This window comes from Camelina sativa, chromosome 9 (assembly GCF_030686135.1).
Source record: "Camelina sativa cultivar CO46 ecotype springtype chromosome 9, ASM3068613v1".
Lineage (NCBI taxonomy): Eukaryota > Viridiplantae > Streptophyta > Magnoliopsida > Brassicales > Brassicaceae > Camelina > Camelina sativa.
The window spans coordinates 1,447,579-1,583,194 of record NC_141888.1 but is presented as its reverse complement, the minus strand read 5'-3'; the positions used below and the strand labels follow the sequence as shown (position 1 = coordinate 1,583,194).

Below are 135,616 nucleotides of genomic sequence, written 5' to 3'. Positions count from 1 at the left end.
TTATAGCACTGGAATTCCACAACAAATTTTGGGCTATAGCATTGTAGCTATTTCTTCTCGTGGCTATTCGTGGAAAACTAGCCACGGATTTATCACAACATAGTTTGGAAAATTTGTACCTATAATTTTGTAGCTATTTTATGTTCTGGTTCTTTTGTGGTTATTTTTGTCTTGGATATATGCCAATTGTTTTGTGGCAAATTTAAATAATTTATTAAAAAAAAGTTCATTCAATATTGAGAGAGCTTCATTTTTGGAGAGGAAGAGAGTATATAAATATTATAAAGCGATTGTTGAAAATAATTAAGTGTTGTGTAAGAAAAAGAAGGGAAGAAGTGGGTGGCACTATATATATATATATATATATATATATATATATATATATATATATATATATATATGTGTGTGTGTGTGTGTCTAAGAAACATATATATTTTTCTAAAGCAAATTATCTTAATCTAAAAATAGTTGTATTATAGAAAGCATTCAAAAATTTATTTTGTCTTTTTTTATCACATATGCCATATATTCCTAAAATGTATTTATGTATTTTAATAAACATAATTCACATAAAATTATTATTACATATTATTTTATGTTATTATTCTAATTAAATTATATTCTTTTGTTACCTTGTGCTTTGAAATAGTGTTCCCTTTACATAATTATTTAACCATATTAATTTTTTTGTCTTTTTTTTTTTAATTTCTTTTCATTTAAATACAAAATTAACATCAAATTAATATGGTGTACATATAAAAATTTAGATAATAAATTCTGAGCTAGGGCTTGCTTGCAATCTCTGACTCGAGGCCATGTAATGGTACAAATCTTTCATAATATATATCCTAACTGTATCACTTTGATCTCCATTAAGATAATCATTTACTTATCTGTCCTTTTGCAGCCAACTAGTCCGGAAAAAATTTTCGACCAATGTGGAGAATTTAAGAGAGACATCCAACATCTGTTCAGAGTATGGTTCCAAGAGACTCGGATATAAGTGGAGATAGATAAATTTTTGATTGATTTCTCGGCTTGGAATCTATTTTGAAGCACAAACTTATGTCGGCTTGGTGAAGTCTGAGCCAGTTTACTTGGCATGGAAGTGGTTAGCCTAATTGTGTTTCTAATTTTGATTAATGCAGATGTGTTACACTTATCTATGCATTAGCTATGTAATATGTGAATGACCAAAAATGAAATATATATTATGCAGAACGAGTTCAGGACTATTGGAATATGATGTGTCATTGAATTAGTTTTTGAAGAATTGCAAAAGATGTTGTAAAATGTGATATCACCAAACATTCTATATGTTTATCGTGGAAGGTAGCTCGATCCTTAGTTTGTACTTTGTAATAATTTAAACACGACAAGTTTGTCTAAGAAAGCATCTATATAAGCTTTAATTTTGAATATAACATTGATTAAAATTAAAGGAAAAGTTTATTTTAATGTTTAAATGAGTTTTTAATTAATTTATAATAATTTTATATTAGTTTTTAGTTATTTTCAAGAACAAATACATCCGAAAGTAGAAGATAAATGACACAAATTTAACATAGAGTGTATATAATTCAAGATAGCAATTATTAAAGAGAGAAGTCTGAAATACAATTGGTTCTTGATAATATTATGATGGTCTTTAACAGGCTTTGGTGCAAAAACAACTAGGAGGGAATCCATCGCATTGACCGTCTTCAAATTTTTCGACTACTTGGCAGATGATGGCACAATTGTAAGTACTTATGCACACACCTGAGAAACTTTCGCTCTGTGTCTTGCATATTCTACCCGCCAAACCCATCTCTACAAATATAAAAACACATTTGCATATGTGTGTTAGTACTTAGTAATTAATGTCTATAATAAAAATTTGTTTTTGCACAAACTGTCGCTCACTATGTTATAACAACTAAATTCACATATTTGTATGTATGATAATTTAGATACTATAACATGACATGAGTATTAAACCTGTAGTGGCAGCAAAAACGATAAAAGAGACCAGGAGAAGGGCTGAAAAAACACGGTTAGAGAGCTTCATTTTGAGAGAGAGAGAGAGAGAGAGAGAGAGAGAGAGAGAGAGAGAGAGAGATCGTTGGAAATAATTAAGTGATGTTGGTGGCACTATATATAGGCAACAAGGACTCAATATCTTACATAATATTTTATATTTGTTGATAACCATCTCTAAAAAAAATTATGATATATATACCTTTTTTTATATGTGTTTTTAAAAGAACTCGTAATACATCAATATCTATTTGATTTGATTGAAGTATGTTACTATATCAAAATCATGGTCATCATCGTGATTGATATTGACAATCTGAACCTGAGGAGGAGCTACAATATACATTCCATTTAAAAGAACATAGCAGACCTTTGCGATTTCATTGTGAAGAACACGCTGCAATATATCGTTTAGTGCCAATCACTGACAGAAAAGTTCCTAGTCTCTGGAGAATAAAAAAGGAAGGTACAATACTTTCAGCTTTAGCAAAACCCATCAAATGGGAGGAAACAACAGCAAACGAAGGAACAGAAACTTACGTTGTAGTATTCACAATAGTCATTCTATATTTTTGGTAAGTCAACTATAAGTTCTTCTTTTAAAACCCTGCAACAACACGTTTAGAAGAAGCAGCTTCCATTACTTGAAAGCAAACCAGCAGTTTCATCTATTTATGCATACCTCTGGGGATTCCCGGGATCAAATTCTTCAAGCATGTCCATCAAAATATCAACTGATCCAGGCTAAAAGAAACTGAAAATATCAAGAAAAAATAAGACGCGACCAAAACAAAACTCACCCATTAGACAAAGAGCATGGATAGGCTAGAAGAGAGTACCTGAGGCTAGAAACACCATTCACTCGTCTGTGGATTAGTCAACCTGCAAGATTTAATCATGGAGAGTTTCATTCACAAAGCAGAAGATGAAATGCGAAAAGTGATTTATAGACCAAGCACATGGAAAAATAATGTTAGTGGTCTTGTTTCACCTTCGAGCTTTAACATCACAATCCCAACAGTGAACTCCACCGCGTCCACTGATGACCCAGAGAATATATTTGAAACCAAAGTCCTCTGCAATTAACAAGACCAAAATGAGTGACTACAAGTTCGTTCGATGATAAGACCGAACATTCTTGCACATTGGCAAAATCAAGATCAAACAGTGAACTCCAAAATGATCTTCATTTTACAAGGGTTATAAATATTACAAAAACTCATAGGGATGGAAAAGCTCAGGAACACTACAAACTCTAGTTGTATCAACTGTCTAAAAGTTAAGAAAACATCAACTGATCCCTCTAAGCTCTTTGAATCTCTTCCAGGCTAAAAGAAACTGAAAATATCAAGAAACAATAAGACTCCCACCAAAACAAAATCCATCCATTAGACAAAAGCATGGATGGACTAGAAGAGAGTACCTGAGGATAGAAACACCATCCACTCGTCTGTGGATTAGTCAACCTGCAGGATTTAATCATACAGATTTTCATTCACAAATCATAAGATGAAATGCGGAAAGTGATTCATAGACCAAGCAAAGGGGGATATGGTGTTAGTGGTCTTGTTTCACCTTCGAGCTTTAACATCACAAACCCAACAGCGTCCACTGATGACCCAGAGAATATATTTGAAACCAAAGTCCTCTGCAACAAACAAGACCAAAATGAGTGACTACAAGTTCGTTCTATGATAAGACCAAACATTCTTGCACATTGGAAAAATCTAGATCAAGCAGTGAACTCCACAATAATCTTCATTTTACAGGGGCTATAGTTATTACAAAAACTCATAGGGATGGAAAATCTCAGGAGCACTACAAATTCTCATTGTATCAACTATTTGAAAGTTAAGAAAACATTTTTGATACCTCTCAGAGAAGTATCAATGACTTTGATAGCAACTGTCATCAAATGCCAACACTTCAAGCAAACATCGGAGCAAAAGTATCTAACATCGCCATTATCAGTTATATCCTGAAGAAACAACATATTCAAGTCAAGCAACCAAAACAAAATACATGAGACGAATAGAAAGACCCATCTCATCATGTTAACATACCTGACTTCATGGTATCAACCACAAAAACCTTCTTGCCATGTGTCTAACAAACTTAGAATCTTTTCCCTCACATTCAGAGATGCAAATCAAAACTCTGCAACAACACATATTCATAAGAAGCAGCTTCCATTACTTGAAAGAAAACCAGCAGCTTCATCTATTAATGCATATACCTCGATGATTCCTTAGATCAAGGTGCTCCAAGCATGCCCATCAAAACATCAACTGATCCCTCTAAGCGCTTTGAATCTCTTCCAGGCTAAAAGAAACTGAAAATATCAAGACACTATAAGACTCCACCAAAACAAAACCCATCCATTAGACAAAGAGCATGGGTGGACTAGAGTCTAGAAGAGAGTACCTGAGGCTAGAAGCACCATCTCCTTGGCTGAATAGGCAGCATCTTTATCTGAGGTGGAAACGCTCAATACCAGCAGAGTAAAAGACATGAAAATATAAAACCATTTGCCAAAACAAATTAAAAGATAAATTGTATAATGATGAGTAGAAATATCAAAGACCCATCTCATCATGATAACATACCCTGACTTATGGTATCCACTACCAAAAGCTTCTTGCCCTATTTAAGTCTAACAAACTTAGGATCTTTTCCCTCACATTCAGAGATAAGAATAAATATACCCTTAGTCAGTTTATCACACTAACATTCTAAGACGCAAGATGCAAAAGTCAGGATGGTAACATCGAAAGAAAAATGACAAAAAGAAATATGGCACTACCAACCAAAGAACTGTGTTCATGACAGGACAGATTTTATACTCTTAACACAAAGCCAAAAAAATAGAGAAAAGATTGTCCATTTCAAACAAACAACATAGATAATATGTATTTTAAGCACACTACGTAATGTTCCAATAGCCTAGGAAAAATCTACCTTTTCTCAATGTCTGATACAAAACTGAAAATTCTAGGATGTCATTCACATGTTTAAAACAACCACGAAAGGTTTAGAGCATAACAAAAAAATACTACTTTCAAGATTCGAGGAAACTACAATCATATATGTAGAAGTCGCACCTATGTCAAAATAGATATCTACAAGAGACTCTTAAGATGCATACATTATATAGAATAAGAGACTCCACATATATTATATAGAATAAAATAAATATCTAAGATACATAGATTATATAGAATATGAGACCTTATGATACAAGCATTGAAACAGAGAGGATAAAAATATTAAAACACACAATGTGTCATCTAAAAACACAAACAATTTTAATGATCTTGAAACTGAAAATACCTAGTCTCTTGAATTGGAGTCTGTCTCCCAACATCTTTAAGGGTTGATACATCATAACTACCACTTTGGAGTTCAGGTTAATGGCACTGAGTCAATCATCATTGCGTTCAGTAGGGATTTAGCTTTATGGAACAATTTATGTAACTACCACAAAAACTAGAGAACAATATACATACCTGGAAGTTAAAGAGTTCCTCAAATGATCGGAGTTCAACCTTTATGGACTCTTTTCGTAGGGAAGATTCAGCTACCCATTGTACAACCTCGTATAGAAAAAGTACAGAATATAAAGATGGTTAAAGAAAATAACCTTTGGCTTTGACTTTAAGTACAGAGCTGCTATTATGCAAATAAAAGAAAATGTCTAAACCACAAAGATGCTTCAGATTCATAAGGGATTTTCTAAAACTTATAGTAAAATAGTGGGTCACAAATGCAGTTGCAGAAGTTATACTAATTCATGCTGCAAGTAGCCAAAAGACCTAGAAATGAATGCGTCATATTCTCAAAAGAATCAACATTGCAGTAGTCATAATCATAGCAAGGAACAGAGCCGACCTTTGCGATATCATCGTGAAGCTGAAGAACACGCTGCAAAATATCATTTAATGTCAATCATTGACACAGAAGTCTCTCGAGAATTAAAAAAAAAGTAAAGTACTTTCACCTTTAGCAAAACCCACATCAAATGTGCGGAAACAGCATCAGATAAAGGAACAGAAACCTACGTTGTAGTGTTCAAAAGAGTCATTATATGTTTTTTATAAGTACAACATTGCTCAACTGAGTTAAGTATAAGTTCTTCTTTTTAAAAAATCTGCGACAACACATCTCCATAACAAGCAGTTTCCATTACTTGATAGAAAACCAGCAGTTTCATCTATTAATGCAAACCTCTGGGGATTCCCGGGATCAAGTGCTCCAAGCATGTCCATCAATTGATCCATCTCTGGGTTTTAAATCTCTTTCAGGCTAAAAGAAATTGAAAAAATAAAAATAAAATATAATACTCCACCGAAAAAACCCTATCCATTAGACAAAGAGAGAATGGATCGACTAGAAGCGCCATCTCCTTGGCTGAATAGGCAGTATCTTCATCTGGGGTGGAAACGCTCAATTCCAACAGAGTAAAACCATTTGTTAAAACGTATCAAAAGATAAATTGTTTAAAGATGAATAGAAAGACCCATCTCATACCCTGACTTCATGGTATCGACAACCAAAAGCTTCTTGCCCTGTCTGTGTCTAACAAACTTAGTATCTTAAACCTCATATTAAGATATGAGAATCAAACGGAATCGCTAAATCTTCAACTGAACCACCAAAACTTTAATTAAACCCAATTTAAATAAAAATCAAAAGAAAAATTTAAATGCTTCTCTTATCTTTCTCATCGATGTCTTCTTACCTGCACAGTAACAGCGGCTACTGGAAGATCAAACCGATCATATCTACGTCCTCTCTCTTCTTCCCAGAGATTTACACAATCATCGCAAAATGTCTTTGCAATCTCAACCTCCGGTTAAAAAATCTGGGATGCATAGATTATATAGAGAATAAGAGACCTTACGTATGATACACAAGTATTGAAACAGAGAGAATACAAAAATTTAAAAAGCACAATGTGTTCATCTAGAAGCGCAATCAATTTTTATGATCTTGAAACAGAAAATACCTAGTTAATTGTAGTTTAAGGGTTGATACAACATAAGGACCATAAACTACCACTTTGGAGTTTGGGTTAATTGTAGCGAACCAATCATCATTGAGTTCAATAGAGTATTACCGTATTAGATACAATTTAGCTTTAGGGAACAATCTTTGTAACTACAACAAAAGCTAGAGAACAATATATACACCTCGAAGTTAAAGAGTTTCTCAAATTATCGGAGTTCAACCCTTATGGGCTCTTTTTCTAGGGAAGATTCAGCTACCTAATGTAGAAGAACCCCGATAAAAAGAAACAGTAAGAAAGAGCCACAATATTATAGAAAATATAAAGATTGTCAAAGAAAATAACCTTCGGCTTACGAACTGTTTCATTGTCATCAGCAAAGGAAACGTTGGTGCACGTAAATGGGAAAGCATATCTGCAAAAAGCAAGAAGCACATATAGTCACAAATGAATCATATTAAAAGAAAAAGTAATAATGATGAATAATGTCCCTTTCTATACCTTAGCAAGACAGATTTACCAGGAGCGAACCCATAATAATCTTTTGAATCCTTCATTCGAAAATCAGATTAGTCAATGTATATAACCCTAGAGAAGGGAACCTAAAACTAGTATGTGTAACACAGTTTACCTTGTAGAATGCCGAGGGATCATCATGCTTTTTTTTGCTAAACTCCTCTCTAATATGATGCTCAAGAACTCACATGTATCATGCTACCATCACTTCAACATAGAACAATAGAGAGCAAATTTAACGAAGATCATAGACATATGCCAAACAGTATGTGTAAATATATAGCAAATCTTCTGATATGTGTACTAAATAATAAAAAGTTTGTAGATGTTTACAAAATTATCATGCGCTGAAGATGGTACATCTAAAATGTGAGTAGTAGAGAATGACAGTTGGAAACTTGTAGCAAATGAAGTAAAAGTTTAAGTGAAGTTGATCAAGGATGCCAAAAAGAACAAACCTGGGAAGCCTTAAGTATGAATGTATGATCACATGCAAACAAACAAGAACGCCAGCGCCGCCACACCTGCCATGAGGATAATCACATTACCAAGGGGTCTCTATCAAAGAAACTCTTCCTCCTTTATAATGAAGCTAATCTGGAACACCTTAAAAATAGTGCATCGAGCTGAAAAGGAACACCACTTATCCATTATATTCTGTTGATATCAAATATTTGAGCCATTAATGCTACATAACTTACATTGTTAGAAGACACAAACAGACAGAGACAATAAGAGTAGTTGGACATGAACATCTTGTAAAAATTATTCAATACTGATGCAATCAAGCAAGAAAATGTAACTCAGAACAGATAAAGCTAAAGTTAACATTGAAATCGTTTGTTTGTATATTAAACCCACAAAAGAAGGTCACTCTTACTTACTTTATTTGGAAGGCCATGAAAAACCATAAACGTAGCTGTTCACACAGGCACATAATGAAAAGAAAAGTCATAAGCGGATGAATAATAAACTGGGCGTACATATATGAGCATGCGACTCTTTGTGGCGGAGATCCCATTTGTAACTTGACATCTCAGTTCCTTGGAAGCACACATTACACAATAGATGGGTGAAGACCAAAAGACAAGAAAATGAGCAAGTTAGTATTTTACCCAGTAGTATGAAGCATGTCGGGTTTCAAATTCAAGAGTACAGAGCTACTACAGTATTATGCAAATAAAAGAAAATGTCAAAAACAAACAAAAATAGTTTTAAGAACTATAGATGCTTTAGATTCATAAGGGATTTTCTAATACTTAAAAGTAAAATAGTGGGTCACAAAATGCAGTTGCTGAAGTTATACTAATTCATGCTGCTAGTAGCCAATAGACCTAGAAAGGGACATACCGAATGCGTTTTCTCAAGAGAATCAATACTGCAGTAGTCATAATCATAGCTCGGATAGATACACCATTTGTCACCAGCCTTAGGATGAGGCGTGAACTGCAAAATTTACAAACAAGTCAGACAACAAGAGACAGGAGAGAGCCTATTTCTTAAATGTTACCAGAGATGATTTTAGTTTAACTTGCCTTGTAGGCAGTAAGGTCATACATATCAAAATTTCCACTATGCATATCTTGCTTAATTCTTAGTGTTGCCTTTCCCTTCCTCAATTATTCCTCGTCCCATTTCTTCAAAAAGTTTTAAAGATTCTTCAATATGGCTTTCCGTCCAGGGGCTGTTCATTTTCTTCTCTCTGTGCTCCTTTTATCTACTCGGCAATCTGAATGTATAAAAATTATTCGGTTGGATTAGTTTCATGTGTGAAGTAAGTTGCACTACTAGAGCTAAAGAATGGCAATTAATTGAAAAAATAAACAAGAATCCATATATCAAAAGGTTTAAATTGATGTAACCTGATGATCAACATTAGCATGACTCCACTGCCAAATCATACAGCTCTTAGAAATAATCACAGGTGTATGTAATCTAGAAAGAAAACAATGGTAAATGTCTGATGAATTCAAAACACACATGTAATAAAATCAATTCACCACAAAAAAAAAGTCAGAAAACATGTACCTTGTCACAAATTCTGCTACACTTAGACATCTCCTTTGCATCAATGAGATCATCAACATCTTTCGAAGGACTTAACTGAAGCAAATCAAAATTAGTCAATACTATGGCAGGTCTATATTGCTCGAGAACAGGCTCCACATATGCACTTATAAATTTAGACTCCGATGAATAAAAATCCATCCATTAGAAATAATATCTTCTCCATCAAGTTACATATATTGCTCACTCAATGAATTTGACCCTAAACAGAAAGCAAACTGAAAACAGCCTAACATACCTCATCAATATAAGGCCAGATCTTTGTCAAGTGTTGGCTCAGCCAAGTCAACTGAATAAATAAAAGCCAAAGTAAGAAGAATCAGTCCCAAGGATGAAAAAAATCTACAACTTTCGTTTCTACCAAATAAACAAAAAGAGAAAGACATGTAAGTAGATACAAACAGATCAATGTAAACACAAGAAATTGATGGTGGTAACTTAACTTCTCACGCTCGGAGAAGACAACCCAGGAAGGATGAAACTCAGGAGACAAAAGCTTCCTAGAATCCTCCACAATCAATCTCGCAAAAGCAGCCACCGTATTCGCCTGATAAGAAGAAACAAAATCTCGATAAAAAAGAGCTGACTAATCAATGAGACTATCAACATCTTAGGAAACACTTACTTGAGCATCTATGTGTCTCTCACTTGTGATTTTCATAATTATATCAACTAATTCAAACAAGTTTTCTTTGTTACAGAAGTCAATTGCTGAAATAAAGAAACAAGAAATCTTATGAGACACAGAAAATTAAAAAACACAAACAAAACGGGAAAGACAGAGAAATACCGTATATCATTCCAAAGTGCTAAGAGAGTGAATTCAAAAAGTTAATACTGTATATCGTTCCAAAGTGCTAAGAGATCATAGCCTTCTAAATAGGAATTATCATTATTACCTGTGAGAAAGTCGAAATCGTTATCTGATTTGTCATGGTCATCGTGATTGATATTGACAATCTGAACCTGAGGAGGAGCTATAATATACATTCCATTTAAAAGAACAGAGCCGAACTTTGCAATTTCATCGTGAAGAACACGCTGCAATATATCGTTTAGTGCCAATCACTGACAGAAAAGTTCCTAGTCTCTGGAGAATAAAAAAAGGAAGGTACAATACTTTCAGCTTTAGCAAAACCCATCAAATGGGAGGAAACAACAGCAAATGAAGGAACAGAAACTTACGTTGTAGTGTTCACAATAGTCATTCTATATTTTTGGTAAGTCAACTATAAGTTCTTCTTTAAAACCCTGCAAGAACACGTTTAGAAGAAGCAGCTTCCATTACTTGAAAGAAAACCAGCAGTTTCATCTATTTATGCATACCTCTGGGGAGGAGACTCTTAAGATGCATACATTATATAGAATAAGAGACTCCGCATACATTATATAGAATAAAATAAATATCTAAGATGCATAGATTATATAGAATATGAGACCTTATGATACAAGCATTGAAACAGGGAGGATAAAAATATCAAAACACACAATATGTCATCTAGAAACACAAACAATTTTAATGATCTTGAAACTGAAAATACCTAGTCTCTTGAATTGGAGTCTGTCCCCCAACATCTTTAAGGGTTGATACATCATAACTACCACTTTGGAGTTCAGCTTAATGGAAATGAGTCAATCATCATTGAGTTCAGTAGCGATTTAGCTTTACGGAACAATCTACGTAACTACAAGTCTACAACAAAAACTAGAGAACAATATACATACCTAGAAGTTAAAGAGTTCCTCAAATGATCGGAGTTCAACCTTTATGGACTCTTTTCCTAGGGAAGATTCAGCTACCCAGTGTAGAACCTCATATAGAAAAAGTAACAGTAAGAAAGAGCCACAAAATTATACAGAATATAAAGATGGTTAAAGAAAATAACCTTTGGCTTTGACTTTAAGTACAGAGCTGCTATTATGCAAATAAAAGAAAATATCAAAATCACAAAGATGCTTTAGATTCAGAAGGGATTTTCTAATACTTATACTAAAATAGTGGGTCACAAATGCAGCTGCTGAAGTTATACTAATTCATGCTGCAAGTAGCCAAAAGACCTAGAAAGGGACATACCTATATTCTCAAGAGAATCAACATTGCAGTAGTCATAATCATAGCAAAGAACAGAGCCGACCTTTGCGATATCATCGTGAAGCTGAAGAACACGCTGCAAAATATCATTTAATGTCTATCATTAACACAGAAGTTCCTAGTCTCTGGAGAATTAAAAAAAAAAAGTAAAGTACTTTAACCTTTAGCAAAACCCACATTAAATGTGCGGAAACAGCATCGGATGAAGGAACAGAAACCTACGTTGTAGACTTGTAGTGTTCACAAGAGTCATTATATGTTTTTGATAAGTACAACATTTCTCAATTGAGTTAAGTATAAGTTCTTCTTTTAAAAAACTCTGCTACAACACATCTCCATAAGAAGCAGCTTCCATTACTTGAAAGAAAACCAGCAGTTTCATCTATTAATGCATACCTCTGGGGATTCCCGGGATCAAGTGCTCCAAGCATGTCCATCATCAGATCCCTCTCAGCGCTTCAAATCCTTTCACGTTAAAAGACACTGAAAATACAAAAAAAACTACACCAAAACAAAACCCATCAATTAGACAAAGAGAGAATAGATCGACTTGAAGAGAGTACCTGAGACTAGAAGCACCATATCCTCGGCTGAATAGGCAGTATCTTCATCTGAGGTGGAAACGCTCAATTCCAGCAGAGTAAAACCATTTGTCAAAACGTATCAGAAGATAAATTGTTTAAAGATGAATAGAAAGACCCATCTCATCATGTTAACATACCCTGACTTCATGCTATCGACAACCAAAAGCTTCTTGTCCTGTCTGTGTCTAACAAACTTAGTATCTTAACTCTCATATTAAGATATGAGAATCAAACGGAATCGCTTAATTTTCAACTGAACCACCAAAACTTTAATTAAACCCAATTTAAATAAAAATCAAAAGAAAAATTTAAACGCTTCTCTTATCTTTCTCATCGATGGCTTCTTACCTGCACAGCAATGGCGGCTACTGGAAGATCAAACCGATCATATCTACGCCCTCTCTCTTCTTCCCAGAGATTTACACAATCATCGCAGAGTCTCTTTGCAATCTTAACCTCCAATTAAAATATCTAGGATGCATAGATTACATAGAATAAGAGACCTTATGTATGATACACAAGTATTGAAACAGAGAGAATACAAAAAATTAAAAAGCACAATGTGCTCATCTAGAAGTGCAAGCAATTTTTATGATCTTGAAACAGAAAATACAAAGTCTCTCGAATTGGAGTCTGTCTCCCAGCATCTTTAAGGGTTGATACAGCATAAGCACCATAAACTGCCACTTTGGAGTTCGGGTTAATGGTAGTGAGCCAATCATCATTGAGTTCAATAGAGTATTACCGTATTAGACATCATTGAGTTCAATAGAGTGTCCCTTTCTATACCTTAGTAAGACAGATTTACCATGGGCGATCCCATAATAATCTTTTGAATCCTCCATTCGGAAGCCAGATTAGTCAATATATATAACTCTAGAGAACGGAACCTAGATCCACAACCCAAGAAAACTAGTATGTGTAACACAGTTTACCTTGTAGAATGCCGAGGGATCATCATGCTTTTTTGTTCAACTCATCTCTAATATGATGCTCAAGAACTCACATGTATCATGCTACCATCACTTCAACATAGAACAATAGAGAGCAAATTTAAAGAAGATCATAGACATATGCCAAACAGTATCTGCAAATATATAGCAAACCTTCGGATACGTGTACTAAATAATAAAAAGTTTGAAGACGTTTACAAAATTATCATGCGCTAAAGATGGTACATCTAAAATGTGAGTAGTAGAGAATGACAGTTGGAAACTTGTAGCAGATGAAGTAAAAGTTTAAGTGAAGTTGATCAAGGATGCCAAATAGAACAAACCTGGGAAGGCTTAAGTATGAATGTATGATCATATGCAAACAAACAAGAACGCCGGCGGCGCCACATTTGCCATGAGGATAATCACATTACCAAGGGGCACCACTTATATTCATACTTTATAATGAAGCTAATCTGTAACCCCTTAAACATAGTGCATCGAGCTGAAAAGGAACACCACTTATCCATTATATTCTGTTGATATCAAATATTTGAGCCATTAATGCTACATAACTTGCATTGTTAGAAGACACAAACAGACAGAGACAATAAGAGTAGTTGGACATGAACATCTTGTAAAAATTATTCAATACTGCTGCAATCAAGCAAGCAAATGTATCTCAGAACAGATAAAGCTAAAATTAACACTGAAATCGTTTGTTTGTATATTAGACCCACAAAAGAAGGTCACTCTTACTTACTTTATTGGGATGGCCATGAAAAACCATTAACGTAGCTGTTCACAAAGGCACACAATGAAAAGAAAAGTCATAAGCGGGGCATACATATATGAGCATGCGACTCTTTGTGGCGGAGATCCCGTTTGTAACTTGACATCTCAATTCCTTGGAAGCACACATTACACGGATGTGGCTGTACCTAAAAAAACAAGGAAGATGATAAAGAGACTATTTAAACCATACCAAATAGATGGGTGAAGACCAAAAGACAAGAAAAATGTGCAAGTTAGTATTTTACCCATATAAAGCATGTCGGGTTTCAAATTCAAGAGTACAGAGCTACTACAGTATTATGCAAATAAAAGAAAATGTCAAAACCAAAAAAAGAAGTAGTTTTAAGAACTATTGATGCTTTAGATTCATAAGGGATTTTCTAATACTTAAAGTAAAATAGTGGGTCACAAAATGCAGTTGCTGAAGTTATACTAATTCATGCTGCTAGTAGCCAATAGACCTAGAAAGGGACATACCGAATGCGTTATCGCAAAAAAAATCAATGCTGCAGTAGTCATAATCATAGCTCGGATAGATACACCACTTGTCACCAGCCTTAGGATGAGGTGTGAACTGCAAAACTTACAAACAAGTCAGACAACAAGAGACGGGAGAGAGCCTATTTCTTAAATGTAACCAGAGATGATTTTAGTTTAACTTTCCTTTATTAGATATGCAGTAAGGTCATACATATCAAAATTTCCACTATGCATATCTTGCTTAATTCTTAGTGTTGCCTTTCCCTTCCTCAATTATTCCTCGTCCCATTTCTTCAAAAAGTTTTAGAGATTCTTCAATATGGCTATCCGTCCAGGGGCTTTTCATTTTCTTCTCTCTGTGCTCCTTTTATCTACTCGGCAGTCTGAATGTAACAATTATTCGGTTGGATAAGTTTCATGTGTGAAGTAAGTTGCACTACTACAGCTAAAGAATGGCAATTAATTGAAAAAATAAACAAGAATCCATATATCAAAAAGTTTAAATTGGTGTAACCTGATGATCAACATTAGCATGACTTCTCCGAATAAACTCCACTGCCAAATCATATAGCTCTTAGAAATAATCACTGGTGTATGTAATCTAGAAAGAAAACAATGGTAAATGTCAGATGAATTCAAAACACACATGTAAAAAAATCAATTTATCACAAAAAAATGTTAGAAAACATGAACCTCGTCATAAATTCTGATACACTTAGAAATCTCCTTGGCATCAATGAGAATATCAACATCTTTCGAAGGACTTACCTGAAGCAAATCAAAATTAGTCAACACTATGGCAGGTCTATATTGCTCGAGAACAGACTCCACAGATGCTCTTATAAGTTTAGGCTCTGATGAATAAAAACCCAGCCATTAGAAACAATATCTTCTCCATAATACAAATTACATATATTGCTCACTCAATGAATTTGACCCTAAAAATAAAGAAAATTGAAAACAGCCTAACATACCTCATCAACATAAGGCCATATCTTTGTCAAGTGTTGGCTCAGCCAAGTCAACTGAGTAAATAAAAGCCAAAGTAGCAAGAATCTGTCCCAAAAATGAAAAAATCCTAAAACTTCATTTCTACCAAATACACTAAACGCAAGAAATTGAAGCTGGTAACTTAACTTTTGATGCTCGGAGAAGACAACCCAGGAACGATGAAACTCAGGAGACAAAAGCTTCCTAGAAACCTCCACAGTCAACCTCACAAAAGCAGCCACCGCATTCGCCTGATAAGAAAAAACAAAATCCCAATAAAAAAGAGCTGACAAATCGATGAGACTATCAACATCTTAGGAAGTACTTACCTGAGCATCTATATGTGTCTCTCACTTGTGATTTTCATAATTATATCAACTAATTCAAACAAGTTTTTTTTTGTTATAAAAGTCAATTGCTTAAATAAAGAAACAAGAAATATCATCAGATAGAGAAACAAAACGGGAAAGACATAGAAATACCTCGTCAAAGAAGAACTGAGATCTCTTTTAAACCTTTAGAGATTGAAATCACAAAGTTAATATATCGTACCAAGATGCTAAGAGATCATAGCCTTCCAAATAGGAATTATCATTATTACCTGTGATAATTTTCCAGGATCATTTTCATGATTGATATTGACAGTCTGAACTGGAGGAGGAGCTATAGTATACATTCCATTTAAAAGAACAGTTTCTGATTTCATCGTGAAGCTGAAAAACACGCTGCAGTACACGGTTTAATGCCAATCACTGACAGAAAAGTTCATAGTCTCTGGAGAATAGAAAAGGAAGGTACCATACTTTCACCTTTACCAAAACCCATCAAATGGGAGGAAACAGCAGCAGATTAAGGAACAGAAACTTACGTTGTAGTGTTCACAATAGTCGTTATATATTTTTGATAAGTCAACTATAAGTTCTTCTTTTAAGACCCTACATCAACATATTTAGAAGAAGCAGCTTCCATTACTTGAAAGAAAACCAGCAGTTTCATCTATTAATGCATACCTCTGGGGATTCTCGGGATCAAATTCTCCAAGCATGTCCATCAAAACGTCACCAGATCCAGGCTAAAAGAAACTGACAATATCAAGAAACAATAAGACGCGACCAAAACAAAAAACCATCCATTAGACAAAGAGCATGGATGGACTAGAAGAGAGTACCAGAGGATAGAAACACCATCCACTCGTATGTGGATTAGTCAACCTGCAGGATTTAATCTTACAGATTTTCATTCACAAATCAGAAGATGAAATGCGGAAATTGATTCATAGACCAAGCAAAGGGAGAAATGGTGTTAGTGGTCTTTGTGAGAACTGAGATCAATTCTCTCCTTCCGAAGTGATTTAAATGTGGAGGAGCTTATCACCGTTAAAGGTTCCGAACTAAATTGAGAGTGTTTGAATGTTTGAATTGTATTGTATTGCTTTTGAGAAAAATTGTTCGATCCCTTACAAAAGACTCCCCCCTTACATATTTATACCGACCAATTTATTACCTAATTAATGCATAATTAATAGGGCACGATTTGCGTATCCTAATTAATCCTCTTGAATACGAGAATCTTTGACCAAGCCCGAGCTGCGAGCTGACCAACACGAAGCATCTCCGCGCTCTCTTCCTTTCTCCGGGCTTGATGGGCCGACCAGTAGTACATTCTTGGCCCATTAGACGTGCCCGACCTAGGTCCTTTGCCTATTGCCCGAGATGACAGATCGTGGGTACACCAGTCTTGTTTCACCTTCGAGCTTTAACATCACAAACCCAACAGCATCCATTGATGACCCAGAGAATATATTTGAAACCAAAGTCCTCTGCAACAAACAAGACAAAAATGAGTGACTACAAGTTCGTTCTATGATAAGACCAAACATTCTTGCACATTGGAAAAATCTAGATCAAGCAGTGAACTCCACAATGATCTTCATTTTACAGGGGCTATAGCTATTACAAAAACTCATAGGGATGGAAAATCTCAGGAACACTACAAATTCTCATTGTATCAACTATTTGAAAGTTAAGAAAACATTTTTGATACCTCTCAGAGAAGTATCAATGACTTTGATAGCAATTGTCATCAAAGGCCAACACTTCAAGCAAACATCGGAGCAAAAGTATCTAACATTGCCATTATCAATTATATCCTGAAGAAACAACAGATTCAAGCCAAACAACCAAAACAAAATAAATGAGATGAATAGAAAGACTCATCTCATCATGTTAACATATCCTGACTTCATGGTATCGACCACCAAAACCATCTTGCCATGTGTCTAACAAACTTAGGATCTTTTCCCTCACATTCATAGATGCAAATCAAACTCTGCAACAACACATTTCCATAAGAAGCAGCTTCCATAACTTGAAAGAAAACCAGCAGTTTCATCTATTAATGCATATACCTCGATGATTCCTTAGATCAAGTGTTCCAAGCATGCCCATCAAAACATCAACTGATCCCTCTAAGCTCTTTGAATCTCTTCCAGGCTAAAAGAAACTGAAAAAATCAAGACACTATAAGACTCCACCAAAACAAAACCCATCCATTAGACAAAAGAGCATGGGTGGACTAGAAGAGAGTACCTGAAGCACCATCTCCTTGGCTGAATAGGCAGCATCTTCATCTGAGGTGGAAACGCTCAATTCCAGAAGAGTAAAAGTCATGAAAATGTAAAACCATTTGACTCAAAACGTATTAAAAGATAAATTGTATAATGATGAGTAGAAATATAAAAGGCCCTAACTTATGGTATCCACCACCAAAAACTTCTTGTCTTGTTTAAGTCTAACAAATGTAGTATATGTTTCCTCACATTCAGAGATGCAAATCAAACGGAATCGCTAAATCTTCTTCTTCTTTAACTGAACCACCAAAACTTTAATTAATCCAAAATTTGATTAAAAAGGTAATAATTAAAACGCTCTTATCCCTCTCATCGATCTCTTCTTACCTGCACTGTGTTGGCGGCTACTGAAAGATGAAATCGATCAGTTCTACGCCCTATCTCTTCTTCCCAGAGATTACACAATCATCGCGAAGTCTACTTGAAATCTTAACCTCCAGTTAAGATTTTCTCCAAGAAACATCCCAAAATCCTCCGTCGCAGTTTCTAATCCTCCGATTGTAGTAGTTTCGTGCCTGAGTCGGAAACATCCTGAAACCCTCCGTCGCAGTTCGTGCCTGAATCAAACGGAAAAAAAAAACCTTAGAGATCAATACAACATATATAAGAACGATTACACAAAACTTCTATAAATCCGCAAGACAAAGAAATTGAATATTAAAGAACTAATTTTAAGACTTAATTTCCTCACCAGTCGATCGAAGAACTCTTCGTTCAAAACTTCAAAAAACCAATGAGAGAAAAATTTGGGAAAAAAATAAAATAAATTAATGTGATTATTTTGATTTTGCAATAAATATATGATATATTGATAAAAAAGTGTTTCTTAATGGCTAGCGGATAACGGCTATTATTAGACCTTGGTTGGCCATTGATTCTTCAGATGATGCTTAAATCAAACGGTCCTGCATTTTCTACGATTAAAAAGTATTTTTTCTAAAAACAAACGCAAATGCATAGGGAATTAACGTCTTTGTCTTCAACGGTATTGGGTCTGTTTGTTTCGTTGACGTTGGCGGCTGCGGCAGCGGCAAACGCAACTTTTTTAATCACCGCATCTAATTGACGTTCCATATCAAAAGTTGCATTTGTCGCAGCGTCATGCCGCAGGTACATGCGGCAACCAAACGAACAACGATAGCTGCGGCTGACGCAGCCGCAGGTACTTGCAGTGACGAAACGAACAGAATCATTATCTCGAGAGATTAGTAGGTGGGTTTCAATTTCATAGTGTAGTAATAGGATTTCCCTAGGACTAGAACTCTGATGAAGGCTGATAACCGAGTGATAGGCGATGGGAATGGAAGATGATGATGAACAAATGATCTTGGGTGATGATGTGCGAAAATCGAATGAAGAAACAATGGTTCGATGGTGTTAGGTGTTTGGGTGGTTAAATGGATTGTAAGATGGTGAAGGGATTCTGAATCACAAAGTGTATAGAAACCCAGAAATCAAGAACGCATTCAAGAATTCAAATTGAGAGAAGAAAGATCAACAATACTTGTTACAACATAATTCTTCGCTAAAGAACAAAGAGGCGTAGCTTTTGGGTTTATAATCACCCTAGGGCTCGACACTCTAAACCACAAGAAGTTCAAAACCAAAACAACAAGACATTTAAAGGAAATAAGAAAAAACAGCAAAACGTCTAGGTGACCTGTCGTAGTATAGGAGTCACTTGAACTAGTACAGAAGTACGTTATTCCCCTTTGGTAATGATTTCTATACAACTCGACGTAGTGATCCATTTGCCTCATTAAAAACCATGCTGAGAAAACCCAGTGGGACAAAACTCAGCTATGGGAAAAAGAGTACAAACTTCACACCTAAGTTACCTAGTCCTCATTACCGGGTGAAGTCTTCAAGGTGGATATGTTGAAGACTTGGATCCTTGGTAGGTTGAATGACCCGTCAACTATGAGTGAATGAGCTTCTTTGGCCATCTCCTTAGCTCTTGAACGAGTGACCCTTCCCACCACCTCCGGTTGCTCTGCAGCCTCTGGCTCCTTGCTTGCCACGATCATATCATCCTCCCCCTCTTCAAAAGGATTTGTCCTCAAATCGGAATCTGCATAGTAAGGGAGCAAGTCAGAAACATTGAATGTATATGATATGGTATACTTACCTTGAAGATCAATCTGATATGCATTGTCATTGATCCTCCTGATGACTTCAAATGGACCATCAGCTCGTGGTAGAAGCTTGCTCTTCCTCTCTTCTGGGAACCTATCCTTGCGTAAATGAATCCACACTAAGTCTCCTTCTTTGAAAATGAGCTCCTTTCTTCCCTTGTTCGCATGCTTCTCATGTTTGGTCCTTTTCTCTATGTTCTCCTTAGCTTTAGCATGTAACCTCCTCACCTGTTCAGCCTTTTCTTTGCCATCAAAGCTACACTTCACACTTAAAGGTAAAGGGATCAAGTCTAGAGGTGATTGTGGATTAAAACCATAAACAATTTCAAAAGGAGAAAATAGGGTAGCAGAATGCTTAGCGTGATTGTATGCGAACTCAACATGTGGGAGACATTCTTCCCATGATTTGAGATTGCTTCTCACTAAGGTCCTGAGAAGTGTAGATAGCGTTCTGTTCACCACTTCGGTTTGTCCATCTGTTTGCGGGTGACATGTGGTTGAGAATGAAAGCTTGGTTCCTAGTTTAGCCCATAACGTCCTCCAAAAGTGTCCTAGAAACTTGGTATCTCGGTCTGAGACAATTACTTGAGGCATTCCATGTAGGCGTACTACTTCCCTGAAAAACAAGTTAGCTACAATAACAGCATCATCCGTCTTGTGACTTGCAATAAAGTGAGCCATCTTGCTAAACCTGTCAACCACAACAAAAATAGAATCTCTACCATTTCTGGTTCGAGGTAAGCCAAGAACAAAATCCATAGAAATATGAGTCCAAGGTTGAGAAGGAATCGGTAGAGGAGTGTACAAGCCGTGAGGCTGTACCTTACCCTTCGCCATTTTGCAGATATGGCACCTAGAACAAACCTTCTCAACGTCTTTCTTCATTTGAGGCCAATAGAAGTGTTCTTGCAGTCCAAGTAGAGTCTTTGACACTCCGAAATGTCCAGCTAGTCCACCTCCGTGAGCTTCTCTGATCAGCAGCTCTCTCATGGATCCTCTTGGTATACACAATCTATCCTTAAAGAATAGATATCCATCCTGCCTATAATAGTTTTCTAAAGCAAACTTATGGCATTTGCCATAGCTCTCAGCAAAATCAATGTCAGTCTCATAAAGTCCTACTATTTCAGCAAAACCTTCTAACTTAGAAGACAAAGTAGAAATGAGAGTGTACCTCCTGGATAATGCATCTGCGACTACATTATCCTTACCTTTCTTGTACTTAACCGTGTAGGGAAAAGTCTCAATGAACTCCATCCATCTAGCATGTCTCTTGTTGAGTTTATGTTGTCCTTTGAGATGCTTCAGGGACTCGTGATCAGTGTGAATAACGAACTCCTTGGGCCACAGGTAATGCTGCCACGTTTGAAGAGCCCGAACTAAGGCGTACAGCTCCTTGTCATATGTAGGATAGTTCAATGTCGATCCTCCTAGCTTCTCACTGAAGTAAGCTACTGGCTTCCTATCCTGCATCAAAACAGCACCTATACCCACTCCGGAAGCATCACATTCAATCTCAAAAGTTTTCATAAAATCAGGAAGTAAGAGAATAGGGGCAGAGATAAGCTTCTCTTTTAAGATTGAAAACGCCTTCTCTTGTGCTTCCTCCCATCTGAATCCTACATTCTTGACAACTTCTGTAAGTGGCGCTGCAATAGTACTGAAGTCTTGCACAAATCGCCTGTAGAAACCTGCTAGTCCATGAAAGCTCCTGACTTCTGCCACGTTTTTGGGTGTTGGCCACTCCTTGATAGCCTTGACCTTCTCATCGTCCACTCTAACTCCTTCTGCACTGACAACAAAGCCTAGAAAAACAACCTCAGTAGTACAGAATGAACATTTAGAGAAATTAGCAAAGAGGGATTGAGAACGAAGAACATTTAGAACTTGGCGGATGTGTTCTAAGTGTTCTTCTAGACCTTTACTGTAGATGAGTATGTCGTCGAAATACACAACCACAAAGATGCCTATGAACGGTCTGAGAGCATGATTCATTAATCGCATGAAGGTGCTAAGAGCATTGGTGAGACCAAACGGCATGACTAGCCATTCGTAGAGCCCTTGCTTGGTCTTGAAAGCTGTTTTCCATTCATCTCCTTCCTTCATTCTAATCTGATGATACCCACTCTTCAAATCTATCTTTGAGAAGACTGTTGATCCACATAACTCATCCAACATGTCATCTAATCTCGGAATTGGGTGTCTGTACTTCACTGTGATATTGTTAATAGCTCTGCAGTCAACACACATCCTCCATGAACCATCTTTCTTTGGTACAAGCAATACTGGTACTGCACATGGACTGAGACTCTCTCGGATATGTCCCTTACTCATCAGCTCTTCTACTTGCTTCTGAAGCTCTCTAGTTTCTACTGGATTAGTTCTGTAAGCTGGTCTGTTCGGTAGAGCTGAACCTGGTAGCAAATCAATCTGATGCTCTATCCCACGTATTGGAGGCAAGCCTGGAGGTATCTCTTCTGGAAACACATCCTTGTACTCCTCTATAATCTCTATCATCTCGCGTGGAAGCTCTCCTGCTGACTTAGTACTGGTGAGTGTCTCTTTGTACATAAACATGAATGTGGTCATCTCTGGATCAAATAGCTTGTTGAACTCGCTGTGATTGATGTACAGGCTGTGTGACACTTTTTCTGTATCCTTGCGATTCATGTGAAGTTGGTCCTTGTAGATTTCGCTGGGTGTAAGCGGTAGAAGAGTAACCTTGCATCCCTTGAACTCAAACGTTTGCTTGTTGGTGTAACCATCATGAAACACTCTTCTGTCGAACTGCCATGGTCTTCCCAAAAGGATGTGACTTGATTTCATTGGAATAACATCACAAAGCAGCTCATCCTCATACTTCCCAATCGCTAGTTTCACCATCACTTGCTGCGAAACTGTCAAAGCTCCCTTGTTGTTCAACCACTGTAGCTGATAAGGTCTTGGATGTGAAGTAGTCTTGAGATTAAGTTTATGTACCATCTCTTCACTAGCTGCATTAGTACAGCTTCCACCATCAACGATCAAGGTGCAGACCTTGTCTTGAACCATACACCGTGTGTGAAATAGGTTCTCACGCTGTCCTCTATCATCTGGGTGAACCTGAACACTTAAAGCTTTGCGTGCTACCAACATCTCTCCCATGACTACTGGTTCACCTTCTTCACAGATTTCAGACTCTGATTCACTCTCTGAACTGTCTACTGGCACAATCTCTCCTCCTTCTTGAAGAAGAAACATCTTCTTGTTTGGACAGTCTCTGGAATAATGCCCCATTCCTTGGCATTTGAAACACCTAATATGACTTGTAGAGGTACTACTCTTGGGCTTGAAGTCGATTTTAACCTCCTCTTTGACTGTGGCTGTCACGGGTTTGCTGTTCTTGGTGAAGGCGGATTTGCTGAACTCCCTCGGCTTGGACATGTTAGGCGTAAATGTAGACCTCACTCCCTTTCTCTTGATCTGCGATTCAATCAACTCTGCCTTATGTACCATTTCTTGCACATCCTCATAGTCCTGCAACTCTACCTTGTCTTGAATCTCTCTGTTTAAACCCCCAAGAAACCTCGACATAACCATGTCTTCACTTTCCCTTAGATCAGCCCTGATCATAAGCGTTTCCAGCTCTTGATAGTAGTCTCTAACAGACTTAGTGCCTTGAATGAGACGCCTAAGCTTGTTAAGAATCTCCCTCTGATAGTGTGTAGGCACAAACTTCTTTCTCATCTGCGTGACTAATTGTTCCCATGTAGTGATAGCAGGCTCTCTCTGTCGATGTCTAGTAAGCCCCAACTGCTCCCACCACAACAAAGCATAGCCATTGAATTCGGATATGGCTATCCTTGTTCAACTCAAAAGTATCTTGAACCTGAAAGTTGGACTCCATCTTCCTTTCCCAGTCTAGATAAGTTTCTGGATCATTGGTTCCATGGAAAGAAGGATACTGAATTTTAAGGTGCTTCAGCTGCTGCCTCAAAGGATCATAATCCCTACCATGATCTCTATTTCGGTTTCTCCTCATTGTCTCTTGACTATGATCCGAAACTTCATCTTCTTCGGAATACTCTCTATCTGATTCAATGTATATCCGATGCCCAGCTACTTGTTCAGCTCGTCGTGGACGTATATGATCCCTGCCGGTTCTGCGTTGCTCTCTTTCTGTACCCTGAGTGCTTCTCCTCTGATTGAAACAAGTCTCTCTTCCCCCAGTAGGTGACTTAGCTGTTCTAATCCGTGTATGCTTGGAAGAGGTTCCTACGTGAGCCTTTCCTTTAGCTAAACGAAGGGCCTCATTAGGACTAGGCGGTTCTGTAGAACTCTGTTCTGAAGCACTAGATGCTTGAGCTATGTCTTCGAACTGTTTCTCAAACTTGTTACTGAGCTGCTCCATCTGTTGCTGAAACTGAGTAGACATTAACTTGTTTGCTTCTGCTATTTGCTTGGACATGGCTTGGTTCAAAGCTTCCATAGCCTCTGGAGAAAGCTCCATTGTACCTGCAAATTAAAGAAGAAACTCGCAGTAAATTGTTCTTTGAATGAGAAAAAACGAAAATAACTCTAAGACTCGAAATTTTCTAACACAAAATTACAAGAAAACGAGCGACACCTAATCCTATAGCTAACAAACTCGAAATAATCAAACCCTAATTGCAGTATAATTTCGAACAACACCAAACTAAATCCTAAACGATCTAGACACAAACGAACCAACAAAAACAAACCCTAAAACTAAACAAACAAATTTTAAGCAACAAAAACGAGATTAGGGTTTTAGAATCGCTTAGTCTTGGCACAAACCTGGCTCTGATACCACATAATAGGATTTCCCTAGGACTAGAACTCTGATGAAGGCTGATAACCGAGTGATAGGCGATGTGAATGGAAGATGATGATGAACGAATGATCTTGGGTGATGATGTGCGAAAATCGAATGAAGAAACAATGGTTCGATGGTGTTAGGTGTTTGGGTGGTTAAATGGATTGTAAGATAGTGAAGGGATTCTGAATCACAAAGTGTATAGAAACCCAGAAATCAAGAACGCATTCAAGAATTCAAATTGAGAGAAGAAAGATCAACAATACTTGTTACAACATAATTCTTCGCTAAAGAACAAAGAGGCGTAGCTTTTGGGTTTATAATCACCCTAGGGCTCGACACTCTAAACCACAAGAAGTTCAAAACCAAAACAACAAGACGTTTAAAGGAAATAAGAAAAAACAGCAAAACGTCTAGGTGACCTGTAGTAGTACAGGAGTCACTTGAACTAGTACAGAAGTACGTTATTCCCCTTTGGTAATGATTTCTAGACAACTCGACGTAGTGATCCATTTGCCTCATTAAAAACCATGCTGAGAAAACCCATTGGGACAAAACTCAGCTATGGGAAAAAGAGTACAAACTTCACACCTAAGTTACCTAGTCCTCATTACCGGGTGAAGTCTTCAAGGTGGATATGTTGAAAACTTGGATTCTTGGTAGGTTGAATGACCCGTCAACTATGAGTGAATGAGCTTCCTTGGCCATCTCCTTAGCTCTTGAACGAGTGATCATTCCCACCACCTCCGGTTGCTCTGCAGCCTCTGGCTCCTTGCTTGCCACAATCATATCATGTAGGCCCAATAAAGTCCATTAATTCAAAATTAAAGAAATTGCAAAACCCTGTATGAAGATTTGTGATATAGATCCGGTTAATACAATTTGCGGAACCGAATTCATAATTTATTTAACCGAAATAAGTGAACTGTGAATTGCTCTTGATTCACATAATCCAAACCAACGCTTGTGTTTGGTTCAATAATTATCAACTTCTTCAGCAAAAAAATTCAAAGCTAAATCATATTATGAAAACTGTTTTAAGTAATTCATAATCTTTATTTTTTAGACAACATTCGCACGCACCCTGATATATAAATTATGAGAAAATAAAACCAATGACTTTACTTAAACCGAGATATGTGAGCCAAGCGTGAGTTATTTTAGCTAAGACATAAGATAAGACTTAAGAGGAGGATGAAGTTTCATATATATAATTATTAAAAAAAGATTTAATACAGAATAAAATTTTAATCATTGATCCACCACACATACATTCTCACAGCAATTTTCTAAAAGAGAGACAAATTATAACCAAAAAAAAAAGCAGATCATGGTTACGAGCTGTTACTGTGACTGTGACTACTATTTTCATTTCCACGAAGTTCTCTCAACGAAGCAACCACTTGTAACATATTAGGCCTCTTTGATGGGAAGTCGTCGACGCACCGCAACGCTATCTCCAAGTACCTTAACATCTCTTTCACAATCATCCCTCCAAAACCTTCTTTTTCATTCAGAGACTCTGAGGAACCTTCTTTGATACTCAAAAGGTCTTCATCAATCACTTCCATATGTTTCCCTTCTCTTGCTTTCATCTTCGACCAACCTACTAAGTTCGTATCACCAAACTCTTCTTTGTCCGTTGGTCTCTTCCCGCTTAAAATCTCGAGCATCACTACTCCGACGGAGTACACGTCGCCTTTTGCAGTACATCTGAAACTTTGGTAATACTCCGGTGGTACGTAACCTGGCGTGCCTGCCAAGGTACTCACACTCAAATGCGTGTCTAACGCGCTGATCAGCCTCGCCATTCCGAAATCTGAAACTCTAGCTTCCATGTCTTGATCGAGAAGCACGTTGCTTGACTTCATGTCACGGTGGATGATGTGAGGGATACAATTGTGATGCAAGAAACAAAGCCCTTTCGCTGCTCCTTTCGCAATCTTCTTCCTCTCTTCCCAACTCAAAACCCTCCGTTTTTCGCCTGTTCTCGGTCCGTGAAGCACTTCCTCGAGGCTACCATATTGCATAAACTCGTAAACTAGCAATCTCTCTTCCCCGATTTTACAGTATCCCAAGAGCGGTACAAGGTTTCGGTGTTTGATCTTCCCTAGCGTTTCCATTTCCGCCATAAACTCTCTATCTCCTTGACAACTAAGCCTAATCAGTTTCTTGATCGCCACGGAAGACCCATCTTTGAGCGTCGCCTTGAAAACCTCGCCGAATCCACCGTGTCCAATCATACTCGCAGCCGAGAATCCATTCGTAGCTTCGATGAGCTGCGAGAACTTAAGCTTCCTCAACTGTCGCTGAAATGTCGCTACGTTAATACTTAACGGCTCTTTCTCCTTCTCAATCTTCCACGTCGTGGCGGAATTAACAGCCTGCAAACTATGAAGCATCTTCGCATCTTCAGCGTCTCTCTTCCTTGCACGAACCGCAATCGCCCAAACGATCAAAATACAAACCGACGCAGCAGAAATCAAAACTCCCAAAACAATGCTATTCGCCCAAGAAGCTGCCCTGCTTCCGTGTTTAGCACGTTTCACTTCCTCTGTTCCTGCTGGAAGCTGATTGTTTCCGTTCTTACATTCCGGTAAAGGTACTCCACAAAGTCCAGGATTATCCGCGTACTGGCTTGCAGGAAGCGTGCTAAGCTGACCTCTTTGAGGAATCGGACCGGTTAACTCGTTATTCGACAAATCAATCTGCACCAAGAAAGACAAATTCGAGAAAGACTCAGGGATTTGACCCTGCAACCGGTTATCCGAAGCATCGAACACACCGAGGTTCTTGAGCTGACCAATCGTAAAAGGAATCTCTCCGGAGAGTTGATTATGAGAAAGCTCAAGAACTTGAAGAGCGATCATCTCTCCAATCTCATCTGGGATCTTGCCTCGAAGCTGGTTGTAAGAAAGATCAAGATACTCAATGGTTTGATACCTTGTGAAAAGACTCAGAATGGGACCTGAATACATTCTTGTGAAGTCACAGCTTTTAAGAGATGGTATCTGAAGAAGCCTCTCTGGTCTGATCCCTGAGAACTCAACCAAACCTCCCACACCTTTACATGAGTTCCCAACGTTTCTTACGAAAGCCATTGTGTTGCCAGAGAGTAAACCGGAAAGAGCTTTTGAACCGGGTTGACGACCTAACCGGGGTGGGATTTCACCGGTTAAGTGGTTTGTATTGAGATCAAGCCAAACCAGAGTTGTGCATTTCCCTAGCTCCGCTGGGATCTCTCCGGTGAAGTTGTTGTTTCCGAGCTGAAGAACGGCTAACCGGGAAAGGATTCCGAAATCTTTTGGGACTTCTCCGGTTAACCTGTTGCTTGTGAATGAGACCCATTCGATGTTACTGCAGTTGAAAAACTCCAGTGGGATTTCTCCGGTGAGTTGATTGTTGTTGAGGATCAGATCTTTGAGGTTTTGTAGTTTTCCGATCTCCGGCGGGATTGTTCCGGCGAAATTGTTGTACCAAGCGATGAACTGCTCGAGTTTCTGGAGGTTTCCGATCTCCGGTGGGATTGTACCGTTGAGATAGTTGAGACTGAGATCGATCGTTCGAAGCTCCGAGCATTGAGATATCGACGGAGGAATCTCTCCGGTGACGAGATTATCCGGGAGTCTTAACTCTTCTAAAGAAGCTGCTCCGGGACATAAATCCGGCGGAATCACGCCGGAGAATCGATTGGAGCTGAAGTCAGCGATTCTCAAGCTTTTGCAAGAAGATATCGAAGTCGGAAACTCACCGGAGATTAAGTTGTTGCTGAGAAGCAAGATCTGAAGAGATCCGAAGCTTCGGAGGATAGTGTTCGGAAACGGACCGGAGATGTTGTTGTTGGAAAGGTCAAGACTTTGTAGCAAAGAACAAGAAGACAACGACTCAGGGATCACACCGGTGACGTTGTTGTTTGAAAGACGGAGGTTTTGTAATGTCCGGCAAGTGTCTCCGATCTCCGGCGGGATCCAACCGGTGAGTTTGTTATGAGAAAGATCCAAACTTTGTAAGAGTTTTAGCTCACCGAATGGTTTTGGAATCTGCCCATCAAAGTTGTTGTAAGAAAGGTTCAAGCTTTTGAGGCCGGTGCAGTTGATGAGTGAGTCAGGGATATAGCCGGAGATACTGTTACCGGAGAAGTCGAGATAGGACAAGGAGACGCAAGAGGAGAGAGGAATGGTTAAACCGGAGATTGAACCGGTTATGTTGTTGTAAGAAAGATCAAGGGTTTGAAGTTTCTTGCTGTCTAAGAAAACATCATTAGTTAACTTTCCGGTGAAGTTATTGTAAGAGAGAGTGATGGAGATAAGGTTTGAGTATTTGGGGAAGAAGTTTTCAGGGAGGATTCCGATTAAACCGGAGGAAGAGAGTTCGAGGTGAGTTAGGCTTAAGGGAAGAAGAAGAAGAGAGGTTGAGTTTAAAACGAAAAAGTTCTCAGAGAGTTTAAGAACAGTGAGAGAATCAAGAGAGGTGAAGGCATTGAAAGAGACGGTTCCGGAGAGACCACTACCGGAGAGGTTAATCTCGGAGACTCTTCCACCGAGACAAGTGACGCCGGAGAATTGACAAGGTGATTTACGAGGTGTCCAGTTTGAGAGGATGTTGTTTGGATCATCTTGGATCATTGCTTTGAAAGAGAGGAGAGACAATGAGTCGGTTTTGAGTGAAGATGAAGATGATAGAGAGAAATGAGTAAGGAGGAAGATGAAGGAGATATGGATCCGAGTCCGGATCTGAACCCGGATTGGTGAAGTAGTCATTGGAGGGAGGATCGTGTTTGGAGTTTGAATGGAGAAGTAAGTAAGTTGAAACATTTAGATGATAAAGAGAGTTTTTTTTCTCCTTTGAGGCGATGCTAAAGCAGAGGAAGGAGAAGGAAAAGGGCTTTTCTTGAAGAAAAGAAAAAGCAGCTTTTGTTTTTATTTTATTTTTAGTATTGATGCTTATCAGTTTATTATATCAATTGTGAGAGTGAGAGACTAAACATCTTTGTCAAGTTAGCTAAATATTGCAATTTCATATAATGCTTTTTAAAAATCTATATTAATATCAGTTTGTAATACATTGACAAAACTAATGAAGATGTTCATATTAGAAACTTTACTCTATAATCACATCAAGTTTTAGATTTTGGGAGATTTTTTTGGTATTGTAATAAACCTTTTACAAAAGAATTGCAATCGTTTGAAAAATATGAAGTTTGGGACTTGGGAGAAATCATTACAAACGGAATGAAGTACTAAATTTTCATATGGTGAGGTGTGTGGTCAAAATAATTGGGACCCAATTTAGTCATGATATGCATCGCATATGAAATGGTATTTTGTAAAACTTTGTTTGATCCAATGTTCACGGTCGAGGCAGAGAGGCGTGGGGGAATGAACAGAAATGTGACTTTACAATTTACAATAACAAACTTTATGGTGTAACCATTATGTTGCTCACTTCTTTCTACATTTTTATGTGATCCCTTTTAATTAGTTTATAGTATCATATTAAACGCCATAGATAAGCCTTTATATCATGTTCCAAGTCACACACTCCATCCTTTTATCATTACGCTTGCCCTCTCCCACCAAGTTTACGAGTAGATTTCTATCAAGTAAGCAATATATTAGCTTTGGTTACTTCATCCAATAGAAAAGAAAAGGCTATTTTGCTAAGTTCATTGATAATTAGTCATATATACATTAAAAATAAAGTCATATTTCTAAGTGGTTCAATTGGTGATACTCTAGCTACAATTCAATTACACGAGAGACTATTTCTTTAAAATCGATAGTTTCTAGTAAGAAATAATTATTCTTAGAAAATTTTCCCATTACAATAAATATAGTGCAAACCTCCTTATCACCTATAATAGTGTGATTGTGTGTTATAATATTTCACACTAGTGACTATCGAGTATATAGTTTATTGATTCTATTTAATAATAAAAATTCACAAAAAGAACCAAATAGTGGAGAGTAATAGTGAAAAGGCCCACAAAAGAAACAACATCAATTAGCTCGTGGTTTAGTGGCATGAGAGGTTATGATTCCTTTGCCCCCAATATTTTTTAAACACTTCTTTATTAAATTCTTCTTTTCACTACCACTAATTCTTATATATCTCTTTTTTTTATACGAATTTTGTTCTCTTGAACGTCAGTTTATTTTGACCACTCTTGCTAACAAAATAATACGTAAATCAGACTAAATTTCAATTTAGTATGAGTAGTGAGTGCATCTGTACATATATTACTACAAAGATTTGACTTGTCCCCAGAAAGAATCAACTATTGATTTTACTTATAACCAATTACTGGACTACATGTAATACATTTTGGGGTTACCAGAAAGTTTAAGAGATCTTAAGAGCAAGATTTTGCCTTTTTTAAAGGGAAACACTCCAAGATAGGGATAGTAAATTATTATTTTTAAAAAATTATGTTGTTTCTTTGTGATTTTGTATTTAAAATTTCATGATGCCTCCATAAATAAGTGATCAAAATTTGAGCAAATCGATCTTACCAAATACTATCCCAATGCCAAAAGAGACAACATGAAGTCTCAAAATACATAATCACAAAGAAACAATTCTTTTAAAGATTATTTGGTGGATTGTTTAAAAGCTCCTAGTGATACCGATATTCAAAGATCTAAAACGCAAATTACCATATATTTTAAAGAATGTAGAAAACATAGATTTTTAGGGTTCTGCTTATGTAGGTATTGCAACTCAAAATTGATTTTCCAAAGCTTCTATTTTATTTAAGTTTTATTGTTATAAAAGAAGACATTATTCATATCCATCTATATTCATATTCATATATGTCTGTATTGATAATTTTTTTTATACACACACGACCACAAGTACTAATTACTCCTTTAAAAACATCATGTATTGCCTATATTAGTCTATACGTTAACAGATGCATTTACACGTCAACCTATGATAAAATATATGGTATATTAATTGTTTTTTTAAAATCATTATTAAAGTATATATAAACATGCTATCGTCTTGGTGGTACAAATCATTAGCGTATATTGTAGTATAATTTTAAATCATGGTAGCGTCGCACATCCTTTGAGATCTGATAACAAATGCAATAATAAAAGTTAGATACTGTGATAGCCAATAGGGCTGGTGGTTCTCACTTAACCTTCCTACTTAATTAGGCATGAAATTAATATTAAACTTCCCAATGTGTGAGATATATACGTTGGAAGAAAATAGTACTATATTGGACTCCATTTTGACCATATACTGCTGTTGTGTTCCTTCTTTGTGTAGTGGTTATGACCATTTTTACGCTCAATGTATCGAATGTTTCAGCCCGGATTAAGTCGAGAATGCGATTTTGAGAATTCAACCAAAGCAACTCAGATTTCTTGCAGTTAATTTAGAATAAAATGTAGAAACGTCTTTTTTGTTTTCTTCTTATAACTGGAATGTGTAAAAGTCAATGGTCAACCAGCATGACTTGAAGTTCAAATGATTAAAAAAAACTATTTAAAGGATGATTGTTGTTTTTAATCATAGGTTCAGGTCGATAATAATTGGATAATATCTTTGAGAATGGAGACATAATGATAATATATATGATGTGCACTTATGTCAAAAATCAAAGAAAATGCTGTATACCTTGTACATATGGGTTCAAATCTAATTACTCGAATATATTCAGCACCATCAATTACAGTTAAAAAAAAAAAACACTAAATCTATATAACTAAAAGGCAAAGATGTGCCCGCACTAGATTCTACCTTGTGCATTAGATAATTCAATGATGTAATTAAGTCCGTTTCTTCGTTTTTAGGGTTTAGACTAGTTTTTTTCAATTTTGAGTAGTGTTGTTTGTTTATTCTCAATTAAAAGTGTTTGTCTCTCAAAATTCCAAGTTTAGTTTAATCGAAATTTACGGATTTTATTTTTTGACATTTCGGTCTTAGTTTAGATGGAATTTACGGATTTGGATTTCGTTGCTTCTGTATTCTTTCTGCTTATGCTTCTTCTGTATTCTTCCTTCTAGTATTACGAAAAAGGGGGAAAGAAAAGAAAGATGACATAATATTTTATAGAAGTAACTTTGCGGAGAACTTGTATTCAACTCTTCTATGTCGAACCAAAACTGTGCCCAAGTCATCTCCTCTTTCATATTCCGACAAGTCATGGATTCTTTAACATGATGCGACGGTAAAATGAAAAGAGTATTCTCATCACTAATTGAAAAACAAAAATCAGGGTAGATTCATATCACTTATGTAAAACTAAAATAGAGAGAAAATAAAACACATGCAAATAAGATAATATGCATGTGATGATGTGAGAGTGAAAGATATATTTAAGTATAGTACTCCCTCCGTTTCAAAATATAAAATGTTTTGAGTAAAGCACGCAGATTAAGAAATAATCACTTTAAAAAGTTTAATCAATTATAATCAAAACTGTATAATATAAAATATTAAACTAATCTAAAAGTTACATAGAAACTTGAAAATATTTTATATTATGAAACAAAAAAACTCTCTAAACATCCTATATATTATAAACGGAGAAAGTATTAGTTATTTAATTTGTATACAAATTTAAGTTTATAAAACGTTAAAAAGTTGTATGACGGGAGGCTCGAGAGAGGAGGGACCAAAGATGTCGTGAATGGCACGCGTTTCTTCTTTATCCACTTTTATCTTTTACTGTGTTCAAATGATTGGTGTGTTGTACTCTGTCTCTGTTTCCTATTAATTCCTTGTTAAAAAAGTTCAGCCTTTTTTTAACTTTTTTACTAAATACAGTAAACACGTGGCATATATATTAACATGCAATCGATTTTATTTTGAAAATGAACTTTTACATATATATTTTATGATCCAGTTTGTCAAACCATCAGCCATTTTTGTGTTAAGAATTGACCAAGTGTGAAAAGTTAACTTTAGATGTTGTGGCCCGTCAAAGCGATATCATTGTTATTAGTACCATCGATCCCAAAGATGTTAATATTTTTCGAAAATAGAACCATTTATTATAAATATGAGTTGGAGAAATGATGAATTCGATGAACCCTATAACATAAATAAGCACGCCTTGTCTTTTGTTAGTCTTCTAGCTCTGACATGGTGTCAGATTGTTGTTTAATGGGCTTTAAGGCCTATTACAATTTGGCCCAAATCAACTAACAAAACCGGACAATCAGAGAAATTGAGCTCTAGTCCATATCTAAATTAGCTATAGTCCTTATCTAAATTAGATTTCCTATCTCTATCTAGATACTATCTCTGCTTGTATAAATATACCAATCTTTCTGAATGTAACATCTACAAGATTTTCCAAAAACTGTTTCAAACAATGAAGTTACAAAGCCTTAAGTCGTGGAATCTAGTGGCCGGCATCATCCTTCCGGTCATCACTTTGATCCTTTCGGCTCCTCTCGTCCGCCACGCTTTGTATCACTTCATCATGCGTTACGACCACTGGCCAAGTACGCCACGTGTTGAGACACTCTTCAGCGTCTCTCTCCTCGCCGTGTTCCTTCTCGGCAACGCCGCTATGTTTCTTCGACCAAGACGGCTCGGCTACTTCTTAGTTGTTGTCTTCTTCATCGGCTTTGCTTACGCCGGTGTGTACGAGATGCAAAGCCGGCGGTTTTCTCCGACACCGATGTGGTTCAAGGGCGAATATGATGTTGGTGGACAACGTAAATTAGAACGATACCAAGTGGTTAAGATAGAACAAAGTCAAGGACGCTTGCCAAGAGTTCATTTACGGTTCGTTGACAGCTCTTACTTACCACGGTACGATAGGAGGTTGGTACCTCCCATTGAGGTACTTTGCGAAATCATTTAATCCTTTTTTTAATAATAATATTAATTACTTAAATATATATCCAATCTTGTATAGGTATTATAACTTTGATGAGATTTCATATATGCCTTTTGACTTAAAAAAAAAAAAATGTTTCTAATTTGCTGTTGTTGTTTAGGCTGGATGCTGCATGAGGCCAGGGGAATGCGAACTAGAGACGGTCAATGCAACATTGCACATTACAAGAAATCGTGAAGGACCACCGTTGGAAACGGCAGTGATCTACGGTCGTTACGGTGGCACTGCAGACATAAAGGATTATTACGATATGTGGAGGCACGAGTTGAGTGTGTTGTACTATGATTGCATGACATGTAAGGTCAAGATCATTAAGTCTCCACGGCTGCGCAAATGGTGGCACCTCGGTGTTTTCTTTTCTTCCCTCACCTCTTTGTTTAGATAACAAATTCATCATAATTTTCGGAAGATTTTGTTGATCGAATAGATTAGCTTTTTGATTCATGAGCATTATCTTAATCAAGTATATTCGTCTATAGAATATATAATATAAAAGAAAAAGGATACAAAGTAATTAATTAATTACCAAAAAAAGAAGATAACAACTCCCTAAAGTAGTAGAGAAAAGAGAATGACTCAACTAAACAACATCATAGTTTTGTCCAAGTCCGTATCACAGATAACAAAACACCACAAAATATTGTATATATATAGAAGAACTTAAAGCACTTTACCTCTAAGGAAATCAGACCATAAAAGCCATTTTGGTATTCGGTGTCTGGCTTTGAAGAAGCCTTCTTCTTTATCTACCAGGTGGACGAGTTTATCTTCTTTGTTCTACCAAAAATCGTAAGGGGAAGGTGACTGACTAGCCAGCAACAGTTTTACTCGCATTTAATCGACCGGTAAATGTGGCGGACAAAGAGGAGAGAAGATCGGAATCCAACGGCTCCAAGCATGAGGAAGAATCCGTAACAAATGCAAGCCATGTAGCCGAAGAAGTATGAGGTTTGCATGAAACCGGACATGTCTGATCTTGCGTAGTAATAGTATAAGCAGTATGCGTAGATGAACACACCAGTCGATCCACCGCATAGGAATGATCTGCAATCGTATTATAACAATGTAGCTTTATCATCACCAATTCAAATTCTAATACGAATTTAAAATCTATGAAAGTATTTAGCAGGTTTAACTGATTCAAATTCGAACCCGACCTAAGAAACCAGTCTGAAACAAAACAAACCGATTTGGTAACTGAAGGGAATATAATGAACCCAAACCCAAAACATAGCAAACCTATGAAAATTGTATTCTATTTATCAGAAACTACAATGAAAACCAGATTGGGTTGAAAATATTACCTCCACCACCATTCGTGATCTTCGGCAGCGAGTTGGAAATAAGTGAGGGCAACTGTAATAAAAGCAGTGACGATCAACAGGATGATGAAGACGATGAAGAGGATGCTGTAAATGGTGTAGATACGATGGCCCCAAACACTGGCAAAAATGTAATATAGCTCGATGTAGATGGCACTGAAAGGAAGAAAACCAGCCATGGCCATCTGGGGTACAGCACTCCTGTACCATGGGAGTGGTGGGATCTCCCGAGGATACTTAGTGGTACGGCATGGAGCTTGGAACTCCGCTTTGCTGTTCTTACCGGCAATACCACCCAACACAAGCAAAGGCGAAGTGACTAGTGTCCATATGAGGACGATCACTACAATGGTTCCAAAGGGAAGAGCGGCGGTCGCATTGTAGGCGATTGCCACAGTGTTTAGGAAGCAGAAGGAGAGGAATAGTGGGCCACAGAAGAGACCTCCAGTGAGCAGTAAATTTCTCACCTGAGAAAAAAGTAAAAGTTTTATTACTTTCTGTTAAAAGAGTTATTTATGGAAAAAGGTTTAGGATTTTACATACCCAGTTCTTTCCTTCAAGTTGACAGTAGAAAGAGGAGGCAGTGTATCCGGCAATCCCAGATGTGAGAGCATAGATAACGACCAAAGCAGTGAAAAGTGCTCCGCGATTGTATGGATAGAACACTCCAACAAGTGAAAGCATGAAAATGAAGATGGTGCTGATGACATACATACGAGGGGTATTATTGTTAGTAATGGCAAAGAAGACATTAATATTATGTGTAAGGAAGCTTAAAACAAGACTTACAGAGTGAACAACTGGGTACCGCTACCGAGAGATGCAGCAAAGAGAGATTTGTGTTTTGGGAACCGGAACACATCCCCATGAATGTATTTCCATCCAGTCTCCTCTTGATCATCAGCAGCTTCCTCATCTTGGGCATACCTTTGAAAGTCGGGGGTAAAAGTTTATATTCAGAAAAAAAAAAGCAAAACGTGCATTGTTGAAGAGAAAGCAAGTCAAGATTCAAAAGTCAAAACTTACTTCATGAAATCATTCTTGAGGACCCGCATCAAGATAGTCGCAAGGAAACCAGTCAAAAGCAGGACAGTGACGCACGAGTTAATAATAGAGAACCAGTGGATTTCCAAGTGATGAGGAAGAGAAGAAGACATGGCATACTTGTCCATTCTTTTCTCAAAAGGAGTCTCAGTTTCTTTCCACTTCACAGTATACATAAACTCAGCATCGACTTCCTTATCTTCAGTGAGATCCACAAGCGAATGAGGATCCATTCTAGCATTGATTTCAATCACTCTGTCCTTGTTGTACAAAATCTCAAACTGAATGTGCTTGTAGAGGAAATATTTGAACTCGCTCGGATCAGATTTGCTCTCTTTGTCAACTTTACCAATGAATCCCCAGATAGGCAAATCATCATAATACATCTGAAAGTAATAATCTTTCTCAACAGCCCTTCGAAACTGTTCCACTTCTTTTCTGCTAAGCTTCTTTCTGCAGTAAACCTCAGAGTCTTTCTCATCTCTGAAGTTAAGCTTGTATGGAGCACTAACAAGCCTATCCCCATTCAAAACCTCACCAAGAGCTTCCTTCTTATCTTTCACTCCCTCTGCACAAACCAAAACCAATGCATATCAACCAAAATACACAAATCTGAAACAACATTGAGCTTATTTCTCATGCCATCACACTCCAAATTATCACTTAACATACGAAATTGAGTACCTGGAATACAGAAGGGCAGATCGAAATACCGATACGTCTCACTGCGACAAAACCATCAAAATCACAAGTAACATCAGACATATGAAGATGAAATCGAAGATCTACAGCAACATTTCATGAGATCAGATTACACATTCTAGACGATGATGAATCGAAGTTTTCGATGTCAGATACAAATTTGATACAATCGGAGCTTTCACTGGGAAATTAATCACTAGTCTGAAGAGAATCTCAGATCTAAACCTAAGATCTGAACAAAACCTACCGACACGTACAGTAGAATAGATTATTTTACCTGGGATTGTGAAACGGGCCGACCTTGTTGGCGTAGAGAGGAACGGAGTCGCTGTCTTTGTAACGGTGGTCAGAGGCATCGGATCTGACATAACCGGCGCCGGAGAAGATGAGAGCTCCGATGAAGAGGAGCAGCGTCGTCGATAATGTCATGATGGGCGAATGGGGAAGAAATAAAATCGTGAGATCTGAGTTTTGCTTTATATTTTTGTGAGCAACGCTTACGGCAAATGACGATAATGTTTTTATATTTTTGTCTCTATCTTTTTTTTTATTTCTTTTTGTATTTTAATAACCCATTTTTTCCCTACAAAATAACTTTATGCATAAGAAAATACTATATTGCGATAAAAAAGCATTATGTAAGAAAATAAAATTCCAATTCTTTTTGCAACATTTATACATATGAAATTTTGATAGTTTTTAATATACTAATTATTTTTCTTTTTACTAATTAATTATGTTTCGAGTTTGTTTTTTTCTTATGTTTATACATTTAATGAAAAAATTTTTAATAATTATAAAAGTGTTATAGATGTTCTACGTTACGAAAGGAACTTGTGAATTGTGAATGGCAGATGAGAGGTTGTGCGAGTGCGATAACCTGAAGCAATTAAACTTTCTATGATCGATTGTTTATATGAAACTTGCTGTTCAGGATGTGAATCTGTTGTTAATTCTATCAAGGAGCGGTTTACAATCTTGCCTCTTTATTTTCTGAGCCATTAGCCATAAGGGGAACTCCGAACTCCTAGATATCTTACTAGCAAAGAGCCTTGAGTCACACCAAATCTTGTAGAAAGCTGTCTGTCCCTATCAAAATCTTCCCCACTAATTAACAGTGTGTTGTCTTCTATCTGTTAGTATCCTAAACCCTGAACCTTGCTTGAATTCCTCCAGAATCCCTTAATAGAAGACTTTGATCCGTAGAAAAAAAAAGCACCAACACATTATCAGCAAAGCTAAGATGTTGTTATTAAGGACTAAGGAGCCAAGCATCTGGGATCAAACTGATGTCATATAAAAATTACAACAATCCATTTATAGGTTTTCTAATTATCTTTTTCTGTCTGTGAAAAACTTAAAAGGATAGATAAGTGAGGTGATAGAACTGGCTTTTACAATTCAATATGAGACTTAAGGCCCAAACTACAAATAAGTCCCATGATAGGAAACAATCACGTCGTTTTAGTATTATTTTGGGACCTTAGTTGTCGGACCAATGCACACCTATGTCGCGTATCAAGTGTTGTTGTTATGATTTTTCTTTTTTGGAATATATTTATCAAAAAGTCATATAGGTTGGATCATTTTTGTAGGAATATTGGCATATTGCTATGCTTTGTGGCTTGTAATATATTTTGTTCGAATATTGCTAATGCTATGGTTCTTTTGTTGGAATATTGCTATATACAGTTTGTGGTTATGGTTTAGATATTTCATTCGTTACGTGGAAAAGATATAATCACAACTAATATGGATGACAAAAACTTTATTTTTTGGATAAATGAATTTTCATTACATGAAAAGGTTTGTATAGCAGCTGTACAATTATTCTTTACACAAAAAGATCCAACATTCCTTGACCAAAAACAAAAACAAAACAAAACAAAAGGAAAAATCCAACATTAATGACTCTAGTCATACTTTAGCCAAGCTCCGAAAAGGTTTTTGAATGTTTTGAGTTTTCTCTTTGCAAAAATTGCATCGTGAGTCTGTTTGTCTGTGATGACTAAGACGTGAGTTTCTATGGAAATGTTGTTGTGATACCGATTCTCTCTCAGTCCAAATGGCATATATATCGTTGGCTGGTGAGTCTACGCCGGTACACAATCATTTGATGTTGTTGGTTAGCACGTGTAGTCACAGCACGTTACATAGTGGATTGTGGATTGCTTTCGAACCTATATGGAAAATGAATTCTTCGAACCCAGTCTATAAAGTTTTTCATAGATAATTTGTTGTTTGCTCCGGACCTATATAGTATATAACTTAACTAATTACATATTTTCATTTTTTTAAAAACTCTAATCCTTTAAATTGTTCTTCTTTTCTATTTGAGCGTCCAAAGACAATAACACTAAACAATGTTTTCATGCATCGGTCAAACTTTTCTCCACAAAACCCTGTTTATCAACATTGACAAGCGAACGTACTTTGAGATTTTAATTTGGCACGAACTTATCTTCTTACATTTGACTGTAGTATTTTATCTAAAACCAAACAAAGCTGAGCTCATATATTAATATTGCGTTATCTGAACGACGTTTGCAATAACTTGGACATATTTTTAAGTTTTGTTAACGGTCCAAAATAATAATTTTTTCTAATTAAAAACTATATATTTTGTTTGTAATCTTCTGTTGTAGTTATGCTTGAGTTGTATAACTCTGCCAAGAAATGACGAGTTCAGATGTATAATGTTTTGGACATACTTGATTGGATCTAATTGGTCGATCCATTTGACCTTATCTAATTATATAATTTATAACTCTTATAGACAAACAAAAATATTAGTATTAATTAAATTACTGATGTCAGATGATAGCTACTTGCAAACACAAATTCGATCTGGATTCGACTAACTAGGTTTCAATTATATACTATTTCACAATTGAGTAATTGGCGAGATTAGAAACTAAATTTTGTGTAAGTGACCATAAACATATGACCACAAAGCAAAAACACACTCACATCAACTATTTTTGTCCAATTTTGTTAGATAGCCGACTGAAAAAAATCAAAACGTTGTCAAGTTTTAAACGAGTAATAAGGTTGTTACCAAAGTAAAAGAAAAGACCGTAACCATGAATCTTTTAGCCTTTTAGGACCAAACCAACTTTTGGAATATCACTAATTGTCTGGCTTAAAAGCTTGCTTAGGAATAAAACTATAAAGTCTTATAAATTCTTGTTCACTATGTTAATTCTATATATATACACATATAAAAAGCTAAGGTTTACAAAACCTATAATAAACAATATACTAATTAATTTCGGTTATAATAAGAACTTGTATATTGTTAGCTCCTGATCAGAAAAATTATATTTTAGATTAGAAGATCTGGTCAGGCTGAAATTTGTGAAAAATAAAAATAAAACGTAATGATGTGTTGACATGTTGTCCATTCGAGATCTTAGAAACAGTAAAATACAATAATATTATAATTTAACATGATTAATCACATGATCAATAGTGAATTATATCACTAATTACTGATTAGGACTTAGGAGCCAACAAACACATAAATTACATAACCATAATATTTTAATTCAAATACATATATACACACACATATGTGTATATATATTCTCTTCTCAGCTCTCTCATAAGAAGCTTTCTACAGTTCTTCTTCTTCTTCTTCCTCACTCTCGTTGTTGTTGTTTCAATGGCTTCGATTCCGTACAGACTTATGGAGGAGGAGGCCGAATCGTCTCTTTCTTCTTCGAAAGAAGAATCTAGCCCTGTGGACGCCGTACTCTTCGTCGGAATGTCTCTGGTGCTCGGTATAGCTTCAAGGCATTTGCTTCGAGGAACTAGGGTTCCTTACACCGTCGCTCTCCTCGTTATCGGAATCGCTCTTGGATCCCTCGGTTCGATTTCGATGATTCCTAATTCGGTTTTTTTTTTTTTTTTTTTTTTTTTTTAATTTTTCAATTTCAATAGTTTGTATTTGAAAATTTCTTGGAAGAAGATCATAGAGTACTACTGATGAGAAGAGTTGTTTGAATGTTTCAGAATATGGAACTCATCATAACCTTGGCAAGGTCGGCCATGGGATTCGTATTTGTAAGTTGTTAGTTTTGTTGAACAAATCTATATATACATAGCAAAGCTTTTAGGTTGATTCAATTTTGGGAATTTTACAATCTCTCTTAATGTTGTTATTGGCTGTTGTTAGGGAATGAGATCGATCCAGAGCTTCTTTTGGCTGTGTTTCTTCCTGCTCTTCTTTTCGAGAGTTCGTTTTCAATGGAAGTTCACCAGATCAAGGTTTGCTTTTTCTCCTCCCTAGTTAAGCCTTAAGTTGAAGGGAAATAGATGCTAAATGCTTTTGGTTATTGTAGAGGTGTCTGGGACAGATGGTGCTACTTGCTGGCCCTGGAGTTCTCATTTCAACGTTTTGTCTTGGATCGCTTGTTAAGGTAAGGTATGCTGTAGTCTAAGATTAAGTAGTATTATGAAATAAGAGGTAGTGAAAAGTATGACTATGATGCTATTTGTAGCTTACGTTTCCGTATGACTGGGACTGGAAAACGTCGTTGTTGCTTGGGGGACTTTTGAGTGCTACTGATCCTGTTGCTGTTGTTGCTTTGCTTAAAGAGCTTGGTGCTAGTAAAAAGCTAAGCACTGTTATTGAAGGGGAATCCCTGATGAATGATGGGTAATCAATCTTGTTAACCTTTTCTAATTTTCTGTCATAGTCTGCTTAATTTATGCTTATAATTTATGATTTGGAAACAATTTTCAGGACTGCAATTGTGGTTTTCCAGTTATTCTTGAAGATGGTTTTGGGGCATAGTTCTGACTGGAGTTCTATAATCAAATTTCTGGTTAAAGTGGCACTTGGAGCGTATGTCTTGATCTTTTCCTCTTTTAATGATATCGAGTTGTTGTGTTCTTGGCATCGTAAATTTATAATGTATGATTCTGTCTGTTTAGTGTAGGCATTGGTCTGGCTTTTGGCATTGCCTCAGTTCTTTGGCTCAGGTTCATATTTAATGACACCATAATAGAGATTACTCTAACGATTGCAGTGAGCTACTTCGCATATTACACTGTACGTCTTTCTGTAGACTTTGAAATACTGTATCAAGATCTTATTTTTGTATACAATTGAGAGTTAGTTACTGTGTGACAGGCTCAAGAGTGGGCTGATGCTTCTGGTGTTTTGACAGTGATGACTTTGGGCATGTAAATCTCAGTGACCTCATTGATTTCTTTTTTCTGTTATCATGTAAGACCCCACTTGTTATAATAATAACTGTTACAGGTTCTATGCTGCATTTGCGAGGACAGCATTTAAAGGTGACAGTCAAAAAAGTTTGCATCACTTCTGGTATTTCTCAATCTTGTGGAATTGGAATTGTTTTGAACTCTGTGAAAAAGGTTGATCTATGTAATACAGTTTTTTTCCGGTAACTTGTGCAGGGAAATGGTCGCGTATATTGCAAATACTTTGATTTTTATCCTAAGGTAAGACTCATCCCATGCTTAGGCCATGCCAACCCTAAGAAATAAGCTTATAGGTAGCAAAAAGCTATTTTTCTGCAGTCTACTCTTTAGCCGGTCCTACAGTATTTAAGTTGTTTGTTTCTCATTCTTTTTTGCAGTGGTGTTGTCATTGCTGAAGGCATTCTCGACAGCGATAAGATTGCCTACCAAGGTGTCATTATTTGTTATCAGTTTGCAGTATATTTTTCTAGCTAAAAGTGATGTCTAGTCAGGTCGTATGAACATAGTTCCCGTCAAAATTTTCTACAGCCAATTGCTTATTGAATTTGGGTCCCTAGTCATTGCATTTCTCCACCTCTTATCATAGCTTGCTATTACTGATCAAACCTCTGTATTTGTGGTATCTGGTTCTCGACGGGTCAATTGTTCCTTAGCGTGAATTAGTTTAAAAGATAACAACCTGGCATCGTTGGTTTGAGAAGTGATGAAATATACACTGTGCTAGGACTGAAACAATGTGTCTTTTCACCAATGAGTTGATTATTCAGTAGCTTTCAGAGATATACTGTCCTGGATTTATCTTTTGTTTTTCCTTCTCTGGAACCATACCCACATGGCCACATAAGTCACACAATATCATTGACCTTCTCGTAAAAATATATCTTGGTTTAACGACTCTCGATGTCCCATGTTTTTTACAGGAAATTCATGGGGATTCCTCTTTCTACTGTACTTTTACATCCAACTATCGCGTTGCGTTGTTGTTGGAGTTTTATTTCCGTTGTTATGTCGTGTTGGCTATGGCTTGGACTGGAAAGAAGCCATTATACTCGTATGGTCTGGTTTGAGGGGTGCAGTGGCGCTCGCGCTTTCTTTATCTGTGAAAGTTAGTTTTCAAGAACATTGTCAAGATTGTTCTTCTCTCTCTTGAATTTATATACGTCGCTTATTCAGCTACATTGATTCAGTGTTGACCTACCTTATTCTCAATCATTTATTTTAGCAATCAAGCGGAAATTCATTTCTCAGCACAGAGACGGGAACATTGGTAAGTTCTAGAAATAGTATGCCAGGTGTTATTCACAGCCTAAATGAATTATGGATGAGTATCATGTCGCCCTCTTGATAGCCTTAGTTGTTTTGCAGTTCATATTCTTCACAGGTGGAATTGTATTCCTAACTCTGATAGTTAATGGATCCACTACCCAATTTGTTCTACGCCTTCTTCGTATGGATGGTTTACCAGCCACAAAGGTCAAACTCTTTTCAGAGACTTCATTACTCTTTTCAGAGACTTCATTTCCACTTTAGTATGCTAATCGATGAATCATGATACTGTCGTTGGGGTACCAAAGAAATCTGTGGTTATGCCCGTGTCAGTCAGCAATAGCTAGCTCATGATTGGCTCCAACAAAACCTGCAACTCTTATCTCAAAATGCTCAACCCCTTAATTTATCTGAAATTTCTTCACTTTTCTTGTTGACAGAAACGAATATTGGAATATACAAAGTACGAAATGCTGAACAAGGCCTTGCAAGCATTTCAAGACCTAGGAGACGATGAGGAGCTAGGACCCGCTGACTGGTCTACCGTTCAAAATTATATTTCGAGCCTAAAAGATTCAGAAGGGGAACTAGTTCATCCTCACAATGGTTCTAAAACTGAAAATCTTGACCCTAAGAGTTTAAAGGACATACGTATACGGTTCTTAAATGGTAGTTATGATCATGTACCTTCCAATATGTATTCTTTATTTTAATTGGCAGATTATTGACACTTTGAAACTGGATGATACAGGTGTCCAATCAGCTTACTGGGAGATGCTTGATGAGGGCAGGATATCTGAAAATACTGCTAATATTCTGATGCAGTCAGTGGATGAGGCATTGGATCGGGTTTCTACAGAGTCTTTATGTGACTGGAAAGGTCTAAAACCGCATGTTAAGTTCCCGAGTTACTACAATTTTCTTCATTCTAAAATTATCCCACGCAAGTTGGTCACATACTTTGCTGTCGAAAGACTGGAATCTGCTTGCTACATTTCCGCTGCATTTCTTCGCGCTCATACAATTGCACAGCAGCAATTGTTTGACTTTTTAGGTATGTGCAATTCAGATTCTGGATCACACTTTGGAAACAACGAATAGAAGAAAATTATATGATTGGACCATCTTCGTTGATCTATTAGAATCTTTGTTTGCAAGTACCTCAACTTAGTAAGAACAATATTTTCATCCAATCCGCTTTTGTCTCTTAGTTATCTCTATTTTCTCTATACAGGGGAGAGTAATATTGGTTCCATTGTAATCAATGAAAGTAAAAGGGAAGGAGAGGCTGCGAAAGAGTTCTTGGAAAATGTCCGATCTTCACTTCCGCAGGTTGAGAGTCGTGTCACTTCTTTTGGGTGATATCTTACTCACGACGAATCCCATATAATCTTTGATTTATTTTTTAGGTTCTCCGTGTTGTGAAAACAAAACAAGTAACACATTCAGTGCTGAATCATTTACTCGATTACATTCAAAACCTTGAGAAGATTGGCTTGTTGGAAGAAAAAGAAATCGCTCATCTTCATGATGCTGTCCAGGTACTAAACGAATCTAATTCCTACAACAAATGGTCCTTTCTCTTTTATCTAATGTTATGTCTCTCTCTCTCCATAGACTGGCTTGAAGAAGCTTTTGAGAAACCCTCCGATGATAAAACTTCCAAAATTAAGCGACATGATCACCTCACATCCGTTATCTGTTGCTCTTCCATCTGCAATATGTGAACCTCTAAAACACTCGAAAAAAGAACCAATGAAGCTGCGTGGTGTCACGCTTTATAAAGAAGGCTCAAAGCCAAATGGAGTCTGGCTTATTTTCGATGGCATTGTTAAGGTAAGACAAAACTTAGTTTTACTTTCAAGTCATAATTCTAAACATCTGTTACCTTCTTCATCACTGAATGTTTTATTATAATCCTACAGTGGAAAAGCAAAAGCTTAAGCAACAATCACTCGCTGCATCCAACTTTTTCTCATGGTAGTACATTGGGACTCTACGAAGTCCTCACCGGGAAGCCATATATGTGCGACATGATTACAGATTCCATGGTTCTTTGTGTTTTTATCGATAGCGAAAAAATTCTCTCAATTCTACAATCAGACTCTACCGTCGATGATTTCCTTTGGCAGGTACGTCTCTATTGGAATCTATAGAAGAAGAGACACTCTCTTGATTGTTCATAACATCAAATTCTTTCACTTATTTGCAGGAAAGTGCATTGGTTCTTCTCAAACTCTTGCGTCCTCAGATATTCGAAAAAGTGGCAATGCAAGAATTACGAGCACTTGTTTCTGCTGAAAGCCCGAAACTGACGACATATGTATCTGGAGAATCAATTGAAATCAATTATAACAACGTTGGTTTGTTATTAGAAGGATTCGTAAAACCAGTTGGTATCCAAGAAGAGCTTATAGCATCTCCCGCTGCATTACTACCTTTTAACGGGAATCAGAGCTTCCATAATTCATCTGAAGCCTCAGGTGATTAATTGCACATACAGTACAGCAGAATCAAACCCTTTTAAAATCATTAAACCGAATCAAATCAAAACTGTGTTTTTCTTTTTTTTGACCACAGGTATCATGAGAGTGAGTTTCTCGCAACAAGGAACACAATACAGTGTGGAAACAAGGGCAAGAGCAATCGTCGTCAACATTGGAGCATTTGGAGCTGATAGGACTCTACATCGAAGACCATCTTCGTTAACACCACCACGTAGCTCAAGCTCTGATCAGCTTCAGAGATCATTTCGTAAAGAACACAAAGGACTCATGAGCTGGCCTGAAAGTATTTACAAAGCCAAAAAACAACAAGAGATCAACAGAGCAACATTAAGTATATCTGAACGAGCAATGCAACTCAGCATTTTTGGCAGCATGGTAAGAAAAAGATCACAACTTGAGATTCTTTTAAAGTCGTTATCGGTGACTTCTCGACTAACCTAAAGCTTCTCATATTTGGATATTCTCAATTAGGTTAATCTGTACAGAAGGAGTGCAAGTTTCGGTGGGATATATAATAACAAGTCACAAGATAACTTATCGTACAAGAAACTTCCATTAAACTCAGCTCAAGGTCTCGTATCAGCCAGATCAGAAGGTTCAATTGTGACCAAGAAGCAGCTTGATACACGTAAGTATCCGTGTCAGCTTCCACTGCAAGCGGAAAGCAGCACAAGGCGAACAAGGATGGAAGAATCAAGCGATGATGAAGAAGATGAAGGGATCGTCGTGAGAATCGACTCTCCGAGTAAAATCGTTTTCAGGAACGATCTATGAGCATAGAGATGTTTGTAAACAAAACAAAACAAAAAATGCTAGCTTACTCATTCTTAGTGCAAAAGCAAAAGAATAAAAAGCAAATATATCTTCTTATATTTACTCAACGAATCAAGGTTTTTTTCTTTCTGTCTACCACACTTTGGTGAGTATATAACTTCTTTTGTTAAAACAATATCTGCCAATTTTGTAAAGAAAAAATAATCATATTCGTTTTTTGTTGTTTACGTAGTCATTTACTCATTTATCTCCTCCCACTTTTTTTGTTCTTTTCTCCTTTTAATTTCTTTGGCTACAAGTCTACAACGGTCCATCTTCTTCTTTACTAAGTGGGGGATAATTTTTCTATCAAACGGGGAAAAGAAAAGGTTGGTTTGGACCCCGACTCCACCACCGATAAGGTAATATTCTATAACTACCCAGCCAAACTTATAATTAATGCCACGGTTCGTGAATTATAATATTCAAGAAAAACATTTGAATTAACTTAGACTATACTTAGCTATGTGAACGTTCAAATGATAATCATATATCCAACCTTTCACATATCTTGGAGATTAGTTGACATTCTGTTATTTTATCACTAAACTAGATTAAGACCCGCGGTACACCGCGGGGCAAAATTATTTATAATTAAAATATTAAAATTATAAATTGTATTTGTTTGTTAAATATGTTATAATTATATAATAATTATTAAATAAACCATATAATACCGCAATAAAAATTATTTTTTATATAAAATATATTTAAATTTAATTACATATGTCTATTTTCTGATACTGACAGTATTAACAAAATAATAAAATGATGTTTTACCCGTGTAATACCGAATTACTGATATTTTTTAATTTATATAAATATCGATAAAACATGTCCCGCTATATAACTCCGTCCGGATATATTTTAACTCACACTATATCATTTTAATTTTTAATATTTATTGTGTATCTACGGTATAATATTTATCATATTTAACTTTTAAAAAGTTTTAAATATTTTTCATATTTAAACTTTTAAAAATCTTTAAAATAAAGAACCGGAATAAACCAAATAAAAGTTTTTAAAGTTTGAATGCCTGAGAAATCAAGGATCTACTCATTTGTATTCATAATCATTTTGGCAATTGAGAATATCATTAATGTCATAGTTATTTCAATGTGATTTTCTGGAAATTTTGTCTACAAATTCATTTTCCGGAAATTTTGTCTAGATTATTAGCAAAAGAGTATATTTTCGCGGGTCTTATAAAATTTTGGACATCGTTTTATCTACAACCTAAATAAATAGAGGTCCTTAAATTATAAATTATCAAGAGACCCATAAAATACTAAGAGGTCCATATAAAATTGCTAGATGGACAGAATTAATTGCATTAGTAGCATTAATTGCAAAAACTTTCCTTATTAGTATTTTTGAGCAAAAACTGCTGCAAATATACTAGTATAGATAATATTGGTGGTTTAACTATTGTTAAACTACTAGGATTTAACCCGCGGTATACCGCGGGACAATATTTTTAATATTAAAAATTTAAATTTATATTGTATTTATTTGTTATTTTATTATTGTTTTATTAATTTTTAGATTGTATAGTTATGAATATTTATTAGATTTTAAAAATATAAAATTTTACAGGTATTTGATATAAGTATTCAAAGTATAGGATTTTTGTAGTGTTTTCAAGATTTTAACCCGTGTAGTATATGTATAGTCTAGTAATACATTTATCTCGTGGTACACATCTAAAAGTGCTTAAAAAAAAAAACAATTTCACTTAATTCCCTATATGGCATTAATGCCAACCCGTCTCACCGAAATCAAAATAAAATTTTGCTGATGAAATTTTAATGTGTTTTTGGAAAACTTTTATGTGTAGAATTGTTTTTGGAAAAATCGGAATGTATAGGTGTTGTTAAGATTTTATGGCAATAAATGTAACAAATGTTGGTTAATTTAAGAAAGTTTAGTATTTGAGTTTCTTTTCAATGTTATTTATGGAATTGTTTTAGGGGTTATTGTAAAACAAAAATTAAATAAGTAAAATTTAAAGGGAGTAAACCAAAATGTACTTCAAAAATGTTAATATAGATAACTTACATTCACTAAATTAAGGTTAATTTGTTACTACTAATTACAGTATATACAAAATTATCACAAAACTTAGCCAAATCAACGATGAGCCACATGCATGCACTGTATCTTAGGCAATAGGCGTATATAAAGACCATTTACCACTTTTCGTTTTTACTTTTTCTTCCTAGTTCTTACTTCTTAGTAGCTCATGCCGACATAAGCATTACGTACGTTATTGTATGTCTATGGCTACCGTTTATTTTAAAATCAACACAAATAATATGGATTTGTGTTATTTGCCTACAAGACAATGAACTTTTATTTTAAAGCTCAATAAATTTTAAAAGGAAATAAAATTCTGATATTTCTTTTAGTTAATGACTTAGATATTTTCTTTCTTTCTGTTCTCTTGTATATGTTGTATTATCATGAGTGGCTTACAGAGTAGACCACTAATGATTTGTATAAAAATCTAAAAGTGGTATTATCAAACTACATATAATACATTGTTGACAAACATAAATAACAATTGAATAAATATCATTTTCTTTGTTTTTTACTTTTTACCCTTTACTTATTAAAATTGCATCTCTTCCTTTTCTTTTTATTCATTGGTTCTTTATTTTCTTTATTCTCATTGTTTTTTTCTTTATTCTTGTTTACTCATCGTACTTTATATAGCTTGTGAATATTCTCTTAATAAATAACAACATGCTTTGCTAATTGAAAAAAAGTATAAAGAGTAAAAAGCTCCAAATGCGAAATCCAAGAATTCAAAATAAGTTTATTTCTATCCACGGGATATTGTACAACATTTTCAAAATTTACCTCGCCTAACTTTCTATACAAAGTTGAAAGTTTATCTCATAGCCAATGATCGCTTTGGCTTTCTAAAACCTCATTTATATTACACATAACAGCCCCAACTAATTACCGATATTACATAGTTTATCCCTTTGTTCTGATTATAGTAATTGTACCCCTCCCTTGTGTTTGGATCTTAGTAAGAGCCACCACGGCTTTTCCGGAGAGGCCCGGTCCATGGCCAGAGACGCATGGTCGAGAGGCAAAGTCTCCTACAGGATGTCGAACCGGTCTAGACGGAGTCATCAAAATTCTTTCGTTGATATCATTTAGGGTTACATCATTTTCTTTACCACCTGGTTTCACCAATCCAAATGGGTACACTAGTTTCGTGATTAGTCTTTTGTTCTTATTACCACAATTGGATGAGGATGGTTCGGTTGGAGTTTTTTCTCGGACATAAATTCTGCCGGAAGAAACAGAAGTGTCGGGAGACTCATACGCGGTCGATATTGTCTCCTCAAAGTAACCGACCCCACTTTTACGTTCATCTGTATATTTAGTAAAATTTTAATTAAAAGGCTATATTTTACTAAGTTTCTGTAACAAAATTAAATTCATTAAGGGTGGAAATAGAATCAACGTATGGATCAAAAAACAAGTTTACTTTAAGAAAATGTACTGTCATTTGTATGCAAGACCGTCTCAAACTATTTAGAAGTTTTGGGACCATAAATATGTAAAAGTCACAGTGATGTTTGAACGAAATGATTACCAAAAAAAAAAGGCAAATCTTTTTAAAAGTGCAATGCTATTTCATTTATTTTTAAGACAAACAAAATATTAAAATAGTGCCTTCATGCGAATAAGAAAACGTTGGTCAGCTGAATTTAAAACAACTAATTTGACAATTAAGTTCAAAATTTTTTTTTCCTTAGGTGGGTTCTCAATGACTAATATATCTTTAAAATTTATTAACAATAAAACAAAAGTAGATCTCACCTGTGTTAACATGTGGTGTGACAAACTGACTATTCAAACAGCTATAACTCTCATGCAGGCCCCAATCGTTCTGCATATTCAACAAATTTAAAATTAAAACAGCTATATTTATATTGTTACCAAATCATTTGGAAATGATAATTGAAGAAAATTTGCAAAAACAAATTCAAGAAATTACACAAACCTGCAAATCGTTAACGTTAGGAGATTGTGACGGATCCTCGAACAAGAGACGTCTCCTTTTGCTTCTCTCACCGGACTCGATAAGTGCGTCTTCGAGGTAGCCTGTGGAGACGTCAGAGTAATCCATATCCGGTGATCGGAAAATGTGTTCCGGCGGCGATCCATTCATGAAACCACATGTATCTGCAAACACACATTACACTTTTTAACTTCTCGTCATATAGTAAAACCATTTGTCATTAACATATTTCTTAGATAAAAAATTCTCGAATAACTTGTAAATAAGTACATGCACGTCGATATATATATATATATATATTTATTTACATTACATATGCGTATATGTATTATATTTACGTAGATATATATATACATATATATATATATATAATTTGTATATATACCAAGATTGAAGTCAGGCTTGAAGAGTGATCCAAGGTTATGGAGATCCCAAGTGGGGAGAGAGTAGAGAAGCTCACTCATCTCTTCTCTTTTTTTTTTTTTGTGTGTGTTTTTTCTCTTTGAATTAGTTGCTGATTGTTTTGTATAACAAAAGCTTATATGGTTGCCTATTTATCTTGGTGGATTGTGTCTAAAGTGAATGTAACTCAGAATAAACAATAATTTTGGAAAAAGAAAGTTTAAGTAAAAAAAAGTAGTGGAGAGGTTTAGAAGATGAAGACGAATTTGTACTCAATACAGTCAACGCAAAAAGAAATAAAGCAAAAGAAGAATTGTTGGGTGGATAGTGTTTTTTCTCCTTGACATATGAAAATTTACTAAATTACCTTCTTTTTCTCTTAACAACAAACGCTATACAAATTTGAACTCACAAGCCATGCAGGCCGAAATTGATACACAAACTCACTAAGTTACTTAACTTGTCATAATCATATAGTATACTATATAATATTGGTGAATGGTTTAATAACATATTTTTGCCATGTAACATATAATAACAATTACATAAATATACATACTTCATTTCCCGTATAAATTATAGAGTTCCCCAACTTGAATTAATGGTTTTTATAACAACTAGCTTTTAGAACAAAGATCGGGTGGTTTATAACTAAATTAAAATCTATGTTGAATAAATATGTTATCCACCTCAGTAAATTGGAAAAAGGAAATAAAAGAAAAAGCTACCAATATAGTCATTTCAACGTTAATAGTAGAGATGTTCCTTTCTAATCCGTACAAATGTTTGAATTTTGTTAGGGTTTGGTTAGATGGGGGACCTTATATAATGCGAAAGGTTATGATATCACATCATGCTGTTATTTACTGTTCCGCTTTAAGCAAATTTAGTAAATAATCTTATAACTTGACTCACTCAAGATTATACTAGAATAAGAAAGATATCACAAGTGAATAGTAGAAATTGTCGGCAATTATTAATTAAACGTAACTGATATATATACGTGGGTAAAATGTTATTTACATTTTCGTGAAATCAATTTTTTAATATTAATATTATGTAAGCCATTTTCTTGTAATCATGTATCTAATGAATTGATTTTCTTTATTTATCAAATCACTTTTTGAATTATAACTGTTACAAAATGATTGATATAGGACATGTTCATTTCACTGTGTCTGAGTAAGGACGATGATGTTGTGTTTGTTTTATTAACGTTAGTTCAGTGGTAAAACATCGGTGATACAAACTAACGACAAGAATTTAACCTTACTGTTGTAATGTTTAACATTTCACTATTCATGTCTGATATCAACATCTAGTAAAAAAAGAACATATCCATGGTCAATCAAGATTCAAGAATAACAACATTATTAGCTGTAAATTAGATCGTTAAGTCATAAAAGATATAACCATAACATTTTGAAAGGAAGAAAATAGTGATGTATCAGTTCAGTAAACTATAGCCCTTCATTTCAAAGGAGAATAAAGAGTTTTGTTATATCTAGCTACTTTATTTTTTCTTTTTTTTTTTTTGTTTCCTCTCTAGTTGAACCAAAAAAAGTCATTGTAGAAGAACTCTTTTTGTTTTCTTCTTCGACGTCGAGGAGAAATTTTGTTTATTTGAAAATCATGATTATCTATTATGCTTCTGATTTGGTTAACAACCGTTCTTCTTTTTTTTGTATGCTTTTTGTGAGTGTTTTTTCTTCAATTCTTCACAATGGTGGGGTAGTGTCACGTCCTTTCACGTTTACCTTCTTCCATTATTACAATCGATCTCTCCTTTATTTCAAGTTATATTAATTTTATTTTCGATTTGACTTGATCTGATTTGATATATGATAGGATGATGAAATTGTTCGGAATGGCTGCCACTGTTGAAGAAGCTATGTAATCAGTAATCACTATAGAATAAGTTTGGTCGTGTAGTAGTGATCAAATCAGAACATGTCGTGGTGTATACAAACAGTTTAGACGGACGTACGATACATTCATCATTACGATATATATATATATATAGTTTTGATTGAGCTAATGAATAACCATGTTGATTTGCAAGAAAAATCCAACGATAATCGGGAAAACATTGTATATATTGTTTGAAAAAAGAGAGAGAAGAAAAAAAGCAATTGAACAAAAGAAAATGTTAGAAGAAAGTAGAGAAGCACGAGACAAACTAACTATTTGAAACTACTATACAAATAGTGATGAAACAAACAATAGTGCGTTTAATGTGATTGAGTGTATAAATCACAATGTCAATTTATATATGTTTAATGTCTGTGATTAAGTGGTATATGTAATCTTTTTTCGTGGATTTTTTTTTGTCAGTGTACGTATATTTACTTTTGTCGATCTATTACTACTACAGTAGTGTTCTTTTTTTTTCTTCTAGACATGTTTGTTTGTTTGTTTTTTCTCGGAGTAAGAAACCTTTTTTTTTTAATGGGCCCAAATGTAGGCACGCTTGTGGGGCCCAATTAGAAAAGACGAAAAAAAATTGCGCCGGTATTATTCGCGGGACCCACATTCTTTATGTTTGGTCGCCTCTAAATTATTAAATTATTAAAGAAATAAAGTATTTTATTTTCTGATAGCACTTTATCGGTTTGCTTTGCTTCAATTTGGGATGGGTCTGGGCCTTTATCTTTTAAAAGATGTGTCGGTCCAATATACATTAATATATAAAGCCCATGTTTGAGATTAACATAATTAACTTTGTGCTGACCAAAAATAATTTAAAAGTTTCATCCTCGGATCAACAAAAATAAATACAAAACAAATCCCTAAAATGTCGTGTCGTCTTCTTCTTCTTCTTCTTCCTCTGGCGGCCTCTCTTAATTTCTTCAAACTTATGAAACTTTAAAAAGAAAATCTGATCGTCGTACTCTGTTTTACAAGGTTTCGTTTATCTCAAGCAAGCTTCCCTAATCATGGTACACTCAGTGTTCTTGTTTTAGATTCGACCGTTGTTATATCTGAGTCAATATGTAATGTATATTTTTTGGCCTAATATATAATTCTCAGTCTGAATCGGAGAAGCAGATCTTCACGGAGAAATAACTCGAACGGAAGAAAAAAGAACGAAGACAAGGTTTCACTTTCTTTCTTTTCCCGCAAGAATCTGATTTTTAAGGGTTTCGTTTGGTATCATTTGAATCTGATTTTTTTTTTTTTGCATTCATGAATGTGTTCTTTATAGTGACAAGAAAAAGTTATCTCCACTCATGGCTAAATAATAGAGTCCTGCTGCTGTTGAAAAATCGTAAGTGTCTAAGAAGATTTAGTGAATAACCAAACAATACTGATTTGTTTCCAATGTTTTGATTATAAATTTATAATAATAATCTCTGTCGTGGTTTTGGTTAGGTGGTATGAATGGTGGGAGCAATCTAGCTTTTTCAAGGCTCATGCTAAGAGTTCCAAACCAGCTTTTTTTTTTTTTTTTTTTTTTTTTTTTTTTTTTTTTTATTGTAATAAGCACCCTACTTTTTCACAATCTTGACCTTTTAAGACTAGCCTAGACTCTAGAGTACTCTACAGAGAGTTGTTTAGTTTTTTTTTTTGATTCTCATATACACGCCATTCTTGCAGATGCTGCTCCTCCAAACGTTACTAGAATCTTGCATACTGGAAACGTGCTGACATCAGCCATGCATAGAGGTTTCTTTGGTCATAAGATTCTTCTTATGTTGCCTTTCTTCTGAAAAAGGATCAGACTTATACAATTATTCGTTGGAAGAGAATGTCTGGTAAATGCTTTGTGGGTTCCCGCTACTGACACAGGATTGAGTAGACATGACCTGGGCCGTGAAGAATTCGTAAAGCAAGTGAGTTAAAAAACTTCTTATGCACTGAGGAAGTGGAAGAACCAGTCTGGTGATACAATCATGCATGTCACAACAACGGCGTTTAGGTGCTTCACTTGATTGGTCTCGTGAGGTAAAAATTCAGTGATCTTCTGTACCTTCTTCACATGTTATTGATGAGTTATCTATACACAAGTGTTTTCTATCTTTGAATTTGTAGTGCTTTGCAATGGATGGGCAAAGATCAAAAGCTGTCACCGAGGCTTTTGTACGGTTATACTAAAAGGAAGGGCTTATCTATAGGTATATGTTTCAAATCTTCAATAAGCTACACGACTCTTGGTGTAGAGAGGAAAACACTAACCTGAAGGCAAAACTGTTAATTCTGCAGAGATAATAGGAAAGTTTGCTGTACATCCATTTATTAGTGGATGGAAGTTACCAATCATCTGTTAATCAAAGACTATGGACCTAAAGGGCTTTATATTTTAGTGTATATTGGGCCGATACATTTTTTTGAAGATAAAGGATGAAGCCATTAATCCATAAGGTCGAAGCTGAAAAAATAAGAAAAAAGATTGAGGAATTAGAGAAGTAAGTTTTCAACCCATAAGAACATAGTAGTCCGATCATTTGTCTTCTTCAAACAAACTACTCTGTTTTGTTTTTGATCAGAAAAAATTAAGAAGTTGATCAGCGGGAGTGTGTGTATGAAGAGAACGTCCCTGCGAACATAAAGGAATAGAACATGACTATAAAGGATAACTGAAACACAAGTGTGTGATGAAAGATAGAAATTTTATACATAAAATAGAAATTTTATTTCATTAATTTATTTAGTTCAAATACATAATAAATCACCATTCATCAGCAAATATCAAATCACAAAACTTTATAAAAACCAAAAAATAATCGAAGCAGCATGAAAGATAAAAGACGGTCCAAATTAAATGGATCTTTAATTAAGGACAAAAACAAATAATAGTATTAGTTTACAGTAATAATCTGATCAGCAAATTGTGTTCTTGCTTGTCTTCTTAGTCTCCAACAGCTTCTTCCAGTAGGACGTGACTTCTCTCTGCATCTCCTCTGGCGTCTTCTTAACATTTCCGTTAGCCATTTTCGCGTGAATTCTCGCCGGAAGCGTATCGAGCTCGTGGAGAACCTTCTCGAAATCGGCCACAAGTCTCTCGGCTAAGGTTCGAGAGAAGTCTTCTCGGATCACAACTCGGAGCACGGTGACGTGCTGCGCGTCCGCGGGCATCGTGTATGCCGGAACGATCCAGCCGAAGCGGCGGAGCGTTTCGGCCACCTCGAACTCGTTGTGGCGGCTACTGTCTTTGAGAGAAAACGCCACTAACGGAACACCGTTTTCTTTGGATACGATTTTGAAACGTCCCGTTTTCTCCAATCCTTGTCTTAACACCATCATGTTTTCACGACAATTATCCATCACATTGCGATATCCCTAGACCAAACACACACACAACGTTTAGTTCGAATAGTAGTTTTGAATTTTCTAAGTCAAAGAAGTATATATAGTAACAACTTGAATATATAGTACGTGATGTTTATTGAGTTATTGTTTAGTTACCTCGAATCCAAGACGAATGAGCTGGTAGTACTGAGCAATCACTTGACTTGAACCTGGTTTATACAAGCATTTATTAACATCTTTAATCTATAAGAATTATATAACTCTATCGAAAATTATATATTTGTGGTAATGTGTACCTTTGGAGAAGTTGAGTGTAAAGGTGGGTTGATCAGCGCCAAGATAATTGATATGGAAGATTAGTTCATCAGGCAAATCGGTTTTGGTTCTCCACACAACCCAACCGATACCGGCGTAAACCAAACCGTATTTGTGACCACTCACGTTAATGCTCTTAACCAACGGTAGCCGGAAATCCCACTCCAGCTCCGGGTACAAGAACGGTGCGATAAACCCACCACTCGCTGCGTCCACGTGGATTGGCGTGTCCCATCTGCAAATTGCGAACGTTAGACCGGACTCGGACCGGTTAAAATTCGATAATTAGCTTGTTTATTGGTTTGGTTTAATTACCCGGTCTGCTTGTTTTTCTCGACAAGAAGGTCGTTGAGGAGCTTTACGTCTTCGAATTCACCGGTTAGAGTCGAACCGAGGATGGCCGCAACGCAGATTGTGTTTTCGTCTACCATTTCGACCGCCTTTTCAGGGTCCATCACGTAATAGTCCTCTCTCAGATGCACTTCCTTAAGCTCCACTTCGAAATACCTTGCGAATTTCTCCCAGCAAACCTGTATTAAACCGGAAAATGAGTCAAACCGGAGAGACTCCTAAACCGGAGTGATATCTTCAATTTTGATTTGGTTTACCTGGACATTGGCTCCGGTTACAATGTTAGGCTTATCATAAGGAAGCCCTTGGGCCTTACGCTTATTCTGCCACTGTCTCTTAAAAGCCAAACCGGCCAACATAATCGCCTCCGACGATCCCACGGTTCCGACACCGACGGCTGCTTCACCGTCACCAAGAGGCGCGTTGAAGAGACGCGCGATCATGTTGACACATCGGTTCTGAAGCTCCGTGGTGACAGGGTACTCGTCCATGTCGACGTAGTTCTTGTTGATGGACTCCATCATGAGCTTGTCACACTCTGGCTCCATCCATGTGGTCACAAAGGAAGCTAGGTTCAACCTCGGGTTACCGTCGAGCATTAGCTCGTCGTTAATGATTTGGTACGCTGCTTCCTTTGGGATTGAGCTCTCAGGCATCTCAAATCTGATGATGACCATACATTAAGTTAAAACTACGAAATAGTATATTCATATATTATATAACATGAAAATATCATACAAAAAAAAAAAAAAAAATTATGTTGCAACTTGTTACCGTGGAAGAGAGTTGCGGACGTAACGAGAAGCAAAAGTTGAGTGGATTGAGACATCCGATTCAGAAGCTGTCTTAGACAAAACCATCTTTTCTGAATTCACTCGAATGCTTAGAACTTTGATTTTTGGTTTTGAAATGAACAAGAGGAAGTAATGTTTTGTTTGTAGTTGACGAATGTTGTGTGAAATTAGAAGAAGAGGAGCAAATGTTATTTATAGTAGTAACGTAGAATGGTTTGGCACTTTGGCTTCGTTTCGTGTTTGCAACGTGAAAGGAAGCATCGCTAGTCTTTATTTATGTGCTCCTTTTTCTAACGTTTCCTATCAATGACTTTTCCTTGTTATGATAGTAAGACCAATGAATTAATATTTTTAACAATTAATTAATTTCAATGTACCTTTTCTTTCTTAAAAGAAAATACTTTTAACATACAAATACTTTTTACAAAACAAATTTTATATCGACGACTACGAATTCGACTTTCATTTTTGTATTGAAATTTTAGTAGTTATTAGTTTTCTTCACAACTCTTGCGTAAAGTTTGTAAACATGCATAACCCTTTGGCTTTGGTGCGATGAGTAATAAAATCATGTAACTTGATAAATTTTGCACTTTCAGTTATGTGAACATTACAAACGCGTAAAATGTGACCAGATTATATAGTTTTCGTGATCCTTTTTTTTCTCTCTCTTTTTTTTTTTTTTTTTTGCTATTAGTGTATTTTAATATAGACCGTAAATAAGTTAGAAACCAAATTCGAACTTTATATTGGTATCAATACTAAAGGACATTGACCATTTGTTGTAAGATCTATTGACTTTTTGTTGTAAGATGTCGTAGTATTATTATCGCCAGCTCTGAAGTAAAAAGATTCAAATAACATCAAACGATCAAACCCATAGACTGACCTAAATTAACAAATAAAGTTAGGGGATGCATCAAACCTCCCACATGTTTAGACTAGCTTTAGACTAGCCTTAGCTTGGGTTAATTATGTTGAATACTACTCCAACCTTAAGAATTGTTTCCAGATTATCTTTCCCATGAAAATCATATATTAGACTAGCCCTAGCTTGAGTTAATTACAAGTTACAAACATGCAATCGTCTTTTCGACAAAAAAAAATATCTTTTTCTTTTTTTGGGGCCAACATTGAAAGAATTGTACATATGATATTATCGATCATGGATTCATGGGGGTGTATACGTGTATTAATTTTGTTAGTTACAATAGTTTTGTTATATTAATTTTGTTGTCTCGTGCAATTGATTAACGAGAAAATAACAAAATTTGTGAATATGGTAGTAATACGTAATTAGAAAGGAGTGAATGGGACATAACTGGTATATGAATAAAGGAATAATAAAAGTCGCGAACCCATCAGACATCAGTCACTCTCAAATAAAACGCGTTGGCTAATGTAGACGCCATTCGGCGAATAAGGTTATACCGGCAATTACGTGTTACCGCCACCGGTTTACTTCTCTTAAGTTCTTCTGACCTTCCTTAATTAATGCAACGCAGACTTTTGAAATGGCCAATTAAAACATGCTCTGTTCGGTTTTGTGTCTACTAGTCAACTATTAGCGACCGAATCTTTTCTATTTTGTGGTCAATAGTTCAACGAAAACGATAAAATTTTGACGATCAAAACTATTCGTTTCATATTCAATAAACCACAAATTTGTTTTATAGAAAAAGAATTCGATAATCCAAAAGTTAGAACGTTGTTGTTGTCATCACCAATCGCTGATTAGGTAAAGCAAACACAAGACATATTATTAGTTTTACAACTGAAAACATATCATTTCCAGTTTTCAAAATTCATTTGTTCGTTTCTCCTTTTTTTTTGTAAATAACTTTTTTTTATAATAAAATTTAACATTTCTATTCATAGATATATATATATATATATATATATATATATATATATATTGTTGGTTATTGTCATTTATCCCAATATTTGGTCGGTGACATTAGCAAAACATTTCAAAGCCAAAAGACTAAATTTAACAATGGGGAGTATGTAACTAATGTATGTAATCTAATTGCATGTGCTCCTTAAGTTTTTAGATTACAAAGAGAAGTAATTTTAATTACAAAAGTTAAAAGAGATTACTTGACTAAGACGTTAGAAAATATATCTGTTATTCAATTTTTTGGAGGTTTTAGACTGGCCTAACAAAGACAATTAAGAAACCCACTCTTTTTTTACTTTGAACCACATTTGTGAATAATTTAAAACGCATTCACACTCTTTATTTTTTGTTTATTTGGTTTTACATTCCTTTTATTTTGTAATAAAATACAAAGAATGTGGTTCTGTGGTGACTGTCACTGACCACTCACACCACAACTTTGGTGAGTGCGAGAATCATTTTTGAATGTATTCTTCGTGAAGAAGCATAAATCAGCTTGCGTGAAGATTGTCATGTTCAAGCAAAGTAAAAAAAGATGGGTTCCATTGATGAAGAAGTGTCATTGCTAGAAGCTGAAGAATCTCTCATACAGGTTCAACCTCATAGGTCTATCTAATTTTGATTATCTATTTACGTTTTTTTAATTTTCAACTGAATTAATTCACAGAATTATATTTTTTTTCCTCTAGACTCTAGAATCTAGATATATGTTTGCTCAAATTGATATGTATCTCTTCAATTCCAATATTTTTCTTAGTCCCTTGAAATGCTTCAAACTGAAGTTAAAGTAAGCTTTGACATACCTCTTGTCTCTGTAACTATTTGTTCAAGCCAAAGCATGTCTGAATTTATTTTATTTTTAAACAGGAAGAATTGAAATTGTATGCTGAAGATGGTTCAATAGATATTTATGGAAACCCACCGTTGAAACAGAAAATAGGAAACTGGAAAGCTTGTCCATTCATTTTTGGTAAAAACTTTGTTTTATTTCACTTGTAATACTTCTTGTACGTATTCTCTCTCATGTTCTGTTTTTAATCTCTAAAAAATTGGTATTAATTATGTTTTGCTGGCAGCAAATGAATGCTGCGAACGGTTGGCTTATTATGGCATTGCCAAGAATCTAATCACTTACTTCACAAATGAGTTGCATGAGACCAATGTTGCTGCGGCTAGACACGTCATGACGTGGCAAGGGACATGTTACATCACTCCTCTTATTGGAGCTTTAATAGCTGATGCTTATTGGGGAAGATATTGGACTATTGCTTGTTTCTCTGCCATTTATTTCGCCGTAAGCTTTAGCTATACGTTTACTATTAGCTACCCAAGTCTCACTCACTAATCCAGTCTTTCTGGTTATGTTCTTTGCTTGATATGTTCTGTATTTTTGACTTGGTTTTTAGGGAATGATTGCACTGACACTCTCAGCTTCAGTTCCTGGTCTTAAGCCAGCAAAATGCATTGGCTCTCTTTGTCCACCAGCAACAACGGTTCAGTCCACCGTTTTATTTTCAGGGCTTTACCTTATCGCTCTTGGAACAGGAGGAATCAAACCATGTGTCTCATCCTTTGGTGCTGATCAGTTTGACAAGACTGATCCAAGCGAACGAGTCAGAAAAGCTTCTTTCTTTAACTGGTTTTACTTCACCATCAACGTTGGTGCGTTTGTTTCATCTACTGTTCTAGTGTGGATTCAAGAGAATTGTGGATGGGAATTAGGATTCTTGATACCAACCGTGTTCATGGGACTTGCTACCATAAGTTTCTTCTTTGGCACGCCACTTTATAGATTTCAGAAACCTAAAGGTAGCCCGATTACTCGAGTCTGCCAAGTTCTTGTTGCTGCATACCGTAACTTGAATCTCAAGTTCTCTGAAGAGTACCACACACATTTATTTGAAACATGGGATATGAGCTCTTCAAATACTGGAGACTGCAAGATAGAGCACACGGACGGTTACAAGAAAATATTTTTTCCCTCTCATTTCTTATTTTTAAATTGAGCATTAGACTTTATATCTAACCTTTTCATATCAATGTGCAGGTTTCTTGACAAAGCCGCAATTATATCAGAAGGAGAAGCCAAATCTGATCCATGGAAGCTCTGTACAGTGACTCAAGTCGAAGAAGTAAAAATTATGTTACGTTTGTTCCCCATTTGGGCCTCAGGAATCATCTTCTCAGTCCTCCATTCACAGATTTACACTCTCTTTGTTCAACAAGGACGGTCCATGAGACGAACCATCGGCTCATTTGAGATCCCTCCAGCTACTCTCGGGATGTTTGATACTGCAAGTGTCCTTATATCTGTCCCAATCTATGACCGCATCATCGTTCCCTGTGTGAGACGGTTCACAGGCTTAGCTAAAGGATTCACCGAGCTACAACGAATGGGGATTGGACTTTTTGTCTCTGTCTTGAGCTTGACATTTGCAGCTATCGTTGAGACGGTTCGGTTACAGTTAGCCCGAGATCTTGATCTAGTGGAAAGTGGAGACACTGTTCCATTAACCATCTTTTGGCAAATCCCTCAGTATTTCCTTATGGGAACAGCTGGAGTTTTCTTCTTTGTTGGACGAATCGAGTTTTTCTATGAGCAGTCTCCAGATTCGATGAGAAGCTTGTGTAGTGCTTGGGCTCTTCTCACTACCACATTAGGAAACTACTTGAGCTCTATGATCATTACAGTTGTGGCGTATTTGAGCGGCAAAGATTGTTGGATTCCTTCAGACAACATTAACAATGGCCATCTTGACTACTTCTTCTGGCTTTTGGTCTGTCTTGGATTTTTTAACATACCGGTTTTTGTCTTCTTCTCTGTGAAATACACTCACAAAAAGGTTTGATCTCTTTTTTTTTTTCTGCTTAAGATATCTATCTATTGTCATGGAGGCTCTTGTGTGTACTTTCAAAATTTGTAGTGTGTCGCAAATTGAAAGTTATAGGTATTTGTGGTACAAACTGAAAGTTATGGCCCTCTGTTTTGGCTGTAGATTTTGTTCTTAGTTTTAAGACTTTTGACTAATTTGAGCCATAGACAACTCAATCTAAAATTCAATCATAAAGGTTATAATTAGATAAATCTTATTATATTATCTTTTTTTCTTTTCATTATAGATATTTGATATTTGATTTAATTTTATATCAGTTGATTATTATGAATTTATGATTATTATTATTAACAATTCCACAACGTACAATTCTCACACCATACTCGGATCTCAACCTTAATTACGAGAATTGAGAATGTAAATTTTAGGTCTCTTTAGGTTTGGAATTATTATTATGAATTCATGATTATTATGAACAAATCCACAGTTCTCTTCAACTATTATTGTAAATTCATAAATTCTTATTTGCAAATCCAATAAGAATTTATAAATCAATGAACCAATAGCAATCATTAGAGGATTAGCCCAAATTAATCATCCTAAAAAAAAAAAAGAAGTTGTTTGTTTTTCCTTTTTTATTATCAAGAAAATGAAAAAGGTAAATGAATGATGATCTAAGTTAGTTCTAAACCGGTAAACATAAGATCGTTTGTTTAGAAACAAAGAGAAGATAGCGTTAATGTAAGTTATGTACTTATGTCAGTTCCTTTTTCTGCTGGAATTTGTTGGTTCAAGCTTGAAGTTAGCTTGAGAAAGAAGCAATATTAATCCTAATCAAGTTGTGATTCAAGAGATAAGGTTCAAAGGAGCTATCAAAAGTTAAGTGTTTTCTAAAATGATTAGGATTGGTGTTTATTATATAAAGAGTAGTCGAGGCATGACATAAGAAAACTTGATAAATTCGGCTCACATTGAATTCACGAGAGTAAGAAGAAGAGACATGAAGTCGGTGGAGAAAACTCAGAAACTCCTTACGATCAAACAAGTTGCTTTGTCTGCAAGAAAAGAAATCAAACAAAGAAGAAGAGAGTCTGAGAAGATTCATATACCTAACGATGTCGTCGTCGAAGAAATCATGATGAAGCTTCCGGTGAGATCGCTCATGAGATTCCAAACTGTGTCGAAAGAGTGGAGAACTGTGATCAGGTCAAGAGATTTCAGGGAAAGACACATGGCTCTTGAAAAAAGCAAAGGGTGCAAACTCCTTTTTGTCTGTGATGATTTTAAAGAACGTACGGAAGACACTCTCTTTTTAAAAACAGTTGCCGTGGAGAAGAAGTCACCTTCTGTGGTAGATAAACAAGCTTTGGAATTCGAATTTAAGGGGTTTCTCGAGATTTCCGAGAGCTGCGATGGTCTTGTCTGCTTCTACGACACTAAAAGAGCAGTGGAAGTAATAAATTCGGCCACCACAATGTTCATAGAACTCCCTCTATCGAGAATTCAACGGCTTTGTATTTACAATCCAAGCCCGGAGGTAGAGCTGGAGCCAGTTCAAGATCCAAATCCTGTTCTAGATCCAATCATGTCGGTTTCTTATTTTGGATTTGGAAAAGACAGCGTTAATGGAAGGTATAAACTAGTATGGATGTATAATACTTCTCCTACTACTACTCCTACGTGCGAGGTTTTGGATTTAGAGGTAAAAAAATGGAGGTTCGTGAATACTACTACACTTGATCATCATAATATCTTGTTATATCAGAGGCCAGTGTTTGCAAACGGATCACTCTATTGGCTCACGGGAGATAAAGATGGATATCCAACAAAAAATACCAAACTCATAGTTTTTGATATACACACGGAGATATCTCAAGTCATCCCAACCCCACCTTGTATTACCCGTGATGCCCCTGGTGACTTTATGCAATCTCGATGGTCGTCTCTGCATTTCAGAGTTGAAGGGAGATTGCAAGCAAGAGTTTTGGTGGAGAGTTGAAGACAACACATGGGAGAGGATCTTCTCAGTTGATTTGCATTCTACTTCCACTTGGTTTGCTGGTGTCACCTCGCAGTCTCTCATACCTTTAACCATTTCTAGGGACACCAATAAAGTCATCCTTTCACTTCGCTATCAAGATAATCTTGTTGCCCTCGATCTTGATCCTAACTCTTCAGTTTGTCATTTGTATTTTTCTGGTTACTACGGCTTAGTATGTCCTTATTTTCAAACTTTCACTTTTCCCATAAAGTTTTAGCAGAGTTGTAGGCTTGTAGCTTTTTTTTTCTGGAGAAAAATAAAAAAACCGGGCAGTTTTATATGTTCATAATCCAACAACTTTAATGAATATCAAATTTTTGTTATGGGCACTGCTGGAGTTTTCTTCTTTGTCGGGCGAATTGAGTTTTTCTATGAGCAGTCAGTCTCCAGATTCAATGAGAAGCTTGTGTAGTGCTTGGGCTCTTCTCACTACCACACACTAGGAAACTACTTGAGCTCGATGATCATTACGCTTGTGGGCGTATTTGAGCGGCAAAGATTGTTGGATTCCTTCCGTCAGCATTAACAATGGCCATCTTGACTACTTCTGGCTTGTGGTCTGTCTTGGATTTATTAACATACCAGTTTTTGTCTTCTTCTCTGTGAAGTACACTCACAAGAAGGTTTAGTGCCATGGAGGCTCATGTGTGTACTTTCAATATTTGTGGGACTTTGTGTTGCAAATTAAAAGTTATATGGTCTTTGTGGTACTACTTGAAAGTTATGGCCCCCTATTTTGGCTGTAGGTTTTATTTACCAAGATTTGCTCTTGCTATTAGTATTGAACAGTCTTTTGACTTACAATTTGAGCCATGGACAACTTAATCTGCTTTGTCCCAAAAAAAAAAAAAGGACAACTCAAACTGAAATTCGATCATAAGATTTAATTAGATAAATCGTATAATTCTTCATTTTTTTTCATCGGATATTTGATCTAATTTTATTTTGATTAATTATCAATCCATCAAGTGAAACTACATGAACCACATATGATTATTATGTACAAATCCACACAAACAATTCCACAACGTAAAATTCTTCCCACAAACACTTGGATCTCAGCTTTTACGAAAATTGAAATTTTAAAAATTTATGTATCTTTAGGTAAATAAAACCTTATTTCTTCAGCTTTCCAACGAACTAAAATACCTTTATGAGAATCTTATTAAAATCCATATATATGATTTTAAAATTAATGATAATTTCCAAAATTAATATAAATTTATATATTAAAGGGCATTCTCAAAAAAGATTCTTTTTAAAATACCAATTTTTAGTTGAATAAGATAATTTTATTCTTAATGATACTAAACCTAATTATTGGTCTATCTCCTTCTTTTAGGTGCCGATCTTCTACTTTAATCTTTCTGATCTTTGATCTTCGATCTCACCTTGCGGATCTTTTATCTTTCTCGATCTGCAATTCCTTCTTCCAACTCGACGATGTTGGATCTCACCTTGAGGTTTTTCTATCTTCAATTTAATAAATTAATAAACTAACGGACGCATTTCAATTTCTTATAATTTTTTTAATGATGATTATAAAATTAAACACACTTTTGGCTGATTTATTTTCTTTTAATTTTTATGAAAATTAAGATGAGTACGTAGTAAATTAACAATATATTAAGATTATAAGATTAATGCAAATAAAAGGTGATAAGTTATACTTCTTCTGTATCATAAAAATGATTTATTGAGATTTTATCATTTATCAAAAAGATTGTTTTCTGTAAATTTTTATCAATTCAGGTTAATAAATTATATATTACAAAAATTATTAATTTAAAATTGATAATTTGGTGAATTAATAGTGGTTAATAATTTTTAAAAATAATTACAAGAGATGACGAGTGTTTACTGAATAATAAAGAAATAATTAATTATGAAAAATATGAAAAGAAATAGATAAGTTATATATCGCTTAAAAAAATAAATTTAACATCTATATAGATTTACGTTTTTAATATTGAATAACTATAATTATATTCAGTAGTTTATATTAATAATAAACAAATTATAGTTCCACGTAATCCGTAGATTATTGATCTAGTTTTTCACAAAATTTTAATACTATACAGTGATTTAAATTAAAAATCTATATACACAAAAAGAGGAAAATCGCAGCACTTGGAGAAAAACCAAAACTGAAAAAAAACGAAATGAATTTTCTCCTTTTTAACGTATAGTTATTATTATTTAAATTTTTTTACGTGTATTCTTTCTGATTTCTGAATATTTTTTTGCTATTTTAGGATTAAAATTATATTTTACCAACAACTTGAGACATGGACAAATCAATCCACAATTCTATATTATACATCATAAACTCATAATAACTAAAATTTCCATTTAGATTCAGTTTATTTTAGTTGCTTATATAAATATATATATATATATATATATATATATTTATATATATATTTCATTAACGTGGGGTTAGAGTATACAGCATGTAACATGATAAATTATATTTCGTCGCATAACCGTAATTATTAATATTAATAACAATTACTTGAGGTGGCGTACATCATCATCCATCGTCTTATTTTCTCTTCAATCTATATATACTCTATTTCACTTGTTATCGATCCCTAAACCATTATCATCTCTTAATTCACTTGGTTATGAAAAATGGTTTAGTATGAATAAATAATACATTTATAATTAAATATTAAATATCTTTTTAATAACTTTGTGCAATAATTCTACAAAATTAAATTTTTAATGTAGAGAATATACTGTCGCATGAAAATTAAGACAACGATGAAGCATAATTGTTATACAATTACCGTTTAGTATACAAATAATAATTAGTATACAAATTCATAAAATACAAAATAAAAGATGAAGCATAATTGTTATACAATTACCGTTTAATATGTCTTTTTACTTTTTATATATGTGGACCAAAATTAGTGATATAATGGGAAGAGACGACAATTCTTGTTAGTGATATTTGGTTTATCTCCAACTGTTATGATTTTCTCTTTTAACGTATATTTCTAAATATTTTTGGTTATATTTAAATTGAAATCATATTTTACCAACAACTTGAGACATGGACTGATGAACAAATTTTTTTTTTTTTTTTTGGAACAAAAAGACATGGACAAATCAATCTACAATTCTATTATACGTCACAAAAATAAATAATACAGTAAAAAAATTATAAAAGGTTCCAATTTTTGTTGTTTATTATCCAGTTTTGATTGTTTTTCTTTTCCAATTGGATAATTTTTTTATTTTGGTTTATTTCATTTATGAATTTTCTCATTAAAATTGTATACTCTATTTCTGAATATTTTTAGCTATTTTTAAAGTAAATTCATATTTTACCAACAACTTGACACATGGATAAATCGATCCACAATTCTATCTTATACGTCATAAACTCATTATAATTATAATTTCCAATTAGATTCAGTTTAGTTTTTTTTTTCAACATTATAGATTTTAGTTGCTTATTTATCCAGTTTTGATTTTTATTTCCAGTTAGATTCCAAAAAAAGTCGCCGGGAAAAGTAAAATAAAAAAGGCGTCACGTCTTCCAAGAAATACAATAAAGAGTATATACAGATAGCTTGCTTTAACGTAAGGAGGAATCTAAATTTGGTTTCGTAGCGAAGATTCAGACGATGGGTTCCATCGAAGAAGAGCAAAGACCTCTCATCGAAGAAGGTTTAATTTTACAGGTTTGTTCAATTTCTGATTAATTAGGTTAGGCTAATTTTGATTTCGCATGTTTAAGGTTTTTGCTGAATTCCCAAAAAAAAAAAAAAAATCTGGGCTTTAGGTTGATCTTATACTTTTCATTTCTGGGTTTATTGAGATAGTTTCTGGGTAATCACTGTTTTATCTGATCCCAGTGTTGTTCTTATATTTTGGTGATGATTCCAATGTTTTTGAAGTTTTGTGATTTTGTTTTTGAACCAGGAAGCGAAATTGTATGCTGAAGATGGTTCGGTTGACTTTAATGGGAACCCACCATTAAAGGAGAAAACAGGGAACTGGAAAGCTTGTCCTTTCATTCTTGGTAATGAATGCTGTGAGAGGCTAGCTTACTATGGTATTGCTGGGAATCTAATCACTTACCTCACCACTAAGCTTCATCAAGGAAACGTTTCTGCTGCTACAAACGTTACCACATGGCAAGGGACTTGTTATCTTACTCCTCTCATTGGAGCTATCTTAGCCGATGCTTACTGGGGAAGATACTGGACCATCGCTTGTTTCTCTGGGATTTATTTCATCGTAAGTGTTTTTCTTATAACCATGTTTGTTTGTTTGCAACAATGGCTTTGCAAGACTTGTGATTTTGTGAGCCAAGACATAGTTGGTCAAGACTTAGCTATAGGTCTACTATGTTCACCCTATGATTGATAGCATATTAGAGCTCTGTATGTTGGTTAGAGAGCAACTATCCTAGTTTACTGATTTCACAATCGACTTACTATGTCCACCCTAGAACTGATTTGAGCATATCATAGCTCTGTATGTTGGTTAAGAGTCTAGAGAGTAGTTAGTAAGCATGTATTGAAATCCTACTTTAATGGTTTCAGAATTGATTTAAAGTATCATGTTTTGGTTTGTTTGCTCTGGTTACTGATTGGTTTTGTTTTCGTTTAGGGGATGTCGGCGCTTACTCTTTCAGCTTCAGTTCCGGCATTGAAGCCAGCGGAATGCATTGGTGATTTTTGTCCATCAGCAACGCCAGCTCAGTATGCAATGTTTTTTGGCGGGCTTTACCTGATCGCTCTCGGCACTGGAGGTATCAAACCGTGTGTCTCATCCTTTGGTGCAGATCAGTTTGATGACACGGACTCGCGTGAACGTGTTAGAAAAGCTTCCTTCTTCAACTGGTTTTACTTTTCAATCAATATTGGAGCACTTGTGTCATCTAGTCTTCTAGTTTGGATTCAAGAGAATCGCGGGTGGGGTTTAGGTTTTGGGATACCAACCGTGTTCATGGGACTCGCCATTGCAAGTTTCTTCTTTGGCACACCACTTTATAGGTTTCAGAAGCCTGGAGGAAGTCCTATAACTCGGATTTCACAAGTCGTGGTTGCTTCATTCCGGAAATCTTCTGTCAAAGTCCCTGAAGACCCCACGCTTCTGTATGAAACACAAGACAAGAGCTCTGCTATTGCTGGAAGTAGAAAGATCGAGCATACCAATGATAGCAAGTAAAAAAATATTAATCCGCTTCATTAACTTTCGAGGAACGTATAGCTTTGTTTGGTTTGACAAGGTCACCGATATGATGCAGGTATCTTGACAAAGCCGCTGTTATCTCAGAAGAAGAGTTAAAGTCTGGAGATTTTTCCAACTCGTGGAGACTATGCACTGTAACGCAAGTTGAAGAACTTAAGATTCTGATTCGAATGTTCCCAATCTGGGTATCCGGGATCATATTCTCAGCTGTATACGCACAAATGTCAACAATGTTTGTTCAACAAGGCCGTGCCATGAACTGCAAAATTGGATCTTTCCAGCTTCCTCCAGCAGCACTCGGGACATTCGACACAGCTAGTGTTATCATCTGGGTTCCTCTCTACGACCGGTTCATCGTTCCTTTTGCAAGACGGTTCACAGGAGTAGACAAAGGATTCACCGAGATACAACGAATGGGAATCGGTCTATTTGTCTCTGTTCTCTGTATGGCAGCTGCAGCCGTTGTCGAAATCATCCGTCTCCACATGGCCAACGACCTCGGACTAGTCGAGTCTGGAGCCCCGGTTCCGATATCCGTCTTATGGCAGATCCCGCAGTACTTCATTCTCGGTGCAGGTGAAGTGTTCTACTTCATCGGTCAGCTAGAATTCTTCTACGACCAATCTCCAGACGCAATGAGAAGCTTGTGCAGTGCCTTGGCTCTATTAACCAATGCTCTTGGGAACTACTTGAGCTCGTTGATCCTCACACTCGTGACTTACTTCACAACAATGAATGGCCAACAAGGTTGGATTTCAGATAATCTCAATTCAGGTCATCTGGATTACTTCTTCTGGCTTTTGGCTGGTCTTAGCCTTGTGAACATGGCGGTTTACTACTTCTCTGCTGCTAGGTATAAGCAGAAGAAAGCTTCATAGTAATGTTGTTGTCTTTTTTTTTTCTCTCCTTTCATTACATACAAAGCTTGCTTCCTTCAACTGTAACTGTCTGTATCTGTTCTGTGACTGTCCAGTATCTCTACCAGAACATTGTGTACTTTTTCTTTGAAATTAAAAAAGTTCAAGTCGCATTTGCAATATTACACACAATCCAGGGTCGGAATACTAAATAAAGAGAAACTATACAAGTAAATCAAATGGGCTTTTCAAATCAAATGAGCCCATTTAAAATGACCCGGAACAAAAGAATCTGACTATCTCCGGGTCAGATCAAATCGGAGAAAGTGAAAAGAATCAGAGTATTGTTGTTTGTTTGAAGGTTTGGGGATCGAGAAAAGAAAAAAATGGAGGTTCCAGGTTCATCGAAGAAGATGATCGCAACGCAGGAAGAGATGTCTGCAGCTAAAATACCGCTGGGTTCAAGAGATCAGTGCGCTCATCTGTTGATTCCTCTCAACAAGTGTCGTCAGGCTGAGTTTTTCCTCCCGTGGAAATGCGAAGACGAGCGTCACGTTTACGAGAAGTGCGAGTACGAGCTTGTCATGGAGAGGATGCTCGCGATGAAGAAGATCCGTGAGGAAGAAGCTTTGGCTAAAAAGAATAAAGTACAAGGGAGCGGTGTCCCTCTTCTCCCTAAAACTGCTAATGCTTAGCCCCTCGATTCGATTCGATTCCTTCTCCGATTTGCCGATTCCAGATTTCAGGTGAGTCTATATAGCTCTTGCTGGCTTTTGCTTTAATCGGAAACTTGTGTGTATGTTTTTGTATGCTCGATTCGATTGGTTTGTGTCCTCTGCAACATGTTCGATTTAGGGTTTCCATTGGGGATAAATGAGATTGGTAATGCATTATCTTGGTTTTGAATTATAATTTCTCCATTTTCCTACTGTGATTGCTCCAGTTTTGCCTCTCGTGTGAACAACATTGACCACATTTGGATTCTATTTCTTGAACAATCGTGCTGTATCAATCATGTTATAGGGAAAAATGTCTGGACTTTTACTTGTTTTTGGAAACCATCTCTATGATATCTGAAGTTTGGATAAGGATAATTCCATCATTGACTAAGTTTGTCTGCAGATTTTGTTTCATTAGTCTTGAAAGAGTTCCTGTTGTTTCCTTCTCTCATTCACAGCTTAATAAATTAGTCTTATAAGTACTCAGTATAGCACTAGTTTCCTGAAACCTCTAGCTACTTGTTTATTAATAAGAGGATTTAAGTGTGTTTCACACTGGTTAACAGGACATAGTTCAATTCGTTAGACTATATAATCTTTTATGTGTACAACTTATTTTGCTTGTTTTATGTTCTATGAACTTGTAAATTGTGTCTCAGATATCATGGTTAGCATTTGTTATAGTCGTCACGTTGTGTTACAGACCCTTAAAAGGATACAGCAGTGTGTCACTGATTAACTAGACATAACTCAATTCGTTAGTATGTCTTTTTTGTTCGATTTATGTTCTCACTCTTCTAGGCTTTGAATTCTTATGCTAGATCTATATCTTTAGTGAACTTGTAAATTGTGTCTCAGATATTCATGGGCTAAGAATAGGTACAGTCACTTTGTGTTACTTGTAAATCCTTAAGAAGTATTGCAAAATTACAGCACCAACTACTAACTTACCTGTGCCTGAACATCTTCTGCTTTATTGATTCTGCAAGAGATACACTTGTTGATCTGGTGGATATTTATATACAGATATTTATGTCACAACAGCTACAGAAAAGATTCCCTTGGACCTTCTAGTTCTCACTTGCCATTGAGTATTCTTGCATGCTTGTGTGTTTCTTTCCTTTTTCATATCGTTCTTATGTGCTCACTACTTGTTCATTGTATATTGCCAATATGATTTGACACCAATGAGTGTCTCTCTGTTCTAAAGACAGACCGCTAAATGTATTTTTGTCTAAGATTCTCAACATTTCAATGATTTTGTTTCTTCTGATTTGATTCTTTATTCTCATTCTTCTGAGTCCTACTAATTCACACTCTGAAATATATTTGGACAGGGATTCTCTGGAACTGTGAAGAAGTTGGGGCTCTGCTTTTTCAATCTTTTTCTTCTTGTTAGTGATGAAAAAAAATTGTTGCTACATTTTCAGATGTGAATGTTCAAGATTCTCTTATCTTCTTTTTTGTTTTTTCTCTCTTGTTAACTCTGGTGAGGGGTTTCCCCAAAAAAAATAAGATGCAAAACTCATCTTTTTGTTTGGTTTTCCAAACTTTAATCTTTGATAATGAAGAAAACTTATGAGATCGAAAGGATTCTTTTGTCAAATGAAAAAGCTCAAATAAATTGCTTACAGAACCAAATTATATACACTTCAATGGAAGATCCCATCTACGTGGATAAGAAAAGAATGGAAGAGGTTATGGTAAGAAGAAAACATATCAAATCTAATTCCAATCGTTAAGGATGAAAAGTCAAAGAGTTGTTTGGTCCTACTTCCAATAATTATGCACTCACCAATCTAAACCTTTTCACATAACCATGCATGTCTATTTCTATCCATTACGTTTATTAGTTGTGTTATTGTGGCCCAACCATTCCCAAATCACACACTTTTAAACAACTCTCTTTCACTTTTGTTTTGTGTGTTATTCTATAGGTGTGAAAAGCTAATTCTTCTATGTTCTCTCTAGGTGTTTCATGTGGATTACACCTTTTTATATTACTTTTTTTAATCATCGTAAAGAATTTGCCTTGTTCTATGATTGAATTCAATCAATGTGTGAGAAAAATTGACCCAATAAAAAAATAATTAACAATAGTCAAATCTATACTAGTATTGTATATGGTTTGGTAAGATTTCCAAATTTTTTCCACTCACAAGAAAAAAAAGAGAATGTTATGGTTTTATAGTCCAAAAGCCAGTTGGGTTACATTATCTTACATATATGTGTGTACAAAGTTTTATAATAATATTTTTTTTAAAAAAACAAAGAGAATTATTGAATGTTTTTGATTGTGGTAAAAGCCATGAATCATGGACCTTCTCCACAGTCAATTACTCATTCAATTTCTCTTGGAGCTATTTGTCTCTGCCAGGCTCATTTAATGTATTTATTTATCATTTCCTTTCATATTTTTTTTTCTTCTCATTTATTTATCACCGAATAATATATTATATATAGTACTAACAATTTTGGCACTTGAACATTCGCTTAGACTTTTTATCCATCCATGGAATTCTGTTTTTAATAGCAATTTTTACAATTGATCCCCAATTTGAAAATATCAAACTAATACTAGGCTATACTGTATGATTTTTATCACAGTAGTTAAGCAAAAAATAAAGTAGTGTTTGATGAAAAGTTATACTTGATTATAACAATGTTTCACTAATAAAACGCCTTCTTGGAATGTAATTACTTTGATCAATGATATGACCTAGGTAGCTTTTTGTATCATTCGTCTAGTCAATATTATAGATAACATACGCAACTCGTGTGTCTTTGACAAAGCTGATGATTAAATAATTATATTTTAGTTACCGTCTAATCGACCACTAAACTTTTTCTCAAAACCATTGTTTAAAATTCTCTTAAATCATTAAAGCTAATTTTGGCATATACGCAGATCATTCCACGCTTTTATAATAATATAGAGAATGTGCATGAATGAGAAGAAAGGCAAAGCATAGTAGTATAATTTTTGATTACGTCTGATTTTAAAATCTGTCCACAATAAAATAATATAATTTCATTTATATTGAAGTATTGAACCCATGGTTAGAAAAATTGGAGAAATCAGTAATTATTGTCGGCTACCATATAGGGGATATGATGGTTTTGATTCGTCTTCGATGTATTCCAAAGCAACGATGAAAAAAAATAAGAAGAAAAGGTGTTAGACACATAGAGCCAGAGAATGGGGACAAAAGATATATACTTTGGGTAAAATAAATAATTCTTATTAGTATTACTTAAGAGGGAAGAGAAAAAAAATATATAAATGGGAAATCAAATTGGAGAAAAAAAATGAGTAAGGGAATTAGCTAGGGGGAATGAAGTCAAAACGGTGGTCCAAAAGACATAACGAAGGACCATTGTAAAATTTGTTGATTTATTGAAATCAGAAAGTTTAACACGAAACCCTACAAAATAAAAAACAGAAATGAGAAAAAAAAAAATAGAAACAATAATTATGCTATGGTCAAAGCTAAGCACTTGGGCTATTTTTAATTTAAATTTAAATTTAATTCATTTTGGCCTTAAGTAAAACCTAGCTGTGGTGAAAAAGAGAGAAAGTTAAAAATTAGAGGAAACTTCTTCATTTGGGTAAATCCCATATCCCTATAATGTAATTTCTTGTGTTATAAATTAAAGAAAATTTGTTTTCTTTCAATCAAACAAAGGTGTTTAATTGTTTTACATGCAAGTTGTGTGAATATTATATATAGCCTTGTGTAGATCTCTGGTACGTTGTTGATATGCAATGATTATCTTATATTTAAGGAAAAATATTTAAGATAAATAATAATTGAATGGGGGGGGGGGGGGGGGGGTCAAGAGTCAAGACTAATGCAACCAAAGTCAAATGGGATTTTTCGTATGATTACCACTTTTGTTGATTAATATATATCATTTGTTTGCATACATATAGGTCAAAAACACATGTCACACCTCCCTCTCTCTCTCTCTCTTGTTGATCTTTAATTCTTGTTTATTTGCTACTCTAAATTGTCTAGATAAGTGACGACCCAACCACAAACCATAATCAGATTATGAATTTTTTTGACTTTACGATATACTAATTCACGTATCATCAAACCGTCACGTATGCCATGGAATTAATTTCATAAACAAAACAAAACAATATAATAATTGTCTCTTCTATTGGAGCTTTCACTACAAGAAAACAAGCTATTTGCGAGAGAAGGTTTCCTAGCGATTCTCTCGCAAATAGCCTATAACAAGGGATTTGCGAAGAAAGATAATCCCTCGCAAATCGCTTCTCGCAAATTAAAAATCTCGTAAATCCCTCGCAAAATTTGCGAGGAAAATCTTCCGTAACATATCCCTCGCAAAATATGTCTAGTACATTCCTCGCAAAAATTGCTATAGATTTGCGACATTTTTAAAAATAATTATATATTTGTTGTTCCAAAAAAAAAATTATATTCATGCTATGGATTTGTGAGGGACCATAAATAATTATAAAAAAATATAATTAATAATCTTTAAGAAACTACGTTAATCTATTTAAAAGTTGATAATGTTACCAAAATAAAGAAAATAATGATTTTTCTTTATTGAATAAATAATGATTTCTTTTATTAAAAATTAATTAAAAAAAATACAGATTTGTATGTATAGACATATATTATGTATTGTCGATGATTGTGGTTCGCGGCGGAGGCGAAGGTGAATAGCGCCAGAAGATATGATGGCAAAGGGAGATCGGGAATATGGTGGCAGAGAGAAGAGGCAGCAGCAGAGGATATGAGATGCGACGGCTTATAATATGAGACGCAACGACGGAGGATGAGATGCAACGGTGGTGAACTTTTGATATGTAGTGGTGAACGACGGCGAGAACTTCGAGCTGTGGTGGTGGTGAACAGCGTTCGATATTTGTTCCAATGAACGACGACGGGAACTTCGAGATGTGGTGGCGTTGAATGGCGGAAGGTTGCAGATGGAGCTTCGAGAATTGTGGAATGAGAAGGGATAATGGTGAATGGCTTAACTGATTCATGAGATCTGGAGAAGGAGACCAACGAGAAGAAATGAGACCAAAAAGGAGAAGAAGAAGAAGAAGTGAAAAAGAAGGAGTAGATTTGGTCCGTTGGATCTAAGCTTATCAACGGTGGATGATGTTATTAAAGTGCAATCCTTGTCTCTATGGATTAACCAATGGGAAATTTTCATTTTCTTAAGTTAATAAAATCCATATAACTCCTTTTAAAACATTATTACCACTTAAGTTTGTTTTGTTTTTAAAAGAAAACAATCCAATAATTATCATACTTTTTGCTAACAAATTTTAAAATCCATAGATTTACATAAAAAGAATACTGCCAATGTTTATTATTTAACATGTTTTAAAAGTAAATAAAATTTTTTTGGATGTTTTACAGAAATTTTGCAAGATAATTGCGAGTGACTGTAGCAAATGGTTCTAAAAATCATTTTTATTATATTTTATAATTTTTTTATAATTTTTTTTTCAATTTGCTATGAATTTGCGATGACACTTTTAATTCCATCGTATATCCCTCGCAAATTTGCTATAGATTTTATCTTCGCAAAGCTGTCGCAATATTGCGATGGATATGCGAGGAATATTAATGTCCTTACAAATCTCTCGTATATCCCTCGCAAATTTGCAGCGGATTTGCGAGGACACATCCCATCGCAAATTTGCGAGGAATTTGCTATGGATTTAAAGTTTGTAGCAAATGTCTCGCAATTCTAAGGCAAATTTGCGAGAGATAATTTCCTTCGCAAATATTCCTAGCAAATTGATTGTTTTCTTGTAGTGTTTTACTTACATCATTAAACACAATTTGGTAATAAAACCAAAACCGTACGTAAACTATTATATCTCTGATTAAAAACTAAACTCTTAAAACTGATATTTAGCTTTGCTAATTACACTTTTTAGCTCTAAACCCAAACAAAAAAATCAATATAAATCCAAATTAAACACAACTAACTAAAATGGGAATATCCGGGAGAAAAAAATGAATGAAAACTTATCTCTAAAATAAAAATGTTGGAATTATGCAAAAAAATACTAATATATGTATAGAGAGAGGTTTTATAAGTATGAGTGAATCCAAAAGAGACAAAGAGAATAGATGGAAAAAGAGACAGTCATGTTTTAGAAACCTCCAACAAAAAAACAAAATCAGAAACACACAAAATAAAAAAAAAGGGACTTGCTCTTCTTTTATAATCCCAAAACCTCACACCTCTTACCTCAAATCCTCTCTTCTCTTACTCTTCTCTTCTCTCCACAGAACCAACAAAAAAAAAAAAAAAAAGCTTTTGTTTTTTTGTTTCTTGGGGTTTTTAGCTTTGGGTCTGAAAAATGGGTAGATGTGGTGGGAGAAACGGTAACGGAAACGTTACCGGCGTTGGATTTAAGGGTAACGGTGGCGGTGGCGGTGGTGTAAGGCCTTACGTACGGTCTCCGGTTCCTCGTCTTAGATGGACGCCTGATCTTCACCGTTGTTTCGTTAACGCCGTCGAGATGCTCGGTGGTCAATACCGTAAGTTTTCGAACAAAAATCAAAACTTTCGTTACTTCTGTTTGATTCATGTCATAAAGTTACGATTTTTATATCATGAACTGTCTCATCATCATATCATCGTCTTCATAATCATAAAGAATCAGTTTTTTTTGAAGCAAGTCTTTACACTTTTGTTTCAGTCTTATCCTAAAGTTTGGATTTTTCTCTAGATTGTTGTTCTCTATATAAAAAAAAGTTTGAAAATTTCTCATTTGTTTATCATGGTCGTCAAGTTATTGAATCCAAAACACGCTTTTGCTATTTTGTTTCATTCAGATATACATATTATAAAGTTTGGATTTTTTTTGGTTTGTTTGTTTTTTCATGTAAAAAAGTAATCCATCCATAAAGAAGGAATCATCATAGTCACCTTTTTTTTGATATTTGTTTTTTTTTTTTTGGTTGGGTATGATGAAACAGGAGCAACGCCAAAACTTGTTCTTAAGATGATGGACGTGAAGGGACTCACCATTTCACATGTCAAAAGCCATCTTCAGGTTTTTTTTTAACTTTACCAAACATCATCAAGTTTCTCTTTTTTTTCCCTAACTTAATTCATAATATTAAATCACTTTTATATGATTGTTTTGATCATAATATTAACCAGATGTATAGAGGATCTAGACTCACTTTGGGGAAACCAGGTAATAATTTTTTTACAAAAATTTATTTCGTTTGTGTAAATTTTATCAGAAGGGAGAAGAAAAAAGTAGTGAAATGATGAATTTGGGAAAAGAATGGGACCGTTGAATATTAATTTGAACTGTTAACATCAAAACAAAATAATAATAATAATGGGATGGAATTTAATTATTTTACTGTATCTGTTTGTAGTATGTACTATTGGTCTAGTGTCATGATTCATAAGACAATTGTCATAAATACATATATATTTTTTACTTATTTTTTTTTTTTAAGAAGAGAGAGAGATAAGAGAGTAGAAGAACAGGAGAAGAAGAGAATATTCATTAATATGATGGTGTCTCATTTATTATTTATTTTTGGGGTTGGCAGAAGAAGAAAGCTCATCATCATCTTCAATAAGAAGAAGAAGAAGAAGACAAGACAGTGAAGAAGATCACTTGTCTTTACACTCAAGGAATGATTGTCTTTTGGGTTTTCACTCTTTTCCTCTTTCTTCACATTCTCCTTCTCTTCTTCCTCTTAGGTATTTTTATTCATTTATTTATTTATTTATTGTTTTCTGACAAGTTCATTTTCTTTTAATTTCATTTCAGTATCATAATATACTTTTTGTTTGTCTTTATTTGAATTGTCCTTTACTGGTGGTGCAGCAGCAGAGGAGGAGGAGGACGACGAAGAGCAGAGCAGACGACTTCAGACTCTGGTTATCATGATGTTGATGATCATGACTTTCTTCCCATCTTCAACAAGACGACAGATACGACGACGTTTCCATCACATCACCTCCTCCCCAAGGTTCATTATCTCTTCTCTTTCTTTTTTTGTCAACAGAGTTTTTGTAAAAATATTATTTAATTTTTAGAGGGTCAATGCCAAACCAAATCTAATCCGGTTTAGACTCCTAACCGGTCTGATTTATACGAATTTGTCCGGTTTAAGTATCATGATGATCTCATTGGTTTGGAATGGATTTAAAGGCTTGGTTTTTGAGTATCTATTAAACCGGTATGATTGAAACCGAGGTAAAATCCAAACCGATTCTAATCAGGTTTAGTAACTAATCTCGTCTTGTGGTTCTTTTAGGAAACAGAGGAGTGGCGGGAACAAGAGCAAGAACAGGAAGAAGGAGAAGAAGAAGAAGAAGATTTGTCGTTGTCTCTGTCGTTGAATCATCATCATCAGTGGAGAAGCAACGGATCAACAGTGAGCGAGACGAGTGAAGCAGCAGTCTCAACTTGTTCTGCACCATTCATCTCCAAAGATTGCTTCGGTTCTTCAAAGATTGATCTTAATCTTAATCTCTCGATTTCTCTCCTCGGTAGTTAAATTAAAGTAAGCAAAAATATTTGTTCTTATTAGATTAGTAGGTTCAGTGAAAACTATTCGGATGTGTTTTTTTTTTAAACTAGGATTTTTATGTTTTTCGAGAGATTCAAAGTTTATTAGAAATCTTGAAAAATATATTTATGAATCCAACCGACAATGAACACAAACAGATCCAAAGGCAGCGTTTTCGTCTTTAAAGCATAAAATCATTAAAACGCAGCGTTTGATTATCAAGATCCTACGGTAAAGAATGTTTCTTGTTTTCTCAAAACACAATCCTACGGTAGAGAAAATAATTTCCAATAAACGCTGCGTTTTGATTTTTGGAAAATAAAGTCATTTAAACGCAGCGTTTTAGTTTCAAGATCTGACGGTATATATTATTTTGACCCACCAATCCTACGGTATAGATAATTTAGAAGAGTTTATCATTATTATTCAGTCAATATTATTATTATTTTTTTGAATTAAAGTTGTAACCGTTTCTCTCTACACAAAATTGTAAAAACGAAAAAAAAAAACTCAAAAAGAAAAAAAATAAAAATTGAAACAACCTTTATAACCGCCTCGACGATGACCAACGTCGTCAGTGTCGACGAAGATGATGAATCTATCGAACCGTTTCAGCTCCAAGTCCAAGACGGAGAGACTCAACGGCGACGATGAGAATCGTTCTTCCTCCACCGCCACCGCAGCTTCCGTCGTAATGCCACCGTGCTCCTCCGCCAATGTACTCCGAGCCGTTCTTTTACTCTCCGTCGTCTTCTTTTGCTTCGTCCTCTACAGAACCTCTGTTTCACTCAACACCGTCCCCCATGGCTCTTCCTCTTCGACGCTCTCTCGCATTTCTCCCTCTCTCAATGATTCTTCTTCTTCGGCTTCGCCTCCGGTGAGTGTTCTTCCCCACTTCGTTTCTATATTTGGTGTTCGATCTTTGACTTAACTAGAGTTCGATTTAGGGATTCGATTTGGATTCGATTTTGGTTTCAAGTTCATCTTGATTTGATTGTGTTCTGTATTCTGATTCTTGGTTTTGATTACTTAGGAGGAAGTTAAGGAACCTAAGCTAGAAGATGTACTGCGTAGAGCTGCAATGAAAGATCGTACAGTGATATTGACAACTTTGAATGAAGCTTGGGCAGCTCCAGGATCTGTGATCGATCTCTTCTTCGAGAGTTTTAGAATCGGGAAAGGAACAAAGAAGCTTTTGAAACACTTGGTGATCATTGCATTGGATGCTAAAGCGTATTCACGTTGCAAAGAGTTCCATAAGCATTGTTTCAGACTTGAAACAGAAGGTGTTGATTTCTCTGGTGGCGAGGCTTACTTCATGACTCGTTCTTACTTGAAAATGATGTGGAGAAGAATCGATTTCCTTCGTACTGTTCTTGAGATGGGTTACAACTTTGTTTTCACGGTATGTTTAATTTCTTGGCAAAACTGAAAACAAGAACTTGTTTTTGTTGTTCTGTTGAGTGATTTTATGAGTTTTGTGTGTTTACAGGATGCTGATGTGATGTGGTTCAGGAACCCTTTTCCACGGTTTTACAAAGATGCTGATTTCCAGATTGCTTGTGACCATTACATAGGAAAGGCGAACGATCTAAGGAATAGACCAAATGGAGGATTTAACTTTGTGAGATCAAGTAACCGAACGATACGATTCTACAAGTACTGGTATGATGCAAGGATCAAGTACCCTAAATACCACGACCAGGATGTTCTGAACTTCATCAAGGCAGATTCTTTCATTTGGAAAATCAGGCTTAGGATTAGGTTCTTGAACACAGCTTATTTCGGTGGATTCTGTGAACCAAGCAAAGATTTGAATCTTGTTTGTACAATGCATGCGAATTGCTGCTTTGGCTTGGAGAGTAAGCTTCATGATCTTAGAATCATGCTTCAGGACTGGAGAGATTACATGTCTTTACCACTTCATCTTAACCAATCCTCTGGTTTCACCTGGAACGTCCCACAGAATTGCAGGTTCTTTTAATCTATCTTCTTTTGTCATTTTTTTTTGCTATCTTTGAGACTGTTATAGTGGATCAATAGAACCTTTTGTTTCTTGTTTTTTGCAGTCTTGATTCACTTCGTTTGATTGATTCTAAGGATGAAGAAGAGAGCAGATCACCAAAAGAATCTAAACAGTGAAGTGTGTGTGTCTTACAATGTATATAGAGAAACTGTTTTGAGATTTTATTTTGCTTTCACACGAATGAAAATAGAAATATAGAAGATAAGGTCTGTAAAATGACCAATCATTCTTAAAGACAAAATACATAACACAATTGGTTTGCCCATTGTCCCAAAGAACTCTTTCTCCTCTCTAATTTTGGCGGCAAAAATAGTTTCTTGAATTTACAAAGATTTTTTTTTTTTTTTTTTTTTTTAAGAAAAAAGACACGGGAGTATTTTTAAATATATATAGCAATATTTTCTAGCAAGAGGTATGTGTTCAAATTGTAATCTCTAATTGCAAGAGTCCAATAGCCGTTTGTTAACTGTATGGTGTTGTGAATTCAGATGAACACAAACGAAAGACTTTGAAAAGATAAAATAGAGTGTTCTTTCGAGGCAAATACCCTTTGTCTAGGGTTTATATTATTAATCTGATGAACAACCTTATAAACCCCTAGTTTCTTTATATAGGCTCAAAAACCCTATACAATAGGAAATAAAAGATCTTGTGAATCTTCTAGAATCTATTACACCGTAGCCGCCTACACCCCCAAAACCCTAACCCTAAGTTGCCTTGAGTCGGTCTCTACAAAAGCCTAGTAAAAGCCCAGTAAAAGCTTTGTACGTCTTACACAGTCTTTTACATCTTTGTAGATGTCTTCAGAGATTTCAAGTCACTTTAACAACAAACTCCACCTTGACGACAAAATCTCATTGACTTCAACTTCAACTCCTTGTTAGCTTTTGGGGGAACCTTTTGTCTTCATCTAGCAATGAAAGACCTGGAGCAAATCCAAGCAGTGCTTGAACTTCTCCATGGTGACTGGCTTGGTCAACATATCAGCTGCATTCTCAGACGTGTGCACCTTCTGCAGTAAAATCACACCAGAAACTGATAACTCTCTGATCTTGTGATATCTTACCTCAATGTGCTTTGTCCTACCATGATACACTTGATTCTTTGCCAGATATAAAGCACTCTGACTATCACAATGTAGCTGAACTCCACCTTGCTCAACACCCAATTCCATTACAAGTCCTCTAACCCATAATGCCTCCTTAGCTGTCTCTCCCATTGCCATGTACTCGGCTTCAGTGGTTGACATTGCAACAACAGACTGCAACACAGACCTCCAACTTATAGGTGCTCCAGCAAGAGTAAATACATACCCTGTTGTAGACCTCCTGTTATCAAGATCACCTGCATAATCTGAATCAACGAAATCCACGACTTTTGCCTTGCACTCATGTCCTCCAAACATGAGACCACGATCTGTAGTACCCTTCAAATACCTGAGAATCCATTTCACTGCATTCCAGTGCTCCCTCCCAGGTTTAGACATGTACTTACTGATTTGACTAACAGCTTGAGCCAAATCTGGTCTTGTGCAAACCATCGCATACATCAGACAACCAACTGCACTAGCATAAGGAACTTGTGCCATGTTTCTGATCTCCTCATCAGAAATAGGGCACTGACGTGCTGAGAGCTTGAAGTGATTCGCCAGAGGAGTAGACACATGTTTTGCATTCTTCATGTCAAACCTTTCAAGTATCTTCTCTATGTAGCTTCTTTGAGATAACCACAATCTCTAAGAACTCCTATCACTGCGAATCTCCATCCCAATAATCTTCTTTGCAGCACCAAGATCCTTCATCTCAAACTCTTCTCCCACTAGCCCTTTCAACTCAACAATATCATCCATATTTCTTCCAGCAATGAGCATTTCATCAACATACAACAGCAAAAATATGGGAGAATTATTACCAACGTTCTTCACATAAACACAACAATCATACTCACATCTCAGGTACTTTATCTGTAACATGTAAGTATCAAAACGTTTGTACCACTGTCTAGGAGCCTGCTTCAGCCCGTATAAAGATCTTTTCAGTCTGCATACAAGCTTCTCCTCTCCAGACTTGACAAACCCTTCAGGTTGCTCCATATAGATCTCTTCCTCCAAATTCCCATGGAGAAACGCTGTCTTCACATCCATCTGCTCAAGATGCAAATCCCAGCAAGCTACCAGTCCCAACACAACACGGATGGACGTGTGTCGAACTACAGGGGAGAAAATCTCGTCATAATCAACCCCTTCCCTCTGTGAGTACCCTTTCGCTACTAGTCTTGCCTTGAAAATCACAACTTCCTTCTCAGAGATTCCTGTTTTCCTCTTGAAGACCCACTTGCAACCAAATGCTTTCTTCCCCTTTGGAAGTGTTGTAAGCTCCCATGTCTGATTCTTGTTCAGACTAACTGTCTCCTCTGTCATAGCAGCAATACATTCTTCCTTTTCAGGACTGTTAATAGCTTCACGAAAACTTGATGGATCATCTGTACCAATCATCAGAGCATAGCTAGCCATATCTTCATACCCATATCTGACAGGTGCCTTCACTACATGCTTTTCCTTGGTTGCAGCCAAACTCCCCTCTGTACGTATTTGATTATCCTTCTTCCCCACCTTAGGAGACTGCTCCACCTCAGGAGAATGCTCATCTGCTTCCGCTGCTGGTCTAGCTTCACTAGACTCCTCTTCATCCTCCGCTATCTCTGAACCAGTATTAGCCTCAATGGTCACAGGAACTCGTTCTGAACTCGCCTACAACAGCATGTACTGCTCATCAAACACCACATCTCGGCTGATCACTCTTTTCTTAGCCTCAGGATCCCATAACTTGAAACCTTTCACGCCTTTCTCAAAACCCAGAAAAACGCACTTCTTGGACTTCGAATCCAACTTTGACCTTTCGTTGTTGGGAACTAACACATAAGCTGGACATCCAAAGATTCTCAAGTTTGATAGATCAATGTCTACCCCAGTCCATACCTATTCAACAACCTTTCCTTCTAAAGAAACCCTTGGCAATCTATTGATGAGGTAGACCGCCATGTATACGGCTTCAGCCCAGAAGATCTTCGGGAGTCCTGCATTCAACTGCAAACACCTTGCTTTCTCTACAATAGAACGATTCATCCTTTCACTTACACCGTTCTGTTGTGGTGTTTTCCGCACTGTAAAGTGCCTCTGAATACCCTGCTCCTCACACAACTTCTGAAACTCTCCATTTGTATACTATGTACCATTATCAGACCTTAGATACTTCATCTTCCTCCCTGTTTGGTTTTCCACTTCAGCCTTCCAAATCTTAAATTTCTCAAAAACTTTAGATTTCTGCCTCATGAAGTAAACCCAAACCTTCTTAGAAAAATCATCTATAAAGATGACATAGTATCTGCTTCCTCCTAATGAATGTTCTTGTGTAGGCCCCCACACATCAAAATGCACATAGTCTAAAAGACTCTTTGTGGTGTGTAGACCTGTCTTGAAAGATGCCTTGCACTTCTTCCCCATCACGCAGTACCTAAAAAACTCCATCTTACAATTTTTCAAACCATCCAGAAGACCTCTCTTGTGAAGTTCAGACAAACCATGCTCTCCAATATGCCCCAACCGCATATGCCATAGAGCTGTGTTATATGATTCAGTTACCACGGCTGCATCTCCACCTACAGCCACGTTTCCAAGTAAACGATAAACACTCCCTGCTGTGAGCTGACCCTTCATCAACACCATATCTCCTTTACGTACTTTCACACAGTTATCATCATCAGTTACGAACCTGAATCCGTCCCTGTGAAGTGTACCAAGAGATATCAGATTCTTCTTCACTGCTGGAAGATGCCTCACTTCAGTCAAAATCCTGAAAGTGCCATCATGCATCCAAAATTTGATCTGTCCAATACCAACAACACTGCAGCTTCTATCGTCAGCCATTTGAACAGTTCCAAAATTTCCAGCCTGATACGTGTCAAACCAATGCTTGTTTGAAGTCATGTGGAATGAACAGCCTGTATCCAATATCCAAGAATCTGTGTGATTGCTTGTAGTCACTGCAAGCAACTCGAACTCGACCTTCACTGCATCCACATTCACAGAATTAGATGAACCTTCTGTCTTGTTCTGCTCCTTGTTCAGGGGACAATCTCTCTTATATAGTGTCCTTATTTCTGACACTTATAACAGATTATCTTCTTCATCTTGCCACCTCCCTGCTTTCCCTTGTTCTTCTGTACTTCAGTACCCTGAGTACATCACCTTGAGGGTTGTCACTGCTACCACCACCATGCTGTTGGCGTTGGTTATGATGTCCAAGCAGCGAGTCTGTAGCCGACTGCAGACTTATCGTCTCTTTGTCAGCCAATAGTGCAGTCACCAACGTCTCATATACAGGAGTCAAAGAACACAACAGCAGCATGGCCTTATCCTCGTCCTCGACTATAACACCCACACGCCCTAGAAATCCAGCGATCTGGTTGAATTGGTTAATATGCTGGACCAGATTTGCTCCTTCAGCCATCTTAAACCAATATAGCCTCTGCTTCAGGTATAGATTGCTAGATGGGGACTTCGACATGTACATCTTTTCTAGCTTATCCCAGATCTCTTTTGAATATCTGAGATCTAGAACCTGATGCACGACTTCATCTCCAAGACATGTTCGTATCATTGAACCCGCCTTCTCCCTCATCTCATCCCAGTCATCCTGCGAGCTCGCTTCTGGCTTTGTGTATAACAAAGCTTTCTTCATCCCTTGCTGATTCAGCATGTCCTTCACCCGGGTCTGATAGATACAGAAGTTTCCTGTTCCATTGAAACGTGGAACCTCAAACTTCTCGGAACTCGTCATTGAACCTGGCGCTCTGATACCAGTTGTTGTGAATTTGGATGAACACAAACAGAATAAGAAAGACTTTGAAAAGATAAAACAGAGTGTTCTTTGAGGCAGATACCCTTTGTCTAGGGTTTATATTATTAATCTGATGAACAACCTTACAAACCTCTAGTCTCTTTATATAGGCCTCAAAAACCCGATACAATTGAAAATAAAAGATCTTGTGAATCTTCTAGAATCTATTACACCATACAGGCGGCTGCGCCGCCTACACCGCCAAACCCTAACCCTAAGTTGCCTTGAGTCGATCTCTACAAAAGCCCAGTAAAAGCCTTGTACGCCTTACACAGTCTTTTACATTTTTGCAGACGTCTTCAGAGATTTCAAGTCACTTTAACAACATATGGTTACTGTCAAATTGTAATCTGTAAATGCAAATAAACCAGGACATCCTAAGTAGTGCATGTAAAGAGATTTTATCAAGCATTGTGAACGTAAACAGATTTATGAAATAAGAAATTCTAGAATTAAGCAATATACCCAATGACCAGAAAAACAATTTATTGGAAATTGCTATATGAGAAAATTGATCTATCTGATCTTGTTTCAAAGTACGCGCGTGGTGGCAAATTATATATATATGAACTAATTTTGCTATCGAAAAAAAAACAAATTAACTAATTTTGATTTGTTAAAATGTACTCCTTCTGTTTCACAAAGAGTGTCATTTTGGAGTATTTTCTTTGTTTCACAAAGACTGTCACTTTATATTTCCAATGTGATTTTTAATATCAAATTTTGTAATTTACCTTTAACCCAAAACATTTTCTATTAGATATAATTCAAGTTTTTCTTAATTTGTGTGTAATTGGTCAAAATGACATTTTTTGTGAAAACAGAGGGAGTATAATCAACTATATACTGTATTTATAGAATGAAACATATCGTACATAGAAGCTCCCTTAACATGAGTCAAAAAAGATTAACGCTAAATGTTACTGTCAAATTATATACTTTTTAGTGTTGAGCCAATTACTATGCATTTCACTAATACGTTAACAATTAACATTTGATTAGCATATCTATTATAGAATTGAATTCCAATATCATTTGGGTGAGTATACAAACAGTAGAAATACTTTCGTGTAGAGATATGCTTGGCCAATCGATAAAAATTCTGAGCTTTGTACCAATCATAAGAAAATTTGTGGTCTTGCCTGCCAAGAGAGGGATCCATATTAACTTATTAAGGTATTTTTTCAGCGAATCACATATTACGGGTTAATCGGGTTAAATGAGTTGGGTATTTTGGTTAATTGGGTTTTTGGATTGGTGGTTAGCATTGAGTTGCGTTGGTTCTCGGTTTTTGAATCGCAAAAAAAATCTGCCAAATTGAACTGAAATCGAATTCTTGCAAGATTTAGCATGAAACATTTTCTTGGGCTTGCGACAACAAATGATGGTGTTAAGCAATGAATCAAATTGTTTTATTATTATATTTATTTTTTGACAAAAAATATCTAATAGAATTAGTTAGTATTATTGTTCATATATTTTAAAATGTTGGTATAATATAAGCAATTTAAACCATTATATAATAATAATAATAATAAGTTTAGTTATAATTTTTAACCAGAAAATGATGAAGGAGCATCAATTTCAGTAGAACATCTGTTCCATACTTTATTAATTTTGAAAAACCTTTTATAATTATAACGTTTGAATTCATAGCTTTGAAAAATGAATTTCATAAATTCCATTAGATATTGCTTTCGAGCTTTCACTACCCCCACACAACAATCCCTTGAAGCACGTTTGTTCACAAGAATTTCAGCTACCACTTTTTCAAAACATAGAAAGGCAGAATTTGGAGTTTTGTATCTCGTATTTTTTTTTTTTTTTGTCAACCATTGGACCACAACAGGCCGGCCCATTAGCCTAATCCCTATATTTGTAAGGAACGGGACTCGATCCCTGGTGTGATGGTGCCTTGTACATTAAGGACTTACCTTTGGACTTACCTTTACCTTTGGACTTACCTTTGTATCTCGTATTTTTACCGCAGTTCATATAATATAATTTGTATGCTCTTTTGACATCTTTCCATAAATATTGGTATTCTATTCAATTGAACTCGGTGAAGTTGCATATAATGCCGCATCAAACTCGTCATTTGACATGAGTGGTGGCTCGTCATTATCCTCTTCAACAGCCAAAGTTGGATGAGAAAGCAATACCAAAACCATGATTACAGAAAATATCATGAAAATAATTTTATTCTCCCCATTTCAAAATATCTTGACTAATTCTTAATTGGGATTTCTTTGTTTTTATGCCACCAATTGAGGATTTTGTATGTATTATAGTGTCGAATGTTCATCAATGTTATAATTAGTTACCTTTCATCAAATAATGATAATAACATATTTATTTCTCTCCCAATGATATATTATCAGTTATCAACATAATTTATATCTTTTGACGTTTTACATCATTCAGAATATGGCTCGTTTAATGCATTTCAGTTTATGAAAATATGTAATAAGTTGCATAAAATTCATAATTGTATATCATAGATAGAAAACTGGTCTTTAATTCTTTATATATTTTTTTTATTTTAATCTTCATTAGTAAATATTGAAATGTTTGTATTCGAATGAAGTTTGCAAAGATATTGATGAAGAAAAATAATTAAAGAAGTAAATAAATAACTAAAATACCATACCTATTTTAGATTTCAAAAGATAAGAATATTCGAATAAACACAACTCTACAATGAACAATTACAATTTTACAAAAAAGAATTATTACAATAATAATCGAAACTTTTAAAACACACATTTAGAATTTTTACATATTTTTTAGAAAATTATCTAAAAGGTATGATTGAAGAAACACAACTTTTGATGGTATATATCCAGATTGCTATTATATATAGATTAGTTGGTAGTACTGTTCAAATATTTTAAATTGTTGGTATAATACAAGCAATTTAAATTATATAATAATAAGAATAATAATAATAATAATAATAATAATAATAATAATAATAATAATAATAATAATAATAATAATAATAATAATAATAATTTGTTACATTTTTTAACCCGAATATGATGAAGGAGCACCAATTTCAGTAGAACATCTGTTCCATACTTTATTAGTTCTAGAAACCCTTTTATAATTATAATGTTTTAATGAATAGCTTTGAAAAAATAATTTCATATATTCCATTAAACATTGCTTTCCAGCTTTCACTACCCCCACACAACAATCCCTTGAAGCATGTCTGTTCACAAGAATTTCAGCTATCATTTCTTCAAAACATAAAAATGCGGAATTTCGAGTTTTGTATCCTGTATTTTTACTGCACTTCATAAGATAATATATATCCTCTTTTGAAGTTTTTCCATAGATATTGGTATTATATTCGATCGAACTTGGTGAAGTTGCATATAACGCTGTATCAAACTCGTCATTTGACATGAGTGGTGGCTCATCATTATTCTCTTCAATGGCCAAATTTGGATGAGAAAGCAATACCAAAACCATGATTACAGAAAATATCATGAAAATAGTTTTATTCTCCATTTTAAAATAGATTGACTACTTATTAATTGGGTTTTCTTTGTTTTTTATGCCACTAAACGAGGATTTTGTATGTATTTATAGTGTCGAATGTTCATTAATGTTATTATTAGTTACATTTTATCAAATAATGATAATAACATATTTGTTTATTTATCTCTCCCCAACAATATGTTATCAGTTATCAACATAATTCACATCTTTTGACGTTTTACATCATTCACAAATATGGCTCGTTTAATGCATTTCAGTTTATGAAAATATTTTTAATTTAATACTTCTATAAATTAATAAACACTATAAATTAATAAATTTTGCTTGTCCCAAGTCGGGTCAGTGTAAAAAATAACAAAATTCGATAAGATAATAAGATAATAATTTTTTTGAAATTCTCATGTAAAATATAGTCTCAATAAAACAAAACATCGTACCACCAAACATCGTACCACAAAACCACAACAATAAAACCAAGGAGCTGCGTAGACAAATCATATATATTACTTAGAAACGTGGGGTTAAAATTTAACGATGTTACATGATTCTGTCACGCTTCTACACGTCCGTTAATCCGTAAGTATGAATCTACTAACACTTATATAAACGAGTATTTTTTATGGCAAATTTAAATAAATGAGGTATTTTTCTTCCAATAAAATAACACGAGGTATTAAACGTCCAAATAAAAAATAGATGACGGTTTTTTCGGGTATTTTCCCGTTCTATAGACTATTAAAATACAATGATTTATATTATTATTCATAATTTTTTAGTTATGTATGTCATGTGTATAAGATAATATGTATAATATTTGTAATTTTTTGTCAATAATGTTTTCTAAACATTAAAAATTCAATTTTTAAAAAATAAAATTTATAACATTTGAAAGTCTAATCTTATTTAACTAAAATTGTCTCAATTTATATTTTTTTTTATATTAAACAATTCAAACATATATCTATAAATTAATAATTATTAATTTCCATTATATTTTAATATTTATTAATTTATAGATAAATTAATATTACTATAAATTAATAAAATGTGATGGTCCTAACATTATTAATTTATAGAGGTTTATGGTATATTAACAGACCAAAAATGAATTGGATAACGAGAAATCCAAATACCATTAAATAGATGATCGAGATGTTATGCCAAATTATTTCCACATAATGGTATACTATAAATTCTTGGCAAAAGTATCACGGATTGCCATTACAAAAAGAAAAAACAATTGCTACGAATTGAAGAATGTGTCATTTTCAAAAATTTATTTAAAACTTATGATTTTTGAAGTAAATTTCAAACTATGTATAAAACATTATTTCAAAATTATTAAAATTTAGAAAATGTATAAACCATACGTAAAAGTAAATAAATCCGTTTAATTATCTAGATTCTCGAATGTTGTCTGGGTGAGTCTCGGAGGTTGGTCAGGTGTGTGTGTTGCACTGAGCGGTGCTGGATGTAGATTCCTCGAACTGTGTGGTAAAAGGCACGGTATACATTAACATTGAGTTGGAAGCAACATGATCTATGCATGCCGTAAATCATAGCATGTTTGTGGTTCGTTTCAGACCGGTCATGGTGTTGGTCATCCTCATATCTTGTTTGAATTGATGCTTTGGAATTGGATCAATTGGAGACAATGTACATGCTTCTTACCATAACTATCCAAAAATAAAATATGGGGCATGCTATAAGCTTATAATGAATGTAAGGCTTAAAACAAGCTGATGCATTTGCTAAGATTACATCAATTAAGTGACAAGGTAACCTTAGCAAATGCATCAGCTTGTTTTCTGCTAGTACGAACTGTGTTAGGCTTCAAAACGAAATTTTTACACGATTAGGATTAGATATTTTATTATAGGCTTATAGCATGCCACTAATTAACATAAAATACAATTGGGATATCCTAGCAGCATACTCCTCGTCAAGAAGTCCATTTGCCGCTTATATATAATGCTTAGAAAATGCAATCATGGCATATATATTTGTATATTGGTATGGAGTTAATTTTGAGTACTATTGTATTGGTGGCATTATCGAAACCATGTACATATTCATATGTAACATGATATGGATTGAACGATACTTGAATATTAGATATTATCATCCCAATGACTTGCAATATTTCATCATTGTCACAGAAATTAGTTTGCTTCATGATGCATCTAAACATAATAATTTACCGTAAACTCCTTCAGGTATAGGAGATAACTGAAAAAAAGAAATTAAAGCCTAACTTGTATTTAGACGTTGAATGTCGAGTTATGGATTATGTTATGTACTATTAGACTGATGCGTGTGATTTTTCGCTTCAAAATATTTTACCTTAAAAGACCACACGATGGCTGCAAGTGCACAACTAATCGATAGTAGTATTTAAGGATCGATCCCACAGAGGAATTGTTGTTTAGAGAATCCGTCGGAAGAGATGTAAGGCTAGAACTCAATAAAAATGGGTTTTGGTTGTCATAGTCGTAGTAAGCAATAAAAGTAAATAAAAAGCAAATAAAATAAATAAAACAAGCGTTGGGCATCAAGGGGAATTGCAGGAGATCAATGATCTATCTATCTATAAAAGTTTAGGATTAGTTTGTTTATCTAAAACTCGGACTACGAAACATGAATGAACCGTTAACTTATAGGTCACAAGCTAACCGTCTAAGATCCCTATACTCCGAGACTCAACTTTCGCAGGCAACAACGCATAGATCAAACCATTTAAAACATGTTTGATTATCCATGAAGTTCCATAGGTAAGTGGTATGTGCTTCCTATGACACGACACACATCTAAGCTAGGTCAAGCACACATGCAAGTTTTTGGCGATGCACACACACTTTAGATCATAGTTAGTTCATGAGGCTAACTTAAAGCATTAAGCAAAGACTTAGAATTAAAGTATAGAATAAGCATAATATAAATCTAACAAACCCTAAAAATTGCCACCTAAACTAAGATCATCTCCTCCCTTTGATTATCCCTTTAAACCTAACTAGAGAACTACTCTAGCATGTTTAAGGGAATCATCAAAGCTAGGATGAATAAACTCATAAACATAAAAGAATAAATAGAGAAAAAGAGTTTAGATACTACTTCAATGATTGTCAAACAAAGTGTAGGATTTTCTTCCATTAGAGACAAAGAACAAAGCAAATAGAATAGAAAGAGTTTGTGAACTTCAAAACTTCGAGAGAGGGACGAGAGAGGGCTTATGGTCGTCAGCTGCTCCTCTGGTCGTGTCTCGTGGCTGCTCCAAATTGTGCACACTAAACCCTAGGTTTAGATGAGTATTATAGGGCTTTGAAGGCTTAGAGTTTTGTAAGGGTAGAAACGTCTTTTATTCTTGAGTGCAGGACAAGGGGCGGCTGAGAAAAGTTCTGGACCGTCGTGACTCCTCCAGACCGGGCCGCCGTGATAGTTGCTAATCGGGCCGTCATTAAAGTCCATTTGGCTTCAAACTTATCTTCTCGTCGGTTTATGATACGTTTCTGTAAATTGGGCATATCTTCCTGGTGAGTGAACAGATTAACTTGATTCCACTTTGAGGAGAAAGATGACTCTTCCAGCTTTCCAGAGACACCAAGAACGTCAAAATGTAAGTTCTGCAAGTTCTTCAAAGTGGTCCGTACTGTAAAGCTCTGAATCTGTCCTGAAACATATTTTCTTTGTAATTTGGTCTTTTTTGCTATAAAACATGTAAAACCTTCTTGAAACCTAAAATACTTGATAATAGACATTAAAGTCTTGAAATCATATCAAAATCTTCCTAAATGCATACTAAAATTATAGCTAAAATGGGTAAAATAATGATGTTATCATAGACTATTTGGTTGAAATTAAAGCTTTACTTGTAAACTATGTTCGCTTATGTTTAATTTGGTACAACAGAGGCTGTGATAACAAAGTTGTAACCCATTTCAAAAACATACATAAGAAAATTGATTCCTCTCCACATCATTTTCAAGTAAGAACGAGTCATCATGAAATAAGCCTTTCCACTGGAGAATTCAACATCTTCTTTTTCAAGTAATGCTTATTGTAGAATTGGTTATCAAACTGCCTTGCTTTATTGATCTGCTATGAAATAGCTTATATACACGACACTAATAGGGTTTACACAACCGTTTTAGATGTGACTCAAACGTAACAAACCCAACAATATAAAGCCCAACTATACATATGATCTATCCCCCAATACTCTCCCTCACGTTGGAGCGTGAAGATTCTGAACGCTCACCCAACTTGGACATGATATATCCGCCAATTTCTTGTTAGTACATACGTGATGAGTAAATATATTCGCCAATTTCTTGTTAGTACGTACGTGATGAGTAGAAAGCATACCATTGAGAACGACATCCTAAAAAAACATGACAATCATTTTCAATATGCTTGGTTCCTTCACGGAAAACCGGATTAGAAGCAATGTGGAGAGCAGCTTTATTATCACCTAATCCTGTCAACAACTTGCACAACCACATAATTTCTTTTAAAGCGAAAGCCATTGACCTATATTCAACTTCGGCCGAAGAATGAGAGACAACATCTTGTTTTTCGTTTTCCAAGCAATAGGTGAACCACCAAGCAACACAACAAAAGCACTCAGGGACCAACGTGTTAAAGGACAAGATGACCAATCATAATCACAGTACACGAGAAGAGACAAGTCTTGATCAGCTTTGAGAAGAATTCCTTGACCCGGGCATCCTTTGAGAAAACAAACAACACGCAATGCAGCATTCCAATGAGCTTCTCTTGGATTTTTCATGAACTGAGCCAAAACATGAACAAAGTAACTTAGCTCCGGACGAGCTTTTAAAGGATAGAGTAAACGACCAACCAGTCATCGATACAGTTGAGGATCAGTGAGAAGTGGTCCATCATCAAGAGGAAGCTTGTGATTTTGTTCAAGAGGGGTAATAGCAGGACAAGCAGCAATAGTACCACTATTAGCAAGAATATCCAACGTGTACTTTCATTCGGATTAGAAAATCCCCTCCATACCATGACTGACTTCAATACCAAGAAAATATTTAAGCGTGCCCAAATCTTTCATAGAGAAACATCTTCCGAGACACTCTTTGAATTTTTTAATCATGTGTCCATTGTTACCCGTAATGATAAGATCATCGACGTATACGAGAACGCGTAATTGAAATGTCTTTATGGGAATATTTGAATAAGGAGTAGTTATCATAGGATTCCACAAAACCAAACTGAAGAAGAGAGTTAGATAACTTCTTGAACCACCAACGAAGAGCGGAGACAACATGTTGAGAATGACGGAAACCCAGAGGAAGCTTCATATACACTTCTTCATCCAGATCACCATGAAGAAACGCGTTGTGAACGTCCATTTGGTAAACATCCCTTCTATTTGCGCATAACTAGAGCAAATGTCTCATTGTAATCCTCCCCTTTAACCTGATTATTACTGTAACACCCGTGAACCAAGGAGGAATTTTGGGGGTGGGTGTCGAGCGACACCAGAGGGGTGTCGGTCTACACCAACAATCTCCCAGGTTCAGCGGTTTAGTTTTAATTGTTGGTTTGATGCGGTTTGTTTAAATAACCCTAGGGCTTGAGTATATAAGTTATATTTCGACTCCCTTGTTAAAGGGAGGATTGGTGGTTCTAGAGGAAAGAAGGCGAGATAGTTGTGGTGCTCTCACTTGGAAGGGAGGATAAAGGAGATCCATCCTCGTCATGTATAAGGAGAAGGATGTGAGCTTGGTGGTGGACTGAGAGAGACAAGGGCCTCCTTGTCTCTCTCATGGTTGCTATCGAGGTAACTTGTGTTCTTTGGTGCTTAATTGATTAGGAAATCAATAGTTGTGAAGGATTAGGGTTTTGTGGCGAAAAGGAGGTTGAAGGAAGGCTCTGGTCGTGGTTTCTGGGTTGGTGTCGTTCAACACTATGGTCTGTGATGGCTACTTCGGGACAACATTGGAGGATGAAATGGAGTCCGTTTTAGCTGAAATTTTGGTGGGGAGATTCGTGGTGCTACAAGATCCATATCCAACGGTGGGTTTGGTGAATGAACGGTTGGTTTGTGTTATGGCATATGCGGTTTTGTGGTAAGGTTGGGGTGTCGTGCGACACTAAAGTGGTTTCGGTCGACACCAGCATGTTGTTATGTGTTTGGATCGTAGGAGAACGGCTGGAGTTAAGTCTGGATGAGGAGAGATCAACGGAAGTGATGTCGTGGGTGTCGGTGTCTACCGACACTAGGAGAGTATCGATCGATACCATGTGTGTTGGATCGCAAGTGGTGTGTTGGGTGATGATTGACACCAGGTGGAGGTGTCAATCGACACTGGAGGAGTTGATGGTGAATTGGAGTATTTGTGGGGAAGTGTTATCCGTGGCTGGACTGAGTCAAATATTCCAGCCCACCTCTCTTGTTACTCGGTCGCTAGGGATGGTTGGCTGTGCTACTCAGTAGGTGGGCATTTAAACCAAACCGAACCGAACCAAACTGAACCAACCGAACTCAAACCGACCTAAACCAAACCCAATACTACACTCCAACTGATATATCATGGTTTTTAGGTGTTCTTAACCATGATATAAGGAGTCTTTTGATGTGTTTTTAGGTTCTTTGTGAGTCTTTACATAGTTTATATGATTCAGCGTGGATGGGAGCATAATAGAGCTAAATAGGAGGATTTGGAGCACATTCAAGCATTGAGGCTAAATTGTGAAGTTGGGAGACGAATTTAGAAAGATGCATCGACCAATGCAACTTATGGAATCGATCGATGCAGAGCCAAAGAAGAAATCAGAAGTTTTCCCAAAAGTTTTGAAGATTTACAAAGCTGTCCCAAAGTTTTCCATATTTACATCATTAGTCCCTACACGTAGTTTAGGAATATAAATAGATTTTCTAGGTCATTGTTTTAGATCTAAGCTTTATTTTTCCTTGCAACTTTTGGAGAGAAGAATCAAGACTCCTTCAGAGAAGATTCAGAACTCCTTTACTTCTTCTTTTAATTTCTTAATGATATCTATTTTATTCATGGTTGTTGTTTCATTGATCATGTCTGAGTAAATCTGTTTGTTAGGTTTATGGTTTCTCATTAGGGATTTCATGGATTGTTAGATTGATTAATTGTTTGGATTCATTATCTTTCTTGTTCTTCACCATAGGTTGTTCTTAATGCTAGATCTTTGATTAGTCATCTGGATTTAGAACTTATGATTATTAATTGATATGAGAATATAATTAATTTTCCTGATAAAAATCTTTCGTGAGCAAAATTACTTTTTACAAAGATATTTGAATTAGTGATTTTGTGAACTTATCTAAACTTGATTTTATTGCTGGTTTTAACTTGAATTTTGCAAAGAGATTTGGATTTTTGTGTTTTCAAACTTAGATAATATTTGCTGTGAAAACTAATTTATTTATATTTGTGTTTAGAGTTCAATAACGGTGCTTAATTGTTGAATCATGCTTTCTTAATTAATTGATCTAATTTTCCATGATTTCCTGAGAATTTTCCTAGGCCTAGCGTTTGTTCCTATTGATTTACAACTCTTTTATTTTCTGTTTTTGCATTGCTATTTAAATTACAATTTTGTTTTAGCATAATTAAAAGATTATTAAATATATTGTGTGAATCTAGAGTCCTTGTGGATTTGATCCCTAAATACTACAGTGATCTCTTAATTTGAGAGAGTAGCTCTAGGGTAAATTTGAGCATATCACCAACCATTCGGTTATGTTTATTCTCAACCCAAATGGTTTGGTTTGGTTTTAAACCGAACCGAACCGATAACCCAATGTATTTTTAAATTAATTAATAATATTATTAAAATTATAAATATGTGATCTTAACTATGACCACTTGCATCTGGTTTCTATTTTACTTTTTTTTTAACTTTTCTAATAAAATTAACTAAATATAAATATAGATTTAATTATGTTTAATATTAGGTATTTAATTTTAATTTCCTACTTTTTCTAATTTTTTTGATTAATTAACTATTATAAAACCATAATCAGTTTTATTTTGTTACATTAATTGATTTTTAAACCGAATTAAAACCGAACCAAACTAAACCAAACCAAACCGAATCGAACCAAACATAAACCGACCCGAATAGAAACCAAACCAAACTAACTTCGGTTGAGTTTGGTTAGAGTTTTACCAAAACCGAATAAACCAAACTGAACCGAACCCGAACCGAATCCAAACTTAAACCGAAATGCCCACCCCATACTCAGTAACTTGATGAGGTGGGGTTTGGTGTATTTGTGAAAAATTTTGTAAGCAGTGATTTCCATGCCGGTTGTGTCGTCGGAATTATGGGGTTCCAGTGAGATTTTTTCCTGTAGATTGGAAATCCGGGTGCGGTTGTTTCAATTACCAAGAGCGACAAGATGAGCTTTGTAACGTTCGATCGAACCATCAGAATTGTACTTGGTCTTGTAAACCCACTGAATACCAAAAGCAATTTTACCTGGGGGCAAAACATCCCAAGTCCTTTTAACTTCAAGATCATCAACCTCTTTTGTCATAGCAGTATTCCACACTTTTAAGCTTGACAACTTCTTTAAAATGCTTAAGCTCGACGTTAGTTGTGATAGCAGCCTAGAAAGCCCTGTGACCTGGAGAAAAATGTTCATCGGAGATAAAATCTATCAAAGGATAAAGCAGAGTACCTGTAATAACCCGTCCCGTGGACCCCACTAGCCTCACTGCTAGCCGCCCAAATGGACCCCAAGCTGGCCCTGTAGGGCATCGATCCTAACCCATCACTGCGGAAATCCACATCCACCAGTAGGTTATTGGTGCGCCAGGCGTTCCTCGAACCCTGGTCCCCACCCTTTAACAACCTTCCCACAGGACAAGCTGTCACCAATTGACCTGCAGATCAATTGGTGGCAACTTGTCCTGTGGGAAGGTTGTTAAAGGGTGAGGACCAGGGTTCGAGGAACGCCTGGCGCACCAATAACCTACTGTGGATTTGGATGAATAGTTCCATTCCACGTTGATGGGTTAGGATCGATGCCCTGCAGGGCCAGCTTGGGGTCTGTTGGGACGGCTAGCGGGGGGCTAGCAGGGTCCACGGACGGTCCGTTGGGGCAGCTAGCGGGGGGCTAGTGGGGTCCACGGGATGGGTTGTTACAATAAAAATCGATTTTTATGTGAAAACCCGTCCCGTTGACCCCACTAGCCCCCCCCCCCCCCCCGCTAGCTTGCCCCCATAGGCCCGAAGCTGGCCCTGCAGGGCATCGATCCTAACCCCTCACTGGGCAAATCCACAGTAGGTTATTGGTGTACTAGGTGTTCCTCGAACCCTGGTCCCCACCCTTTAACAACCTTCCCACAGGACAAGCTGTCACCAATTGATTGCCTATGCTTCGCGGCAGTTGCGGGTGCATGAAGGCAACTATCCTACTCATGATTTGGAGATGGATGCTGTAGTTTTTGCCCTGAAGATTTGGAGATCTTATCTTTATGGTGCAAAGGTACAGGTGTTCACAGATCATAAGAGCCTGAAGTATATATTCACTCAGCCTGAGTTGAATTTGAGACAGAGGCGGTGGATGGAGCTTGTGGCGGATTATGATTTGGAGATAGCCTATCATCCTGGTAAGGCTAACACGGTTGCAGATGCTCTGAGTCGGAAGAGGGTAGCTTCGGCTCAGGAGCAGGAGATGGAGTCTCTGGTAGGGGAGATCAGTGCTTTGAGCTTGTGTGCTGTTTCACAGGAACCGTTGGGTTTGGAAGCAGTAGATAGAGCAGATCTTCTGAGTAGGGTGCGGTTGGCTCAGGAGAAGGATTTGGGGCTGGTGAATGCCTCTAAGGATGTGGATTCAGAGTATCAGGTTTCAGAAAATGGTACTATCTTGGTGCACGGTCGGGTTTGTGTGCCCAAGGATGAGGAGTTGAGGCAGGAGATTCTGAGAGAGGCTCATGCGAGCAGGTTATCTATTCATCCAGGAGCGACTAAGATGTACCGTGATCTCAAGAGGTACTATCATTGGGTCGGGATGAAGAAGGATGTAGCTAGTTGGGTTTCGAGGTGTGATGTGTGTCAGTTTGTGAAGGCTGAGCATCAGGATCCTGGCGGGTTACTGAAGAGTTTACCCATTCCTTAGTGGAAATGGGATATGATCACCATGGATTTTGTGGTAGGATTGCCAGTGTCACGGACCTTTGATGCTATTTGGGTCATTGTGGACCGGTTGACTAAGTCAGCACATTTTCTGGCCATTAAGAAGACTGATGGAGCAGCGGTCTTGGCCAAGAAGTATGTGAGAGAGATAGTCAGATTGCATGGGGTGCCAGCGAGCATTGTGTCTGATAGGGATTCTAAGTTCACTTCGGTGTTCTGGAAGGCATTTCAGGCAGAGATGGGCACTAAGGTGCATATGAGTACAGCTTATCATCCCCAGACAGATGGACAGTCTGAGAGGACGATCCAGACGCTGGAGGATTTGCTGAGGATGTGTGTGTTGGATTGGGGTGGCCATTGGGCAGATCGCCTGAACCTGGTAGAGTTTGCTTACAACAACAGTTATCAGGCGAGTATTAAGATGGCTCCTTATGAGGCTTTGTATGGGAGGCCATGTCGTACACCATTATGCTGGACTCAGGTGGGGGGAGAGGAGCATGTTTGGTGCTAGTTTTGTTCAGGAGACCTCATAGAAGATTCGGATTCTCAAGCTGAATATGAAGGAGGCTCAGGATAGGCAGAGGAGTTATGCAGATAGGAGGAGGAGAGATCTTGAGTTTCAGGTAGGAGACAGAGTGTACCTCAAGATGGCCATGTTGCGGGGTCCGAACAGGTCATTGTCAGAGATTAAGTTGAGTCCGAGGTATATGGGTCCATTCAGAGTGATTGAGCGGGTTGGACCGGTGGCATATAGATTGGAGTTACCTGAGGTGATGCGTGCATTCCATAAGGTTTTCCATGTGTCTATGTTGCGGAAGTGTCTCCGTGAGGGAGAGGAGGTGTTGGCTAAGATTCCTGAGGATCTTCAGCCTAACATGACATTGGAGGCGAGACCAGTGAGGGTTCTCGAGAGGAGGATCAAGGAACTTCGGAAGAAGAAGATTCCTTTGATGAGAATCCTGTGGGACTGTGATGGTGTTGAGGAGCAGACTTGGGAGCCTGAGGCAAAGATGAAGGCAAGGTTCAAGAAGTGGTATGAGAAGCAAGCCGCGACTTGAGCTTGTTTAGCCGGGTCCCATCTGTAATCCGTGGCTGGAGCGGGAATGGAGTATTCCAGCCCATCTCTCTTGTTACTCGGTCGCTTGGGGTGGTTGGTTGTGCGACTCAGTAACAAGATGAGGTGGTGTTTGGGGTACAAAGTTTCCGTGAGGCAGGGTTTTGGAAGAAAGTTCCTGGATTAGAAGTTTCCAAAAGTAGGAAGTTTTCAAAAGTGAAAGTGCTAAATATGGAAAGTTTTATGTGAGTTAGAATTTGTCCATTTTAGCGGTGGAGAGCCTTAAAAGGGGCTCGTGTGTGGCCTTAGTGGCGGACTTTTGAGTCAGTGTGCTGTGTGTGGCGGTCTTTTTGGACAATGTGTGGTCTTTGTGATGGGCTTTTTAGCCAGAGTGTCTTTGTGACGGTCCTCTTTAGGACATTTGTGTGGCCTTGGTGGCGGTCCTTGTTAGGACATTTGTTTGGTCTTTGTGACGGGCTGTTTAGCCAGGGTGTTTTCTTGACGGTCCTTCGGGACAGATGGTCTTTGTGACGGTCCTTCGGGTCAGATGGTCTTTGTGGCGGGCTTTTTAGCTAGAGTGTCTTTGTGACGGTCCTTCGGGACAGATGGTCTTTGTGACGGTCCTTCGGGACAGATGGCCTTTGTGGCGGGCTTTTTAGCCAGAGTGTCTTTGTGACGGTCCTTCGGGACAGGTGGTCTTTGTGACGGTCCTTCGGGACAGATGGCCTTTGTGGCGGGCTGTTTAGCCAGATTGTCTTTGTGACGGTCCTCTTTAGGATATTTGTTTGGCCTTGGTGGCGGTCCTCTTTAGGACATTTGTTTGGCCTTGGTGGCGGTCCTCTTTAGGACATTTTGTTTGGCCTTTGTGGTGGCCCTTGTGGCAGGTATATGATCCTTGTGTGGTCATGAGGTATTCCAGTGAGGGGATATGTGGTTGGTAGGATATTGAGATGTTTTACGCGAGCCACGGGAAGGAAACCTAGATAGGGATAGGACTCAGACGTGTTCAGAATCGTTTGCTCGCGACTCTTGGGGGACTTAGGTTCTCCTAGTACTGCCATATTCAGAGACTTTGTGGCTTGAGAGTATGGTTGGTATATCGACTTCGGATGACGATCCGGGGGCGCGCTGTAGGGTGGCAACCCGAGAGACGAGTTGGATTTTTCCTTATATATTATGGCATGCGGGTCTAGGCCTGATGAGGAGCCAACATTTGGCATGCAGACTTAGGTCTGATGAGGAGCCAATAAGAACTCAAGGTTTAGTCCTATGAGTAAGGAAAGTCCAAAAGTCAAGAGCAAATGACGCCTGGAACGTGAGTCTATCGCCTAGAGGTGACCTTCTGTAGATCAGTCGGAGGAGTGCGGGCCGTGGAGATGGTGGCACGGGAGTCCTTGGCTGATGGTTATTTTCGGATTCGAGGACAAATCCAGTTTGGTGGGGGAGAATTGTAACATTCGTGAACTGGAATCCCGGTTTGGGGTGTGCATCGATCGATGCAGTAGGAGCATCAGTCGATGCTGGCTCAATTCTCTGCGTTTTGACTTAAGTCAAACGCTGCGTTTTGGGCAAAAAGAGAAAAGAAAACCCTTAGGGTCGTTCCTTTTGTCTCATTAGACGTGTGTGGCCGTTTTTTTGAGATAAAAGAGAAGAGAGAAAGAGTTCTTGAAGGTTCTTGGTGAATTCTGGAGATTTGAGGCGTTTCTTGGTGAGATCTGTAGCTGGGATCGTTGTAGGAGCTTCCTAGAGGCTTGTTCTTGTTTGTTTAAGGCTTAGATTCTTCTGTGGCAAAGGTAAGTGCATGACCATGGCTTATCTAAGCTAGAGAACTCATTAATCTTCCTGTTGTGTGTTGTTAGACGTATTAGGATGTTGCTATGGACGTTAGGAAGCTTTCTTGTGGCTTGGGATCGAGTTTTGTGGTTTTAGGAACGAAGATCCGGCGAGAAGCTTCGGGGAAATCACGGTGCTCGACGTTGCGTCGATCGATGCATATCTTGCATCGGTCGATGCAAGTGCGAGGACGGCGCGTGAAACTCTAGGGTTTTCACGTTACGTCGAGCATGCGTCGGTCGATGCAGACTGGGTATCGGTCGATGCAAGTCACACTTGCATCGGTCGATGCAGCTTCTGTGTCGATCGATGCTTCCCCATTTGGCATCGGTCGATGCATGTGTGGTGTCGGTTGATGCTAAGTCCTGGTTTGTTATTGTCGTTTGTTGATTGTTGTGTGTTGGTTATTGATACTCTATTGCTTGTGTGTATAGCCCAGTAGATGGGAGGATTGCCTTACTGAGTGTTTATAAAATACTCATGCATTGCAATATGTGTTTGTGGTGTAGGTAAAGGCAAAGTGTGATCGTGGAATCCAGGCAATGAAGAGGAGGATGTTCTAGGGACTCGGATTTCATGTTGTCTGGCATTGCTAGGTTGATAGAAGTTGGGTCAATAGAACATTGCTAGGTTGCTGGTTCTATGATTTCTGTTGTTTGGATAATGATTATGTTGGAATTTGGTTATATTTTATTATTGGAGTATTATTGAATTGGTTGGTTATTTCCGCTGTTGAATGTGTTTTTGGTTAGGTGGCTAGTGGGTATGGGACCTGCAGATCAATTGGTGGCAACTTGTTCTGTGGGAAGGTTGTTAAAGGGTGAGGACCAGGGTTCGAGGAACGCCTGGCGCACAAATAACCTACTGTGGATTTGGATGAATAGTTCCATTCCACGGTGATGGGTTAGGATCGATGCCCTGCAGGGCCAGCTTGGGGTCTGTTAGGACGGCTAGCGGGGGGCTAGCAGGGTCCACGGACGGTCCGTTGGGGCAGCTAGCGGGGGGCTAATGGGGTCCACGGGACGGGTTGTTACAGTACCTGGAACCGATGTCGAGGACTGAGATGAAGGGCCAGAAGGAACATGAAGTGAATCGGGTGTACATATTGTGGAGTTAGTGACATAGTCTTTTAACAAAACCGGTGCATTCTTTGTTCTTGCGCTTTGTCAAGATGCCACTGGCTCAACATAAAATCCGAACCTACTGAAATTCACAAAGTTTGGGTACCAGAAATTATACCTGTGATTGCCCCGGCACTGGTTTCACCAGTCTCCACAGTCGTGTACACCTGTGGCGCATGCTCAATCCGTGCCACCTACTACACTCCTAGCTGCACTACATGCTGCGCCGCTGCCACTGATATGTGCCCAGGCTCTCTTAAATGATTGCATACACGAACCACTGCCGTCGGAGCACTCCTCCGGGGATAACTAGCCACCTTGTGATCCATGCTCCCACACCCAAAGTACCCTGCACCACTCGGCCTCTGCGTAGCCTCCTACTTCCACTTGGTTCCCTGCACAGGCTTGCCGCCCTTGCCAGAACCTCCATGTTGCTGAGCCTTCCTAGGCTGAACTGCTGGACTAACCGTCACTGACTGTGCTTGTATGTCCTCCTTAATCTCTGCTGTCGTCTCAACCAGCTCCGCACGCGTAGCATAGCACCGTCCTCTACAGTGAACCCTCAAATCCTCACGAAGGGTCCTCTTGATCTGAGCCTCCTCAGACTCCATCACCTGACCCCCATACATCAGAAGTCGACTGAACTCCAAGTCCAGCTCCCTCACTGACCGAGTCCCTTGAGATAACTGTAGGAACTGCACCTCCAACCGGTCTAATGCCTCCCTAGGAAGATACTTGCGGTTGAACTCCTCGACGAAGTCAACCCAAAACATCTCCCTCTACACTCTCCTAGCAGCCACTGATCTTCACCACAACTGAGCATCACCAATCAGGTTGTGGACCCCTATCTCCACCCAAAACTCCTCAGGACATCTGAGAGACTGGAAGTTACGTTTCACTCTCGTCCTCCACTCATCAGCAACTGTAGGATCAATACCACCCAAAAACCACTCAGTACCAATGTAGTTAATCTCCCTCAGCATACTGGCATAACGAGAATGAACTCCTACATCTGCAGCCACTGGCTGCTGCACCCCCGTCACCACTGGCGGCACTACCTGTGCCTATGCCGGTACCGCTCCCAATATCCGCTCTAACAGATGTGTCAACAAGCCTACAAGATCAACGCCTCCTCATGGGGCTCCACCTGCTGGGACTCCCGCACCCAAAATCCTAGCATCACCAGCCAACCCGGCACTGACACCGCCCACACCGACTCCCTCAGCGCCTACGGTCCTATCGGTACCCCCACCGACCACACTCGTGGACCCCTCCTGGAAGTCCTGCGACACGCCAACATCCTCAACTGACACACTCTGGTCCATAGTATCACTAACCGTTGGGCCTCTGCCCCTACCACGACCACGTACGTGTCCACGACCAGCAACAGCTCCACCTTTAACCATCTGCACTACCATGAACAGAAGGCTAAGCAAGCAATCTCAACAGAACTTAAAAACATAAACTCATCGTGGAATCATACTGTAGCCTCGAAAGGATGTTCTAGGACTCCATGCCACACACAATTGACTAACTCACATAATCAATCAAAGTATGCAATCCCAACATCAACAACAGAAACCTAGTACCGTAACCTAGATCCGTAAGGGCTCTGATACTAAAACTGAAATGACCTGACCCGTTTTTTTTAATAATAATAATAATAATAATAATAATAATAATAATAATAATAATAATAATAATAATAATAATAATAATAATAATAATAATAATAATAATAATAATAATAATAATAATAATAATAATAATAATAATAATAATAATAATAATAATAATAATAATAATAATAATAATAATAATTATAATTATAATAATAATAATAATAATATTCTAAACTAGTGGTCTCATACCCACTAGCCACCTAACCATAATCACACAACATCGGATAACATAAAACCAATAACCAATAACCAATAATTCAATCCAACAGAGTCATAAATGATATGCTCAAATTAATCCCTAGAGCTACTCTCTCAAATTAAGAGATCACTGTAATACTTAGGGGTCGAATTCCACAAGGACTCAAGACTACACAATGGATTATAGAGTTTTATAATTATGCTAAACAAATTGAATTAAAATAAAAGCAATGCAAAATATTAAATAAAAGCTGTTGTAAATTCAATGGATCAAAAAGCTAGACCTAGGGAATTTCTCAGGAAATTATGAAATATTAAATCAATAAATTAGGATTCAAGCAATTAAGAACAGATCTAAAACTCTAAACACTTTTGTAAATTAAATCAGTTCTCACTGTAAATAATATCTAAATTTAAAACCAGAAAATCCAAATCTCTTTATAAAATTCTAGGTTAAAAATCAGCAATAAAATCAGGTTTAGATTGTTCACAAAATTATTAAATCAAATCTCTTTGCAAGAAATAATTTTGCTCATCAAAAGGTTTTATCAGGAAAATCAATTATATTCTCATATCAATTTATTTTCCTAGATTATTAATTCTAGATGGTCAATCAAAGATTAATATGAAGAACAACCTAAGATGAAGATCTAGAAAGATAAAGAATCCTTAATAAACAGATCTAATAATTCATAAAATCCCTGTGAAAAACCCTAAACCTAACAAGCAAACTACTCAGACATAATCAATGAAGAACAAGACATGTTTTCTGAATAATAAGCAATTGAAATTAAAAAGAGTAAGAAGGAGTTCAACAAATTCTTCTCTCAAAGCAGATCTCTATCTCTCCAAAGCTCTCAAAATCTCACAGGGTTGCAGGAAAAATAAAACTTGATAGAATACAACTTAAGGGTTTTTAAAAACCTAAAAACTATATATATATGTCCTAAAACACGTCAGGGACTTGTGTTGCAATTTTGGATGACTTTGGGGCAGAATTGTAAAACTTCCAATTTTGTGATTCTTCATCGGCTGAACCATGGTGTCGATCGATGCTCCCAATCTGGGTGTCGATCGATGCTACCTCTCTGTTCGCCTCCAAGTTGATTTCCTTCGGTTAAATGCTCCAGAATCATCCAAATTGCTCCATTTTGCTCCTTTCATGCTAAAAACCTGTAAAGACTCAAAAACAGTCTAGAAACAAATGAAAAGACTCTAAAAGACTCCTTATATCATGGTTAAAAACCACAAAAACCATGATATATCAATAAACATAAAGCCATCAACCTAGCAAAGTTCTAATGACCCAACTCTAACAACCTAACAGAAGTCAGACCCCAAACAATGAGCCACTAGAGCATCCTCCTCTTCATCGCCTTGATTCCACGATCACACTTTGCCTTTACCTGTACCAGAACACATATGAAATGCGTGAGTATATTATAAACACTCACTGAGACAATCCTCTCATCTACTGGGCTATATACACAAGCAATCAAGATATCTCTAACTATCAAACAACAATCAACAAGCAAACAACAAACCATGACAACTGCATCGACCGACACCCACCCATGCATTGACTGACACCAATTGGGGTCGCATCGACCAACACATGCTTGCATTGACCGATACAAGGTTCACCTGCATCGACCGACACCAACGCTGCATCAACCGACACCAACGCTGCATCGACATTTCACGAAATCTCTAATTGCATCGACCGACGCCTCCACATGGCATCGACCGATGCGACTAGGTTAAATCGCGTCATCCTCGCATTGCATCGACCGACACACAAAGTGAATCGATCGACGCACATGCCGAGCATCATCTTTCTCCAAAAATCCTCGCCGGATCTCTGTCCCCAAACCACCAAAAACACAATCCAATGCGACAAAGAAGCTTCCCAAAGCCTCTTGCGACTCAACAACATTCTAACAAGCCAAATATCACATAAAACAAGCAAATCAGAGAAATCTCAAGCTTAGATTAGCCATGGTCATGCACTCATCTTTGCCAAGAAGATTATGACCTTCAAACACGCAGATCTACACTCCTAGCAAGCTCCTACAACGATCCCAACTACAGATCTCTACAGAAACAGCCACAAAACAACAAGAACACTCAAGAACTTCCTTCTCTCTTTCTTTTTCTCCAGAAACGGCCAAACTCGGCCAAACCCTCGAGTTTCTGCTTTTATAAGTGATTTCAGGGCTTCCCTAACCCAAAAATGCATTGTTTTAACTTAAACTCGTTCGTGAAAACCGACCTTGCATCAACCGATGCATCTCCTAAACCGGGATTCCGGTTCGCTGATGTTACAAAGACAAGTGCAAAGTTTTGCAAATAATTTGTCTCTGGTTCATTCACTTCAAGTAACAAGGTTCTTCATAAGAGCTGGTACTAGCAACTGAGTAAAGATCCAAGAAAGGATTAAATGCAGAGTGTAACTGCATTGAGAAAGATGAACTAGTTAAGTTCAGGCTCACCTATTTGCTTCATAAGAAGTAAAAAGAAGGTACAAGGGGAAGAAGCTCATGAGGATAAAGATAAAGGAAAAAAAAATTCAGATTGTTCTTTGGTGTATTAAGATGTAAGTGTCAATTTGGGTGAAAACTGCAAACATGGAGACGTTTTGCAGAGTTTTTTTTAACAGCAAAGAAATTACTTCAAGAGTTCTAGAGTGAAGTTTTAAAGGCTGTAATGAGGAGTCTTAGGCATTCTAAGATACTGTGGAAGTGAAAGAAGTCACTGTAAGTACATTCTTAATAAAATACTTTTATAACTAATGTGGTTTTTTGGTTTAGAGTGTTTTGCAGGGTGAATTAAAAGACTTTTTCAGAATAAAGCACAAGGGATACAAGTTTTTGCATATGATTCAAGGAAGAATTTGATTCAAAGTTCAGTGCACATGAAGTGAATAAAAAAAAAAAGGCTATAGCAAGGGAATCAATTTGCAGAGGTTAAGAGTATTTAGGTGTAAAGGAAAAATGATGATCAAAGGAGAATTGTTTGTTGCCACAAGTCTGTGTTGAAGCTGTTTTGACAATTCAAGTTGTGATACTGAAGTGTTGATGGTTCGGGAATGGCGGTGTGATTCACATCACAGCTAGGGATCATCAATTATTTGGTTCACTAATGGTTGGTTTAAGTCGCCTTGGGCGTTCGGCCAATTCGGGTTCTTCGGGTCGGGTTGTTCGGTTAGCCCAATATTCGGTTATTGAAAATTTTCACCGAATAGACCCGAAATTGAATTCGGTTCGGGTCGGTCGGTATTCGGGTTAAACGGGTCGGTTATCTGATTTTATTTGTCTTCCGAAGACAACCGAAACCTATAGCAAATTCGGTTTATATAACCCGAATAAGACATTTTCTTAAGTACAACCATACATAAGCTGTTAAGTTTCTGTACTGGTAGCTTAAAGCTGTGTTGTGAGCTTAAAGCTACTAGTACAAACCAGTACAGACCATTACACACAATTACAGAAGCTGGTAAGCTAGTTTAATAACAAACCATTACATCAAGTCATCAAAAAAAGGCTGTTAATCTGCATCTAAAGGTTCTCAAAAGGGCGGCTTCAAGGTCAGTTATGTTACGGCTGCTTTCCGCGTCAAAAGGGACAAAAACACAGCTTCAAAGTATGTACTATCCGATCCATAGTTAAGGCTGCTTTCCGCATCAAAAAGGACAAAAGTGCAGCTTCCTACCTACCTATGAACATCATAAGAAAGACTTGACAATATAAATCAAAAACAGAATCAAAACTTGACAATATATAAAGTTTAGGAGAACCAAATCATACCTGCCATGATATGAAGAATCATGGAATTGCAACCATTGAATTTCGAGAATCTACACAAGAAAACATGGAATTGCAATCTCTGCTCCACAATACTTACAGTAGCTCTTAGTAGATTCTTCATCTCTTTGAATGAAATGTTCCCAAACTGGAGCTCTCTTTGCATACTTCTTCCGTGGCTTGGGTGGCTTATCAGCACCAGAGGGAGGTCTCGGACGTTTCTTCCCAGTTTCAACATTTGTGCCATGTTGTTCGGGTTGAAGTGTAGGTTCCCTCTCGTTGTACTCGTCAGACACCTACAAATTCATTACACAAAACCTCACATTAGCTCAGCTTCATATTCGAGTATTCAACATTTGAAGTTTACAGTTAAACCAAACTTAACCTAGATAGTCAAATGTCCTAATATCGATTCAACTTAACTACTAAAACCAGTAAACCACACTAACGCTAAACGAATCAAACAAATTACAGGAACCCTAAACAAAGTATAACAAAACAATTCGATTTCATAAATTTAGCATTTATGTTTCAATTTCTCTTCACATATTTTTGACTCCCAAACAGATTAATAAAGAATCAAACAAATTACAAAAACCCTAAACAAAGTATAACAAAACAATTGAAACCTAAACCCTAAATTTATGAAATCGAAGGTTTCAATTTCTCTTCACATATTTTCGACTCCCAAACAGATTAATAAAGAATCAAACAAATTACAAGAACCCTAAACAAAGTATAACAAAACAATTGAAACCTAAACCCTAAATTTATGAAATCGAATTCGATTTCATAAATTTAGGGTTTAGGTTTCAATTTCTCTACACATATTTTCGATTCCAAAACAGAAATAATCAAATAAAGAATCAAATAAATCCTAGAAGAACAGAGAAAGATGAAACAAAGATCTGACCTCTATGGCTGCGGTTAATTGAGGTTGAAATCAGCGAGTTTAAGACTAAAAAGATGTAAAATTGAAGAAGGAGAAGAGACGCAATGAGAAAATTGATCGGAAAAGATGGTTGAACTGATGAAGTGAACTGTTACAACTTTGTCGGAATCACCATTGTCGGGATCGAATGAGGCAGAGATGAAGGAGACAAAGTGAAACACGGGTTAAACTTAGGGTTAGGTTCTTTATATATGGTTCCGGTATAGTTATGGATAAACCGATCGGTCCGATTACCGAACCGAATCGAACCGATAGCCGAATCACCAAATCAATTGCGCCGTTCGGTTTGACAAGATCACTTCGGTTCTCGCCGATAACCGTAAAAGTCGGGTTAATCGGTTCGGTTTGAACGGTTTCTGCCGTTAATCCAGGGCGAGGTTTAAGTGTGAAGATTGGAGTTGTCAAGTTGGGAGCTGAGTTTTAAAGGTTCTAAGGGGCAGTTGCAAGGAAGTCTTCAAGTAGAAACAAGACATATTGATCAAGATGCTTTGAGGAAACAAGTTTTCAAGGAAGCACTGAAGTGGAGCTGTAAAAATTCGAGCAGACTCCCAAGCAAGCTGAGGGTTTATTCAGAAGACATGAAGCTGGGTGGGTTTACTCAGGAGACATAAGGCTGGGTGAGTTTACTCAGAAGATAAGAAGCTGATCGAGTTTGATCAGGCCTGGAGGTGGAGTCCAAGTACAAGCTAGATCGAAGCATTAGGGTCAAGATGGAGAATTGTGAATAAGTGACCCAAATGCAGAGTATGAGAAAGACTCTAAACGAAGTAGAAGGTTCTACACAAGCTCTCTCTTCATTAGCACGTGAGAAGCACATGTCATGGACATTGGTAAGTAGTCACAACTTAAGGGGTAAAAGAGTCTTCAGCTATTGAGCTCTGTATCTTCTTCTTCCTCGTTACTCTCTTGTTATGATGGTCAAGAGTTCATTAGAACAGAAGAAGAGAAGTATCGTTGTGACGACAAAAGAGAGTTAGAGCGAGAGAGAGGTTGATTGGGGTTGGTGAGTGAGAAAGCTTGACAGTGATTGTAATCCGGTGAGAGATTGTAACAGTCACTTGTATGAGCTCAAGTTTGAGCTAAGATCTAGTGGATTCCGGAATCAATCTCCGGCGAGATGTAGGGTTCCACATCGGAATCTGAACTCATAAAATCTCGGTGTTCTTATGTTGTTCTTTCCTGCTTTCACATTATGTTCTTTTTTCTTTCACGTAATCGAAGTCGGCAAGTTCTAATCGGTTCAAATACATATTAGGATTTCAACACATATATATTTAGCATAAAAGTCAAAATATGGTGCTAAAATCTCAAACTGTTATTGTAACGTTCGTGAAATTAATGTGTTGAAGATAATTAGTATGAAGCATCGATAGCCTCCTCATGGTTTACACACGGACAAACAAATTATTATTGTATTCATGATAGATATGAAAATTTAGGCTTCACCATGACTTACATGCCGAAACATATGCTCTATTACTTACACGCAGATTTTTTTTTAATTTTTTTTAATTGTATTGAAGATGTATTTGAACATTTATGATTTTGATGTCATGATTAACACGCGGACACAAATATTCTTAATCCCCTTTTATAATAAAACGGAAGTACACAATATTGTTTTGTAAACTATATAATTTTAATAAGTTGGTTACAAATAGCTTATAGATTAATTGGTTACAAGTTAAATAATAGGTGCAACTTTAATTTATTTCCGAAAATTTTAAAGAGAATATTCTAAATAATTAGTTGATATCATCTAACTTACCATATTAATTTTTTTTATTAAATTATTAATTCATATTAAAATCTCTTGATATCTAATGTAACATATTAATTTGTTAATTATCATTATACTTCACCTCTTATTTTTATATAGAAGTCTATTTTGTGAAAAAAATAAATTATAATATTACTTATTATAATTAAAAAATAGTTTTATTTCCGGATATACCATAAGTTGAATTTTTGAAAACAAATATAAATTGTTAAATCTATAAAATATTCAAGCTTTAGTAATATTATTCTTCAAAAATAATATCTATTGAATTAAAAATTTAACTGAGTAACAGGTCAAAATTTGAATATTTAAATTTAGTTTCATATTTTCTTGAATTTTATAATTTTATAGTATAATATAATAAATTTAAATAATTTATTTTGAAATCATATATATGAAAGTTGGCTAACTCTCTCCATATGAGTACCACATCATTATTCCAGCATCTGCCACATGTCTATAATTAATGTTTACTTTATAACATATAGTCTCTTTTCATATTCCACTCCAAAAGTTAATGATTCCTTCATCATTGTTCTATATTTAATTGTAAAAATCATTTTTAATTAAGTGCCACATCATCATTCCAGCATCTACCTCATGTCCATAATTAATGTTAACTTTAAACCATATAGCCTCTTTTTATATTCCACTCCAAAAGTTAATGATTCATTCATCATTGTTATATATTTAATTGTAAAAATTATTATTAACTAAAGTTGAACTTTTCCATCTTATATAGAGATATTGTGATGAAGAGGAAGGGTTGGGCTCTAACGGAGAGGATCACTCACTCAAGATTGATGCAGACATTTAAAAAAAAAAAAAATCAACATTGCTAAGTAAGTTAATCATATATATGAAAGTCGGCTAACTTTCTCCATATGAGTGCCACATCATTATTCTAGCATCTGCCACATGTCCATAATTAAAGTTAACTTTAAAACATATATCCTATTTTCATATTCCACTCCAAAAGTTAATGATTCATTTATCATTGTTCTATATTTAATTGTAAAAATCATTATTAACTAAAGTTGAACTTTTTCATCTTATATAGAGATGTTGTGATGAAGAGGAAGGGTTGGGCTCTAAAGGAGAAGATCACTCACTCAAAATTGATGCAGACATTTAAAAAAATTCAAATAAAATCAACATTGCTAAGTAAGCTAATTGTATGGCAAATTCCTTTGTTAGTGAGTTTTGTATTATTAAAGGTTTCTGTCTCTATAAGATCTAACAAAGTTTCTCTCTTTTTCAGTGAAACAAGATTATAAACAAATCTTATGATGTACCTTTTGTGTGAGTGATATTGTTAAAAAGGTTACTAGCTAGAAAAATACTTCAATGTAAAGAGTAGTTTTTCATACGTTGATTTCAATTGCATTAGTGAATGATAAGAAAACTAGAAATTACAATGATCAAATCATCAAAACATGATATTTAAAATGATAAAAAGAACAGAAATAAAAGAAAAGAAACCCCGCGGCGTAGCGCGGATAATCACCTAATATATTTAAATATTAAAACTTGATATAAAAGTTAGAAACTATAAATACTATAAATTGATTTGTTATAGCAATGTCAATAATATGTCACTATAATATGAAAGAATTTCAAGAACCAAGTATATTAAAACAAAAAGTATAACAATATATTAAATTACTCATAATATAATAACTCGCTTTTTAAAAACTAAATTTACAAAATTATGTCTTATAATTACATTCAAGTCATGGTGTAGAATATACATTGTTGAAATAACTTCACATACATAAACTAATACAATATATTAAAATTTTATTTTAAAATATAAAATATACAAAATTTTGTATAAAATACCAGTGTTATAGCACAGTACTTATCTAGAATCATTAACAATATAAAACATAAAAAATTAGTGTCTTTTTTCAAGCCAACATATTTAGCATATGATTTTATTGCATAATGTTTTATCCAAAAAAACTTTTAAAAACAATCACATAAATTATATTTTATATAAAAATTACAATATAAATAAAATGAATTTCAACCTGTGCTCTAGCACGGTTTTAATCTAGTTGTATTTAAAGTATATATCAAAGATTTATAACTTTTCTGTTTAGCCAAAAAAAAAAATTTATAATTTTTCTATGATTTTACACGACAACAAATATTATCTTAATTGTATTTAGTATATATATAAAGATAAGATTTATAACTTTTCTGTGATTTAAAAGACAAAAAATATTCTCTGAATTGTATTTAGTATATATAAAGATTTATAGTTTCATCATGACTTACACGCGGACACAAATTTTCTTAATTGTATTTAAAATACATATCAGATTTATAGCCTCTTCATGATTTACATATGGAAAAATATTGTCTTAATCTTATTATATAAAGTTTGATGTCAAAATTACTAATTAACGAGATCGTGACATATGTCAAATATATTAGTTAGATGTTGACACATATCAAAAAAAATTATTTTGTTGTAAATGTAGTAGGACAACTAATTATATTTACAGAATTTTACAGTTTTTTATTTTAAAAATATATTTTTCTAAATCAAAAAGGAAAACTAACAAAATCAATATATTTTCCATTGTATGCTAATTATTTTATACATGTGTTCCCACTAAAATTTGACATGTGTAAGCAAAAACGAAATTAATAAAGCATGTATATTAATCAATAAATAATGAATAACAAAGTTAGAAAGAATACCATAAGTTATTTAACATAATTTAAGTCAGATATAAATTGTATTAACCATTGTAATATAAATTTTAATTGTAAGTAAGCACACAAAACCTTGAAAAAGTAATGAACTTAAAAAAAAAAAATTTCAATACATGATGTGTATTAGTATAGTTTTACATATTTTATTTTAAAGATTTTACTGCATGTAGTAATATGAGAAGCCTGAAAAAAAAATGAGTTTGTAGGAATGAATTTTTGGTTAATTGATGAAAATTGACAAAAGTATTACTTATGAAATTATGACATATAAAAGAATAATATTAGGATATTTTTGGATTTCCAAATTTTTTATGGATGTTAACTGATTTTTTTACTGATTTTTTTTATCATTAAAGTTAAATACTAACCAATATACATATAATCTCATATGATGCTCATGTTATTTTTTATTAATAAAATTTTAACTCTAATCCATGAAGAAGTGAATTATGGTTTTACGATGAAATAGATAGTTAAATGTGATTACTAAACTGAATGTCTAACGATGGAATTTATTCCAGTTTTAACAATTTTCAAATATTAATATGTATCATTTCAAAAAACATTTAAGAATATTAGTAATACTTTTTAGGGTGAGTTACTAGAATATTGCATAAAAGCTTCCTTATTACAAAAGTAACATACAATTGTTTGTTATTACTAGACTAACCCATTGTACCTATACTACCCCTGAAACTAGTGTTGGGAAAAAACGTAATTACGGCTAATGCCATTAGAAAAAAAAAATATTGGAAGTTGGGACTAAGTCTACCAATCCTTTGATGGTAGATTTATACACGTGGACTGATTAAAGGTGTACGTCAGATATTTTTGGTACACTTAGTTGTAGTGCTGGTACACTTTGCCGTCGACATAGATGGTACACTTAGTTGTAGTGTTAGTACACTTATCGGTGGACGTATATGTGTATCAAAAACTAAGTGTACCAAAAATATCTGATGTACACCTTCAACAGTCAATATGACCCAAAAGATATTTATGGTAGACTAATGGCCTGTTGCGACAGATTTATTCGACAGCCTTCTCTCGTTTCAGATATTTTTGGTATACTTGTTTGTTTTTTTGAAAGAGTTTTTGGAGTGTGATGGTAGGTTTCTTGTCCGTGGTAGATTTAGTAAGCATTTTTGACAGCTGTAAAGTCTTACTAGAATAACACGAATTTGTTTGAGCTGTCAAAGACAGTCTAGTGTTGCGATAGACTTATTGGAGGTAGATCTACGTTTGATGTTCTTCCGATCTATGGTGTTCATGTAATAACGTTTGTAGCAGATTCATCAATCGTATTCTGTTTGTCGGCCGGAGCAAACGTCTTTTTCCTACTCTGTTTCGTTAATCTTTCCTCTGGGTTCATCCATGGAAGAGCTAGATATCTGTTCGAAAATCTATATAACTCACTTTTTATAGGTTTTTAATTTAGAAATCAGATGTTGAGATGAAAATCTATAATAGTTGAGTAAAAACCCCACAAGTGAAACAAAAAAATAGACATAAGTCGTGAAAAAATAAAGTGAAGCAGGGAAAATTAGGGTTTTCAGTCGTATGTTAGAGGTAGAAGACGAGGATATTATGGTAATTTCGGGTTCATTAAACCTAAAATCGAACGTGTACGTACATATAAACGTGTACGTACATATGAACGCATACGTACACAAGTTATGAACACATACATACATATGAACACAAATTGTTTACAAACAAAACAATGTTGTTGATTTGAAGGTACACTTGGGTATATTTCACCTGAGCTCTCAAGAACAGGAAAGGCAAGTACAAGTTCAGATGTATTTGCACTCGGTGTAGTGATGCTAGATATTGCTTGCGGGAGAAAACCTATATTGCCACGCAAAGCGAGATGGTACTTACTGATTGGGTGTCAGAGTGTTGGGAGAATGGAGATATCATGCAGGTTCTTGATCATAAGATTGGAGATGAGTATGTTGAGGAGCAAGCAACACTAATTCTAAAACTCGGCTTACTCTGTTCACATCCGGTAGCATCCATCAGACCGAATATGTACAACATCGTTAAATTCTTGGACAGTGTGACTCAGCTTCCTGATAACTTACTTGACATTGTATAAGCTCGAGAAGTTTATCCAGGTCTTGTAATCTCAGGTGAAACAGCTGATTCTCCTGAGTCAAGTTCCATTGCTCTCTTGACCTTCACTGAATCTTTCGTCTCTCATGGACGCTAAAAGAAACCCATATGGTCTTGTAGGTTCTTGATTTATCTTGAATATGTAAGTCTTAAAACTGATTGTAATGATTTTTCTAGTGTGTAAGACAGATATATACAAAAAAACAATAACAGAACTCCCAGGAAAAAATCTTATGATTGGTATATAAGTATGGTAATAACATCATCCTCACGTTTATTATCTATACACTCTATACAAATACATTGACAGAAGACTGTTAAATACACTCTATAAGGTTCTTGAAATGAGGACTGCCACATCATATTACTTTGTATAAAGAGTCTTTTGGGAAGGGTCCTTGCATGGATTTTGCTTTTGAATCTAGACTTTGTCTCCGAGTTTTGGCATTTGTTGCTTCAGCCTGATATTAGACAGTAATGCTCAGAGATCATACACAACAATAATGAAAAGTACTGCAACAAGGTTCTCTTGGGAGGCTTAAAAACGCTAGAAACTTCTTCATGAGTAAATACCTTTGGTTTGGCCTGTAAGTGTATACCATAAGCCAGAGGGATGAATTCTAACGGTATACCTACCTCAAGAATTTAAAGGATCAAACAGTGAGTAATAAGCACAAAATTTTAAACATAAGACTGAAATAACCTATTAAATTTAACAAACGGTGAGAACTCCAAAGAAACATTAAAAGTAGAATGAAGAACTTACAAAAACATAGCCAAATATGTAGAGCTGAGGAGTCGTGAATAAAGAGAGAGAGCAAAAGCAAAACATGAACATGAACAGAGAGCAATCCGTAATCATGTGGGTAGTAAATCAAAACACAACTTAAAGCAAAGTATATAGTGGGAGTTACCTACTTAATGGGTAGAGCATAGATGGCAATCAGCTCCAACATTTTTGAATTGTGCCTTCACCACCCTCGTCGAGGAACCATGATAGCTTCTCGTTTAGAGTTCTTGTTCCCAGTAGCTAGCTACTACATATAATACGGATGCACCTGTAACAAGAAAAAAAAAAAAGATCACTCATAACCAAGCGGTGTTGAATAATTATGTTATAAGAAAACCATAACATGATGCTAAAACGTTTTTAAAAATCTTAACCATACCTCTGAGGACTGTCACGTAGCAGTACAGTAACCTTCTTACCACTTACCAGCAAGCAATTGCAGAGAGAAGACAGCGGACAAAACACAGTGAGTGATATGCACAATTTTGAGGAGGCAAGTAAAAAATAACACAGAGCCCAAGTTCCAATTTTGGTGAATAATAACAATTCGATTCAGGGCATAAGATAAAGAGTAAGATACTACCAATCAAACGGTGAGAACTCAGAATAAACATAAAGTAATAAAATTAAGAGCTTACAGTAGAATGATACAAAATACCACAGACGAAACGAAACCCTACTGAGTGTGTGTGTGGACGATGTGCTGCTGGTCTTCCACATGTCCCGTTGGAAACACAAAAACAAAAATAATCTGAATCCTGCAGTAAAATAAATAGAGACGTCAGAGAGGAAATTTAACTAGAAGACGAACAGTTGAGTTGATGATACCAATTAATTTATCAAACGGTGAGAGAACTCATAAGAAACATAAAAAAAGAAGAACTTACAGTAGAAGAACAAATACCACAGAAGAGACAAAACTAGTGTGTGAGCCTTCGCGTGATATGTTATCCCATGTCTTTTTGCAAACAAACACAATAAGAACCTGCAAAATGGTGAGATAAGATCAATCAAGCAAAAAACCAGAATGTTTAAGAAACTGAAAATAAACCAAACCTGAGAATCGACATTGATCCATTAACTCCATTTGAATCAGCTGTTGAAAACCTAAAATCACAGAACAAGAAGAAGTCATAATAAAGCAAAAGAACCAATGAAAAGCTAACACGAAAGAAAGATTAAGAGACAATTAAGATTGAAACTGATAACGAGGAACCAGGATAATAGAGATGTGTTTATCAAAATGTAAAAGAAAATCTCTTACCGTACGTAGCTCTTGTGTTTTAGAGTAGCGTTAAGAACCCGTTATAATCAGGAGACTTGAACTGGGGACCCGACCTGAGATGATGACAATCGCTTTCCATTTAGAGGATCTAGAAGCGTGTTGTAATTCAAAGATCCATCACTACAAACATAATAAGAGAGTAAAGCTCAGAGAGTACTACTCATCAGCGACTTTAGTAAGAAGCTTTAAGAACCAAATACAAATTCAATCTGAGTAGTAAATATGCACCAAAGCTCTGTACTTCAGCACTATGAGCACCAGATTGCTCCTCGGCATCTACGGTAGCAAAATGTATGGAATGATTCAATCTGCAAAAAAACAAAACACAAAGTCATATGTAGTAAGTAAACCCTAATAAGCAAAACAAGGTTTATTAGTACCAAGTAAACCAACCTTTAATTCTGATTCCTCAAGGCCCGCCCATTAACTCCTTTTGAATCAGATGTCGAAAACCTGAAATCATAGAATAAGAAGAAATCATAACAAAGCGAAAGAATCTACGAAAAGCTAAATCAAAAGAAAGATGAAGAGAAAACTAACGTCCTTACAAAGTCAGAACCGAGATTAAACGGTGACCAAGCCAAGCCTACAAGATAAAAACCCTAACTTCAACAGAGGTAAGCCAAACCTTGGCATGAAGCAGAAGATGCGAGGCCACGTACAGTAACTGCAAAAAAAAAAAAGCCATCCAAGAATCAGAATAAGTGAACAGAAACCTCAGAATTCAGAGAATCTTATAACTTCCATTAGGATCACTGAATATGTCTCTGTTTTACTCCAAGTGAGAAGAAGCAAGAGAGAAGAAGAGAGTTAACTTACAATGAAATAACCATGGAAAGAAACAGCTTGCTCCTCCTCCGATCATCACTTGGTACCATATCTTGCTAATTCATCAACGATCCTGTTGAGAAGAGAAGGTGATGTATGTTTTGTACTTACAAGAATGAGGATTTTTTTTACAAACAAAACCGTTAAAAACAAACAGAGAAAACAGAGTGAAAAGGATGAATCAAACCCTAGAAGATCTTAGTAGCCTCCTCCTCAATTCATCCTCGAAGTAGAAAACAAACCCTCGAAGTAGAAGTTGAGACTTGAGAGTCAAAAGCCATAACTGGATCACATATTATAAGCTTCCGAAAAAAACAACACCTGCGAAGAAGACAGAAGACGAAGAAACGTGTTAGTAAATAAAACAAAAATCAGAGGAAGAAGAAGAAGGAGCAGAGTTAGTAGATGCGTAACAGAGAGAACACAACAACCAATCACCGATAGGTTCGCCACATCATACCATTTCCATCTGCAAATTTATAGCCAGACATTAGGAATGGGTCCTTGTTAAAGTCTTTGTTAACCTAGCAAGATAAGGGAAGTTGACTGTTAGGAGCTATACCAAAGCGGGAAGAGAAAGTAAACAAAATCACTATGATAGAAAAAAAAAAAAAAAGATAAAGAAAGACACACGATTTTCATCTCTCCAGTCATGCTAGTGTCATCAAGGGCAAGAGAGTGGCCATATACTAGCACTAATTATAATTTCGATTATAATTATATATGGACCAATAATGAAAAGGAGAGAATATATAAACCACCTGACAGCTGTGCTTCATCATTCAAGTTTTGGAGAGACGACTTGTAGTCACGGAGAGCAGCTGCAGAGGAGAAGAAAGCATCAGAACAACACTAAAGAGTCATAATCAAAATAAAAATAAAAACTCATATCAAGTGAAAAGTTACCTGTGACAAACCTCTGTGCCTGTTTTTATCCCAAGTGCTACTGCAGCAACCATCAAAGTGAAATGAGATCATGGCAAGAAACCTATCTGGGATGAAAAAACAAAGAAAAAACAAAAGGCCTTATGAGAAAGTGAGGAGGGAAAACATAAGCAACACAGGAAAAATAACAAATCTTCATACCAGAAACCATGAATGGGGGCGCCTTGCGCTTGATCAAGTCATCATCATCATCTCTACTGATGCCTTTCTGTCTGCTAGTCCTTGCGAGGCTGATGCAACACACAAAAACATGGAGAACAAAGTTAAACTAGAGACAAAGAGATAAGAAAAATAAGCAAGTCGCATGGCTGCAATACTTACCGCAGTACTCCATATTGTGATCCATACTTTGACAAGATTATGACAAAGCTTGCTTGCAATTACAAACATAGAGAGATCGCTAATTAGAGAAACAAACAAACAAACAAACAAAATCGTTAAAAACAAACAGAGAAAACAGAGTGACAAGGGATGAAAACAAACCCTAGAAGATCTTATATTAGTACTCTCCTCTGCTCAATCAAACCCATCAGCGAGAGATCTTAGTAGCCTCCTCCTCAATCAAACGAATCGAACATAATCAATCTATCTGGATTGACAACAATAGAACAATGAGTAAATAAAAACGAATTCCATTGAAGAAAGAAAACCCTAGAAGTTAAAAAAAAAAGAAAAAATCAAATTTAGAAAACAAACCCTAGAAATTGCAGTTGAGAGATTTCAGAGTCGAAAGGCCATAACTGTATCATATAGAATAAAAAAACACCCGCGACTGCGAAAAAGACAGAAGACGAAGAAACTTGTTAGTTAAAAAAAAAAACCCCAACCAGAGGAAGAAGAAGAAGAAGAAGAAGAAGAAGCAGAGTTACCGTAGGATACGTAACAGAGAGAACCCAACAAACCAATCACAAAGCCATCACCGATAGATCAAAGCCACTAGGAAAAAAAAATTTAGAAACCAAACCCCAGAACAAAAAAAAAATCAATTGGAACGTTTAGAAGAAGAAGACGAAGGAGAATCAAACCCTAGAAAAAAAAAATCAAACCCTAGAAGAAGAAGAAGAATCATTGATCGTGACTCAGAAAATCATTAATTGTATAACAAAACAACCCACCGCTGCGCTGACGGGAGTGAAAGATTGCTCACTCTTGTTGTTGCTACTCCGACGATAACTCAGACAAAAAACTAGATTTGAAACTTTGTTCTGAGAGAGCAAGTGAACCCAAATTTTGTCAATCTGATGTTTTTTACCAACTCAAATTTGATCTAAAACTAGATCTGAAACTTTGTTCTGATCTAAAAACTGATCTGAAACTACGTCAATCTGATATTTTTTACCAACCCAAATTTAAGAGAATCCCAACAAAATGAGAATGATTCTTCAAAGTTTTTTTGTTTCTTTCTCTTGATAATCAAAAACAAATTTAATTAGAAATGGCATAAAACGTAATAAAACACACAACTCAGGTATAGAAGTAATTTGTAAACTTTTATGTGTTATTCTAGTAAGACAGAAATCTCAACGTGTTAGTCTAGTAATAAACCTACTTTTATGTAATATTCTAGGTAATTTCCCTACTTTTTATGTTTGATTTTATAATCTCAACACATGTATTTTTGTAATACATATGTTAAAACATAAGATAATTCAAAATAGATTATAATTTATAGAAATGAATCTTCAGTTATTTGATGAGAATGTCTCTATGTCTTTATATATGTTTTTATTTTATAAATTTCACTCATTTAAAATTGATTATGACATGAGGTAAAATTAGTACTTATGAGATAACAACATAACAAATAAGTCTTAAATAATGTTGATTCAGTTTTTGTGCGAATTATATTTTTTAAATTTTTATTTGTATTTTCAATTCTTACTAAGATATAGGTTTGATATGATGTATTAATTCTGTTTGATATAAAATATTTAGTTTTATGTATAAGATGAAATGTATAATTAAACTTAAAATATGGTTAATTATGATGATATAGATATTTAAATGGCACTCCCTGTCCTATAAGAGTTTTTGGGTAAAAATACAAAGATTAATAAACAGTAAATATTATGTCATTTATAAAACTTCAACCAATAGAAAAATATACTGCATAGTTTAAATAGTCATAAATTGTTATATTAATAAAAATTATACATAGAAATTTGAGAAATTATTATAAAATAGAGCAAAAAAAGTATTAAAACTCTTATATAATGGAACTGAGGGAGTATTAAAATGAAATATGGAAGGTTCATATTCAATATTAAAATGTTACAAGATAAAATCTAAAAACATGTATATTACTACTTAATTATTCTCAATATTTTTTTTTTAATTTTTACCCGTATAATAGCGGGCCTTATCTAGTTGTATATAAGATAGCTGTGAAAGATTTCTGGTCTTGCTATGAAATGCATGCGGAAAAGTATTTTACTTAATAGTCAATAAAAACTTTCAAAAGTCATTACACATAAAAAATCCAAAAAATAACTTAAAACTGACAAAAATGTCCATAGAATTTTTTTAAAAATGTATCATAATGTCCTTTGCTTTAATTTGAGTCATTTTACAATCCTTTATTTTTTTATTTAAACCCTATTAACATTTTGTATATATATGTAATGTAATTAACATCAACACAATTGTAAAATTATATTTAAATTATTGTTTTAAGTGGTAAACAGAAATTTTGATAACTTATGGCTATATGATTATCTAGTCGTTAGACGACTTGATACATGAGAGGGTGATTTTGTTAAGAAGACAAAATTAAAAGTTTTTTTTTTCTCATCGAAATACAAAATTAAGAGTTATATTTAAAATTTAAAATAATTGATTGTATCAAAATTAAAGGACTTATTTTGTGATTATTTCATTTTTTTTGTCCTCACAGGTGAGGTTACAATGGTAAATAGTGAAATAACGAATACTTAGTTTTTTTTAAGTAATTTTAAAAATAACTCTATCAACTTTAGTCTCACCTGCAATTTAGTCAATAATTTGAAAACTTTTGAAAGACATTAATTAAAGTAGTTAATGATTTTGCAAACTGCATTAACTCTCCTTGACTTTACACTTAACCCATTTATGTATACATTACTATGTGTTTTTATATATTTTTATGTATATAGATGGCCCTCTATTGCATATTGAGAAAGAAGAAACTGAAAGGAACACTTCAAAAATTGACCTCAAACTCGACGAGCTAAAAGAGGTGAAGTTTTTCCTATCTTAAAATATATATAGCTCTGGTTATATATCTATATTTAATTATTTATATACTATTACAGTGTTACTTACTGTTGATTTGATAGAAATTTCTATTCGAATTGTATGTGAGAGGAAAGGATATGGTTCAAGTGTCATTGTTATTGGGAATGGCAATTATATTCCTTTTCCTCAAAATTCTTAGCACAACAAAACTAATAATATGCATATAAAAACAATCACATCGTATTTGTCTTGTATTATATTTTGGTGATTTACTAAACAAGTTTAATATATAACTCATGCTCACGTTAACAAAGACCCATACAGAAATGGGTTGATTTTATTGATCACGTTCATTGGAGATCATGACTGAATACATAGATATATAAACTAGTTGTTTTTGATACTTCAGTTGAATGAATAAAAGATGGAGGGATCTATCATTTTGGGGAATTATAATAGATTTATTTTATTTTATTTATAACTAATTGCTTGAATATGGGAAGCGACGACGAAATATAGTTAAAAAAATTGGAGTATCCTTTTTGATTTTTACTTTACCACATACATTTTTTTTTTTTTGTTAAAATACTTTACCACATACATGAAAAATATATACAATCATTCTTCTTTTTGTCTTCTTTTATCTTTGGAATATTATTACTTTTCACATTCAATCTTCCATGACACACAGACAGACATGAGACATACATACACATATATTCATATTTTATGTATGATATGATAGGAACTTTATAAAACCAAAAAAAAAAGAGACCCATATGAGATGATGATGACGATTGTGACAAATAATTGTATTTTGTTAACAATTTAAGAAAAACATTTGATGCTTTGTGGATTATCTTTTGACAATTCAGGAAATATGTCTCCATATATACATACAAATATATATATATATATAACATACATTTTCAAAAGAAAAATTCATGAGATAATTATCGAATCAAAAAATCACATCAGTGTTAGTTTATAATTTAAAATTTATATTTCTGTGCTTTTATTTTATTTTCTGGAAACATAAGGCAGACCTTTTTAGAAGTTAGTAAATTTTTTCTAGTATAGTCACTTAGTTTTATTACCCCTAATTTATTTGAAACTCAAATAGATTTTTATTCCTTACGATATTTGGATATTTGTCTTATGACATATCATATGGTCGAACGTTTTAAATTAGTTAACTCTCATGTAGGCACCAATTCCAACATTTCACATATCTCTTTAACAAAAAGAACATTTTCAGTTCCTTAAGATATACATATAAAACCAAATTATATTTATATAGGTGACATCGCGATGCTAAACTTTTCTTATGAGAGCAATTATCGTATACAAATTTTATGTTATATCAAAAATCTTATTCTACATCATTTTAATGTCATATTACACTATGGTAATCGTTTCCTAAAACCTTTTAGATCCAAAGAAAACTTGGAAATATATTATTCGCATATGTTAGCGAGAGAGAGGAGCTGTTGAGGGTTGTCTCACGCACCATCCACTGTCGTTTTGTGGCAAATGGATTGGGTCCACCGACCTCTGTAGCTCTCATAGTTTCCTTTTTTTTTCTTTCTCTAAAGACTAATAAACATATTTAGAAAATATATGATATAGAAATAATTAATTGCTCTGTATATGTGTTAGTGTCTACAGGCAACACCCAAATTGTATATAATAATTTATTCAAATGCGTAACAAACCAAAATATTTCATATAATAAATACACGAAATAGAGTTTTTTAGTATCCTATGTATCACATATTAAATTATAACTATACCAAACTAATCAAGGTAGATTTAAATTCAGTGTGGTTATTTTTTAAAAACTGAATATGAACTTTTAACATTCTAGGCTATAAAATTGGGTAGATGAGTTACTTTTTTTTTTACTTACTAGCCTAGCAATCTTTTTCACCTGTCACTTTCAACTTCTCTCTTCTATTACCTCACAAGAATTTCAATGTTTTTTCATTTTTATAAAAGTATAAAAAAATAATTAAAAATCTGGAATATCCCATTTTTAGGGCTTTATTGAGATAAGATATCAGTGGAAGTCAAAAAAGAATTTAATGTTAAAGAGTTTCATCTCTCTAATTTCATTTTATTTCTCTTTTTTTTTTCTTCTTCTCTCTCTCACCATCACATAGAACACAGAAGAATCCATGGCTGCTTCTTCATCCTCCGCTGCTTCCTTCTTTGGAGTCCGACAAGACGATCAATCTCACCTTCTTCCTCCTAATTCCTCCGCCGCAGCTCCACCTCCTCCTCCTCCTCACCACCAGCCACCACAGCCACCGCTTGAAGCTCCACCGCAGAAAAAGAAGAGAAACCAACCAAGAACTCCAAGTAAGTTAATCACCTCTTAATTGCCATCTTTTAATCTTGATTTTATAAAACCATATGATCATTTTTTAAAAAGCTTATTGATTGGTGCAAAAGAGAAATCCCTTTTTCATGTCCTTTTTTTTTTATTCTCCCTTTTTCCAAATTTTCAAATCTTGAAGTACGCAAATTAGCAAACCCTAGTACTTGATTTTTAAAATTTCAGATTTCAATCAATTTAACTTCCATGCAATATAAAATTTAATCAATAATTTTTCTCTTGATTAGATTCCGATGCGGAAGTGATAGCTTTATCTCCAAAGACACTAATGGCTACAAACAGATTCATATGTGAAGTATGCAACAAAGGTTTTCAAAGAGAACAGAATCTACAACTTCACAGAAGAGGACACAATCTTCCATGGAAACTCAAACAGAAATCGACCAAAGAAGTGAAGAGGAAAGTGTATCTTTGTCCGGAGCCCTCGTGCGTTCACCATGACCCGTCACGTGCTCTCGGAGACCTCACCGGAATCAAGAAACATTACTACCGTAAACACGGTGAAAAGAAGTGGAAATGCGATAAATGCTCTAAGCGTTACGCTGTTCAGTCTGATTGGAAAGCTCACTCCAAGACTTGTGGTACCAAAGAGTATCGTTGTGACTGTGGTACACTCTTCTCTCGGTAAGTATTCCAAATCTTTAAAACTCTTTAAATTATAATTTAATCTTTTCGAGTGATATGTGTGTGAATATGTGTCCGTGAGTCATTCTTCATGGATTAGGGTTTTTTTAAGTTCACTTTCTGTTTCGCCTCGAAGTCTTCGATGCTCTTATCGCTTTCTTTCGTGCAGTAAATGCAACTTTATTTGTTCTTTATATTCAAAAATAATTTATTAAAAAAAAATGATACACGAACACACGTGAATGTGTATGTGTATATAACTATATCTATATATGACACTGAAACTGCCATATTTCAATAGATGCTTTCTAGCAGAAACTCAAAACCAAAGAGGACCAATTTTGATTTCAGTTTTTTTTTTTTAAATATTCTTTTGCCTTGGAAACACCGCCCTATTTTATGTCATAAAAATAAATTAATATTATTAATTTTTTACTTAGATATGAAATTATACTTATACTATATGGGCAATTCACGTGCTGCTAAACTATATAATATCTAGGGAGGTTGTTGTTACAGTGTTTGTTCTCTTATGTGCAAAATTTTACGAAAAAATATAATTATTTCATATGATTCGTTTGTACTCTGCGCCATAGCCTTACACACCACATATTATTTTGGTTCACAACTCTACACATTTTGCATAAATTTGCATAGAAGTGATAACTAATGTACTACTAAATAATTATTTCGAATAGAGTTTGTGTTTTCAGTCTTGGCTGGCATTGCTGTGTTTGTGTGTGTGCGTGCATTTAGAGGGAGTTCTATAAATGGAATGAGGAAATAAAAATATGGTGGCATAGATACATATATTAGTAGTTCTTTCAGCATTTATATAATAATACAAGTAGTTCATTGAATACATGCTCAACTTGCATTTATTGAACTTACATTACAGGATCTTGAATTAGACAAAGTCAGATATTCATTTGACAATCATTCTCTATATATTAGTGTGAAAACTTAACTTTTCCCACCTACCTTTGAAATTCGTTCAATACCCTTTTTTATATATATATCTAGATACATCAGGTACAAACATACATAAATTGTACTAGTTCGAAATGAAAAGAGTATATCTTATATGTATAATAGTTTTGCGGAGTTTATTAATAATGTTTATGTTTATTAATTATTGCAAATAATTAATAGAATTATAGATTTGGTCGTACCCATTGTTGTCATATAGACAAATACATCATCATAGTTGAAATGTGACACAACATTGTACTCCTATTTGTGTATATGCGTGCAAATTCATTATATGCATATCATACATGTGAATGTGTAAGCTGTTAAGAGAGTTTACATATAGGATGTATAATAGAGTAGTAGAGTGACTTTTTAGCTATCTATCTACTTTTCAAGATCCCATAATTACACGCGAATCTATTTGTAGCTACGTGACATGATGAGTCTCTCTCTCTCTCTGCTTGCAAGTATTTTTTTTTTTTCTTTCACTTTTCCCAAAATATGTCTTTTATTTCATCATTTAATATGTAGAGAATAGAGATATATCTGACGATCCAATAGATTCCATTGTGAATTTTTTTTTTTTTTTTAATTTTAATTGTGTGTCACAGTCGAGACAGTTTCATCACGCATAGAGCTTTCTGTGACGCGTTGGCTCAAGAGAGTGCGAGACACCCAACTTCTTTGACTTCTTTGCCAAGTCATCACTTCCCGTACGGACAAAACACCAACAACTCCAACAACAACACGTCAAGCATGATCCTTGGTTTGTCTCACATGGGGGCCCCACAGAATCTTGATCACCAGTCCGGCGACGTTCTCCGTCTTGGAAGCGGCGGAGGAGGAGCCGCATCACGCTCTTCCTCTGATCTCATTGCTGCAAATGCTTCAGGCTACTTCATGCAAGAGCAAAACCCTAGCTTTCATGATCAACAAGATCACCATCATCATCATCATCATCAACAAGGGTTCTTGGCTGCGAACAATAACATCAAGCCATCACCGATGAGTTTTCAACAGAATCTGATGCAGTTCTCACATGATAACCATAACCCTGCTTCCTCCAATCTCTTCAATCTCAGCTTCCTCTCTGGAAACAACGGAGTTACTTCTGCGACAAGCAACCCTAATGCTCCCGCCGCTGCTGCTGTTTCGTCGGGTAATCTTATGATGTCAAACCATTATGATGGAGAAAATGCAGTTGGAGGAGGAGGAGAAGGAAGCACTGGTCTCTTCCCTAACAATCTGATGAGTTCTGCGGATAGAATCAGCTCAGGATCAGTCCCTTCACTCTTTAGTTCATCAATGCAAAATCCAAATTCAACACCTCACATGTCAGCAACTGCACTACTTCAAAAAGCTGCTCAAATGGGTTCAACCTCAAGCAACAACAACAACAACGGAAGCAACAACAACAACAACAACAACAACAACAACAACAACAACAATAATAACAATGCCTCATCGATCCTAAGAAGCTTTGGGAGTGGCATGTATGGAGAAAACGAGAGTAATCTTCAGGATTTGATGAACTCTTTCTCTAACCCCGGCGCGACAGGAAGCGTTAACGGAGTAGACTCTCCTTTTGGTTCATACGGAGGAGTAAACAAAGGGTTAAGCGCTGATAAACAGAGCATGACTAGAGACTTTCTTGGAGTTGGACAGATCGTAAGAAGTATGAGTGGAAGCGGAGGGTTTCAACAGCAGCAGCAGCAACAACAACAACAACAACAACAACAACAGCAACAACAACAACATGGAAATAGTAGAGAAAGAGTTGGCTCGTCGTCGGATTCCGCCGATAGAAGCAGCATGAATGTGAATACCGGTGGTGGTCCGGCAAGTACTTCACCACCTTATGGAATCCATCATGCGAGTTTCTAAGGGAAAATTTTAAAACGGTCTTTTAGTTCATCAAAGTACATGCTATATCTTTCAGGTATGCTTGTCGTCATCAGAACCCCATTTGAAGTAATTAAATTTTTAGTTGCAATTTATCTAAACTCAGTTCTTTTCTTTTCTTTTTTGTAAAAGATTTTGTCTTTCATAGTTTATATAAATGAATTCCCTCCTGAAAAAAAATATTTTCAGAGTTATAATTTATGCTTTCAGACTGAAGAAATTTTTAGACATTATTATATCCGTGGTGTTCATAATATTTGGTTTCTTGTGACAAGTTAGATACTTTTCGTAATTCAATATATTTCTGGCATATAGATTTAAAGTACATAAGCAATTGATCTAGTTATTTGTAGAGTCAATGCTAAGTCTTTTTTTGTATCTATTATTTCTTATAGGGTCAAAGACTAAAACAACACTAGACCAACGGTTTAACTATAAAAAATAACTTGGGTGTGAATAATTTTGTTTTCGGTAGAAAAAATATGTTTTTGATTTTTGTATTTGGCTGACACATTTATCGTCTTATCATTGCATGGGGCAGTCAATGAGTTGGAGAGTACAAGCAGCCTTTGCTAAGTTTCTTTGTCTTTTTGTTTTTATTTTCTTTTATATGCCTTTTTATTCTTTAATTTCTTTTCATTTGTCATCTTCACTAGCTGGCAATGTCACGAGTGTTTGTCCTGTGATCCCCTTTCTAAATATCTCGATACATATATACATATATACATGTCACATGTGCATATATATATATATATATGCATTTGTATATATAGTTTCTGTATGTAACATGTTCCTACCATATCCTCAAAGGATTGTCCCCATCATATTTTAATTTAACGGTCCAAAATAAACAATTCTGTTTCATTCACGCGTCTTCATTATTGATGTAGTTTACGGTTAAAAAAACAGCTTAAAAAAAAAAATTAACTCTAAGGTACAACTTCGATTTTGGTTTGGAAACATGTTTTTATTAAAATATATCTTCAATGTTTTTGTTTTAAACTAAAATTGTAGTTTCTAATGTGTTTTCACTATATATATTCGTATAGATTGGATATTTGTTTTGGCTCTTTCATATATCTAATGATTCTAATGGAACTTGGATTTGATATCTCGGTTCGGTGTATGTTGATATTTTCATGGATTCTTTGCTAGTTTTGGATATTTTTTTGGCGAAAAGATTTAGTGTATAGGTGTGCGTATGTGAACATACCATTACATTATTGTGACAACATCTATACAATTGTTGAAATAACAATATTAATAATAGTAATTTATTGTCTTTGTCGTAATAATTTATATGGGGGAATAACAATAATAGCTAATATGATATATATAATGTAGGGACATACATGCAAGTGATGGAAGTAAGGAGGCCCATCGACATGAAACGAGAGGGAGAGATGATATCGTTGTCTCACCAAAAACAGACAGCTCTTCTCTCATCTTCTTATTTATATATTTTCCCCTGCTTTTCATTTTACTGTTCTTAAATTTTTACTTAATTATAACCTTATTTTAAATAAGAGTATAATTACTTGTTAAGTAATCCATGTAGATAATTCTCTTGTTACTCTTACCCCAATCCAAGTTGAACACACTTAGAGAAAAATGTAGATTTTAACCACCAACAATAAAAAATTTGGTGGGTGGTGGCATATACTGATAGTGTAAATTTGTTATAATTCATTGTGACTATGCACATTTACTATTTAGTAGCTGAATTTTCAATCCGGATGTTTTTTTTGGAGTGTGTTTACGGAACACTCTTTACTAAAAAGTTACAGTGTTGAAAAATATCGAATGTTTCGGCAGAATCCAAATATTTAATATATCTTTGGCAAAAGCTTGCTCACCACCAAAATTACTTGGAGGCAAAATTCATATATCTTGCGTTAAAGCGTTTTATGAAATGACCAATATTAAGACATACTGTATGTAACTGTAAACCCATCAAAAGAAGTTTTATATTGAAAAGTACTGTTGTTTGGAGCGAGTAACAATCATATATTGACCTTATCTTATCAAAGTCTTTAAAATAAAATTATATTCAGTTTATATTTACTTAACTAATTAAATCACCTTCAAGTTGTTAAATTTATGCCTTTACAGATTGAATTTACACCCAAAAAAAAAAAGAATTTACTAGTCTTACTTATATCTTCTTTTTGGTAGATGTTAAAGTTATATGCCAATGAATCCAAATGTGTGGTTGATCAAATAGAATATATAAGCATCAATGTATCTATTAATTAATTGATGTTGTATGGCCCAATTAAAGATTTTACCATAATGAAGTGGACCAAGAACAAGCAGAAGAAATCTCAAGCATTTTTTGTAGTATTCACAAACTTTTCTCGACAATCTCTTCACGGGCCATTTTTTTTTTCAATCTTTCACATGAACGACAACTCTGTCATTCACATGCTTTACCCTTTTATTTTTTTCTTATCCATTTCAATTAATATAAATCCACATATCAACTTTATATATATAATTCCTCCGATTCGCAAACTAGATAGATCTTTTCACTGTTGAAGAACTTCCCTGAGAAACATAATCGATGTATTCTTTTTTTTTTAATGGTTGTAATTCGTATATACCCCACTAGAGACGTTTTGAAAAAAATTTTGAAGATCTATCATATCGATTTGGACTTGTTTCCTTTTTCCTTTAGGTTAAGCTATATAGAATGTATGTATTCACTAAAATGCTCATTGAAATTCTAAAAAGTCATAGTCAACAATAAAAAAAACTTGTATACCATTATTAAACAGTTTTGTGTTTTTGAATAACATGATGTTGCCAAGAAACATGTCGAAGAATGTTTTTAGATGCATATTTTATAAATTTTGAAGCATAGTCTTTAATTCCTTGAATTCTTTGGACATATTTCGAAATATATATAATGGATCAGAAATACTTCAATGCTGGTTCCATGGCAAAAACCCAACCTGATTTTGCATCATCCTCTTGTCGTCGGTGCTTACCACTTCGTGAACCTGATTCAATTGGTTTCTTAAATTTGTATCTTTCTGCATTGTGAATGTAAACAACTTTTTATCGAAACAAATTTTGTTTAATTTATAAAAGAAAACTGTTTAACAATTTTTTAATGATCTGTAACATGTCATATTTACATGTTTAATTTATGTATTATTGGTCTTTTTAGAATATATATATATATATATATAGATATATATATCATTGTTACTTGTTTTATGTTAGTATTCCAAAAAAGAAAGCTAGATTTAAAAAAAAAAAACATTTTATGAAAACCCTAGATTATATCATTAAGAAATGGTGATCTAGTGGTAGATTGGTAGACTTCTGTTTGTACAGATCAAATCCTCGTATGTACTGATCCACACTATTAATATTTTCTTTGTCACTCTACACATACTAAAACATGATGAAAAAATTAAATTCTAATTTTTACAGACTCCAAAAGTTCATATGATTTGAGTTCGTATAGATAGTCAACGTTGGGAAAGTAACGATAAGGACGAAAAGAAACGACTTAAGGTTTTTATGTCTTCGGATTGTCAACAACATTCTGCCTTTAACTTTAGTGTTAAGTTCTTTTAAGAAAAAACTAATTACATGTAATGAAACATATATAAAATTAATAACTTTGACTTGATTTATCAAATGATTAATATTAGGTAATATATATTTGTTTATTTTTTTGTTCCCATATACTGAAATAGGTGGCCGACTTTTTTTTGT

At 35.5% G+C, this 135,616-nt stretch overlaps 14 protein-coding genes, 2 long non-coding RNA genes and 2 pseudogenes across 25 annotated transcripts; 10 read left to right on the top strand and 8 right to left on the bottom strand.

Annotated features, from left to right (window-relative positions):
* Positions 1 to 26,250: 26,250 nt before the first annotated feature.
* On the bottom strand, positions 26,251 to 30,027 carry LOC104710133 (serine/threonine-protein kinase BRI1-like 2 pseudogene; annotated as a pseudogene). Its single transcript, XR_015565005.1, has one exon. The product of XR_015565005.1 is annotated as a serine/threonine-protein kinase BRI1-like 2 pseudogene (transcript).
* A 4,289-nt stretch (positions 30,028 to 34,316) lies between these two features.
* On the top strand, positions 34,317 to 35,369 carry LOC104710131 (tetraspanin-14-like). Its single transcript, XM_010426687.3, has 2 exons — positions 34,317 to 34,868; positions 35,026 to 35,369. Exons 1-2 carry the CDS (start codon positions 34,392 to 34,394, stop codon positions 35,308 to 35,310), a joined length of 762 nt encoding a protein of 253 aa, XP_010424989.1. The 5' UTR covers positions 34,317 to 34,391; the 3' UTR covers positions 35,311 to 35,369.
* A 24-nt stretch (positions 35,370 to 35,393) lies between these two features.
* Positions 35,394 to 38,556, bottom strand: LOC104710132 (transmembrane 9 superfamily member 3). Its single transcript, XM_087464175.1, has 7 exons — positions 38,271 to 38,556; positions 37,976 to 38,016; positions 37,274 to 37,859; positions 37,037 to 37,174; positions 36,791 to 36,947; positions 36,230 to 36,714; positions 35,394 to 35,969 (listed from the first exon to the last, which is right to left on the bottom strand). Exons 1-7 carry the CDS (start codon positions 38,420 to 38,422, stop codon positions 35,750 to 35,752), a joined length of 1,779 nt encoding a protein of 592 aa, XP_087320301.1. The 5' UTR covers positions 38,423 to 38,556; the 3' UTR covers positions 35,394 to 35,749.
* A 2,685-nt stretch (positions 38,557 to 41,241) lies between these two features.
* Positions 41,242 to 47,999, top strand: LOC104710130 (sodium/hydrogen exchanger 7). Of its 4 annotated transcripts, none has more exons than XM_010426682.2 (23): positions 41,242 to 41,862; positions 42,008 to 42,058; positions 42,171 to 42,262; positions 42,337 to 42,414; positions 42,496 to 42,653; positions 42,741 to 42,842; positions 42,932 to 43,049; positions 43,131 to 43,183; positions 43,263 to 43,328; positions 43,421 to 43,465; positions 43,603 to 43,655; positions 44,146 to 44,330; positions 44,448 to 44,492; positions 44,591 to 44,698; positions 44,932 to 45,160; positions 45,243 to 45,545; positions 45,726 to 45,823; positions 45,901 to 46,032; positions 46,109 to 46,327; positions 46,417 to 46,623; positions 46,704 to 46,974; positions 47,072 to 47,373; positions 47,470 to 47,999. In XM_010426682.2, exons 1-23 carry the CDS (start codon positions 41,658 to 41,660, stop codon positions 47,770 to 47,772), a joined length of 3,423 nt encoding a protein of 1,140 aa, XP_010424984.2. In that variant the 5' UTR covers positions 41,242 to 41,657; the 3' UTR covers positions 47,773 to 47,999. The 4 variants fall into 4 exon arrangements, with proteins under 4 accessions (XP_010424984.2, XP_087320298.1, XP_087320299.1 ...); XM_087464172.1 differs by having other exon boundaries at positions 41,550 to 41,862; positions 42,937 to 43,049; XM_087464173.1 differs by having other exon boundaries at positions 41,604 to 41,862; positions 44,574 to 44,698.
* A 2,619-nt stretch (positions 48,000 to 50,618) lies between these two features.
* LOC104710129 (uncharacterized) lies at positions 50,619 to 52,528 on the bottom strand. Its single transcript, XM_010426678.3, has 4 exons — positions 52,242 to 52,528; positions 51,839 to 52,020; positions 51,655 to 51,724; positions 50,619 to 51,203 (listed from the first exon to the last, which is right to left on the bottom strand). Exons 1-4 carry the CDS (start codon positions 52,318 to 52,320, stop codon positions 50,797 to 50,799), a joined length of 738 nt encoding a protein of 245 aa, XP_010424980.1. The 5' UTR covers positions 52,321 to 52,528; the 3' UTR covers positions 50,619 to 50,796.
* A 2,533-nt stretch (positions 52,529 to 55,061) lies between these two features.
* LOC147937578 (uncharacterized) lies at positions 55,062 to 55,739 on the top strand. Its single transcript, XR_015565767.1, has 4 exons — positions 55,062 to 55,197; positions 55,289 to 55,355; positions 55,464 to 55,526; positions 55,631 to 55,739. It is a non-coding gene; the product is annotated as an uncharacterized LOC147937578 (long non-coding RNA).
* A 1,128-nt stretch (positions 55,740 to 56,867) lies between these two features.
* Positions 56,868 to 59,577, bottom strand: LOC104710128 (glutamate decarboxylase 4). Its single transcript, XM_010426677.3, has 6 exons — positions 58,949 to 59,577; positions 58,432 to 58,837; positions 58,139 to 58,353; positions 57,805 to 58,058; positions 57,665 to 57,717; positions 56,868 to 57,538 (listed from the first exon to the last, which is right to left on the bottom strand). The coding sequence occupies exons 1-6, from the start codon at positions 59,032 to 59,034 to the stop codon at positions 57,080 to 57,082; spliced, it is 1,473 nt and encodes a 490-aa protein (XP_010424979.1). The 5' UTR covers positions 59,035 to 59,577; the 3' UTR covers positions 56,868 to 57,079.
* Positions 59,578 to 61,357: 1,780 nt separating this feature from the next.
* Positions 61,358 to 63,953, top strand: LOC104710126 (protein NRT1/ PTR FAMILY 8.4). 3 transcript variants are annotated; one of them, XM_087464329.1, is made up of 7 exons: positions 61,358 to 61,460; positions 61,736 to 61,838; positions 61,945 to 62,162; positions 62,275 to 62,750; positions 62,787 to 62,827; positions 62,916 to 62,977; positions 63,070 to 63,947. In XM_087464329.1, the coding sequence occupies exons 1-7, from the start codon at positions 61,404 to 61,406 to the stop codon at positions 63,715 to 63,717; spliced, it is 1,605 nt and encodes a 534-aa protein (XP_087320455.1). In that variant the 5' UTR covers positions 61,358 to 61,403; the 3' UTR covers positions 63,718 to 63,947. The 3 variants fall into 3 exon arrangements, with proteins under 3 accessions (XP_087320455.1, XP_087320454.1, XP_087320453.1); XM_087464328.1 differs by lacking the exon at positions 61,358 to 61,460 and adding an exon at positions 61,537 to 61,655 and having other exon boundaries at positions 62,275 to 62,827; positions 62,916 to 63,953; XM_087464327.1 differs by lacking the exon at positions 61,358 to 61,460 and adding an exon at positions 61,543 to 61,655 and having other exon boundaries at positions 62,275 to 63,953.
* Positions 63,954 to 64,678: 725 nt separating this feature from the next.
* Positions 64,679 to 65,960, top strand: LOC104714890 (putative F-box protein At2g02030 pseudogene; annotated as a pseudogene).
* Positions 65,961 to 68,882: 2,922 nt separating this feature from the next.
* LOC104710125 (protein NRT1/ PTR FAMILY 8.3) lies at positions 68,883 to 71,987 on the top strand. The gene is made up of 4 exons (XM_010426674.3): positions 68,883 to 69,438; positions 69,680 to 69,997; positions 70,373 to 70,929; positions 71,013 to 71,987. The coding sequence occupies exons 1-4, from the start codon at positions 69,382 to 69,384 to the stop codon at positions 71,833 to 71,835; spliced, it is 1,755 nt and encodes a 584-aa protein (XP_010424976.1). The 5' UTR covers positions 68,883 to 69,381; the 3' UTR covers positions 71,836 to 71,987.
* Positions 71,988 to 72,117: 130 nt separating this feature from the next.
* LOC104710124 (NADH dehydrogenase [ubiquinone] 1 beta subcomplex subunit 7) lies at positions 72,118 to 74,065 on the top strand. Its single transcript, XM_010426673.3, has 2 exons — positions 72,118 to 72,560; positions 73,871 to 74,065. The coding sequence occupies exon 1, from the start codon at positions 72,201 to 72,203 to the stop codon at positions 72,507 to 72,509; it is 309 nt and encodes a 102-aa protein (XP_010424975.1). The 5' UTR covers positions 72,118 to 72,200; the 3' UTR covers positions 72,510 to 72,560; positions 73,871 to 74,065.
* Positions 74,066 to 78,637: 4,572 nt separating this feature from the next.
* LOC104710123 (putative Myb family transcription factor At1g14600) lies at positions 78,638 to 81,218 on the top strand. 3 transcript variants are annotated; one of them, XM_010426670.3, is made up of 6 exons: positions 78,638 to 79,081; positions 79,523 to 79,599; positions 79,710 to 79,746; positions 80,117 to 80,270; positions 80,401 to 80,542; positions 80,831 to 81,218. In XM_010426670.3, exons 1-6 carry the CDS (start codon positions 78,901 to 78,903, stop codon positions 81,071 to 81,073), a joined length of 834 nt encoding a protein of 277 aa, XP_010424972.2. In that variant the 5' UTR covers positions 78,638 to 78,900; the 3' UTR covers positions 81,074 to 81,218. The 3 variants fall into 3 exon arrangements, with proteins under 3 accessions (XP_010424972.2, XP_010424971.2, XP_010424973.2); XM_010426669.3 differs by having other exon boundaries at positions 78,660 to 79,081; positions 80,398 to 80,542; XM_010426671.3 differs by having other exon boundaries at positions 78,762 to 79,081; positions 80,120 to 80,270; positions 80,398 to 80,542.
* Positions 81,219 to 81,658: 440 nt separating this feature from the next.
* On the top strand, positions 81,659 to 83,376 carry LOC104710122 (uncharacterized protein At4g15970-like). Its single transcript, XM_087467571.1, has 4 exons — positions 81,659 to 81,962; positions 82,119 to 82,490; positions 82,578 to 83,059; positions 83,155 to 83,376. Exons 1-4 carry the CDS (start codon positions 81,675 to 81,677, stop codon positions 83,225 to 83,227), a joined length of 1,215 nt encoding a protein of 404 aa, XP_087323697.1. The 5' UTR covers positions 81,659 to 81,674; the 3' UTR covers positions 83,228 to 83,376.
* Positions 83,377 to 89,562: 6,186 nt separating this feature from the next.
* Positions 89,563 to 90,180, bottom strand: LOC109126330 (uncharacterized). Its single transcript, XM_019229831.2, has 3 exons — positions 90,069 to 90,180; positions 89,931 to 89,973; positions 89,563 to 89,815 (listed from the first exon to the last, which is right to left on the bottom strand). Exons 1-3 carry the CDS (start codon positions 90,178 to 90,180, stop codon positions 89,563 to 89,565), a joined length of 408 nt encoding a protein of 135 aa, XP_019085376.2.
* A 792-nt stretch (positions 90,181 to 90,972) lies between these two features.
* On the bottom strand, positions 90,973 to 91,542 carry LOC104714889 (protein DOWN-REGULATED IN DIF1 11-like). Its single transcript, XM_010432360.2, has one exon. The coding sequence runs from the start codon at positions 91,523 to 91,525 to the stop codon at positions 91,037 to 91,039; it is 489 nt and encodes a 162-aa protein (XP_010430662.2). The 5' UTR covers positions 91,526 to 91,542; the 3' UTR covers positions 90,973 to 91,036.
* Positions 91,543 to 96,023: 4,481 nt separating this feature from the next.
* On the bottom strand, positions 96,024 to 96,891 carry LOC147937577 (uncharacterized). The gene is made up of 2 exons (XM_087464306.1): positions 96,675 to 96,891; positions 96,024 to 96,346 (listed from the first exon to the last, which is right to left on the bottom strand). The coding sequence occupies exons 1-2, from the start codon at positions 96,889 to 96,891 to the stop codon at positions 96,024 to 96,026; spliced, it is 540 nt and encodes a 179-aa protein (XP_087320432.1).
* A 24,404-nt stretch (positions 96,892 to 121,295) lies between these two features.
* Positions 121,296 to 121,626, bottom strand: LOC147937576 (uncharacterized). The gene is made up of 3 exons (XR_015565951.1): positions 121,546 to 121,626; positions 121,399 to 121,458; positions 121,296 to 121,313 (listed from the first exon to the last, which is right to left on the bottom strand). It is a non-coding gene; the product is annotated as an uncharacterized LOC147937576 (long non-coding RNA).
* A 6,251-nt stretch (positions 121,627 to 127,877) lies between these two features.
* Positions 127,878 to 133,464, top strand: LOC104779553 (protein indeterminate-domain 5, chloroplastic). Of its 2 annotated transcripts, none has more exons than XM_087467033.1 (4): positions 127,878 to 128,352; positions 128,617 to 129,013; positions 130,597 to 131,924; positions 133,232 to 133,464. In XM_087467033.1, the coding sequence occupies exons 1-3, from the start codon at positions 128,169 to 128,171 to the stop codon at positions 131,867 to 131,869; spliced, it is 1,854 nt and encodes a 617-aa protein (XP_087323159.1). In that variant the 5' UTR covers positions 127,878 to 128,168; the 3' UTR covers positions 131,870 to 131,924; positions 133,232 to 133,464. The 2 variants fall into 2 exon arrangements, with proteins under 2 accessions (XP_087323159.1, XP_087323160.1); XM_087467034.1 differs by lacking the exon at positions 133,232 to 133,464 and adding an exon at positions 132,429 to 132,751.
* Positions 133,465 to 135,616: the final 2,152 nt, after the last annotated feature.

Coding starts and splice junctions, on each gene's coding strand:
- LOC104710126 (XM_087464329.1), top strand. CDS start 61,404: ATGGGTTCCATTGATGAAGAAGTGTCATTGCTAGAAGCTGAAGAATCT. Junction 62,163..62,274: donor TCTCTGCCATTTATTTCGCC/GTAAGCTTTAGC, acceptor CTTGGTTTTTAG/GGAATGATTGCACTGACACT. Junction 62,751..62,786: donor AATCTCAAGTTCTCTGAAGA/GTACCACACACA, acceptor ATGGGATATGAG/CTCTTCAAATACTGGAGACT.
- LOC104710128 (XM_010426677.3), bottom strand. CDS start 59,034: ATGGTTTTGTCTAAGACAGCTTCTGAATCGGATGTCTCAATCCACTCA. Junction 58,838..58,948: donor GTCCGCAACTCTCTTCCACG/GTAACAAGTTGC, acceptor GGTCATCATCAG/ATTTGAGATGCCTGAGAGCT. Junction 58,059..58,138: donor GAGAAAAACAAGCAGACCGG/GTAATTAAACCA, acceptor CGCAATTTGCAG/ATGGGACACGCCAATCCACG.
- LOC109126330 (XM_019229831.2), bottom strand. CDS start 90,180: ATGGTTTTGGTATTGCTTTCTCATCCAACTTTGGCTGTTGAAGAGGAT. Junction 89,974..90,068: donor ATTATATGCAACTTCACCGA/GTTCAATTGAAT, acceptor CGAGATACAAAG/GTAAGTCCAAAGGTAAAGGT. Junction 89,816..89,930: donor TCCAAAGGTAAGTCCTTAAT/GTACAAGGCACC, acceptor AAAAAATACGAG/ATACAAAACTCCAAATTCTG.
- LOC104710131 (XM_010426687.3), top strand. CDS start 34,392: ATGAAGTTACAAAGCCTTAAGTCGTGGAATCTAGTGGCCGGCATCATC. Junction 34,869..35,025: donor GGTTGGTACCTCCCATTGAG/GTACTTTGCGAA, acceptor GTTGTTGTTTAG/GCTGGATGCTGCATGAGGCC.
- LOC104710125 (XM_010426674.3), top strand. CDS start 69,382: ATGGGTTCCATCGAAGAAGAGCAAAGACCTCTCATCGAAGAAGGTTTA. Junction 69,439..69,679: donor AAGAAGGTTTAATTTTACAG/GTTTGTTCAATT, acceptor TTTTTGAACCAG/GAAGCGAAATTGTATGCTGA. Junction 70,930..71,012: donor GAGCATACCAATGATAGCAA/GTAAAAAAATAT, acceptor GATATGATGCAG/GTATCTTGACAAAGCCGCTG.
- LOC104710129 (XM_010426678.3), bottom strand. CDS start 52,320: ATGAGTGAGCTTCTCTACTCTCTCCCCACTTGGGATCTCCATAACCTT. Junction 52,021..52,241: donor CAAGCCTGACTTCAATCTTG/GTATATATACAA, acceptor GTGTGTTTGCAG/ATACATGTGGTTTCATGAAT. Junction 51,725..51,838: donor CTAACGTTAACGATTTGCAG/GTTTGTGTAATT, acceptor TTGAATATGCAG/AACGATTGGGGCCTGCATGA.
- LOC147937577 (XM_087464306.1), bottom strand. CDS start 96,891: ATGGACGTTCACAACGCGTTTCTTCATGGTGATCTGGATGAAGAAGTG. Junction 96,347..96,674: donor CATTTCAATTACGCGTTCTC/GTATACGTCGAT, acceptor ATCCTTTAAAAG/CTCGTCCGGAGCTAAGTTAC.
- LOC104714889 (XM_010432360.2), bottom strand. CDS start 91,525: ATGGAGAATAAAACTATTTTCATGATATTTTCTGTAATCATGGTTTTG.
- LOC104710123 (XM_010426669.3), top strand. CDS start 78,901: ATGGGTAGATGTGGTGGGAGAAACGGTAACGGAAACGTTACCGGCGTT. Junction 79,747..80,116: donor ACTCACTTTGGGGAAACCAG/GTAATAATTTTT, acceptor TGGGGTTGGCAG/AAGAAGAAAGCTCATCATCA. Junction 80,543..80,830: donor CACATCACCTCCTCCCCAAG/GTTCATTATCTC, acceptor TGGTTCTTTTAG/GAAACAGAGGAGTGGCGGGA.
- LOC104710132 (XM_087464175.1), bottom strand. CDS start 38,422: ATGACATTATCGACGACGCTGCTCCTCTTCATCGGAGCTCTCATCTTC. Junction 37,860..37,975: donor TCTGCCCTTCTGTATTCCAG/GTACTCAATTTC, acceptor TGGTTTGTGCAG/AGGGAGTGAAAGATAAGAAG. Junction 36,715..36,790: donor AACTTGAAGGAAAGAACTGG/GTATGTAAAATC, acceptor CTTTTTTCTCAG/GTGAGAAATTTACTGCTCAC.
- LOC104710124 (XM_010426673.3), top strand. CDS start 72,201: ATGGAGGTTCCAGGTTCATCGAAGAAGATGATCGCAACGCAGGAAGAG.
- LOC104710130 (XM_010426682.2), top strand. CDS start 41,658: ATGGCTTCGATTCCGTACAGACTTATGGAGGAGGAGGCCGAATCGTCT. Junction 43,329..43,420: donor AAAAGTTTGCATCACTTCTG/GTATTTCTCAAT, acceptor TAACTTGTGCAG/GGAAATGGTCGCGTATATTG. Junction 45,161..45,242: donor ACGTATACGGTTCTTAAATG/GTAGTTATGATC, acceptor TGGATGATACAG/GTGTCCAATCAGCTTACTGG.
- LOC104779553 (XM_087467033.1), top strand. CDS start 128,169: ATGGCTGCTTCTTCATCCTCCGCTGCTTCCTTCTTTGGAGTCCGACAA. Junction 128,353..128,616: donor AAACCAACCAAGAACTCCAA/GTAAGTTAATCA, acceptor TCTCTTGATTAG/ATTCCGATGCGGAAGTGATA. Junction 129,014..130,596: donor TGTGGTACACTCTTCTCTCG/GTAAGTATTCCA, acceptor TGTGTGTCACAG/TCGAGACAGTTTCATCACGC.
- LOC104710122 (XM_087467571.1), top strand. CDS start 81,675: ATGATGAATCTATCGAACCGTTTCAGCTCCAAGTCCAAGACGGAGAGA. Junction 81,963..82,118: donor CTTCTTCGGCTTCGCCTCCG/GTGAGTGTTCTT, acceptor TTGATTACTTAG/GAGGAAGTTAAGGAACCTAA. Junction 82,491..82,577: donor GTTACAACTTTGTTTTCACG/GTATGTTTAATT, acceptor GTGTGTTTACAG/GATGCTGATGTGATGTGGTT.